This window comes from Macrosteles quadrilineatus, unplaced genomic scaffold (assembly GCF_028750875.1).
Source record: "Macrosteles quadrilineatus isolate MER2022 unplaced genomic scaffold, UCM_ALF_1.0 Scaffold_2__2_contigs__length_208266976, whole genome shotgun sequence".
Lineage (NCBI taxonomy): Eukaryota > Metazoa > Arthropoda > Insecta > Hemiptera > Cicadellidae > Macrosteles > Macrosteles quadrilineatus.
In genome coordinates, this window is record NW_026542595.1 from 56,555,823 (window position 1) to 56,657,825 (window position 102,003).

The 102,003-nt window shown below is 34.6% G+C and overlaps 5 protein-coding genes across 5 annotated transcripts; 2 read left to right on the forward strand and 3 right to left on the reverse strand.

The window, feature by feature from the left end:
- Positions 1–12,175: 12,175 nt before the first annotated feature.
- On the forward strand, positions 12,176–19,643 carry LOC128987144 (bombyxin A-3 homolog). Its single transcript, XM_054407869.1, has 3 exons — positions 12,176–12,193; positions 17,576–17,744; positions 18,552–19,643. The coding sequence occupies exons 2-3, from the start codon at positions 17,576–17,578 to the stop codon at positions 18,758–18,760; spliced, it is 378 nt and encodes a 125-aa protein (XP_054263844.1). The 5' UTR covers positions 12,176–12,193; the 3' UTR covers positions 18,761–19,643.
- A 1,539-nt stretch (positions 19,644–21,182) lies between these two features.
- LOC128984232 (uncharacterized) lies at positions 21,183–23,138 on the reverse strand. Its single transcript, XM_054403533.1, has 4 exons — positions 23,102–23,138; positions 22,552–22,970; positions 22,273–22,502; positions 21,183–21,684 (listed from the first exon to the last, which is right to left on the reverse strand). The coding sequence occupies exons 1-4, from the start codon at positions 23,136–23,138 to the stop codon at positions 21,375–21,377; spliced, it is 996 nt and encodes a 331-aa protein (XP_054259508.1). The 3' UTR covers positions 21,183–21,374.
- A 33-nt stretch (positions 23,139–23,171) lies between these two features.
- LOC128984233 (uncharacterized) lies at positions 23,172–43,519 on the reverse strand. Its single transcript, XM_054403534.1, has 11 exons — positions 43,223–43,519; positions 34,423–34,659; positions 32,701–32,855; positions 31,963–32,212; positions 31,344–31,608; positions 28,509–28,686; positions 27,605–27,815; positions 26,198–26,395; positions 25,162–25,278; positions 24,126–24,337; positions 23,172–23,282 (listed from the first exon to the last, which is right to left on the reverse strand). Exons 1-11 carry the CDS (start codon positions 43,449–43,451, stop codon positions 23,172–23,174), a joined length of 2,163 nt encoding a protein of 720 aa, XP_054259509.1. The 5' UTR covers positions 43,452–43,519.
- On the reverse strand, positions 43,451–73,053 carry LOC128984235 (uncharacterized). Its single transcript, XM_054403535.1, has 18 exons — positions 72,562–73,053; positions 68,950–69,125; positions 66,994–67,205; positions 65,366–65,577; positions 64,373–64,540; positions 63,782–63,912; positions 62,286–62,454; positions 61,458–61,720; positions 59,268–59,415; positions 56,697–56,959; positions 55,888–55,987; positions 55,131–55,268; positions 52,422–52,531; positions 51,737–51,863; positions 51,017–51,186; positions 46,872–47,095; positions 44,800–44,990; positions 43,451–43,791 (listed from the first exon to the last, which is right to left on the reverse strand). The coding sequence occupies exons 1-18, from the start codon at positions 72,638–72,640 to the stop codon at positions 43,451–43,453; spliced, it is 3,222 nt and encodes a 1,073-aa protein (XP_054259510.1). The 5' UTR covers positions 72,641–73,053.
- A 14,693-nt stretch (positions 73,054–87,746) lies between these two features.
- On the forward strand, positions 87,747–95,065 carry LOC128986336 (RWD domain-containing protein 2A-like). The gene is made up of 2 exons (XM_054406660.1): positions 87,747–88,860; positions 94,199–95,065. Exons 1-2 carry the CDS (start codon positions 88,156–88,158, stop codon positions 94,451–94,453), a joined length of 960 nt encoding a protein of 319 aa, XP_054262635.1. The 5' UTR covers positions 87,747–88,155; the 3' UTR covers positions 94,454–95,065.
- Positions 95,066–102,003: the final 6,938 nt, after the last annotated feature.

A 102,003-nucleotide genomic window follows, 5' to 3' on the forward strand; every position in this document is an offset into this window, starting at 1 on the left:
TTTCTTACATAAAGGATTTAATTAATCGCAAGTGGAATAATATAGTGTAACCGTAAATTAAATTAAATAACTAGGCATCATCCAGGTCAGGAACCAGAGATTCTTTGTGTATAAAATTGTTGATAACCAGAAGTTATCAAGTTATCTGGAGTTTTGATAACCAGAAAGAAGACATTGAATCAGTGTTGTATATGGCTGGGAAACTTAAATTTATTAATGATCGCCGCCAATAGCTTAGAAACAAGGTTCCACTCATTGACGGCGCTTCGATGGCGGTTGTGTAAAGTGTAAAGTAAAAAATAACATCTGCAGTTAGTGGGTGATTGTAACAAAGGTTTACGGATGATGCCAAACTCGATTTTCCAATGTGTCACTTTTTTGTTCCTACCATTGACTATATATAGTCAATAGTTCCTACTCACCGTGTGATGCAATCGCTGGACCATACAGCCAATAGGCCCATAGCCCATCTCTTGGGTACGTACGCTTATTCAATTATTTATGACAATCTTTTCGACGACGATCCTTGATACCGGTACTTTTCCCTAGAATACACGGCCTACCTAGGTACTTAAGAAATAAAATTACAAAGTCCAAAAACCCAACGTTTTGTGATTTTTGACACATTTCCTTCTTATGTTAATAGATATACCAATCATTGTTTAGGGAATACGTAATCTATTAAATAACAGAAAGTTGTTGAATAAGGTAGTTTTTTTTCAAACTGACACCGATAATTTTACATTAAGAGTTGTTTACAAATAAAGCAATTAATGGGAAATAACTTTGATTGCCGATAACGTTTTACGAGAAAATCCAAAACCAAGGGATCAATAACCTTGATTAACACATCAAATTGGTCGGTTGTAGGCCTACTATAGTTCTTAACTGTAAACGTTGGTTTTTGATGCGTACTGGTTCTTTTCCTTTGAATTGTTGGTAGCAGCAAGAATCATTTTTACGTACCAACACATCACTGTAATTTACAAATTAGTTATCGTTGGTGTTGCATCTTATTTATTACAGGCGTATTTAATTTAATTGATGTCTTGCTTTTTCTGTCTGGATTCCTAAATGTTAGTTTATGCTGAGAAAACAATAACGCATTTTAGTAACACATTTATTCAGCAAACCATCATGAATTGTTCAAACGCTTTGAACGTTGTTTATGTATCAATAGTTCGTGGCCTATTTTGGTAATTTTTATTATAAATTAACAATCTAAATCGTCTATAGTACTGTACTTCATTTCATATAGCAAACCGATTCATATAGCATTTCGACAGAATTTCGGGTCATCTTCGGTCCTAGCAAATATAAATTGTTATGATAAAATTTTATGACATTAACAAAGATTTCAAATACAAATTGTATATGTACTTTGTTATGCTTTGTTAAGCGTAGCAAATTCCCTAATTAAATTCTGTATTTTTGTGTGTATGTCTGTTGGTAACGCATTAATGTCCTCATTTCTCAGTGTTTCACGGAAAGGACAAGAGCACCTTGATAATGAAAATGTCAACCCGAATAAAGTGTTAAATTGTGAGGTTGATGTAGTACCTTAAATACTTTTAACCATTGTGGAAAGTAACTTTCAATTATAGGCCTACCTTAGGGCTATGCCTTATAGATCTAATAAAGCATTTTTTTTAGTTTAATCATTGGATTTAACATATGGACCAACAAGATCCGGGTGATATTTAATTACGAAGCATTAGTTTTGGCTTGAAACTGTCAGATACTGTATTTGCGAAGGTTTATATATAATAGTTTTGTCAAAATATCTGAAAGTATGCAAACCAACTGCTGTGCTTAATATAAGAAGGTTTTAACTGACTATGGTAAGATCCCCGTGCGTAGAACGGGCACACAGCTAGTCTAAATTAATTATAAATTTAAATACAGAATTCTAAAACCTTATGTTTGAGTCAGTAATCTTAAATCGTTAACATCAGCATATTTTAATGATGGCGAGATGGTAAATAAAATACAGTTTGAAAAAAACAAGTCTGTAACCGTTTAATGTTAAGTACCGATAACAAATTTACGAATTAATAAAAAAAAACAGAGTTATTCAATACCTACTTTTCCTATGCTTAAAATGTTTTAAAAATGCCCACTTCAAGGCACATCTTTGAGCTCTTTAAATTAATAAAATAATCCTACCCTATTTTAAGATCAATGCATTTTTCTTAATAGAAATAATGCTATTTAATGGACATTAAATGAACGTCTAAACACTTCTTCATAAATTTAGATGAATTAGTAACTTCAATACCTGTTTTGGGTTTCTGTGAGAATCAAAAGATGAACATGGACTCTGACGGGGTAGTCCAGGACTCGGCTGGGACTAACCTGGCACAACTAGTGAAGAGGATACACGGCTAGGTTAAGGTATATATAACATCATCGAGGGTATTAAAATGTTAATGGGTTGCTACCTGCGTACCTTGGGTTGATTGGTATGGTTCCTCGTACTGCAACCTTGGTAGATCCATTAATAGAGGGAGCTGATCGGTTAAATTGTCCTCCAACAGTGTGGAAGTAATTCACAAATGTTTAGCTAGATACTTGCGTAGACTATGGTGTTCCATAGTTATTTTAAAAGTTGAAAGATTTTAGTTTTCACGTATAGCACTTTTATCATGGTTTACATTTGTAGGTGGTTCTGATTGTACTATTTAAATAGCATCTTCAGCTTTCCATTAGCCAAATTTGAACGTTAAATTCAGTAATATTACTCTCACGTCTGGGCTATAATTTATTCCGTTAACAATAGTGTCTCGTATACCCTTTCTCGATCATGGTGCGTTTAACCATAGAAAAATAGAATGAATATAGACTGTCAAATGAAGGTTCCGGCACCCAAAGCTAGGAGTACCGTGTAGTTACGCCGCACACTACTGCAGGTGAGGAGCGCAATAGCCGTATGTGACCAGCAGACGCTGCAGCGGTGTGCGCCGTTACTACATGGCAAACCTAGCGGTGGACGCCAGAACTTATGCTAACCGAAGCACAGCTGATGATCTATATTTATTCTATTTGTCTATGGTTTAACAGACATTTTCATTTTTGTGATAACTGAACCATCACTGTGACACTACAGCTGTGTTAGAACTTCCTCAAATAGATTAAATTTCCCCGTTGCAGCTGGCCTGGTACTTTTAGCGACTGTCTAGAAAGTGTTTGACAAGTATTAAATTACAGTATGATAAAGACGGTAGCTCATAGAGCTTTATCACATACCCTGAGCGTTATCCTATCCCGCCCGTATTCCCTACCCTTTAATTATTTATATCAATGCGGGGCAGTAACATGTCCAACCGTCAACCTTCTATAGGTAGGAAATTCAGTGTAGCAGATACAGGGAACTCAGGTAACTCACTACATATATTACTACATATATTACTACATATATTACTATAGTCTAACTAGCTGTAACTACTAGACATTATACAAACAAGAGATATAAGCATTTCGTTACAATACAATATACAATATAGTGTGTATTGAAGGTCTACGTTTTTTTGTTTATTACTGATCCGGTTCCCTTAAATTTGTACATGCCAATAAAAGTTGATTTATTTTGTACTGTAATCACACCTGGTAACCCAATTTCAAACATTTCTTAGAATAAAAAGAGCTTGGGAATCACCATGTTGAGTCTTAACTATACTTTTACACTATTATATACCGGGTGTCCCTATTTTTGAATTGATATGACAGACGTATAGAGCGCGTTACATACTTTAAATCCTACAGTCGTGACTAACACATGGTGCTGCCCCCGAGTCTCAATTAATTCTGATTGGTCCAAATAAAATGGCGGAAAAACAAGAAAATTGACAATCCTATTTTAAAGGTAAACCTACTTTTATTTAGATTATTTCTTTGATATCCCGCCATTTTGTCCTAATGTGTCAGAATTAACTGATACTCAGGGAATTTCTTTTACACATGTGTATGTTAGGACTGTTGAGTTTCAGGGTTGAAGAGTGTTTCGTGCGTCTAATATATTAATTCACAAATAGGGACCTCTTCGTGGGACACCCGGTATAAATCTAATGGTGTCTGTATGTATGTGTGTTGCTCAATATCGTAAAAACTACTAAACCGAGTGGGCTTAAATTTTTCAAAAAATATAGCTACCATACCAAGAATATTATTAACACTTCGATGATGAGCGTGGGCTTTGCCCCTTTGGCTTTAAAAGTTCTGAGATGAGGAGTTTAAAAGTAAACATTTATTGGTCTCCATGGCTGCAATGAGAACACTCACAATGTTTACACTTGCTTTGATATTCCAATGTTAACAAGAAGAACTGCCACATTGCATATTCCACCATTTCAGACAGCTGATCCAAAGAAATTAAATATAATATTTTACCTAACCCACCATGTTAAACTTCCCTATACCAAGCGTGATGGTATACAACTTCTTTACTTCACGAGTGATGTAAAGTTGAAAAAAAAAAACTCACTCGGTGAGGTAATGAAGCCCCTATGGAGCCAACGACGTTCAACGCTAGAAATCAGCTGTGCGCTTGAATTTTATTGTTATGCTTTGAAGAATTTTCCTAACCTAGCTTTTGTTTGTAAATGATAATGATGGACGTTACTGTTAGAAGATGAGTGAAGTGGATAATGAAAAATATTGTTCGTAACCTTCTGTATATTGTTGGGTCAGGTAAAATCTTGTACGTTACACGTTACGCAAGAGCTTGTTTACATCAATGGAGAATGGCATTAGGAGAATTATGCAACTCGCTTCCGCTCGTTGCACATCATTCACCTGCGTGATGTAAAAACGCTCTTAATACTCTTGTAACGTAATAGCTATTTACATTACAAGTGTAGTAAGAGCGTTTTTACATCACGCAGGTGAATGTTGTGCAACGAGCGAAGGCGAGTTGCATAATTCACCGAAGTGATGTAAACACGCTCTTGCGTAACGTGTAACGTACAAGATTTTACCTGACCCGACAATATTCAGGAGGTTACGAGCAATATGCTTCATTATCAATTTCACTCATCTTCTAACAGTAACGTTCATTTACAAACAAAAGCTAGGTTAGGAAAATTTTTCAAAGCATAACAATAAAATTCAAACACACAGCTGATTTCTAGCGTTGAATGTCGTTGGCTCCATAGAGGTATATTTTTTAAGTTATCCACTCAATGTTATTTAAATGGGTTTCATTACATCACCGAGTGAGTTTTTTTCCAACTTTACATCACTCGAGAAGTAAGGAAGTTGTATACATCACGCTTGGGATAGGGAAGTTTAACATGGCAGGTTAGGTAAATAGCTTTTACATAACTAGGTGGTAATTTTATTTTTAATCTAAAACTTTATCATAGATTTTTTATTCTTAAACTATGTCAGTGGTTGTATACATAAAAAAATATTCTATAATCGTTGCTGTATCAACCCAGGTTCTGCTTTCGGCTTTTTAAGTGTCTAAGTTATGAATATAATGTTATTTCATGAAAAAACTATGAAAATTACAACGTATAAATGTTTTGTATGAATTTGGTGGCTTTTTGTTTATAAATCCGAACTTCTTAACATGTATTGGATTAACTTAACATAGCTATAACACTTCACATAGACTTTTTTATATTTAGTTAAATTGTTTAGTGATTGTGTTTTGCTACACTTATGCTTAAAATAAATTATGTAGAATATCATAAATAACTACATTGTACGCCGTTGATTTTTGTGTTCCAAAATTTGTGGTATATATGTAACTATATTGAATTATTGAATGGTAAATCAAGATACTCTTATTTTATCTTAACATGTACTTCACATTTACTTTATTGCATTTTGATAAATTTATTATTTGTGTTTTTCTACACCGCTGATTAAAATAAAACAATAATATCACAGATTAAGCTGGAAACAGTGTTATTTAGTTTCTAAAAGTAATTAAATATCTGTAACTATGTTTACTTAATCAATGTTAAGTGAGAAAATGTAAAGGCAATGGTCTATGGAATTGATTAAAAGAACTGTTTTGTATAATGTTGTTCGTTGATATTTTTGTAGAGTAGAATCAGAGATGTAATGAAACATAAACTGTATTTACTATTACATTTTTTAGTCCTTGATGTTTTGACAATCATATTAGTTTTGTCTGCCGTATTTAATGCTCTACTTCATTTTTAAATCTAATAATATGTAGGCTACTAAAGATGTAACAAAATAATTATTTTCGATGATTTACTAAAAAATAAATCCTTATTGAAATTACTACTTATACGAGCTAAATTGATAATTTATAATATGATTTAAAACGCCGGAACGATTATTTGATAAAGATTTAGTATGTTGTAGCCCTTTAAATTCCGAACGAAATGGTACGACTCCCATGTCTGTAAAATTATGATTCAAAATTTATTGTAAATTATGTTATTTTCCCATGAAAAACCCATAACATTACGAAAAATAGGATTTTAGAAAAAAACCTGAATTGTTTTGACTTAGTTGGTATGGTCTTTAAAATTCTGAACGTGTTTTTATTTTTTTTTTATTTTTAATGGGGATTTCCCATAAAACCTCATAAAATAAAGGAAAAATCAGATTTTCTCGAAAATTACCCATACGATTTTCTTAAAAATGTAGTATGTTATAATCCTTTAAATTTTTAACAAAATGGCACAGATCCCATTTCCATAAAAATTACGGTTTAAAAGTTATTGTAACTTATGTTATTTTCCCATTTAAAACCCCATAAAATAACAAAAATCGGATTTTTGGAGAAAAGCTGGTTTTGATCAAAATTAATATGTTATGGTCCTTATAATTCTAAAAAATAGTACAACACCCCATTGCTGGAACATTTATGGTTGAAAAGTTATTGCATCTTTTGTGATTTTAACTAAATACTATCACCGCTTACCTATGATAAAGGTTTTTGACAAGCTTATGGGAGAAAGTATGTGTCAGAATGCTGATACCGTTTATACATTTTGATGTCCCCAGAGGCCAAAAACACCACTCGTTCAAATTTATATATATATAGCATACGTCCGGGAACTTGGGGTTTTGTCCAATTTTGATTAAATTTGGTTTAAAGGTGTGAGGATAAAGTTGAATGAGTTAGCGAACCAGCATGATCGGACCATGGGAACGGGGTTTTACTGGGGGTTTAATGTGGGGTAAATAATGGTTTTTTCTAATTTTTGACCCTCAAAACACAAACTTTTCCAATTTCTCTCTAGGTCTTTTTAAAGAGCTTACAAAAATAATTGAGTATATCAAAGTGTTTTTGTACGATTATTGGTAACGGAAAAAATTCAAGAAATTGTTAATTTAAAATTCTCATGTTATGGAGAATGTTGTAAAATGTTGTAGTTTGCTTGTTTATAGATATATTTTGAGCAAACTTGGGGCTTATCTATTTTATAGACCTACTAAGCTATTAATATATATTTTTTAATACACTTTGTTAGTTTCCTTGTAGCAGCAAACCTAGGTATCCGTTAAACCTAATGCTATTTACTATATAGATTTAATAATGGTTTAAAACGTACCTTGTCAGATAATCCTTGACATGTTTTATAGTGTCGAAAATAACTTGCTACATGTTTCGGTGGTTATTAAATTCCACCATCGTCAGGAACACAAAAGGATCCACTTCTTGAGGTGTCGACAGAGTTGTTACATACATTTAACACAAACACAAAACACGAAACGATTAAATACACGTTAACAGATAGGCCTATCAACTTATGCACGTACATTGCCGCGGGCAGGACTGGAAGTAGACTAACCGAAACATGTAGCAAGTTATTTTCGACACTACAAAACATGTCAAGGATTGTCTGACAAGGTACGCTTTTAACCATTATTAGTCATAAAACGCAATCCTGGGGCTATAAAAATGAAGTATAATCTATATATTTAATACACAGTTGTAACACTGTTTTCTCAGTAATTACTGGACCGATCTACAAGATTTATGTCTCAAATTAAAGGGGATAGTGTGTAGATTTGCCGAACTTCCTTAGAATTTACGTTTTTTCTAAGGGCTACGACCTACAGCCCTTTTAAGGTCGAGTCAATACAATTCTTATTGAGGAATATAATACACAGTTTATAAATTATTCGTCAGCTGTTTAATGTTTGTCAGACATTTGTTATTATTTTTATAACCTCACTTTCAGTATGTAATTATTAAACTTGGAGTTTCTGTTTATAAACACACGATTTTGATCAAGGAAAGTGTATTTGTTAACTTATTTTTGAAATGTTTTAGTTTTCCTGCAAAGTGATCTGAAGGAAAGTAGTAATTGAGTTTAAGTGAATAATCATGGGGAAATCCGCTTGCAAGTTGTACATATAATTGCTAATGAGTGGGAAACATACAAACATTTTATAGCAGGTGACGAATCTTACTCAAAATCAGTGTTAGACGTTCAGTGGTACAAAACTTTACCTTCTCGAGATGGCGAGTACGCTGGGATACGTGGAACTACAATAAGTGAATTTTTTTCAAGTACACAGGGAAGTTGCTTGAGAAACTGTGACTTACCATTCGGTTCTGGCGAAGAAGTATGTGACTTGATGTTCAATGGCAATGTTGACTCGGGTCATTATAGTGTTATAAAACTTAACATTAACCCCAGGGTGTGAAAAGTACAAAAAGAAAAAGAAAAGGTAATCATTAACCGGGCGTAAAGAGACATACCGAACGAAAACAAAATGAGAGAACCATTGAACTATAAAGGTAAAGAGCAGTGTTGGTGTTAAATGTGCTCTGGAAGTCCCTACAAAAAATACCAACTCTTTTGAATTGGGGTCGTTAGATTGGATTTGTCACTACTTTAAATCTATGAATTTCGAGTCAGAACAGACTAACTGGGACACAAAAATGTTTTAGTTTTCCTGCAAAGTGATCTGAAGGAAAGTGGTAATTAATTGAGTTTAAGTTTGAGTATGGAATGTGAAATAATACCCATAGTAGGGGACGGAAACTTATTGTTTTGATCAATGTAATTTATTCTCTATAGCCACCAGAACAATCATAGGGAAATCCGCTTGCAAGTTGTACAGACAATTGCTAATGATTGGTAAACATACAAACATTTTATCGTAAGTGATTAATCTTACTCAAGATTAGTGTTCGACGTCCAAATTTTACCTTCTCGAGATGGGGAGTACGCTGGGATATTTGGAACTACAATTTATCAGTGAACTATACCCTAACTATATTTTTTCGAGTAGGCCTACACAGGGAAGTTGCTTGAGAAACTGTGACTTACGATTTCGGTTCTGGCGAAGAAGTGCCTGACTTGATGTTTAATGGCAATGTTGACTCGGGTCATTATAGCGTTATAAAACTTTATCATTAACCCCAGGATGTGAAAAGTACAAAAAGAAAAAGAAAGGTAATCATTAACCGGGCGTAAAGAGACATACAGAACGAAAAAAACATGTAGAGAACCATCGAACTATGGTGTTAAATGTGCTCTGGAAGTCCCTTCTAAAAAATACCAATTTCTTTGAATTGGGGTCGTTAGATTGGATTTGTCAGTACTGCAAATCTATGAATTTTGAGTCAGAACAGACTAACTGGGACACAAATATGTTTTCCTTATGTTGTCACAAGGGGAAGGTAAAATGAACTCTTTATCAACATTTTGAGTTTATGGAAAATCTTATCAACAGCGACTATAAAAAAAGTATTAAGGGTCAAAAGAGACAAAAAACTATTTGAGTAAAATATAATACAAATCTGCATTTGAAATGGCCAGTTCTAAGTCTCACTTGAATCAACATCTTTCTGGTAGTGGTAGTCTACATAGTTTTAAAATCCACGACTCCTTTTTCATCAAATTGGACCGTAATACCCTCTAACATTGAACAAAGTATGCCCAACTTTATATATACGACGTAAACACAGCTTTTACTCACAGTATGGGTCAAAGATTCGTGAAATGCGACCAACTGCTGATGAGTGATTTACAGTAGGCTAAGTGACTATCTTTATTCCATGCATCAAATGTAATGAAAAAAAAAACGACGAATATACGAATATACTTGAGAAAATTATCTAAATATTTTAAATAGCTGCTTATTAGGTTATCAGCATTGCCCAGTTCGTATACTATTTATTTTTCAAATGAAACTTGAATTAATATAAAACATTCATTTGGTTGAAATAATATATCGGTTTGATTAATATAAAATAGTTTATACAGGCAAACTATCAGTTCTATTTCATGTAAAAAATCAAACAACCCCTAAATAAAATACAAAGATAAACAGTATTTGTTAATTAGTATTTATTTTATTGCTGACAATATTCCCGTGGCGGAGCACGGGCGGTTAACTAGTATAGATTTAATTGAAAATCAATTCAGACGGATGGGAATTCGCTTAGTGGGCAGGTTTTTATGTTTATGATAAAAACAGTATTATGTTGTAATATCCGTGGGTGTACTTATGTTAATTATGACCTTTTTAGTTGGAAAAATTTATGTTTTATTTGATCCTTTTCTACAGTATGTATCGACTCAAGAGCATCACAATAGTTGTTAATATTACTAAGCCTATTATAAGGATAAACATTGTTTAACTGACGTCAAACACTGCAATTACATGTTTATAGAAAAGCACATGTTTTATATGTTTCATGTACCAGAGTGTGCCTTCATCTTTTCATGGAAAACAAAATATAGCCTTAATTACGTCATTGCCGTCTTCTATCGTGACGAGTGTGGCCTTAAATATCTTCAGTACATAGTATAAAAAAATCACGTAGGACTTGCGTAAAGGCTAAGTGATATTCTTGTTTTGACGTCCTTAACAACCATCACCACCACAAAAAAACACCACCAACACCCAATTAACGTCACCATCAGCCTAGATGTCACAGACATCTGGATTAACGTCAAAGACTTCCTGGATTTTAAAGGGCTTTCTAAGGACTTCTACAGAAACAGGTTGCTCTAGATTATAAAAATGCAGTGGTGGACTGGACCAAAGTGGTAGAACTACAAGTTTGCAAAATCTTCAGCAGATTCACCTTAAAAGCTAGTAATTTTGCAGGAAAGCAGCTATAAAACAATCAACCTCTGAACCTCTTGAGGCAGAAAACAATCGTCAATGACGTGGTTGTTAGGACCTTAAACAAAACAACACCCGCCCTATCTAAAGCTAAATACATAGCCCTGACTGGAGTAGCCCGATTGCCCCGATAGTCCCACCCCACACGAATGTGCTGACAGCCCTTTCTGCCCTTTTTTTAGATCGCCCGATGGTCAGTTTAATTTGTTAAACGGGAGTTGGCTTTTTCAGTAACTAGCATTAATAAGCTACACATTTAAATTCAAATTCAAATTGTTTATTCAGTCACTAAACATTACAGAAATAGGCTAGGCCTATGTCTAATACACATATATTAATTTAAATTAAATAAAAATACAATGCATCGGAGATTGGTTAGAAATTTAAAAAAAGTAAATAAATTGAAAGAATAACAAACCAATAAGTACAGGTGAGGTTTTTTTTTAACATTAAATATATGTAAAGTTCCCTTTAGAAAGGAATTACGACCTCAAAGGGCATTTTATGAAATGATGGATAGTTTTGCGCAAGGTTTCTCGTCACGACGAACATTTTAAGTATATGGTTTATGGAGGTGTAACTTGTAGTTTTCTCAAAAGTCATAGGTACTTTGGGATTTATCTATATAAATAAAATTCTATAAAATCTATAAGATAAATAAAAAAAACCTCCCTGTTGCAGCAAACCTAGAGTACTCGTTAAACTAATGCTATTTAAATAGGGAATAAATGTGATACACTACTTTTAAGGAGACATTTTAGTGTAAATCCAATTTGGCAAATATAAATTTGCTTAGTCTGCAGGTTTGCTGCGGCGGGGGTATTTTTTCCAAATAGGTACCTAGATGGACAAAAACATGATTACTTAAATAATGAGAAGATGAATTAATCTTAAACTGAAAAGTGAAGAGTTCCTTTTAGTTGAACATTTAAATATTTATAACTTCTAAGAATGTCCATCCTAGCTTGCCATCTTCCATTACACAGATTATATACACCCGACTAGATACAATTACTCTGTCATCTTGGATCGACCGTCCTCAAATAACATTGTATAAAAGGACTATCTCGCTTTAAAAGTTCTCATTCTTTGACAATCTTTTCCTTGGAAGGTCGAGGTAAGTGAATCTAATTTTAGAACTTTACATTTAAATTCAATTTTCCACCCACTCAATCTAAATACGGCCGTGGTCAATAGCACCTGTTCGAGGCGATGGATTTTATAGTTCTTCCAGGTGTTTCTTTTGACTAAAAATCGGTCGCTTTAAACGACTTTCTTTAAAATTACGATCAATGAATGTTATATTTTACTGGTTCTATACCTTTCGTTCCTTCTTTTACTGGTTTTAAGAATAAAGGAACCTATACAGGGTGTTTCGAAACGCTCTCCCGAAACTCCGTGGTCATGTTTCTTAAATCAAAACGATGGTCAAAACAAACAACAAAAATCGTATAAACATATGCCCTATCTCGCTTCGTTTTCCCTCTGTCGCTGTGTATATATTTTTACATAAATTCCCATAACCTTGGAACCATTTAAGGGACCAACTTCAAACTTGGTATGTGTATGACGACTAATAAGAACTATTCTTTTGTAAAGCATCAAGTTTCTACTTAGTATAATTTCAAAATGGTGGCAATTGAAATTTAATTTTGCAAAAGCTTAATAATTCAAAAAGCATGGGATTTGTAAAAAAGTTACAAGTGACAAAAAGGATGGACATTTAATTTGCTTTACAGAAACGTACAATTTGTATAGGGTCATAACAAAAATTAAGAAAACTAAAATCAACAAAAATTGCAAAAAAAGTTAAAACTAATAATTTGGGCAAATTTAATAAATTAGAAGGTATTACCATTATAAAAATGAAATTTTCCTCGATATTTGTGTTATTACTCTATAAAAACAGTACATTTCTACAAAATGAATTAAATTTCCATCCTTTTTGTCGTATTTTACTTCTTTTAAATCCTATGGTTTTTAAGTTATTAAGCTTTGCAAAATTAAAATGGCCGCCATTTTGAAATTATACAATGTAGAAACTTGGTGCTTTGGAAAAAATTAGTTCCTATTAGTCATCATACATGTAGCAAGTTTGAAGATGGCTACTCTAGTAGTTCCACAGTTATGGGATGTTATGTAAAAAATACATACACACTGACAGATGGAAAACGAAGTGATAAAGTGCATATGTTCATGTTGCATATCTTTCGTTTGTTTTTACCTGAGGAACATGCCCACGGAGTTTCGGGAGAGAGTTTCGAAACACCCTGTTTATACGACCCACTATGTTCCCAATATTTTAAATATCATGCATTGGATTATTGTGCAATACTATACCTGTACCGTCTCTGGATTTTCTTTCCGAATTTATGGGCTAGCCGTGTTTATACGTACTTTATTTTACAAATTTTTAGATACGGCAATGTTTTGCATAAAATTTGAAGTTCTATGGTCAAATTTGTCTATCGATTTTCACATTCAAATTATTCATATCCACTGCCAGAAATGGGTACTGTATCTGCATTAACTCTTGACAATCAATTGTCGATATCCCTACATGTTCCAGAATCGGTGGCATCGAGATGGCTAGGATGGCATCGACACATCCCTACTGGAAAGTTTCTTGTGTCCTTTTCTTCTTTTACCGTCTTTTTGCTCATCCTACTGCGTTATCAAAATCAGCTGATCTTATAGATTATCACTTTCCAGTTGACTGCTAACCACATGTAACCTCGCAGACGGTGTATTAGGCGGGAGCGTTTCATAAACTCCAAATTTCACAAACTCCAACGCTTAAAATATTAAATGAACAGCGCATTTCATAATGTCCAAATTTCATAAGCTCCAAAACTATAACATTCAAATAATCACTGTTTCACAATGTCCAAGTTTCACAAACTCCAACGTTTAAATATTAAATAAACAGAGCGGTTCATAACCTCCAAATTTCATAAGCTCCAAATATATAACATTCAAATAATCACTGTTTCACAATGTCCAAGTTTCACAAACTCCAAAGTTTAAATATTAAATAAACAGAGCGGTTCATAATGTCCAAATTTCATAACCTCCAACGGTACAGTCTGGGCCAGAAGTCTCTCTAGTGGTTGCCACAGTCAGAAAGCAGGCACCGTTCGCCAGCGCTCAACTACTGATTATACGTACATTTTAATGATTGAAGAACACTCAGCTGTGTGACTCAAATATGTGTTAGCACACAATGTGCAAATCAAATTTACATTTTAGCGAATTTCCCCTATAGGGAATAAGCTATTACCGTAGTACTCATGGTAAGACCTGGTCCCGGGACCGATTTACTTTTTCGTTTTGAGGTCCCTAGAGACCAAAAACACCATCAGTTCAAATTCATATATATATATATTTATATGTGTGTCCGTTAGCGCGATAACTCGAGCAAAAATCATCCGATTTTGATGAAATTTGGTACAAACGTGTAATCCTACGTTTATTCGAACGAGTTTGCGAACCAGCATGATCGGACTATGGGAACTCTTAAGAATATATCCTTATACTCTTAAGAAAGCAATTACGGAGCAACAATGATGCTTCGTGTTGCGCCGCTACAACAGTAGAACGTGTAGCGCCTACATACCGAACCACGGCAACCTCTGCAGCGACTTCTGGCAGAGACTGTACCGTTGGAGCTTATGAAACTTGGAGGTTATGAACCGCTCTGTTTATTTGATATTTAACCGTTGGAGTTTGTGAAATTTGGACATTGTGAATCGGTGATTATTTGAAAGTTATAGTTTTGGAGTTTATGAAATTTGGAGGTTATGAAACGCACTGTTTATTTAATATATTAACGTTGGAGTTTGTGAAATTTGGACATTATGAAACGGTGCTTATTTGAAAGTTATAGTTTTGGAGTTTATGAAATTTGGAGGTTATGAAACGCACTGTTTATTTAATATTTTAGACGTTGGAGTTTGTGAAATTTGGACATTATGAACCTCACCCGTATTAGGCCTACAACACAACAACCTAACTTCACTTACAATACCGCTCAGTAGGTTGTATGTTGTAAAAAACTTTTATATAAACGGCAAGATACAAATAGTTACTAATTTGAAATAATAACTTCGCCAATATATCTGAATTTTTAATTTTTATGAGGCCTTTCGCCAGCTATGCTGGCATCATCAGACACATCACAAAACTGAAGATTATGTTTATGTTTACAATTATAAATTTTAAAGAATATAACATATGGGTAGTTAAAAATAAAAAATATTCTGTTAAGTACATTATTTAGCTAAAGTTACAAAAATAAATCATATATGTATAAAAATGAAATATCAAGTAGAATTAACTTATAACTTTGTAAATTTAGAATTTAGAAATGTAACATTACTAAATTCTAAATTTACAAAGTTATAAGTTAATTCTACTTGATATTTCATTTTTATACATATATGATTTATTTTTGTAACTTTAGCTAAATAATGTACTTAACAGAATAGTTTTTATTTTTAACTACCCATATGTTATATTCTTTAAAATTTATAATTGTAAACATAAACATAACCTTCAGTTTTGTGATGTGTCTGATGATGCCAGCATAGCTGGCGAAAGGCCTCATAAAAATTAAAAATTCAGATATATTGGCGAAGTTATTATTTCAAATTAGTATTAATTCCAATATAAACAGTTCTTCTTGAAGATACAAATAGATAGTTGTTGTGCACACTTTGTTCTACTTTGAAAAATGTAAATAAATCGTTACTAAGAACACATGATAACTTGTAACAAGCAATTTTTGTTTTGTAAGATCAGTAAACTTGGTCTTAAAGTGCGTTGTTAGTCGTCTGTCTGTCTGAATTAGATTGTTACTAAACTGATAATAACGTAAAACCCGTTTGAGCAACAAACTTGAAACTTAGCTCAGTTACTTAATAGGTTAAAGACCGTCTTAATAAAAACGGATTTTCAATAAAACATTCCCCTAAAATTTTCAGATTTATTTCTTATTTAAAAAACACAATTTTAATTAGTACTTAGATTTGCTTGATACAGGAAAGATAATGAGTTGTGTTTTTTTTATTAAAATTTTGATAGCATAGCATAAAATAAACAAAATTGTTAAATTTGAAAAAAATATTTTTATAAAGATGCAATCTGCAACAAGATTTTGAATTTAAATTTTTTTAAATTATCTCTGTAACCATATAAAAGATGTAACAACACTTCGATTTACAAAATGATTTCTTTCTTTAAGGTCGATAATGGATTGGAAAGAAATTCTTGAATCATATGGTTTTAGAATTTAGGGTAAAAAATGGGGGAAACAATTTTAAATGGATAAAACTTTTAATTTAAAATTTTTTTTGGTTTTTTTATTTAGCTCAGTTACTTAATAGGTTAAAGACCGTTTTGCCAAAAAAGTTTTAGAATGGAATTTAACGTTTCTAGCTTTTAATGTTTCTAAATAAAGGTTTATTAAACTTTTAAAAATATTGTAAATTACCTGCTGTAATAATACAATGAACATCTATTTTCCCATTAGCCAGGACCAATAATTTATTGAAAGTGCAACGATCAATATTGGCTGGGTCTAGTTTTGACAAAAATATTTTTTTAACAATATGATGACAACATTTTGATGAAAAAATATGACATTTAAACTCAAAGAAATCGTGCAATTTCAAATAAATCCATAAGAGGTGTAAATCATTTTTTCCTTGCACACTTAAATACCCCTGCCACAGCAAACCTGCAGACTAAGCGAATTTCCATTTACCTGATTCCTGGCTGGATTTCCAATAAAACATTCCCTTAATTGTCAGATTTATTTCTTATTTCAAAAACATAATTTTAATTAGTACTTAGATTTGCTTGCTATAGGAAAGACAATGGGTGTGTTTTTTAAATTGAAATTTTCATAGCTTAGCATGAAAAAAAAAATTCAAATTTGATAAAAATATTTTCATAAAAAAAGCAATCTGCAACAAGATTTTAAATTTTAAATTTTGTGAATAATTATCTTTGTAACCATAAAAGATGTAACAACACTTCAATTTACAAAATTATTTCTTTCTATTAAGGTCGATGATGGATTGGAAAGAATTTCTTGAATTATATGGTTTTAAGGAAAAAAAATGGGAAAAACAATTTTAAATGTATAAAAACTTATACATTTTTTTTAATTTTTAATTTTAATGGGTAAAACCCTTGTTTTCATAGTCTGATAATGCTGCACAGGCTAGCCTTGCAATATCCAAGGTGTTCCAGAAAAAAGACAATAGTATTAATTAAACACTCTTCATACCACTAGTGTAATACTAAAATTAATACATGTTATAAGAAAGCATCTTGTTGAAATCATCATGTTGTAAGAAACTGTTGCAACCTTGCTTTTACATCACCTACTGTATCATCACCATCCAAAGTAGCTGGTTTACTGTACTTGCAGTCTAGATAACTCTTAAGATGTATAACTGATCGTTGACAGTAGATTTTTACTGCTTTGTTGCAGATGAGAACGTTTTTGCTAGTTGCACTCTCATCACTGATTGCGCTCTCGTATGGAGATGACGACATGTTTGCCTTAGACAAGAAGAGCGGCCGCAAGCACTACTGTGGCAAGGAGCTCAGACGGAACCTCATGTTCCTGTGTGACAGCATCTATAAGAGAAGCTCCTCTGGTAAAGACCTTGCACAGTTTGTCTACTTGTAAAAATTCATTTCCCAAATTAATAAACCTATAAATTCTTCTGTTCATGTTTTGTGGTATGCCTCCCATAAAAGAGAATTATATGAAGAAAAATACAACTACAACCATCCTGAAAACTGGTGGTGTAGGTAGATTTTCTAGTTTAGGAATGCTTTTTAGATTCCACTATATTAATGGTAATTATTATCAGAGGCTTTAGTATGACACATATTTTTTACAAGATAATCCATATCAAGAACCAAAAGAAGCATAATATAGTAAAGTAAACATATTCTAAAATAATAAACTACAGGTATCTGTCCTAAACGCTAGAAGAATGTTGATGGACACTTGGGGTTTGATTTTTTGTTTTGCTGTACATTCAGTTTAAATAATTCTTGGACTTTATTATCACGAATGTTGTTATTATATGCTACAATAGAATAGACAAGTGCTTTATAAGTGTATTTTCTAACTAGCTATGAGTATATTGAAAATCCTGTATTTATCAAAGTTATTGTATTTCCTCTCTTTTAGTTAAAAGATGTCTAATTTTGTTATATATAATCCTAAAAATTTAATTTTTTAAATTTCTGGTTCCATTAAATACATTTTTATTTTTTATACTTTGATCCATCTGCTTTCCCAAAACTACAAATAGGGACTTCCCTAATTTAACTTAAGTAACATATTTAATGCTCAACAAAGTAGCACATGATGAGTAGTACATGATGACATATTATGTATTTTTGTGTACAGTTATTCTGTGTATTTTTTCAAACAACTGTGTTTTCTGCAGACGGCACTTCAGGTCACGAAGACTGGGTAATGAACCTCATTGGCATGGAGGACCCGCAGATGATTTATCCGTTCCGGTCCAGAGCCAAAGCTTTTGCAGTGATTCCAGAGTACTTCCGCCGACAAACTCGAGGGGTTGCTGACGAATGTTGCTCCAAACCTTGTACAATAGACGAGCTCTCCAGCTACTGCGGTCAACGGCCTTCATAACTTCGAAACATTTATTTTCTTCACAGTTAAAAGTGCATGTTTTTTGTTACAAGATAAACTAAATAGTTCATAGACACATTCAGGGAGTCTTTTTAATTATTTTCAGGAAAGTGTTACTATTTTCATAAAGTATACATATTTATTTAGCAATATTCCAAATGAAAAAGCAGCTCCCCAATCAACATTTAGGAACGAAATGGGAGCCTTGTCAAAAAAATCTGTGAGAACTCATTGAACCTCCGTTATACCAAAATTCCTCATAGCTCTATATTCAGCTTCAGTTAATTTCTAAACCACTCTAGGATTTATTATTTCCCCTATAATCGATTTAGACCACGCACATGTGAACAATCTACATATTTATAAAAGTTCTACCATAAGACGATCTTTGAAGTTTACAAATATTTCTGCCCAAATTCACAAAATATATAGGTACCTAATAATTAAATGTTTAAAACCAAAAATTCCATTATTTTTCACAGCCATTATGTCATGTTTTTGTATATCTTTAACAATTGGAAACACCTTTTTGAACTAAGATTTCTCATAATGAAAATCACACTTTCCTGTATCCACATTCTAAACATACTTGACTGAGGTACTAGTTCCTACTACAATAGCAAAATATGTATAGATAATTTTGAAATGTTTTCATTTTGTTTTTCTGTAAGACTTAATTTAGCAGTTAGCAAATTCAGTTGTAATTGTTTCTTAACTCTTTAAGTTTCTATACGCTATAGTTTCATTAGACCAGTTGGCTGACTTCACTCAAATGTGAACTATTAGTTGTCACTGTAGTCTATTACTGGTAATATTAACTATTTACCTTACATTACTGGTATCTTTTCAAGATTATAATTTAATAGCATTTAAGACAACTGAAAAACTCCAATAAATATTATATAGGTACAGTTTTATTCTGACTTACATTTTAATTGACCTCAACCTTTTGCTATAAATCAGGGATTTTAGATTTTAGTGAGATCAGCTATTATGGAAAGCCTACCAAACAGTTTGAAAAATAATAACACCCATACAATCATGTGCATTTTCTTTCTTCAATTTATTGAAGGCTACATTACGATGACAATTTTTTTTTTAAATTTTCATTAATGTAAAAAACTCAATTTGCTTCTGTTTACCATTAAACTGTTGTTAGAAAGATTATTGATGTGTGAAACCATTTGATCTGATTTACTTGATCTGTGTCATACAAATCTTCTTCTGACTTCTTTGTTCGAAAGCTTTAGCTTGACCTGCTCTATAATCGATTTCTGTTTTACAAGTCACAAAGACATTCCTAAAAAACACATTGACAAACAGAAGATAAAATTGTCTACTGGTTTGATAAAACTAATCCGTAGAATAACTGTTTGGTAAAAAACAAAGTGCAAACAGTAAAGTTCATCATGCTTAAAATAGTCTCTGGCAAATAAATGAAAATATGTTGTTTTTCTCTAAAATACCAGATATGGATGCACAGTTTACATTTTGGGAATGACAATTATGTGTGTATATACTGAGTATAGTTTTAGACGGGGAGGAGGAAGGTCATAAAGGGTATATTCGTTCAACAAAAAACTTGTAGACCTTATGTTAACTTGCATAAAAAATTACTGTTATATAATGAAGACTGTTTTTGTTAAGTATCACCAAAAACAGTTTGTTTCCAATACAGTACATGTTAAGGGCCACCACATTTGTTTTGATAATAGTTTCTTTATCTCAATTGAGGGAAGTACCGTAGTTAAACACTATTACATAACTTAGTATGATTCTCACCAAATTATATATCTGGTAAGAGGGTGAAATACCGGGGACAAAATTTCAGGGGGTGAAATTCGGGGCTGTACATCAACAGTTTCCTGAAACCTTAGTTATATGGGCTAAAATTCTAGCTTTTATTGCAAATATAATTTATTATGCTCTGAAAGGGGTAAAATTCCACCTCCGAACAAACTTAAGGGCTCTCAAGGTACTACGTCATGGTGATGTCAGATTTTCTTTAGGCGTAAAATTCTATGGGGGGAGGGGGGTAGAATTCCGGTGACCTGAAGGTTTGGGGAGGGGGGGGGGGTTATCTGTTATCCTATGTCTAGTCAGTTTGTAAAAATTTTGTAATTAATTTTGGTAAATGTTGGTTTTTATTGCTTACAGAAAAACGGTGATATTTTCAGTTTTTTTTTTTTTTTTTTTTTGTTACAGACACACAATATGGTTATTGCCAGCAAAAACTAGTGCACCTAATATTTAAGGTGACTGAACTCTTACAAAAATGTTTTTCAGGAAAGAGTAAATATGCATATGAAGAGCAAAACATTATATTGTTTTAACAAAATTTTCACACTTAAAAAATGATCTGGTTGAAATATATCTTACAATTTTACATCACATTCATGATAACATTATAGTGTCACAGAAACTAAGACTCTTCAATTCTTCTAGGAACTTTCAATTGCTAATAGAAAATATATATATATATAGAATATAGCCAATAAGCCATAATATAAATATCTTACAATTTGTATACTTTATGGTAGAAAATAAAGCTATGAATCACATTATATCACAAATGTTATAGTAATTTATACATTTTCACTATCTTAGGGGAGGATCACACAGTTCCTTCAAACTCAGCTTTAAGAATATTGGCGGTCTGATTGGAGTGGAGGACTAGAAAGTGTCGCTGATGATAGTCTGTGAAAGACTGAAGATCTTCAGAGACAGGTAGTGTAGGGTCTGACAAGAGGTGTTGGTAGCCTATTAGACCTCTGTAGATGTACACTAGTAGAGGAGACGCAGGTACACTGGATGATACACACAACACAGACTCTGATGATGGCAGACTGCTAAATACCACTGACAGAGGAGAGACTACAGGCAGACTCTGCCACAGGCGTAACTGAGAGGTGTTCTCATCTAGTCTGTGAACAATAATGTGTAACATTTAAACAGGTGATATTTGTAGGTTATAGGAAAAAAAGCCCTATGAAAAAGTCAGCAAAAACAAAAAATGGGGAAGAAATCCCCCAAGAAAGGGAAAGAAATCTCTCCAAGAGGGGGAAGAAATGCTCTGATAGAGGGGAATCATTCCCACCACTGGGTATACCATCTGGTGGGCTTAAATCCATGAGTCTGTTGGGCCTCTGGGCCAGAACCCGCTGGGCATAACATAACAACATCACTGATACCACAGACCTACAAGGCCATATATCATCGGAGTGTCATAGACCAGGGGTCTCCAAACTACGGCCTGTGGGCCCCATCCGGCCCGCGAAGGCCTTGTGAAAATAATTATTTTTATATAATTGGTATTAAATTAATGATCGTCAAAGTCGCAACAACACCTGTAAATAAGTTGCGGTCTCAGTAATAACATGATCGTCATTCAAAGGATTCCTAACTATAAAAGAAATCATCTGCAATGTTTAAAGAGATAGGTAGTAAAAATATTCTACAATACAGATGTACAATGTATATTCAAAGGCAATGGATCAACCTTGTACATTTACCTGAATATATTGATCGACTCAGCGTGAGAGTGCCCTAGTTGATGCTGGTTGGCCACTGCTATGTGAGGTCCAGTGGTTGTGGTAGCAGCAATGCTTACAGGGTTGAACTGAGGAAGCTGCTGTACCAGAGTAAACCTCAGGCCTGACATCCGCCACAGGAACAGTGAACCTTGAGGTTGGGTCTGGACACCCAGCACGTACTGACCTCTGTCTGTCCTGAATGTTGTGGCCTGAACATACATGGTGGTGAGTCAACACTTTGTAATCTAAAAATCCTACACCAGAGTAAATCTCAGGCCTGATATCCGCCACAGGAACAGTGAACCTTGAGGTTGGGTCTGGACACCCAGCACGTACTGACCTCTGTCTGTCCTGAATGTTGTGGCCTGAACATACATGGTGGTGAGTGAACACTTTGTAATCTAAAACTCCTACACCAGAGTAAATCTCAGGCCTGACATCCGCCACAGGAACAGTGAACCTTGAGGTTGGGTCTGGACACACAGCACGTACTGACCTCTGTCTGTCCTGAATGTTGTGGCCTGAACATACATGGTGGTGAGTGAACACTTTGTAATCTAAAACTCCTACACCAGAGTAAATCTCAGGCCTGAGATCCGCCACAGGAACAGTGAACCTTGAGGTTGGGTCTGGACACCCAGCACGTACTGACCTCTGTCTGTCCTGAATGTTGTGGCCTGAACATACATGGTGGTGAGTGAACACTTTGTAATCTAAAACTCCTACACCAGAGTAAATCTCAGGCCTGACATCCGCCACAGGAACAGTGAACCTTGAGGTTGGGTCTGGACACCCAGCACGTACTGACCTCTGTCTGTCCTGAATGTTGTGGCCTGAACATACATGGTGGTGAGTGAACACTTTGTAATCTAAAACTCCTACACCAGAGTAAATCTCAGGCCTGACATCCGCCACAGGAACAGTGAACCTTGAGGTTGGGTCTGGACACCCAGCACGTACTGACCTCTGTCTGTCCTGAATGTTGTGGCCTGAACATACATGGTGGTGAGTGAACACTTTGTAATCTAAAACTCCTACACCAGAGTAAACCTCAGGCCTGACAACCGCCACAGAAACAGTGAACCTTGAGGTTGGGAACTGGTCAACTGGTGGAACATCAGGGCTGAAATGCCATCCCTGGCGTTCAAGCACGCCCTCTTGAAGTATTACAAAGAGCATTTCTGAAAAGGTTTCCATTGCCTGGACCGATAAGTTTTTAGTGAGTCCCACACACCAGGGCAAAATACACCTTAGACCCTGGTGTTAAGATGATCTCCATAACTTGTTTGGGGCAGGCATTCAAAGGCTTATCGGCTTTAATAATTAAGCTTTATGATAAAAGCTCTTTTAGCAAATTTCCCATATGGGGAATAAGCTATTTTCATCTATACTAGAGTTGTTCAAGACCCAAAAATTCAGTGCCTCTGGCCTATGTTATTTTTTTGGCGTGTGACCATGAAGGTCATACCTCTTAAGGTCATACTGCGCCACCTGCAACAAGTATAGCCCACGCTATCCAAAGGACCCGGCGGACCCTCTAGCCGCCGCTCGTTTGAGAACTATCCCTCCCACTCCAAATAATTTTGCCTTTTTATTTGTTTTAAAACTTTATTTTTGGGTTAGAAAATTTCCCATATAGGGAATAAGCTATTTTGTCTTATTTCGTCTTTGAGTACACTGAGTATAATTTTTTATAATGAAAACTATGACAGTGGACTAATAAAACCAAATATCAAGAGTTGACTATTTCAGTTATAATATTTGTGTGATTTTTTCACAGAAACCTTTGTTATTATATACCGTTCATTTTTACAGAATAAAATAACTTATACCTTAGTAATATTCCTGCAGTGAAACTTGGGTAGTCTAACAGGTGGCCGGCCTTCTCTATAGCAATGGACTTTGCATCCATCTGATATCACAATAAAGCAAGTTCTATGTTTATAGTCCAAGAGTGGGTAGATATTAGATCCTGGCTGACCCCCATATATGGACATTGCAGTCAGTTTTCCTTCCTTCAATCTCAAAAGATCTCCATGTCTCACTATGACAAAATTCCAAAAATCAACATTTTATTTTAATAAGGTATGAAGCTATCATGTGTAATATTAATAATAATAAATAAGCATGAGCAGTTGCAGTAGTAACTAGTTAATAGACAGTCATATATTTCACAGGTGTTAAAAGTCTCATATATTTAACTGTTACGGCAGTGTTGGCTGATGAGAAATTGATACAGGTAACTGTAGTTATGTTTTAGTATGGTGGAATTAGCTTGTAAGCTGTAACAAACTTCTTAGGATTGACCAAAGAGTTTCTTGAGGTGATTAATGTGATGATGTTTGAATTAATCAGTTTATTAGTTAAAGTTGGGTTATACAGTATGAGCTTTCTGTGTTGGTGTGAAATTTTTATATTCTGAAGTGGTAAATATACTGTTAACTAGTTAACTAAAATACATTTAAGGTTATTATATGAGTTAGGAAAAAACATAACGAAAAATAAAACAAATATAAATGTGTGCCAGGTGGTGGCTTAAGGGGGGCATGGGACCCATTGGAAAGCTAAAAAATGTTAAAACCATATTCATAAAAACTTTTTTATAGTTATTGATTTTATATGTACATATAGTTACTAAAAGCCTACAATATATAAATCGCTGATCATTAAATTTAACATAAATGTATTAGTAAAAGGAAGGGGGCAGGAGGAAATAAGAATGCTAGGCAACAATCTAGGCCCTTCCTTAGATTCTATTATTGGGATTGCTCCTAGTCACATCACAAACATTTAGGTGTACATAAGGTTTCCTGTAACAACAATTGGTTTGATTAAGATTGAAAGAACCTTGAACTACACAATGTTTACCTGGAGAGGTGAGGTTGTAAGGCAAGTAGCTGGTGACATACGCAGCAAGATCACCTCCTGGCAAAGTGACCATCTGTACTTGGGATGGAGCTGTCCTCAGCAAATAGTTCACACCACCTGGATTGTAGATTTACAACATTCAAAACTGATGTAATACTGCAGTAATCGATATGATGTGAACTAGTTTTACATATTGTCTCTATTTTGTTAATGTTACTACAAACTAACAATGCTTTTTCACATCAAGGCAGAATGGAGTGCACAGAGCGCAGAATGGATAATCAACCTAAAGTATTGATACCGTACATAACTCACCTAGGAATAGTTCCAATCAGTTGATAGCATACAACAAACCTACAAAACAAGTAACTTGATATTGTCTCCTACAAATCTTCTGTAGATGAAATTAGTAGAATGACAGTTAAAAACCAGTAAGCCCCCTTGGAAGAGAATATCAATTTATTTGTACTGTGCACTTTTTTATGCTATCAACTGCCTCAACCTGTTTTCTCATTCCTTTATAAAATAAACAGTATCAGCAAACTGACACATACCTACTCCAATTAACTCGACATTAAATTGTCTTGAGTAAATGGAGCGAGATATAACTATTAATGTTTTTGGGCAATTTAAGAAAAATAAAAATCACTTTTGAACCGATATATCTCTACAGCATTGGACCATTTTGTTCAGAATTAAAAGGACTATAACTTACAGCAGTTTTTAAAGTTATATTTTTCTGTTTTTATAATATAAGGAGATAAAGTGAAAACTATACAGAACTCATTACCCATTTTACCGCAACATTTTGAAACCATCAGACACTTGAGTTCAAACGAATAATAATTTTCATAGATTAATGTTAATTACAGTTCCCTCTGTAATTCATCTGACTGAATATTATCTGACTGTGTAATTTCATGTCTGCAAAATAATGTCTGACATTTTAATAAGTATATTATTATTTAGTCTAGTAATGCTACAACCACGCTCCTCTTTGAAGCCATTATCTGTAAAGGTTAGTTACAAGTGTTACCGGGTGTCTGAGTGAACGTGTTCTGCTTGTCACTCCAGTGCAGCAGAGATAGTGTGAATTGTGGCTCTGATGTCGATGTTGTGTCTTTCCTCACAACACCCAGAACAGTTGTGTTGCCACTCCTGAGAGGCAGCGTAAACAGCACATCTCCGTCAACATCCCTTGCTCTAGTCAAGTTCTTCAGGTAATATGCTTTGCCTACAACATCAGTCATTTTATACAGCTTTTAGAATCAATTTGTTTTAACAATAACGTCTGATAACACATTTACCTACTATAAAGGGATTTAAATTCATTATTATACCGAAGAAGAGAATACAGGGCAAAGCACAATAAAGTTTCTTTTTCAAATAAAATTTAGTCTGTGAAGGAGATTTTGGTTGAGAATAAGGATAAGGTTTATTGGTGGCAATGAGGTGTTTGTGTACATGTTTTGCGTGGTTTTCAAAATGCAGTGGATATGTGAGGAGAGCCCAATCATTGCTTTAAAGTTAGCTTTTTGATTGTGATTCATAGTTTCCTTCTTGTTTTTGGGTGGTATATACTGTAATTTATTATGAGTAGTTAGGGTAGATGCATTCCTAAAAAGCAGGACATTTTCCACTGTAGGGATACGATCATGGACAATGCCTGCATAAAACAAAACGAGCTAGCAGTAGCGTGATACCGTATACCCTAAGTCCAGAAATAAAAACTTTTGGTATACCAAGAGACTGTCGTCACTGGATCCTTCATAATGAACTGAATTTGTATAGTATTTTCACACATTTAAATTTGTGAGGACCAGCAATTAATTCAAATTGTCAAAATGTATAGTTGAGAGCTTCTCCTGTTGAGCAGATTACAGTACATCAGCTCTAACTTTGTCAATATGTTGAATATTTACTTGTTTTAGGTATTAGGTATTATCTTTAGGTACATGTACCCTGTTCAAAATGCATTTATTAAATTTGTGGTGACTGTATTGCAAATGAAAAGCAAGCTGCACAGCAATGATAAAATTAAATATTTAAAAATACACATAATATCCCATAATGAACACTCCCATAACGAGCAAAACCCATGACAACTCCACTATGGCAACTGAACAACGAATATATTCCGACCCTTCCATAGTTACCTGTAAATGATGACCACTCTCCCTTCTCTTCAACCAACAGCACCGCCAGAATGTGATAAAAAAACCAATTTTCCATATGTATTGTTTAAAATCCACCCTGTACATAATTTTTAAGATAAAAAATAAGTCAGAATATCGCAGTATTCATCAAATCAGAGGTATAAGTTTCAACATTTAAATTAACAAATTAAAATTCACCTAACATATTTTAAAAGTTTAAAGTTAAATTAGGTGAAAGTTTTGCTATGAGTAAATTATATGACTTGTGCACAGCCAATACCACCTACCAGCGAGGCATTGTGAAGCTAGTTGCTGAGATTGCATAATACTGTCAAGCTGCCGTTGGTAAGAGGACCATGGGAGTGGAGCAGATAGTTGGTATTCTAGCCAAGTAAGATTGTGACCGTGGTATATCTGAGGCAGAACCACCCTCTGTGACACCACAGGAGCTGTAAACTGCTTGGGACCTGACATTCTCACATCACCTCTGGCTGTCACCTACAACAACACACCAGACACTACAATATATGAGTGTAGTATGGAGCGGGTCTTGATACAAACGTATACTACCTTACTATTACTACCAGCCTTGCTTGACTGGGACGGTGGCATCGTCCTGTAATCCAGCTACTTGGAGGTGACGAATTGTGGATATTTATAGGCATGCGATACTCCATGGTGTGGATTAACGTCTGCACTAGTGAGTACTATGACTATCCCTAGTACTATTCTGATAATTAGACCTGTTTGTTCTAAGAAAAAGAACTCCCTAGTTTTAAAAATACCTGACGATAGTATTAGTTTAAGTGGATGAGCAATAATCCTTTGGTGCTGTAGAGTATACTTGTAAGATTTAGTTTTATAGGTTGGCAATGAGTATACCCTTTTGACCTTGGGTATACTGAACGCGCCGCATCCAGCGCTGTCAGAGTGCAATGGCTACTCCGCAGCAGAAAGCGCAATGTGTTATTTGGTTAATGGAAACAAATTCTGTTACTACTGTGCAGCCCAATTTTAGGCGTGAATATGGTGGTAATGCACCTGATCCATTTGTTTACACACTAACTCCTTAATTTTATTTTTTAATTTTTTTAAATAAAATTTCTTAATTTTTTTATTTAGTTTTATTTACAAACTATATAATACACCTAAACTTTTATTTCGTTACCTCTTTCATTTAACAAATATTACCTGCTCATCACAAAAGGCTGTAAAATTCAGATTATTAAATGATCCCTCTACTGTCAGATTATGGATGGTTAGACGTGTCTCAGAAGAAAATCTCTTCTTCCCTTTAGTCTCTTGAGCTCCATTCAATGTCATAAGATTTTTGTCATCAAAAGGTAAGCCGTTTACTAAGCCTTTAACTCTGTAAGAAAAATGTCATACCAAATATTATCGTCATCCTTCATAATAAATAAATAAAAAGGCCTTTATTTACAAGCGAGTTTCATGATACATGGTTTTCAAACTAACTCAAGTCACTAAATCTAAACTATAATATATTTACATAAGTATATACAAACAATGCCAAAAGAATAATTTACAATGTACATTTTACATTTGTTTTTTTCATTGCGGCCCTGAATGAGTTATAAGATTTCGAACACTTATAATACTATTGTTTGAATGTTACTGTTTTCTATAAACACTAGGCATGCAGTCTGAGGTCTGCCAATTGAGCGGAGGAAACAAAGAAGCAAAACAGTTTATCTTCTTTCTAAACAAAATTTTTCATTAAAAAAAGATTTTAACAACTTAATATGATTGTTACTCTTCTTGTCTCAAAAATGGCTCAATTAGCAAGCCTTCGATAGTTCTTACTCTTGACAACGCTAGATAAAGTAAGCCAAAGGAAAATTTTTATTTTCCCAGGTACACCACATTGCATTTTGTTGAGATATACTGACATTGCATATGCAAGATGTAGTGGGAATTGCAATCGTGATCACATTCCTGCCTTTAATTTAAAGGAAGCAGTTACTTATAAGGAACAGGTAACAGGTCGTTGTACAATGTGAGTTCAAATACATTTTCTAGCAGCATGAAAATGGAATGAAATGAAATGAAATGAAATGAAATGTGTTTATTGTCTTGTGAATTTATACAAATTATTGACAATGTCAGAAAAACTGCTAAAACTAGCATAGTCAGTTAATGAATACAATATACAATATTTACAAGAATACTACACACAAGGAGACATGTTACAATACATACTTTAATATTACCACCAAATAATCTTATTGTTCAGAAAAATGCAAGGCATTTAGAATAATGAAAGTTATTAAACCCCATAACCAACTAAATCCAACAGTAATTTGATAAATTTGCTAGCTCTACTTAAAAATTAATAAAAGGCATTTCAAAAAAATCTTTTAGAGAATAAAAAGGGTTGTTCAAAAGCCATTTGTAGAATTTAGATTTAAAAGTTTTATTAGGATATTTTGTTATTAAATGTATTAGCTTGTTGTATATTTTTAGTGAGATTACAATATGACTTTTAAGAGTTTTAGACAGTCTAAAAAAATCTATGGTAGCAACGTTTTTATTCCTTGTATTATGAACATGAGAATTTTGTTTGATAAGGTTGGGATTTTGTAGAATATATGATACAGAGTCAAATATATAAATGTTAATTACTGTTGGAATTTGTAGCTGAATGAACAGGGGTTTACAGTGTTCCTGTTGGGGTTCACAAGATATGATTCTAACTAACTTCTTTTGTAAGACTAAAATTTCCTCTATCCTACTGCAATTTCCGTAAAAGATAATATTGTATCTGAAAATGGATTGGAAATAAGCAAAGTAGGCTGTTTTAATATAATTTTGATCTATACAATGTATTAGTTTAGTTATAAGACAAATCACCCTTGAAAGCTTAGAACTTATGTAATCTATATGATCTCCCCAAGAAAGGGTCTTATCCAGATAAATACCAAGAAATTTAACATTGTCTACACAACCATCCAACATATTTGATTCACAGGGTCTAAGGCTAAAAACAATTTTTTGAGTTTTATCTTTGTTTAAGAGGAAGCCATTTGATTCAAACCAAATAGAAGCTTCATTGATTGAGTTTTGAGCTAACTCTTTAAGTTGTTTAAGATCGGGATTAATATTTAAAAATGTTGTATCATCTGCATACAAATAAGTTTTACTGGTTATACATTCTGGGAGGTCGTTAATACAAATTAAAAATAATAGAGGACCTAGAACAGATCCCTGAGGCACGCCATATTTCATTTTTAATTCTTGGGACCATTCTCCATCAATATTGACTTTTTGTATTCTATTGTTTAAGTATGATTTGAAAAAAGAAAGTGGAGATCCGTTGATACCATAAAAACTTAATTTCATTATTAGGTCATCATGGTCGACACAATCGAAAGCCCTACTCAGGTCGCAGAAAGTGGCCTGAGCAAGTGACTTCCTCTCAAAGACCATTAGTACCTCATTAATCAATTTATCTATTGCGTCTGATGTACACTTGCCCTTTCTAAATCCAAATTGTGATACACTTAAAAAGTTGTTTCTTTCAAAAAAAGAATGCAGCTGGTCAAAAACCATGATTTCAAACAATTTTGATACTACAGGAATGATTGATATTGGGCGATAACTTTCTGGAATATCTTTTTTACCTTTTTTAAAAATGGGACAGACTCTCATGAAGTCAATATTAATGATCAATGAATCAAATGTAGCCTTTGAAAAAAATACAGCGACTATACAGAATATTTCAATCAAGAATTTGTCTATCATGTATAAAATGATGGTCTTACTATTAAAGCAAAGGAAAATGGTTAATTAAGGAAATCTTTGGAAATAATTAGAGTTCAGCTAGCTAACCGGGTGAGATAGAGTCCAGTGGTTTCAAAATACAAATAAATCTTATGTGACTTTTCCTGTATCTGAACCTCTGGAATCAAATTAACTTATGTACACGCTGAACTCTAACACTACTCCTTTCCTAATAAACCTCCTTAATGATGAATATAAACACTTGATGTAAGTTGTGATTGTCACCTGACTCCGTGGCCAGAGTCTAGTTGGCCGGTGACAGTGATGTCGCCGGAGATGACGTGTTTGATGCCAGACTTGGTGATAGCAGATCTACTCCAGGAGAGGACGTCCACTCCAGCCAGTGGAGCTCCAGCTGGTAGCCTCAGTTGTCTGGTGATCAGCTGGTCCAGGGTCAGCTCTGCAGACATTGTGTTGGACTCTACATTGGCTAGCATCAGGTCTGACGTCATGTTCAGTCCGTTCACAAACATCGAGTTGTTTAAGTTATCTAGAACAAATACAGACTCTCGTGTCATGTGTTAAATCACAATATTTGTTTAAAAACACTATATAATAAATAAGTGAAAAGGGAATGGTCATTTGCCACGTTTAATGAGACCTTGTTTTAATCAGTCAATATAAGCTTGAAATGAGAGGTAAGACATTTCTCTGGAATAAACTACATAACTACTACAGAGCTTTTGTACTAAGTATTGAATATATGCATATCAAGTAACTTTAAGTATGCATAACAAGTTTTTAGAGCACATTTGTTTATCACGTCAGGCCAGAGTGAGTGAGACAACTGTAAATTCACAATACACATTTTTATAAACCTTTGACAATGTTTTCAAGTACTTACGTTTGATTACAAGTTTGTTGAAATCAAGATAACCACCAATTTTCTGATCTATTCCATTCAACAAAACATTTTCAGTAAACGCAGGCAGCTGTATTCCTTCAATATTTCCTCCCACTGTAGCTTTGTCTGCTTTCAGTCCTTTCTCAGCTCGGACACTCGGGAAGTAGAAAGTTCCATTTATAACTTGATCTGCACTCAGACTTACTAGTCTTGATAGTTGTTCTTCTACATTGTTATTATTTATATCCACCTGCAAAATCAATAAACTATAATACCCAAGACTCTATAAAAAAAGCTATGTTTTTGTTTCGCTTTACTATATGGGTAGACCTACAGATTATGGTAGGATCCAAACTATCAAGTCACAGCTTCATAATAGAGAAAACTGATAGTTAATTATGGCAGAATCTGAACTAAGGACCAAGATCCTAGGCTCTATCTACAAAACCAACATTGTACAGTTCAGATTTAAAATCAATTTAAATTTTTACTAAATGTAGTTTAAGTGGAGCAAATTGGTGCTCTGGGGTCGACTTTAATGCAAGTTTTATTACTGAGACACACAACTACGGCTGAGCATTATTTAGCCAAACCTACCATGGTTATTTTGACTAGCATTCGGAAAGTTTGAAAAAACCAATTTGAATTTAATAATGTCTATACAATTAAAAAATAACTAAACATTTTTTGGAGATATTCATTTAGAGATATTCAGTTAGAACAGAAAAAAACACTCACCACAGTTAGGTTTCTGATTTCAACCTCATCCATGGAAACTTCTTGGAGGTCAGTTACATTATCATCTTTGAACCAAACATTATCCATTATATCAGGCCAATCAAAACCATCAACAGACGTTAAAACCTCAGGCTCTTGATGGAACTTTCCACTTCCTAAAACAGTTTAAATAGCAACAATTTTAAACAATTATGATACAGTTTTCCAACAAAATTTTTATCGTCATTCATTAGCTAAGTAAAATAAATCTGTATCAAATGTAAGCCTTTATGTATCTCCTAAACTTACGTTTAGTATATGAAAAGTCCTATGTTTTATCCTGGAAAAGTACTTCCTGGTCCAACTGAATTTGGATATTTAAAAATGATAATTTTATGCTTAAGATAAATATTTTTGCTAAATTTTTGCATTGCTTTGAACAACAATCTTGGAGTGGCAAGTCAGAACGAAAGGAAGACACTGCTATTGCCATAAGAGGAGAACAAATTTATTATTGTTTTATAAACGATAGCGCTTTTAAAACATCAACAATAATTATTTATATCATTCAAACCATAAGATATTATAAGTACAGTATGCTGTTCTACCGAGTAAGGTTTTAACCTAAACAGTTGCTAGTGATAAATTTCTCTATCAATGATGCTAGCCTGTATTTTTTGCAAAAAATAATCAATTTTGAATAACGTACTTCTGTTAAACTATCAACCTATGAAATTCAAGTAAACCGAAGTAAAATCCAGGACAAAAATGAACGGTATATGCAAACAATTACTATGATGAGTGTTGCTTGCAAGGTGTTAATTCCGAGGGGGTACAATCTACACCTTATAAGCCTCGGATGTGCTACAAGTTGGGTGTGTCCAGGGTTCAATTTAATTTGTTAATTGGCTGGGCTCAGACTCTACTATTTTATCATTCACTCAGTCAATCAAAGGCCATCATCATCATCGCCCACATTAAAGCCAATTAGCCCCCGATCGTGTTTTTTACAATTTAAGTTGGTTGAGGAGCTAATCAAACGTCACCTAAAATAACCGTAGGTTAGCCTATAACTACAACTACTGCTAGTGTGTTTCCTACGCTCACAAAATAAAACTACTCCTTACTGGAAAAGGTTACTTCACCTTTTAATAAAACCCGATAAATCGTAAATAAAGAATACCCTAACTATAAATAAAAATTAATTTCATGACTAACAAACTACGTACTTCATTCCCTGCGTTATTTCACCACGGGTGTAACTTGGGGAAGATATCACGATTAAATAATTTTTAAGTGAATTAGACTGGTTTTATTGTACTAATTAATGGACCACAATACAGATAACAACAAGGCTGTTCCACTCGAAACCTACTAATAATCGAAATTGGTAAAAAAACAAATTAGAGCTTTTTCGCCCGCCACCAATTAGTTCGGTCTTGATTTATTGGGGTAATAAAAGACAACAATTTATTCTAGCGTACTAAAGGTACAGAGCCAATACCAAAAATATTGCGCCGGCCGATCAAATAAATCTTGATCCTAGGTCTTGGAGTTCTCTCGCTCTACCCCTACCCTTTGTCCTTAAGACGCTATCAGTGCAGCAGGTGGACACTGCCGGTAACATCGTTTCCCGCTTTAATTTAAATTTAAATCTAGGTCCAATTGGGACCTTACAAGCTTTTATTTTGATTAATGATTAGTAATGGCCAAACCTGAGTCTCGTACTAAATGTCAACACACCTGAAATGATCAGTTTAGACTGGTTAGAGAGGAGAGCAAGGCAGAAAGCTGTAACATTGACATCTGACACAAGACCAATGGTGAGTAGATCTCCAGCCAATGACACACTGCCATGCACCGTCTTGTGGCCAGTAATCAGCTGATCAGCAGCTGAGTCAGTCATAACTATATCAGCTGGTACCTGGAGATGACTCATCCTGCCACCAATCTGTACCTCCGAGGTGCTCACTGGACCACCTGGAAATAAAGTCATCAACATAATGTCACTAAGTCATGATACTTCCGCCACAGAAAACCTACAGACTGAGTGAATTTCCATTAGTCTAATTGGTGTTTTAAATGCAGTAACATTTTTCCTTAAACGTGGTTTTTTTATGTTAGTAGTATGGACTTCTACAGGTCAGTATGCTGCTTCAAGAAGGGGTTTACACCCAGCACATTTGGGATCACCGACAAAGATGGAAACATAATAATTTATTTTTGTAAAAAAATACAACCGACTTCAAACGCTCTAAAAAGAATGAAATAATTTCAATAAAGTAAACTTTTGTATTAGGCAAGCTGACGTATTTTAAGTCGGCGCGACTCTATGATGATGTTTGATACAAAATTGAAAGAGGGTGTCCATATTGCAGGTGACTCTATAACTAAAGGTGTTAATCTGCATGTCTTTTTCATAGTTATGCGTTAAGTGTTATTTTATTACCGTAATCAGAGATCGGCATTATAGTGGTATTAACGAGTATCTTTAAAAAGATTATAACGCATTTAAATGTTTCTAACTTGGAAAAGTAACGTTTTAATACTAAACTATCTTCTTTTCCCTATAATAATATCAAACTAAATTATTTTCCTATTCATATAGAACATTTGTGTGTGTTATTTTCATAATGCATTTATTCTGAAGTAAACATAAAATACAAGAAAATATTTCCTTTAATATATAAACAAAACAGTTCAGTATGTTTTTTTATATATTTATGTTATCCAGCTACAATTTGCAGTTTGAGCCGCGCCGACTTGAAATACGTGAGCTTGCCTAATACAAAAGTTTACTTTATTGAAATTATTTCATTCTTTTTAGAGCGTTTGAAGTCGGTTGTATTTTTTTACAAAAATAAATTATTTCATGATTTTTAGTGACTGTATAATTTTTTATATATTAATTACTTCAGGATTTTTGATAAGCAAAACTGTTTGACACAATCAAAAGTTCCACAGAACAATCATTATTTTAAGAGTCACCTGTTCAGGTTACATAATCAATGAGCGCGTTCTGGGAACATGCACCGGTGCACCGGTGTTGCCCCGGTGCAAAAAATGTGTCGTTCTGGGAGACCGGTGAGTTAACCTAGCAGACAAGCTATTTCCTCTTTTTCCTCCACCGGTGCAAGATTTATGCACCGGAGAAATTGTACGGTGCATAATACACCGGCGGCCTCTGATTGGTCTGTTTCTTGGACAACAGCATGCAGCTACGGCAAAATGGCGGGTCCATCGAATAATGTTCATCAGTTTTATAGGTTATGTTGCGTAATGAGTGAATAATTTATTCTATGAGGGGGTTAAATTACGTATTAAGTGAATAATTTTCAAATAATTTATTCTGTGAGGACAAGTTTGTTTGGTTTAAATATTATAAAGTAAATAATAGGTGAATGTGTAAATTATAATCAGATGTGTACCGTAAACCGGTGAATAACCGTTCTGGGAGACCAAGACTCTTGCCCCGGGGCGGTACCGGTGAATAAGTCACCGGTTAATCTGCACCGGTGCACCGGTACATGTTCCCTGAACGCGCCCAATGTTCTTATTCTTAAAATCAATGTAATATTCTTATTCTTAAAATCAATGTAATATTCTTATTCTTATTCTTAATGGGTATGAAAATAAACATTTTTAGATATTCCTTAAGAAAGAAAGAGTTGTCCATTACATTAGGCCTAATGAAAAACTAATTGTCTTTTCTAGATACATTGAAATGTCAGACATCATCGTTTCCTGCAATCGGTGTACTTCTACATTATAAAAAGAAATACAGTAACGTCTCAAACCTTTTGGAACAATATGAAAGTTATTCCTCAGCTACCAGCACTAAAAAATCTCTCAAAAGTGGAAAATTGGTCGTTAACACGTATAGTACCTTTGGAAAATATTATATGAAAGATTGGTTCAGCTAAAAGTGGTGTAAGTCATGTAGGGGGTTTTGTTTGCTCAAGGTATAGCCTAGTCGAAATTGCAAATCATCTTCCTCTAGGACTTTCCGAAGCAGGCATAATAGTATTGATATGTTCAAAAGGTGTTCAAAATGACATAAAAAACCACAGACCAATTGCAGTTGTATCTTCTCCAGCTAAGGTCTTTGAGTGCATATTATACAACAGATTGCTCGGTCATGTATCAAATTTTATCACTCCTCATCAACATGGTTTTTTTCCGGGCCGATCAATTAATTCGAATTTAATAAATTTTTCACAGTACGTTATAAATTCTATTGATCAGAACATTCAAGTTGATTGTGTGTACACCGATTTTGAAAAAGCATTTGATAGAGTTAATCACTTAGTGTTATTGTCTAAGCTGCATTACTATGGCCTATCTGAGAACACATTAAGATTATTTTCTTCATATTTATACAAACGTAAACAGTATGTAACATACAATGGTGCATGCTCCAACACATTTCTGGTGGACTCAGGTGTCCCCCAAGGTTCAAATTTAGGGCCTTTATTATTCATAGTATTTATAAATGATATAACCAGGTGTGTAAAACATAGTAAAATTTTAATGTACGCTGACGATTTAAAAATTTTCAAAAATATTAACACAATCTTGGATTCTCAACAGCTACAAACTGATATTGATGAACTAATTGCTTGGAGTAAAGAAAATATATTATTTAATGTTAAAAAATGTGCTGTTATGAGTTATACAAGGAAAACTACCCAAACTATTGTAAATTTTCCTTATTCAATGGATGGTGTTGTCTTATGTAGAAAGTCAGCATTTAAAGATCTTGGTGTTGTTTTCGATAGTAAATTTCTATTTGCAGAACACGTGATGAACACTTGTAAGGCAGCTTATTCAGTATTAGGTTTCATTCATAGATCTTGCAGCTTTTTAAGAAATTTAAACTCAGTAAAATTATTATTTTGTTCATTGGTGCGCTCACGATTAGAATATGCATCAGTTGTATGGTATCCTCATCAGCTTTACCTTGTAGACATGATTGAGGCGATTCAAAAAAGATTTTTAAGATTTATATATTTTAAAACATTTGGTCACTATACATTCAACATCTCATACCACCAGCTCTTGACCATGTTTGATATGACTAGTCTCAGTGACAGAAGGAAGTTGGCCGCCTTATCTTATCTCCATAAACTGGTGAGCGGTGTGCTGGACGATAGTGACTTGCTGGGACAAATCAATTTTCACGTTCCACGACACAATTCACGCAGCACTCTTGTATTTACCCCTCGTTACTCTCGTACCAATCTTGGATTCAATTCTCCACTAAATATTATGTCTCGCACTTGTAATTCCTATCAATTTGATATATTTCATTTATCACTAAAAAAGTTAAATGTCTGTTTGTTAAATGAATTCAAACTTTCTTATCAGCGTTAATTTACAATTTTTCTAAATAGTACATATTTATTTGTTATATATTTATATTATATTTATTATATTTGATTCATGACCATCAGTATTATTTTAGTTAGTATAAATTCTCTTGTTACTGTATATTTAAATTTTATATTGTCATTCTTATTTATATTCTTTATTTATATTTTGAGTGAAACTGTCACCATTGAAGACGGACATTTTTTCCCTAGTTGTGTTATTATTAATTGTAATATCATGTTAACATTCCTGTTATTTGATTAATGCTACAAAGTAATTGGCATGTGCTGTTTTGTAGCATTGAAAATAAAATAAATAAATAAATAAATAAATAAATGTTATAGTAACTGGGTAGAGAATATTAATAAACATTCCACATCTGCAAATTAAATATGTATATGAAAGATTGGTTCAGCTAAAAGTGGTGCAAGCCATGTAGGTGGTTTTGTTTGATCAAGATATAGCCTAGTCAAAACTGCAAATCATCTTCCTCTAGGACTTTCCGAAGCAGGCATAATAGTATTGATATATGATGTAGTAACTGGGTAGAGAATATCAATAAACATTCCACATCTGCAAATGCATGTTTGATAATTAAAATATTTAACACTTTTAAGACAATTGACGATTATGCACTGTCACACTTCTTAGGTCGTGTATGGAATAAATGCATTTAATTTATATTTAGACCTGTTTTACGATTGCTTTGGTTTTCACAATACACCTTTATTTGTCAATATCATACAGCTATTCATTGAAACATATATGTTTTTGTAAGTCAGAATATTCAATACTAAAAACAGAATTACTGTATACACAAATCAGGTCAAACTTTAAAATACATTTTTTATAGTAACCAAAACAAAATGCATTTTTCTCAATGTAATTCATTTAGGCTCCATGGCAAGAAATAGTTTATTGATCAATATGAAGCAACTGTTTCATGAAGAATTGTCTGTAGCTTCATTTAAATGGTTTCAACTAACAGCTGTAGGAATGTTGTTATTATTTATTGCCTTCTCTGCACAAATGTAAACAATCTGCACAAATGTAAACAAAATAAATGTTGAATATTTAAGGTTTTCAGAATTTTTCACCGAAACAAATATTATACTTAAACATAATATATAAGGTACCAAATAGAAACTCTCCTGGTTATTTTGGTGGTGGAACCACACTGATCGGTAAAAGAATCACAGAGAAATTGGTGAACATACATAGAAAAAAAAAACATCGCCACAAACAAATTGAGAACCTCCTCCTTTTGTTGGTAGTGGGGAAGTCGGTTAATAATAAATAAAGAAGAATGTTTAGATAGATGGCGAGAATACTTTATGGAGTTACTAAATGGAGTAGCACAGCCACCTCTAATACAAAGCCGCGACGTTCGAACTGGCAACGCCGCAATCACACCCCTTCTGGGTCCGTCTTCACACGCGCTAGGCTATAGCTTAAATGAGAGTTTTGCTGTTTTCACTGCTCTATAGAATGAATGAAAGATATTTAAATGGCACATAATAGTGATTTGTGTACTAAAATACAAAAATAATGTCTGTTTGTTTGTAGGCCTATTTATCGTATTGTAATAATTGCAATGCATGTGAAAATGTCTTGTAAAACTTCCAACTACAAATTAAAGAGTAAAGTAATAAAAATATCTTGGATTGTTTAAATAAAACTAGTTAACCGCCCGTGCTCCGCCACGGGAATATGGTCAGCAATAAAAGACATATAATTAACAAATACTGTTTATCTTTGTATTTTATTTAGGGGCTGCTTAATTTTTTACATGAAATAGAGCTAACTGATAAGTTGGCCTGTATTAACTATTTTATGTTAATCAAACCGATATATTGGATTAACCGAATTAATGTTTTACATTAATTCGAGTTTCCTTTGAAAAATAAATAGTATACAAACTGTACAATGCTATAACCTAATAACCTACTTATGCTATGGAGATAATTTTTTCATGTATATTCCTATATTCGTTGTTTTTTGTTCAATACATTTGTTGTATGGAATAAAGATAGATACTTACATGTAAATAACGCATCAGCAGTTGGTCACATTTCACGAATCTTTGACCCATTCCGTGAGTAACAGCTGTGTTTACGTCGTTAATTTAAGAAGTCCCTGATCTTAAAATTATATAGACTACCAGAAAGATGTTGATTCAAGTGACACTTAGAACTCGCCATTTCAAATGCAGAATTGTATGATCTTATATTATTCAAATAGCTTTTTTTGTTTCTTTTGACCCTTAATACTTTATTTATAGTCGCTGTAGCCCCGTTGATAAGATTTCCATAAACTCAAAATGTTGATAAGGAGCTTATTTTATCTTTCCCTTGTGACAACATAAGGAGAATATATTTGTGTCCCTGTCAGTCTGTTCTGACTCGAAATTCATAGATTTACAGTAGTGACAAATCCAATTTAATGACCCCAATTCAAAAGAGTCGGTGTTTTTTTTGTAGGGACTTCCAGAGAACATTTAACACCATCACTGCTCTTTACTTTTTTAGTTCGCTGGTTCTGTACGTGTTTTTTTCGTTCTGTATGTCTCTTCACGCCCAGTTAATGATCACCTTTTCTTTTTCTTTTTAAAATTTTCACACCCTGGGGTTAATGATAAAGTTTTATAATACTGTAATGACCCCGAGTCAACATTGCCATTAAACATCAATTCACATACTTCTTCGCCAGAACCGAATTCGTGAGTCACAGTTTCTCAGGCAACTTCCCTGTGTAGCCTACTCGAAAAAAAATAGTTAGGGTATAGTTCACTGATAAAATTGTAGTTCCACGTATCCCAGCGTACTCGCCATCGCGATAAGGTAAAATTTGGTACTGCTGAACGTCAAACACTGACCTTGAGTAAGATTCATCACCTAAGACAAAATGTTTGTATTTTTCCCACTCATTAGCAATCATCTGTACAACTTGCAAGCGGATTCCCCTATGATTGTTCTGGTGGCCATAGAGAATAAATTATATTGATCAAAACAATAAGTTTCCGTCCTCTACTATGGGTATTATTTCACATTCCATACTCAAACTTAAACTCAATTATCGCTTTCCTTCAGATCACTTCACAGGAAAACTAAAACCTTTCAAAACAACCAAATTTTCACCAAAACATACAAATAATGTTCAAATACATTTATAAATAATACATTGTGGTATAAAAAGAAAAAATACACTTTTCCTTGATCAAAATCTTGTGTTTATAAACAGGAACTCCTAGAATAACATAATGAAAGTGAGGTTATAAAAATAATAACAATTTTTCCGTCTGACAAACATTAAACAGCTGATGAATAATTTATTAACTGTGCATTATAATCTTCAATAAGAATTGTATTGACTCGACCTTTGAAGGGCTGTAGGTCGTAGTCCTTAGAACAAACGTGAATTCTAATGAAGTTCGGCAAATCTATGCATTATCCCCTTTAATTTGACACATAGATCTTGTGGATCGGTCCAGTAATTACTGAAAAAACAGTGTTACAACTGTGTATTAAATATATAGATTATTTTCAATTTTAAATATTCATATTATTGTTTTAGCCTACCTGACGAACCATAAGTCTAGATAGCTACGACAAAATTTTAAGTTTTCTTTTCTTGTTTGAATGCCTACTGACTGAATCATTTATTTTCTTTGAATAATTAAGAATAAGAATAAGAATAAGAATGCTTTATTGCCGTTACACTGGTTTACATGCATGGCACAGTCAAGGAAATGTCTTAGAACTAAAGGTTTTAACTAAGGTTTAATTTAACATCGTTTATAAAGTCTATTTCTCTATATGGACACAGGTTTAACAGGTAGTTTTTAAGGAGGTTAAGGTTATTTAGCAATACGTTTGCCGTTGTGGAAACGATCTCAGAAGCTAGGCCTTCATATAGCTTTCCACATTCATTATAATGTGCAAAATGACGCTAATAATACACGTCAATTTATTACTATTATTTATTTATTAATTATGTGCTAATATTACAGCCTTAATTGTTGCAAAATGAAGTAAAGTCCCCGACTTCGCTTACTTTTGCTAGTCGAATCTCTTCATCCTGTTGCCTTCCTCTTGTCTTCTTTCTTCAGGAGTCTTTCTCCTTAATTGTTGCAAAATGAAGTAAAGTCCCCGACTTCGCTTACTTTTGCTAGTCGAATCTCTTCATCCTGTTGCCTTCCTCTTGTCTTCTTTCTTCAGGAGTCTTTCTCCTTGTCGTTTTTCGTGTATCAAGATATGAAGGTAAATTGGGAAAAGGTCTAGGTACGACATTTTCCCCTAAAACTGGCTTCTCGCGTCTATACTCGCACCAATCACAGTCTTTATTATTGTATTTTCCCACAATACTAAGGTCATCTTCATGAAAATGTTTCAGGCAGACACTAGAATTGTTTGAAGGTGTCCAATCTGACCGAGGAATAGCACGAATCCACTGTTGCTTACGCACCGGATCACTTGGAATCTTAAAACACTGCATGCATCCTTCAGTTTTTATCGAGCTTTCGTAATTACTCTTGCACCCAGGCACAATACATCTATCTGGCATGATGCAGTAGAAATTTCAATGTAACGATTAAGGGTAATATAAACGCGAATAAGTACGTCGCTACGCGACTCCTCCATTTACTGTAATGGTAAGACGACCGCGCGCCAAGACACAGATGCGACGTTGCCACTTTTCGCTCGCCGCGGCCTTGTATTAGAGGTGGCTGTGCTTATAGGCACCCCATATGTGGCTGATTAAGGAGTTTTTCAAGAATGGAGTTCAATTACATAAATTATAGTCCATGGTGGGCTTACAGATATACTGCATACAGGGAAAATTACATAACACTAACAGCAAAGCGTATCAGAGTAAAATTTCTGCAGAAAATAGATTTACAGTAATTCATATAATGAAAAACATACTAACTTATGTTTAAGAATATTTGTGAAAACAACCTCATTATGATTTGTTTATTAGAGGGTGTACAATATTTTCTATTATTTTCCTGTACAGTACCAGGTACAATCCCAGCGAAAGTATGATTTCTATTTCATTAAAAACTAACTACCAGATGTTATTTACTTTCCGTATCCACCAGGTAAAAGTCATAGTGACCAGTTTGAAAAACTGATAAAATGGCTACTTATGTATGATTAATTTTAAGCCATACCAAATACAACTTTGTCAAAAGTTGTGTTCTCAGAGAGCAACACAGCATCTGTGAGGAGGTGAGAGATATTGTGAGAGTTGAGAGTTGCACCAGGTGCCATTGCTACATTGTGGGTCTCTAGGTTGGTGATGGCCTGTGAGGCTATAACACTCTGGTCTCCGTCTGTCAACAGCCATCTGCCAAACACACGAGAGTTGAGCCCATCCAGAGTACCTAGACAGAGCAGCATCACGTATGTGAGAGATATTGTGAGAGTTGAGAGTTGCGCCAGGTGCCATTGCTACATTGTGGGTCTCTAGGTTGGTGATGGCCTGTGAGGCTATAACACTCTGGTCTCCGTCTGTCAACAGCCATCTGCCAAACACACGAGAGTTGAGCCCATCCAGAGTACCTAGACAGAGCAGCATCACGTATGTGAGAGATATTGTGAGAGTTGAGAGTTGCACCAGGTGCCATTGCTACATTGTGGGTCTCTAGGTTGGTGATGGCTTGTGAGGCTATAACACTCTGGTCTCGGTCTGTCAACAGCCATCTGCCAAACACACGAGAGTTGAGCCCATCCAAAGTACCTAGACAGAGCAGCATCACGTATGTGAGAGATATTGTGAGAGTTGAGAGTTGCGCCAGGTGCCATTACTAGACAGAGATATTTAAGTCTAATATTGATGGTAGGCTTCCTTGATGAAAGTAGACTGTTATCCCTAGTGGACAGGAAATGTGCGATTGTTTGTTCTTCTTCAATCTAATTGTTCCCGAAGATTGTATGATGCAAAATCCAAAATATATCATTCACTTTTTTCAGCAATTCATCGACAGCCATCTTCCCAAGACCAAGATATGTCTAGTTAATAATGTAAAACATGAAACTATGAGGTTGTATTTACATCTTTTAGTAGACATTATATTCTAAATTAATTTATTCAGATTTCATTAAGAACTAAGTATAGCTTACGTCAAATATGGGTGTACTAAATAAATAAAGAATAGGCAAGAGGAAAAAAATCTTGCTTTCAAGACTAGCTGTAACTTGAGCTATAGATTAAATTTTTGACAGTCTATTTCTTTTATTTAATTGACCTAAGTAAACTTATTAGTTATGTGGAAAGCATCTTTCAGTCATATCAATAATGAATACAATTTTTATTAACATATAGTTAATCTGTACTCATTTATAAATATGTAATTTATAAGCCTACCTGTATAGAATAAACGGTCAACCTCAATGTGTTTTGCTTTGAGCAAACGTTTTCTCCATAAACTCTCTGGTGTAACCATGTGGAAATTAGAGCTGTTGATGGGATTTATGTACAAATTTAGTATTTCGCTTTCAGCTAAAAAATGTTTTGCTCCTGACATGAGTAGGTTATCATCTGAAAAATACATTTTATTGTAACGGTAGGAACACATCTTTTCATTTAGTATCTCAACAAGGAAATCAATGTCTTAGTCGCTGATACTTATTTTAATAATAACTTATTTTAATAAGATTATATTACTTATTTTAATAACTTATTTTAATAACTTATTGTAATAACTTATTTTAATAAGATTAAAATGTAAGTACAAGTCATACTTACTTCCTTCAAAGACTGAATCATCTAAAAGATTCTCTAAATGGTGGTCGTTAATTTTACCCCGCACCATTGTGTTATTAGCAAATAGATTTTCTTCAACCTTTAGATTGTCTACAACAACAGTTCCGTCTTTTCTAATTACGACCCTCTTTTGCCACTCATTAATACCAAGCCTGATGTTATTGCTTTTGATTCTGAAAATAAGAGGAACATAAAATGTAAAACACTTAACAAAAAATAAACCATATCAGCAAACTGACTATACTATATCCCATCAGCCTGGAATAAAAATTGAAAATCCTACTACTTTTTTAAGGTGGCAAACATGGTCTAGACATTGACCTGATGCTAGAAATGATAAATCTCTCGGACTTTGTTGCGGGAGGAACAGGTTGGATTCCCGTACCCGGCACATCTACAAGACATCATTTTATTATTCTTTTCTGTAAAAATTCCACAAACATGGGAAAAAAATATTAATACTTAAATGACAATTAGCAACTGGGTTCTTACCAACATCTTCCAATTTATTTGAAGGCGAGATTTCTAACCACTTGGCTTACCAATTGTTAACTTTGAAAATGTAGCATATTGGGTGAAGTGGGGCAAGTGTACGCGCCAAAACGACTAGTTGCACTTTAACTTACAATAACTTCAATTGTATTTCAGATATCTTAATGAAACTTGGTGAGCAGAAAGCTTGGAATGTTTTGTGTATGTAGTATTTTTTTTTTATTGTAAATTATTAAACTTTTTTTTATATAATTTTTTTTATAAACTGGTGTCCTGTGCGTACACTTGCCCCTGAAATTGGGGTAAGTGTACGCACCCCCCTTATACAGTGTACGCACCCCCCTTATACTTTTATTAACTCACATTAGGTGGAATCTGGGGCAAGTGGATCATAGCTTAGAATCTGCTGATTAAAATGGTTTTTTATTTGTTAAATTAGCTCCAACTGTTCAGGAGTTATGAACTTTTTTGTGGAACTCCACATACAATTTTCGTGAAAGGGCTAATTGGTACATTTACAATTATTATTATTAGTGTGTTAATAAATTATTTTAAATGAATTAAATGCTGTAAAAAACTTATTTAATATCTCACAAATAATGGTAGGCTAGTTAGAATCTAAAAACACAATTTTAAATATGCGTATACAATTCTTTCCTGGAGGCGAATTCTGCACTGTAAATGACTTTTTTTAAATTCCGCCAAATAATTCTTAAGCAGTTCATATTAGGCCACATGACTATTTCACTAACACTATATTTAAGGAACTGTTCACTTGCCTTGAAAATACTAATTATTTACATATTTACATCTAGTTTTTTTTTTAATTTTTTTATTGAACGTTGACAGAAAAGAGTGTCAAATATTAACTCCCCCCTTCTGCCTGGTGTAGGTTCTGGTACCATTTTGAGCACATCCTCTTCAGGAATGACTGAACAGTCTTCTTTTTCAGGCCAGTAAAACATGTTGTCACCTTTTTTTCTTATAAACCTAACGACAGGCCCGATGTCATCGAATGCATTTTTTGTCATTGCATTTAGGGCTATGTACACTTACCCCGGGGCTGGAAATACACTTACCCCAACCACTGTTTGGCCCGGGGGAAGCGTACGCCCCCCCTATTTTTTTTAACAATACATTTTAGAGGTACATAAACCACATTTTTGGATTCCTCTTACAAAACTGTATCAGTGTACCAATTTTCAAATTTCTATTTCTATTTTTTGATTTTATATGATTTTTCAAAATGTGAAGGCGGTACTTTTGTAGCAAGTAGAAATGCAAAGGTGTTTTAAAACTTAATTTTCATGTATAAATAATTATAAATGCTGATTTCTGACTTCAGAATCTGAAAGAACACATTTCAAATCATATAAAAAGATGAAATAAAATTTTTTTTCCCATTTATGGCCTATTTATAGTCAACGCGTCCACTTGCCCCGTGCGTACACTTACCCCACTTCACCCTTTATCAAACTTAGAAAGCAAAAAGATTATTATTAAATCAGCAATGTGCTAACTTGTAACTTTGCATGATTCCCCATGTAGATGCAAAAACTTACTCTGTAACATTAAGATATTCAAGGTTGACTTCTGCTAAATCCTTCAAATTAGATTTGAGAAGTTCTGAACTCTTCAGTTCATTAGAACTGTGAAGTGTTCCATCCACTATTAGTGATCCAAGGAACAACTTTTCCCCTGTCAGCTTCACAGACTCTTCTTCCTCTAGGTTAACCAGACTTTCCAGATCCACAGAGTTTATGGTGTCCACGTTGAGAGATGGAGTCTACAAATGTAATACTCTTAGTTACAAAGGGGTTGGCCTAACACTTTGCCTGTCCATGTGGATGTAAAAGGCCTGTGCTTGGAACATATTAAGCTAAGCAAGGGGTGAGCCAGTACAACAATTGAGTGAACTCTGTATTGATACATATAAAGTAGCGGCAGCCAGTCACATGCCACTGACGTAAAAGTCACTAGTCAATAACATATTTCATGTATTATTGCTGAAGTATTTCTTTTGCATTAGGCTTTGAGTACCTATAAAATGTTTGTTGCAATTTTTTTTTAAATACGATATAACACAAAAATATATTTTTAATGTTTTTTCAGTGATAAGTCTTACCTAAAAGGTGTTTAGAAGGGTTATACTATGATCAACTTAATTTTTTAATGATTTTTTTATTCCTGTAATTGTTTACCAGATTATAATATTTATACAGTAGAACCTCATTAAATCGAACCTCAATCATTCAAGTTCCTTGATAAATCAAATTATGTTCATTCCCCTTGAACTTCCCTATCTGTTGCAATGTTAATTTCACATCTACAATTCGAATAGTTCACGAGAAAGACCTTGATAAATCAAAGTTTTATTTTCCGTTGTAAAAATACCTCTATAAATGAATTGAAGTTTTAGTCCAAAAAACTCTATAATTCAAAATCCTGCAACTGCCGCACTTCTAAGTAATAGTAAGACACCCTCTATTAATTAGGGATGGACGGGATTGAATTTTTAGTTCGGGACGGTACGGGACGGGATTTTTATTTCCTTCCCGATTTTCGGGACGGGACGGGACGGAATTTTTTCTGTGCATAAAAAGAAAGTCTTGAGTATTGCAGTTACCAAAAAAAGACATACAAAATCAATTTTTATCGTTTGTGGTACTGATCTATAAAAACCAAAGAATGGGTAACAATATACAGGTACCTGTAGAAACTTGTGACTCCGCGGTCACGGGGTGATCGCCGGTATGCCTCGCGGTCACGGCATGATCGTCGGCATGACTCCGCGGTCACGGCGCGATCGTTGGCATGACTCCGCGGTCACGGCGTGATCGTCGGCATGACTCCGCGGTCACGGCGCGATCGTTGGCATGACTCCGCGGTCACGGCGCGATCGTCGGCATGACTCCGCGGTCACGGCCGCGATGGTCGGTAGAACTCCGCGGTCACGGCGCGATCTTCGGTAGGACTCCACGGTCACGTCGTGATCGTCGGTACGACTCCGCGGTCACGGGGTGATCGCCGGTATTAGTCGCGGTCACGGTGTGATCGTCGGCATGACTCCGCGGTCACGGCGTGATCGTCGATAGGACTCCGCGGTCACGGCGCGATCGTCGGTAGGACTCCGCGGTCACAGCGCGATCGTCGGTATGACTCGCGGTCACGACGCGATCGTCGGTAGGACTCCGCGGTCACGGCGCGATCGTCGGTAGGACTCCGCGGTCACGTCGTGATCGTCGGTACGACTCCGCGGTCACGGGGTGATCGCCGGTATTAGTCGCGGTCACGGTGTGATCGTCGGCATGACTCCGCGGTCACGGCGTGATCGTCGATAGGACTCCGCGGTCACGGCGCGATCTTCGGTAGGACTCCACGGTCACGTCGTGATCGTCGGTACGACTCCGCGGTCACGGGGTGATCGCCGGTATTAGTCGCGGTCACGGTGTGATCGTCGGCATGACTCCGCGGTCACGGCGTGATCGTCGATAGGACTCCGCGGTCACGGCGCGATCGTCGGTATGACTCGCGGTCACGACGCGATCGTCGGTAGGACTCCGCGGTCACGGCGCGATCGTCGGTAGGACTCCGCGGTCACGGCGCGATCGTCGGTAGGACTCCGCAGTCACGGCCCGATCGTCGAAATGACTTCGTCTCCTGCGTTAGCGAACCTATCGCTCGCAATAGCGGCGTCATCGGCACTCGCGAAGCGGCAAAATCGCCGACGATCGGACCAAATCTCGTCCCGAAAAATTCCCGTATCAAATGTAATCCCGTCCCGATAATATTTCCAAAAAATGCCCGAAATTTCGGGACCCGTCCATCCTTACTATTAATCGAAGTTGTATGAAATTTGTTATGATTCAAAACATTGATAATGTATTTTACTGCGCTGAGTTTCGAATCAACAAGAAATGCCAAACCATTATTCCGTCCAACTTCCGCTCTTATTGCAATCTATCTCAGTCATGGGCGAGATTCGATAGTGCGTGTACTTTAGATACAGTGTCTCCTTTGTTTTGGAGTGCTTAGAGCTAGTGAGTTTTATAAGCCAAAATGGCAAAACGTTCGTACAAGACAATGACCTTAATAACCTATAACCTTTCCACTGAAAACTGGTTATGAGCAGTTCAGCAGTAGAGTAGGTTCAACAAAGAAGCGGTTTGAAATTAAAATTAACTTAATTGCCAACACAAGTCAATATTTTTAAACTGCAAATCAATGTTTTTGAAACTGCAGTGTCTTAAGGGCAGTAGGATGTAAACAAACCAAAAATCACTGTCACCATAGCCAGGCCCGAGCCCACTCGTGGTCATAGACCCTCCCCTCTTACTTCGTTTGCAATACAATGCTCCAATTGCAGACAAACTTGTGTTACAAAACATGAAAGTAAGGTCAAAAAGAGATATTTCTTTGTTCAAAAACAGAAAACTGTAACAGATTATTTTTAAATAAATTAACTCACAGTAGTTTGTGTCTTGTAAATATTTTTTTTGATCTTAAAGACTGTTTATATTTATTTGTATTTATGTGTATCACGTGTGTTATTCATTATTATTCCTGTCAAATACAACATTTAGTTATGTTTTAATGCACTATAAATATATTAATTACCATACTTTTATACATTATTGTGTTTTAATACCATTTCCTATTCAATAGTATTTTGCCGGTTAACCATGATTATACGTATCAGGGAAGCCTCAACCCTACTTTATACTGGTTAATTGGGAGTTGGGCAGTACTTCTTCCATTTTAAAGTTTTAAATTTTATCATTACATTATTATCTATTCTAATACAATGCACAAAGTTCAAAACACCGTATTTTAGAAGGCAATCAATTCTCCTGATGTTTATTGCTTGCACTGAATTAAACCTCTATAAATAACATTTTGGGGAGGATGGAGGATGAACCTTGATAAATCGAACATTTACAATTCAAAGTACTCGATAATTTGAAATTTCCTTGTTTCCCTTGGGATTCGATTTATTGAGGTTCCACTGAAGATGTATTCAGTAAATTAAATCTCTTACCACAACCTCTTCATACAATGTATTAGGAATCATTTGCAAAAGCTAACTAATTACAGATGTTATTGTCTGTAATAATCAATGGATCATTTTGATAGTATTTTGAAATATTTATCCTGAAGCAAAAATTCATCTAAAACTTAAGTTTATTAGTTCAAGTTCTCAACTGTTACAAGACAAGTCAACAATATCAAACTTCAAACTCAAGTAAGACAATTTTTTTGTATTACTGCTATTTACTGATTATGAAGAAAATAATTGCTGCTGCTACCTACAAATTAGCTAAGCAGTACTTAATGGCTTGATGTTTCACCACAGAGAAGTAAGATACAGAGGATACAAGCTTATGGGACAACCGTGTCCTTTTAGCTTTGGTATGTTGGGGCAGAAATGTACTAGTATCAAGCAAGGAAGAGCCCAAACAACAAAGGCCCCATAGCATATTCTGTACTGCTGTTGTAGCACTCAGGGTATTCCTACCATGTGAGCGCTGTAGTACATGATGGCAAGGGGGGAATGGAGTGCGGAAGGGGACGACGAATAGAATATGCTCAAGACACTAGCGACTGGTGCTCGACACCACTTAATTGTAATTGTACCATTGAATCTATCCTCGGCTTCTTTACTTTTCTGTGATCTATCTGATTAAACCATGGTAAAACTATTACTTACCTTAGGTTCCTGTGTAAACTTGAAATGTTTATCAATTACAAACTGATTTAAAGGAATCCCGAATTCTAATAGTTTTTCAGCAGAAATATTGTGCTTCAAATCATTGAAATCATTTGTTGCTGACATGTGACCATTTCCTACTATAACTGTTCCATATAAAGTGAGATTACCTAGAAAACCATCAGTCAATTAAGTCAATTACTATACGACTATATCAATGCTCCCTAGTGAGATAAATAATGTAAATGTGTGTCTGAGGAAAAGATATAATCATTACTGCTAATGTAATAATGTTGAGGTTGAAATTATAAAATATATTCAAGCGTTATCTTCATAGTCTGTGAGATGAGGCATGAACCAAGATGAAAAAATGTCAGTAATTAAAAAAAAGAGATGTAAGTAGAATCAGTTATTATAATTTTAAGTTATTAAAGCGTTATATCTTTCTTTTTGAAATACTAAATAGACATTCAAGAAATTTAAGCAAGCTACTTTTAAATTTAATCTATAAGAATGATACATTTTATTAACATAGTAATCAAATTAACAAACAAAAAACAAGAGAAAAAGTTCTAAGATCTAAAAAGTCAAGAAATAAATTTAAAAGTTATTACAAAGTAGGGTTACTTGATTTCCATAACCTCTGAAATAGGTTATATCCCTGAAATTAATTCTTTATAATAGAGCTGGTAGTGGCAACACATTGAAAGTTGTGCTTACGTGGGATTATGATCACATCATCAAGGAGATTAATGGATTCTATCTTCTTTGATCTGCCTCCAGAAGTTGGTTGTGAGATGCCCAGCTCAGGATCTGGGGACTTCTCATCAGCCTCATCAGAACACTTCTACAACAATAGTAACCAATGTGGGTTCTGTAAAGTTACAGTTTTTGATTGCAATTACATTTTAGTTCTCCTTTACTGTCCTGACACTAGAGATATTTGAGTGCTGATCCAGCAATTGTGCTTTTGTTTAACAATAATTGAGAAAGTCAATTGGATTAGGAAGGTATGTGTATTATTTTCTCCTGACTGAAATACAGTACAGATCAATAGCTTTTTTACAACCTTGCATTTGCCTGTCTAAATAGGCCTTGCCCTGTGTGTAGAAGGTAACTAGAGAAGCAATGGGTGAGCTGTCACAGTTTAAGCTACAACTACAATTTATTGTGTGTTTTATTATCTCATCAGTTGAAATTCCTAAAAAATATCTTCATCAATTAAATGTTAGATTGCTGTAAGTTGAACAATAGAAATCAACTACTAGACCAGGAATGAAAAAACCCAAAACAAATCCATCAAACCTACAGATTTAGAGTTTGCTTTTCACAACATGTTTTATCAAATAAAGATAATGTTTTGTGAATCAAATCAATTGATACTGTAGGACCTAGTCGTATGTACCTCATCTGTACATCTGCTTCGCTGAGACATTGTTGGGAGTGAAGCAACAGACTTGAACAGATCCGATGCAGCCACCTCTTCAGCTGTGATCCTCTCTATGTCTTGAAACACTGACACAAACATTATCAATTCCACCAAACACTAACACAATTGACAGTGGTGATTGTTGATCAATGAATTTGAGTTTAAAACCTACTTTGCAATGCAACCTACAGTTTTACATATTTAATCAAATGGATCGTGAACAATATTGGCATTGACATTTATTACTCAGTTTACGGACTATTGGGGTATGAAGAACCAACAGAGTGACAAAATACATAGCAAACTATAATGCAACCAGACGTCAGACACAACTCACTAATACTGTTACTCACTAATAATGTTTTGTTTCTAAAAAAAAACATGTCTAAAGTATTTGGTCCCATCTATATATTGATGGTTTAGTTCTCACTATATTAACTTGCCAGAGAAATCTTTTCTGTCCGCGTTGTCACACGGAGCCTAGATTTCTAGTTCAACTTTTTTCAGTTTCAATATAGTTGTTGCAAGTATATTGTAGCATACAGTACCAACACTATTCCTCTCCCTTTGCTTTCCCTCAGAACTCTGGCTCTCTTCTCAAACTAGTTTTTCACTTGCTTTATAATTTGTGCCTTTAGAGTCCCCCAACAGCACAATGGGCTTGCTGGGAACTTGTTCCAAGTCCATTGGCCCAAGTTCCCAAGCCTGGTTTAGACTCAGGGACCAAAGTCTGTAGGCTTGGTTTTGACTTGTTTTAGAGACCGAAGTTGGCAGGTTCAACTTGTTATGGGTTTGGCTCCCCAAGTCCAACCCAAGTCCCAACCCCAAACCTACAGTGAACTCATGGGCACAAACCCACTCTAAGCTTGGAATGATGGATACAAAACGGGTCTGGTGGATTAAGCAGGCTCATTATGGACTTGTTCGGGACTTGGAGACCCAAGCCCAATTTTAGTAGGCTCATATTGGACTTGGCTTAGACTCATATTGGAATTGGTTTTAGCACATTTTAGACTTGGGCAAACAAGCTCACACTGATAAATTAAACAGGCTCATTATGGACTTGGAGACCCAAGCCCGCTTTTAGTAGGCTCATATTGGACTTGGCCTAGACTCATTTTGGAATTGGTTATAACACATTTTAGACTTGGGCAAACAAGCTCACACCTATAGACTCACTCAGAACTTGGTACGAAGTTTTATATACTTCAATTACTGTCATGATCAGAGATAATAATAATAATAATTATTATAATAGGCTATATAGTAATAGTAACATAATTTATACCTATTTAACATATAAGCTGTTTCACACCATTCATTTGCTAGCCCACATTTTTTCTTATAATTATTTTTTTACCAAGAAAGATTTATGATAAAATGAAGCCTATTTTATGAGTGATCTTGAAAAAATATTGGTTATATATGAGGTTTAGAAAGCAAGACATTCACATTTCAAGACAATTTATTAATATAATAAATACAATGCCCACTATCTTCCACGTGACCTTCAACTTCTTTTCTACCCATCAACTCCACCGCCTGCTTCAGAAGATCTATAAAAAATACAATTGCATTAGAATTATTTGGTTTATTAAAATTTATCATTTAAATCATTTTTCATTATTTTTATTTGTTATTAGAATTATTTGATTATTTGGAATTTGTTGGTGTTGCAAACACAAGGTGTTAAATTACCTTTGTTTTTAAAATTGTTATCAAACTTTTATTTCTTACTATTTTACTTTTATACGTAAACTAATGGTTTGGCATGTTTTATCTGTAGACTAGGTTAAGGCATTGACTATAATGGTTAAGGTTAAACACAAATTTTGGCACTGTTCTGTTGAGTTCAGCAGTAGACTATTAGAGTATAGTATAGTGAGTGACGTTGTCGATTCAGTGAAGCGCTGAGTATGTCAAAGGTTAAAGCACAAAAGGTTTAGGATATAAACAAAATTCTACGGGTTCTTTCTTACCTTTACAGGAATCCCTTAATTCTTCTTTGCTTCGTCTTGGTATCAAAACCATAAACAAAACTCACAACTAGTAACGAAACGAGTAACTCACAACACCAGAACAGAACTAGATAAGTGAGAACTGACAACTGAGAGTGAGGAAGTCTAAATTCAACAAAAATGGTGGTTCAGCACAAAGAAACAGGTTTTAGGAGCGTTCTGGGAAGGGGTTGGGGGAAAATTCTTTTGTCATATGCCACTGCTCACTTTAGACTCACATGAACAAGCTTGTCGTGGGTCTGGTTAGGTGTTTAAATTGTGGACTTGGCCAACCAGGTTATATATGTAAATAAAACAAGTTTAGTTTTGGCGCATTCACACAAGTTCACTTAACCAAAGCTGTTTTAAATTTGTAGTGGGTTCCAAACTCCAAGTTTGTCATACCAATTCAGAAATATGTAAAAACCAAGTTTGGTCCAAGCTCACGTGCTGTCTGGGTCTTTATGGTGGGTATGAAATGTTATTTCCCTTAAATTTGCTTAGTTTCTAAATATTCTGTTTGACAACCAAATAAATAACCCCCCTGCACCCAAGTCCAAAATTACTTATATAATATAGATGATTGTTTACTAGGAGAGTGTGTATAGTTTATTTATGTTTAGTTCCTTAATTAGTTCAAATAAGTGAGCCTTTAAATTTGGGTAAATATTGTTTGATTTTCACTTACCTGAAAAACTTTGGTCACCTACTGTCTTTAGAGATGACACTACAAAGTATTGAAAATCCACTTCAGACATTTTACCATCCGAGAGAATCAGTTGAGAAGTATTGAGCGACTCAAGATCAGCCGTAGGTGAAACAATAACTGTTGACCAAATAAAGATTAAGCAGTAATTATAGTTCATAAGGAACAACACTTGTATTTTTACAATTTAAATTTAAAATATTAAAACTTAAAATTCTAAAATATTTTATATCTAGTGTAATTCAATCCAAATTACATTGCATACACAGTCCACCAAAATGAATATTGGAATCCCAACTTATTTAAATGGTTTTGGTCTAATAGGATGGAAACCATTATTCTTGCTTCGTAATATCTTTGAATCAGAAACGTTGCATATTTTTAGCTGAATTTGAGTACCGGTACGGAAAAAAATAAGTATAGAATGGAGTGAGATGCGATGCAGTAAAAATATTTAATTGTCTAGATGTTTCTATCAACATTTTGGAAAGGTCAACTATATTACAACAAGGGCTTGATCTGTCTTGTAAGTTCAGTAGTGTTCCTAAGGTTTACATTGCATGAGCTGAATCTAAAGAGTAATTATGTATTAAAACCTTATCATATACTGAGTAATATATGTTTTGACAAGGATTTATCTGTTTCAACACTTACTCAATATTTATAAAACTTATAAAAAAGTGTGGCCATGTTTAAAACTGTTGTAGATAGCTGTATGAATGTGAATTGCATAATTTACCTTCTGGTTCAAAAATATCTTCCTTAATAATATTGATCAAGACCCCATCCACTGCTTCTGAGACCTCAACTGAGTCTTCAGCCAATACATCACCTTCAACCTGCAACACAATAGATTCTCTGAACAATTTCTCTTTGTCTCTTATTCGGTTTGGAATATTTAATTAATAGTGTACCGGTATTTAATGAGCATTCAACCTCAGTGAAGATTTCAGTTGTACAAATTCTGGCACCCTACAACAACCACTTCTGACAAACTTAAGTCAACAAATAAAATATAAAACGGAAAAAACTAAAGCTATTAAACATACTGTAAATATAAAATATAAATATATATAAGTTATGAATATTTTTATAACATTTTTATGTAATACCTCATGCAAGGATGTTCCAAGATTATGTAAATTATGTAAAGTTGCAAATAAAAAAAAAGAAAGAAAAAAAACACATTACATGCGCTAATTATTTTGTCACTTGTAAGTTAGAGCTTGTGTTGTTGTGATCTTGCTGTTGTTAGAGCTATGAGAAATTACTCATCATCATTCAGGGGCGCATTATTATGCTGCATTGTCAAAAACACACATACTGAATGGGAGGGTTCAAATATTGTAAAGAGGACAAATGTTTGGCAATGTTGTGTGAGTAGGCTGGAAGTGTCGTAAAACAAAAATTTTACTGTACTGAACTATAAAAGGCTGTGGTTTGAAGTAGCCCCAAGATTTACAATACTTGAACAATATAACTCATACATTTTTCGCCAAGCAGTCACACCCAAACAACAACCATACCTAACTTATCATACATACATACCTTAAGTTTATGGTCTAGATTGACCTCTTTCGACCAGTCAATCAATGTTTCTGCACTATGACCATTAACCGTCTTTGTTTTCAACGGTTCAATCAAAGCCAACTCTTTGAAGGATACATCTCCTGAGAACTCCACATCTTCCTTTATATTGACAGTATTTGCCAGGAACTCTGACAAGTTTTCACTGTTAACATTGATAACCTCCAGATCGTGTGCATGGCAGGAATGTGTACAAGTTATCTCAGCTGACTCTTCAAATGTGTCTAGAACACAGAACTTGTGCATTTTGGATGTTCTTGATTATAGAATCAACCACATAAGGATAAAAACTATCCTATATATAATACGAGTAAAGTCTGAATACTTGTCAACTCGATCTGGGAATCGGCTCTAACAAAAACGTTTATATTTACGGAATAACTAAGTTCTGTGTCAAAAATAAGTTCTAGACCAGTGGTATAGCCAGGAAAAATCTATTTTCGCCATAATATGAGTACAAACTTTTGAAAATTTAACATGGGCCTTATGAGAAAACATTCCGCCATTGTTGTCATTTTGTTTACATTTTAAGACATAACGTGACGTTCTGTACCCACGGGCACCTCAGCTTGCGCATGCGCAGAAGTTCTCTATCCACAGTATACTAGCAAAACAAAATACAGTACAAAAGGAAAAACATCAGTTGTTACTATTAAGCAAATATTAAACTGAACTCGATACATAGTAGTCAAGGGTAGCAGTGTGGAGTGTGGGATCTGTTTATGACGATTAGATTACGGTATCTGAAATTTTAAAATGCAATGTAAAGGGAGGGAAACAGGTCCGTGACGTAGGAAGTGGTGAAGGAAGTAGTCAAGGCGAGTAGTCCGGAGTGTGGGAACTGTTTATGACAATTAGATTAAGGTATCTGCAATCTTAAAATGATATGGGAAGGGAGGGAAACAGGTCCGCGACATAGGAAGTGGCGAAGGAAGTTGTGAAGGTGAGTAGTCCGGAGTGTGGGCACTGTTTTTGAAGATAAGATTAAGGTATCTGCAATCTTAAATTCTATGGAATGGGAGGGAAACAGGTCCGCGACGTAGGAAGTGGTGAAGGGTTTAGTAAATGCGAGTAGTCCGGAGTGTGTGAACTGTTTATGACGATTAATTTGAGATATTTGCAATCTTAAAATGCTATGGGGAGGGGGGAAACAAGTTCGCGACATAGAAGTGGTGAAGGAAGTAGTCCAGGCAAGTAGTCCGGAGTGTGGGAACTGCTTTTGAAGATTAGATTAAGGTATCTGCAATCTTAAAATGATATGGGGAGGGAGGTAAACAGGGCCGCGACGTAGGAAGTGGTGAAGGAAGTAGTCAAAGCGAGTAGTCTGGAGTGTGGGATCTGTTTATGACGATTAAATTAAGGTTTCTGCAATCTTAAAATGCTATGAGAAGGGAGGGAAAAAGGTCCGCGACGTAGGAAGTGGTGAAGGAAGTAGTAAAGGCGAGCAGTCCGGAGTTCGGGAACTGTTTATGACGATTGGATTAAGGTATCTGCAATCCTAAAATGTGATGGAAAGGGAGGGAAACAGGTCTGAGACGTAGGAAGTGGTGAAGGAAGTAGTACAGGAGAGCAGTCCGGAGTGTGGGAACAGTTTATGACGATTGGATTAAGGTATCTGCAATCTTAAAATGCTATGGGAAGGGAAGGAAACAGACCCACGACGTAGGAAGTGGTGAACAAAGTAGTAAAGGCGAGCAGTGTGGAGTTTGGGAATGGATTAATGTATCTGCAATACTAAGACTGCTTTAATATTAAACTAATGATTTTACCTGAGCAAAGCTCGGTCCCCAGGTACTGAAAATAAAACTGTAAAAAAATAATAAGTATTGTTTGTGCCTTGTGGTTTTAAATTGTAACACTAAAAAACTGTGGTATAATCAACACAAGTATGACAACCTAGATGTACTAGATTAACATTAATATGATTACAGTATATTTACAGTATATTTACCATCATAGTCATCCATAATGAACAAAAGGTCAAACAAAAATAATAACAATTAATTAATTACCTAAAAGAAAAGGAATTCACTTACTTAGAGATATCACTATCAAAACCTTGATTTACAATTCTTGCTTTGGAATTACGGAAGTAATAGTGTGGGTTGGGATGGTAATCTGCATCGCTATTATCATTATCCAATACATTGCCCCCGTTTATACTGAGAAAGTGTTGCTGGTCCTGTGGTTAGCTTGCAAGACTTCTGTCCTGAAGAACCTGAATCCAAATCTTACTAATGACTAACTAATGTGTGGAACCTTCAGAGACTGATATCGAGGCCACCACAACATATGAGTGGAAAGGATTAATGATTAAGATATTTATTTAGAGGCAGTACTCAGTTTGCATGCTGTTTAGTATTAAACAATCTTTAATTATAGAGAGCATGTAAAGTTATGAAATGTGTTAGTTTGACTTGGTAGACATCTGTCAAAACCCATAAATGTGCTGTGGAACCTCTATTTTGTTATATAAAGATTTACAATGATGAATAAACACATACCAATCCAACGATGAATACGTATACATACCTTCATATACCGTGTTTGTATGATAGCTTGTTTGATCAATTCTAACCGGTAATCCTTCCAAAGTACTTTTCAACCTATCAAGTTGACTTTTTAGTGTGTATAGTTGGCTGTAGACCTCATCATCTGTACTGGAGTCTCCTACTTTGGTCTGTCAAATTGCAATAATTTATTATTATAAAAAATAATAACATCGGTATAATGATCTATAAATAGCCATTGAAATTGAATGTAATTGGAGTTTTTGTTTTCTGAAGCTCCATCGAATGGAGGAATAATTCAAAGGAAGAATTCAGCCAGCATGACTCCACAGTGTCTCGTCATAGCGTAACTTGACCACAAAAAATTAGTGATAATGACGTGTGTGATAATTGTAAATATTGACAATAGTGTTAGTGTTAGTGTAATAGCATAAGTATATCCCCTGTAGATGCCAAACAAGCTGGCAAAATGTGCAAAGGGTAATACATAACTAGAACTCAAATAAAAAATTGCTTTATACTCTCAGGGTCTAAAAATGTTTTTTTACCCTGGTGTGTGGGACTCTCACCCACTAAAAACCTATCAGTCCAGGCAATGGAAACCTTCTCAGAAACACAGTTTGCAATACTTCAAGAGGGTGCCTTCGTACCCCAGAATTGGCATTCAGCCACAATTCTCCACTAAATTAAATTCTCCACTGGTGCAAGACAGCTGTTCAGTTTTCTTCACTTTTAGTAATTCCCTGGAGAATGCAGAAACTTAGAAACTAGCCGTGCTAGTAAGAGGTTTCTACTGTAATCCGTTGAGTTACTGTGTTAGTTTAAAATGCCTGTGTTAATTGAAAATGCCACAAACTGTCAATTGCGTGCAGTTATAAGGTTTTTAGAAATCTATCGGCAACTTTTGTGAAGTTTATGGGGAAAACATTATTACTGAAGGTCGAGTACACCAGTGGGTCATCAAATTAAGAAATGGCCGAACTAACGTTCACAACGAAGAGCGAAGTGGAAGACCCAGCATTGTGACTGCCAAACTTGTCGAATAAGTCAATGCCGATGTCCATAAAAAAACTCAAAAGTTCACAATAACAGAACTTTTTATGGGTTTTCCACAAATTTCGCAAAGTTTGTTGCACAAGATCATAACCGAAAAGTTGCACGCACTTCACAGTTCGCGGCATTTTCAATTAACACATACATTTTAAACTGTCACAGTAAACCAACATAGTACAGCAGAAACCTCTTACTAGCACAGATGGATGCTGACTGAGCTGCATAACGAACTAACACCAAGATGGTCGTGCTAGACCCACCCCTAGCGGATACAGACAAAAGCGTAATCTACTTTCTGGTTAGCCCTCGTATATAAATATATATATACATATATATATATTATATGTATTATATATATATATATATATATTTATATATACATATATATATAAATTTGAAAGATGGTGTTTTTTGCCTCTGGGGACTTCAAAACAAAAAAAATAAATCGGTCCCGGGTCCAGGTCTTACCATGATACTTACGGTAATAGCTTATTCCCTATTTTCGCTCTATGGAAAATTGTTAAAAGTTCAAATTCATTAAAAAAACTCTAAATTAATAACAGTCTTTGGCCAATACATTCTTGAAAGGGCTCTTAATGCTAAGGAAAGTTTACTGGATAACGCACAATTATGCTACAATACTAGAGGAAAAGCCCAAAGAGAAAATAGTCGCAGCCACCTTTTCCTTTCAAATAAAAAGCCCACCTGTTACAGGAGAAAAATCTTACGTTTGCTTACAAATGATTTAAAAACCCTTTGCAGCATTAAATTTAAGAAATAATTACAAAATTATTATATAGAAATGGCTCCTTACTCCATTAAAGGCGTTTCCTAAATTAGCTTAATTTTATTTATTTGTTTCTTATGTACAGTATACATTTTAATGTTGAACAAGGTTTTAGCCTGTAAACGTGGGTTTACACGAGGCCAGTTGGCAGACAGGTTACTTGCCTCAGGTGAAATACATTAGAGACAAGTAACCTGCCTGCTCTACTGGTGTGAACACGGCTTCACAGCTGTATTTACTGTACTACGTTAAGAATAATGACTTTCAATGTAGAGTGTGCAATTGAATAAAGATATTGAAATTAAATATATGAGTAAAACTATTTATTCTTATCAGCTATTCTTAATATAAAATAAAGAAAATTACTCTCACCATGATTGTTTCAAGTCTGTGAATCTCAGCATTTCTGAACACAGCATGAGAACCAAGTTTAATAACAGAATCACCAACTGACGGTGCTTCTTGGGCAATTCTGGTAAGGCCATTTATCTTTGCTTCTCCCTCAATCATATCATTGGTCATGTCTAGCACCCAATCGGAAATTGTCCTCTGCAAATTCTCAACGCCAGGATGGTGTTCAAAAAATGGACTGAACACATTCATCTCGTACCCACTGCTGTACCTGTTTGCCACACCTTGAAAACCAAAATGTATTACAAATCTTAAACCTCACTAGTTACTTAAACTAATTATGTTTTGGCCACTTCTGAAATATGTACGTTACCTTGCTGACTAAAATCTTTGACAGTTAAAAATCTTTGTGATTAAATTACTTTTCAATCCTCTTTAAAAGTTCTGTCTTGAAAAAAAAAGAATAAATAAAATAAAACACAATTCTAATATACAGATTTGTTTATTTCACTTGAGTTTTAGATATTTTTATGACAACACAAAAAGTGATATAGACAGTCAACACCAGGGATGTATAACAAGGAAATGAATGGCAGAAGGTAATGTTCCTTGCTTTGCTTCTTCCCTTGGATTTGCCAATAAACAACAATCATTTTCAGAATTGTTTACAAAACTCAAAGACATAGGATCTAAATAATACATTATCTGAATTAAACTGATCCGTTTTGGAATTAATGTATGAACGAATAGCTAAAATATAAATAAAATCTCAGCAGCAAATTATTCGGGAAATCAGTTATGGACTATTATCACATCCAAGCAGTAGATGAGCTTTATCTAAACACTTACTGATGAATGGTTTGTCATTGTAGTAGAAGACGTTGAGTGCTTTGGGTCCAGGGCTGAAGGTGGTGGTGTCCATGTGGAGACCTGTGGGTACAAAGCGCCAACCATCGTACTGGAAACTGATGATACCTTCCTCACTAGCTCCTACAAGGGTCAAACTCTCTATACCATCCTGAAATAAACATCACAACTGTAATGGGTCAAAATTATAGTGGGGTTGAAATTATATATATACACAGCACCTCGATAACAAGACTCTCATGGGGATTATTAAATAAGACTTTTCATCAAGGTTGACTTCTTATTGAGGTCCCCAGATGTCAAAATCACCATCCGTTCAAATTCATATGTATATGTGTCCATTAGCACGATAACTCAAACAAAAATTATCCGATTTTGATTAAATTTGGTATAAACGTGTAAACCTACATTTATTCGAACGAGTTCGCGAACCAGCATGATCGGACCACGGGAACAGGGGGTTTATGGGGGGTTCATATATGAATTTGAACGGATAGTGATTTTGACCTCTGGGGACCTCAAAACGAAAAAGTAAATCGGTCCCGGGTCCAAGTCTTACCAAGAGACCTACAATAATAGCTTATTCCCTATATGGGAAATTCGCTAATAAATAGATATCTCTTTATCGTCACATATAGAGTAAATAGTGTAGCTATTAAACAGGTGGCATTGTCCATAAAATTTGCATTGTAGCAAAATCTCTATACTGTATGTCTCAGACATGTCCAGCATGAAACACAATATTGTATCAATTGTCTTTTCTTTACACTACATTTCCCAATATTGTTGACTGTTGTACTAAATTTTATGGGATATGCTGGTACCTATGATCTTAAACTCACCTAGGTTGTGCACTGTTTTAATGACTGTGACATTAATATTACTTTCCTTATCTATGTCCACTCCTTTTAAAAATACTGATATAAAAAATCTCTATTACATAATATATTTGCAGACTAATCTAATTCCCAATTGATTTATTGATGGTTTATTTGAACAGTTTTGTGATACAAAAAAAGTAAACTTTTAACATCAATACCCAGTATAATACCTCGCTGCAGCAAACGTGCACACTAATGAATTTACATTTGTCTGATTATATTTTCAATGAAACATTCCTTAAAAATGTAAGATCTAATACCTCAATAACGATAGGTTTAACAAATACTTATGTTTGCTGCTACAGTAAGGGTAACTAAGTGTGTTTTTAGTAAAATATTAATAGCTTAGTAATAGTATGAACAACTTCACAAATTTTCATGGCTAATGGATAAACGGTTTCATATTGCCTAAATGACACACATCAACGTTTGGCTTATAATGAAGAAATTTAATAAAATGGTTTGTGGGCATAGTTGATGACAGTGGTCATTAACAAAAAAAAGACAACCACCAATATCATAGGCCAAAACCGATATAAATTATGTTCATTTTTTTACGTTAAGTTGTATATGTTGTTTTTTAACCCCTGTACTGACCTTGACATGTTCCACTGGCAGCCAGCTGGTAACCTTAGAGACCTGCAAGGCTTGGAAAGGTACAAATATCTCCTCATCAGACAACTTGTAGACCACTGATGGTGAGTTGTAGTCCCTGACTCCCTTCTCATCTTCACAATAGATCAGGATAAAACAAAACAATCAGGGGAGGATGTTTTACAAGGGATACTTTGACACCTAAACTAATAAGTTTAAGAAAACATTTAATTTAATGATAAGAAGTGAATCAATTTGCCAAACACAATGACCACTTATTTACACTACTCTACTGCTAATGAGTGGGTATTTATTCTGCATTCAACTTAAAATGATCGTTTTAGTATAAATAAATTATCTCCCAACTCAATTTGCAGAGTATTAAAGTGAAAATAAACAGCAATTACAATGTTAATTCACCAAACCAATAGGTGCAAAAAAGTAACTCTTCATCCTAATAGTCTAATTTGTTTGTACTGTACTTTACTTACAAATACTGCATGTTCTGTTGTTTGCAGCCAATAGTCTGTTTTTTGTAAAACTCTAGTTAGTGTTTTATCGTTTTATGTCTATAATTCAAGGTTTGCATATTACCAGTGTGGAATGCACTTGCGTAGATAAGGAAGTTCTCAGATATCTGATTGCTCTGATAACAGAATGACTTGATGTCGATTGCTGCCTCCGTGGGAAGCTTCTGATAAACATGGAACTTGCCTGACATTAAGTCATATCGAAAAATCTCCGAGTCAATCATTGTCTCACCTGCAGATGAAAAGTTGAAAGGGTATGTTGGTTACAATTTTCCTGTTGTAGAAATGTATGGTTTAAAATTCACTGAAATAAAAATAGCAGTGAACATGTGTACATACGTTTAACTAAGTGTAATCTTATTCTATGTAGGCTACAAGAGATATTTTTTTATTTTTTTCAAATATAAATTTATAGGATTGTTTTAGGATAAGTCTTTAAAGTGAATACGTTTGTCCTTTAACAGTTAAATAATAAAGCTTTCTACAAGGATTGCCACTAAGGCCGTTATTAACCGTGAGCAACCGGTGGTGTCATGGTGTTGAGCAGTTTGGAGCCCCTTCTTCTTTGTTTCCTATTGAAAAAAAGGGTGATTGCATAGTCCTGAACTAAAATACCTATGTTGACATTAGGCCTACATTTTGTTGGTCCCACCTTTATATTTTAGGACGCTATGTTCAAGCCCAGAACTGTTTCACACATTACTAACTTCAAGCTTGTCATCAAGAATTGCGTGCAATTATCACATGGATAAAATCCATTGGTGATTGGCGGGATTTTAACTTGGAATCTCGGGCTCTAAAGCCCCCTGATCTATCACTAGACCAGATTGCTCTTGATTGTAACTAATTTAAGAACCATTAAAGTATTTGTTCTAGTATCCCTTTTGTGATAAAACTGTGATTTAGTAAAGTTAGTTCCATGGCTCTGCTTTGTATGTTTGGCCCTGCTTTGTATAATTATCCAATGTTCAAGTCAAGTTCTCAATTAACATTTTCCTGTTATTTGCAGTGTTCAGTTTTAAAATTACAAAATAAAAAGTTATTGCTATACACTTACCATAATCATTTTGGTAATTAGCAACGGCAATAAATACAGAACTCCGAATGTTGAACTGTACAATAGCTCGAGGATTGTAAGTAGGCAAAGTGTCAATCATGTCAAAAGAGCTCCCAAGCCACCGGTAGACAGGACTCAGGGTGGAATATGGTTTTGGAGATCCAGCTGGATTTTCAGAAATTGTCACAGCAGCATAGGTGTATGCATCTGTCCTGTAAAAAACTATTTTATTGTAATCTCAAATAAAACTTGTTGAATTCTCTGGATGCAAAACAATAATTGTATTTGAATTGAAGTAGAACAGCAAAAGTAGTTAACAGACAATATAGGTAGGAAGTTCAAAGATATTCTACGCTTTATCAAAATACTATTATCCTACATACAGTAGAACCGCTCATATCCGATCATGACGGGACCGGGGCATGGTCGGAACTATATTGGGAGATTCCCCTTCGGTCTCGGAGACACTGGTAATTTTTTCCCGCGATAACCGCAACACCCGTGATCCTTTCGCTTAACCAAACACGCTCGGTGCTATTGCCTATCAGGTAACAAGTACCGGTAGACGGTTGGACACTTGGTCAGATATACCGAGGAGTCGATTATGCTGAAGTTGTATATGAGGGGTTCTACTGTAGCCTACCTCATATCAAATAAGTCTGGACAATAATGCTTTACTAAAGGTAATGTTTTACGACAGACATGTTAAGATTGATCGATCAATCTTAACATGTCTGTCATAAAACATTACCTTTCTAGCCCAAACGGTACATTATTTCCTGCTTGCGTTACTGGTACTGTATTACCATCTGTGACCAAGGCTTTAACTCTCAAAGAGAACATTATTATTAACTCGTATCAACAGAGCTTAGCTGATAGTTGTCTGATTGGGTATATGGTGCTCGGTACTTGCCTATTATTTACAAGGTTTCCAGTTCATTCCTGAGAAAAATCTGAAGCTTTTTGAATTGTATGAGAATGGACCCCAGCTGTCCTTAGTCAGTTATGAAACTATCATCTGATATTCATTTAACACTATTTTTGTGTATACCTTTAATTACTGATAGAATGAGACACCCCATTACATCCCCTTGTTAAGGTTCTGACCAGTAAAAAAAACCTTATGTAAATTAATTATTTCTGTCAAACACCAACTTTTTACCAAAGTGAAAATAATACAACCATTTAATGTTAACTACAGCATATCTTGTAATCGTAATCAAAAATTGTATTACTGACCTTACCTCGGTGGTCCTACGTGGTGGGAGATTGAACAAATTAAAAAACAAACAGCGAAGCGTACATGACAGCTACAGAGCTGCAATTTATGACATTCTATTCACAAGTGATGCCAGTAAGTAGTGATGAGCCTCGTTGCGGCATACAAGTGAACTACGGTTTTATAAAAAAACCGGCTCTTTAAAAAAAAACTACCCTTGTGTAGTCTACATATATACTACCTATATAGGATATCTCTTCTGTATCCCTAATTCAATTTTATTATACACACTCTTTGTGCCATGGCCAAATAAATAAATCCAATCAGTCAAATGTGCTATAACCTCAACTACCTTCGGTTTGCTGTTCAATCAGCATGTTGCAATACTTCCCTAAATGACTGTACCTACCACATGATGGCGTGGGAAGCGAGACGAGTGTTGAGCATGTGTGTGAACTGCAGCTTGTCTGAGCCTGGCACTAGCCTCCAGACTGTAGAGCCCAAATCTGGGTCGGCCAATTTCTGAGCCACCACGAGGTACACAGAGTCCTGAATGTGTTCCACAGCAATGTTCTGTCCTCCAGCTGCCTTCACTCTGTGAGACTCTGCCCAGTCATCTCCCTGAGGAAACATAGACATTAGCCATGGTTAAAACATCTCCACACTGTAGAGCTACTACTAAGTACACAGAGAATAGATCCCAAGCGGGTGGATTCTGGACCCAGAAGTTATTTATGTTATTTAATCAGTAATTTGAAAATCAATTAAGACAAATAGAAATTCGCTTAGTCGGTAGGTTTGCTGTGGCGGGGGTATTTTAATTCTATATGGCTACTTTGGTGTAATCACTTTTTTTTACTGTACCATTGACTAGGAATAGTAAAGGAGAAATATGATACTTAATCTATGATTATACTTAAGCCGCGTCTCCACCTATTTCAGCCAAACATTGTTTGGTGGAGACGCCTTTTCGAACATTCTGACTGTCGTGATGGGAACCGAATGTTGGCTGTAAAAGTTCGCTCCTAGACCGAACATTTCAGTTGAAATCACGTTTCTCCTCGTGCAGCTAGTCAGTGCCGGATTTGCAAACAAAAGGGGGCCGCAGAGGAATAACAAAAATATTTTTTCAAACAAATTTTAATTTTTTGACCATTAGTTTGCTGCGACCCCGTGATTTCGGCCGGAGGGACATGTTTATGATTTTCCGCAGCTGCGGGAATCGATAATGATGTCCCCGTGATTGCGGCCCACGGAAGATGTTCATGATTTTACCACGGCCGAAGGTGTCAATGATGATATCCCCGTGATTGTGGCCCGCGGAAAATGTTTATGATTTTGCCGCGGCTGCAGGTGTCGGTGACAATATCCCCTTGATTTCGGGTAAGTGTTAGGGATTTCTCCGCGATCGTGAATGACGATGATAATGTCCCGCAATTGTGGCCTGTGGGAGATATCCCTGATTTGGCCGTAGTCACAAGTGTCAACGGTTATGTCCCCGTGATTGTGGCCCAAAGGGATGTTTATGATTTCTTTGCCGTCATGGGTGTCGATGATGATGTCCCCATGATTGCGGCTCGTGGGTGAAGTTCACGATTTTGTCGCGGCTGCAAGTGTCGATGATGATGTCCTGTGATTGTGGCCCGCTGGAGATGTTCACGATATTATTCATGTTCGCTTGTGATGATGATCATGATGACTCTGGGAGATTCTTATGATTTCACCGCTATTAAAGGGAATTCCACCACAGGGTTGAGAGCCACTCAATTAATTTGGCCTAGGGCCGCAAGTACCTTAAATCTGGCACTGCAGCTAGTATAGTTTTCATTGTTCCTAGTGAAGTTTGGCATTTGTTTGTGTTTTTTGAAAGACTAGTATTTTGTATTAATTTTGTATTGATTGTCAAATCAGTTAACCAAGTATCTTGTTTCTAAATAGTTGGCCCAATTAGTGATATGTAATTCAAAATTCTCATTACACACCCTTGTAAAATTCGTGGATAAGCAACTAGCTGTCAGTTCTGCACGAAAATGGTCACTGCACGTATTTCTTCCTCCAAACAGTTGTCTCTGCCACCAACGAGGTGGTCGACAAAAGCACAAGAGCAAATGAGCAGCTGCTATGCACGCTAAATAACGATGATGCTGTGTAGATGTACTCATCACTACACATGATCGCCAACTAATCAAAATGACCAGATCTCTTTAAGCAAACAGTCCGTGAGCTACTTAAAATGTTCGACCGATTAATTGTGGAATGTTCGTCCGTTTTTTAAGTTCGCGAACAGTGTTTAGTGGACATGTTCGGTTGGTGGGAACGGGGCTTTATAGAAGGGTATAATAGATTCTAATATTTAACAACATACTTGGTACTTATAGAGCACAAGTTCAGTATCTTGCAGGGTCTCTTCAGGCTTAGTTTCAATTGCAGCAGCAAACAACTGGTTTTCTTCAGGCGAACAAGGGGAGAATAAAATAATGTCTTTGGAAAATCTGGATGGTAGAGAGTGTACCTCTTGAAAACCAGCAAGTATTTCCACACCTTCAGAAACAAAACATTTTATAAAATATAACATGAATTTCAGATATATAGTTACATACTAGACAAAAACAAAAACATGCATCTTAGAGGATTTTTCTGTAATCATTTTTATAGAAAGTCATTTTTATTTTGTTTTTATAGTCCAACAAATTAATATAATTGTGGGCCTATTAATTAATAAATGGATTAATTACTAGGTGGTGTTTGCAGAGGCATCCACAAAATTGAGCGGAGTCATCAAGGGTTCATATTATATTGTTTTTGTCATACTGCAGTAAAAACAGTTGTTTTTAATGCATGCGTTGCGGGTCTAAAGTGGCATTTTTACTCTTTAGGGAGTAAACATAGTTTTAGGCCTCTATGGAGTAAAAATCAGCTGTTGTGAACTCAGTTGTAACTTTCTATTGTAAACGATTGCATGTATCAAAATATGTATCTATTCGTGCTTTTTAATCATTTTAACCTACAGTCTACAGTCTCTTCCCATAGCATTTTAGCATTGCACATTAATGTAATTGCCAAAGACAGTTCCCACACTCTGCACTGCAAGCCTTACTACTTCCTTCACCGTTTCCTTCCCTTCTCATAGCATTTAAGTATTAGATACATTTATCTAACTGCCCAAACGGTTCCCCCACTCTGCACTGCCAGCCTTTACTACTTCCTTCACCACTTCCCACGTCGTGGGGCCTGTTTCCTTCCCTTCTCATAGCATTTTAGGATTGAAGGTACATTAATCTAACTACCACAGACGGTTCTCACACTGCTCATACTTTACTTCCTAAGCCACTTCCTACGTCACGGACCTGTTTCCCTCCCTTTCCATAGCATTTTAGGATTGCAGATACCTTAAACTAATCATCATAAACAGTTCCCTAACTCCGAAAAACCCGCCTTTACTATTTCCCCCATCACCTCCTACGTCACGGACCTGTTTTCCTCCCTTCCCTTAGCATTATTGGATTGAAAATACCTTAATCAATTGGTCATATAAACAGATCCCACACTCCGGACAACTCGCCTTTACTACTTCCTTCACCACTTCCTACGTCACGGACCTGTTTTCCTCCCTTCCCATAGCATTTTAGGATTGCAAATACCTTAATCTAATGGTCATGAACATGTCCCATACCCTGAACAGCTCGCATTTACTACTTCCTTCACCACTTCCTACGTCACGGACCCGTTTTCCTCCCTTCCCACAGAATTTTAGGAATGCAGATACCTCAATTTAATCGTCATAAACAGTTTCCACACTCCAGGCATTTACTACTTCCTTCACCACTTCCTACGTCACAAACCTGAAGCTAGTGTCGTCATTTGATTATAATTTATTATCCATACCGTTTCTGTTCTAATATCTGTGGATTAATGCTATCAGCTATTTCTTTATCTACTGCATTCAAAAGTCAATAGCTGATCATATGTTTTTGTTTATGTGTCAAATACTGCTTCCATAAGGATTACATTGAAACTTTGAGACGCAGTGGGGCGGATTCCTGAGAGACTTTTGTAACGCCATATAGATGTTGGCACTCACCGATATGGTCTTTATCACTATGCAAAATTTGAAAACGATTGATTCAGCCGTCTTGGAGGAGTTTGCGTATTACGAAATGCATAAGAGTCGATGTATAAGAGCTTCGCTCGCTCCGCTCAATTATTAAATGGATCATACAGTTTAGCATAGATTGACAATGTTTCTTTTTTTAAATTAAGTAGCAAAAAACATTCAAGTAGCCTATCTTACACTATTTCATGAACCAAAGAGTAACTACTTAAATTTTATGAATAAAGATTACCATATTGTATTTTTGGTTAACCCTCCTTTCACACTACCTATACGGCTTTTGCCAACCGGTTAAAATATTAGGATTTTATACCAATTCTATGTTTCTTTCACATTACACGGTTTCTGACTGTATGCACGACGAGGTGAGTGTTTACAACGTTACGAAGAGAGAACTAGTGATGGGACAAACGATAGTCCGATAGTCTTCAGATGGATGATTCATCTGATGGTTTATAGTGTAGTGGGGTGGGGAGCGTCCGTGCTGCTTCCGGAGACAGATAAAACTATCCGACTAAAGAATGAATGGATAAACCATCAGTTTGCGCACCTGATCAGATAGATAGTTTTGGTAGGTATTGTGGCATTTGGCGTTCCTATCCAGCGGCATGTTTCGGAGAATTTACCTGTGCGTGAATAAATAGATAAATATATGTTTTGCATGATTAAAGAACTAACTTGTACTGTTAGAAAATTACTCTTCTACATTATTTCATTTTTATAATAAACTAGCTGGCCCGACAGACGTCGTCCTGTCCTAATGTGGTTTTATGTCAAATGCTCGTTCATTTTCAAGATGAGCTCGAGTTTGCATGGCTCAATCACGTCCTGGTTGAAGTTCGTTCGCTACGCTCACTCACCTTTAGGTTGGAGCTTGTTCGCTGCGCTCACTTGCCTTCAGGTTAGCTCGTTCGCTACGCTAACTCTCCTCCAAGTTGAAGTACGTTCACTACGCTCACTCACCTTTTGGTTGCAAATTAACTGTTGTCATAAATTAAAAAAAAAAATAATAGTGCTATACCCTGTTGGTAAACCTATTAGCCTAACTTTTTAATGCTATTGAACATCACAGAATCAAATTGTTTAGTTGAACCAGCTGATAAGATTCTTTAATTTCATTTAAATATGAGTACTCATAAGGTTAACATGGGAAACTCCAGAGCCACTGGGGCGGAGCCCTTTTGACGGATTTGCACCAAACTTCACACAAACCGTCCTTGAATAATGCTTAACAATGCCTGAAAGTTTCATTACAATCTGTCAAAAGGTTTCGGAGTCCTTAAAGGACAAACAAACAAACAAACAAACATACATACAAACAAACATACATTGGATTTTATATATATAGATATATTTTTTTTTTCATTCGTTGAAATGTTAAAATAAATAATTCATGTTTTCTTAAAGTTTGTTATTCACTATTTAAGGATGAGTCAATTATTTAATCTTTTCATGTGTCTTAAATTATGACCACTCGGTATTGGATATTAATTGGTACTCACGTAATAATTTTACGTAAAAAATGTATCAATGCTGTTTGTACAAATTAATAAAGTCTTCATAATTTAAACTGTGTAATTAATCATATCTGCGCGAGTGCATTTAAGCTACTGTTGTGCTGAGCATGAACACCAGAGAACGGATGAATAAATAATCCATTTAATACTCCTTTGTGGATAAATAAGGTAAAAAAGTTGACTCATATAGGTAGGCCTACCAAAAAAAGTTCATTTCGCCATTTAATAAAGAACAGTTTCAGTTGTCAAATAACTACATAATTCGTAGTTAAACAAAATGAAAATGTGACACGGATAGTTTTACAATTGAATGAAAACTTGAAACACGGTTTACAGACAGATGAGATACCTAGTTGATTCGGCTGATTCGCAAGTGTCCGGAAGTGATAAAATGGATAGTTCATCCGGATGAATATTAAAGTAACCATCGGATGAATCGGTTGGCGCGCAACAACCAGATGAATCGTTTGTTTCTATCGGATAGTTCCCATCACTATGATATGGTGTTTCTTCACCGCCTTGTCCAATGTAATTAAACTGCTGGATGGATGATTAAGCGCTTGTTCTTGATGTAAATTAAATTTGATCAATGTCCATGTTACAAGGAATTAGGAAAAATACTCTACAGGTGTATTTTTTCCCGCACTTGGAACAATGCTCCATCAAAATATGGTTTTTGTTGTCACTTAATTATAAACACAACAATAACATATTTGTTGCAACATCAATTGCTGTGTTTATAAAATTAATTAATAAGTTACTCAGCTAAAGTAAAATTGAAGCAGAATTCAAAGGTTTGAACACTATCTCACATTATAAGAAAACTGTACTGTCACTTCTCTTCATGTAATATAGAAATCTATGGAAGAATCAAACAAAAGGTTAACTTAAGACAAAGACATGGTAAACAAACAAACTAAAACAAAACTTAACAGCTGATGTATCTTCAATACTTCAATATTTAAAAAATGTCAGTACCGGGGGACCGAGCCTTGATCGGTTGTGGTTATTTGTACGGCCGTGAAAATAGCTATCACCAGCTGTCATCCCTCCAAAGTTTCCCCCTCCACCAGACATTTGAGTTTACCCCTACGAAGTAGTCAGTGCTTTGCACAAAAGTAGACCTCCGATTCCCGTACTTTATATTTTCTAAAACTCTAAGCTTTAAGGGTTATAACCTATTTAATTATAAGAATTACTTTGTAATTATTAAAATGCATTAATAAAATAATATAAAAACATAAATATAAGTAATCTTGACTGGTGGTAAAAACTACGCAATAATGTGATCAATAAGAAATATGTATTTACCTTGGACCTATTTAAACTGAACCAAATTTTATTATTGATTATATAAAGAAACATGATTGCTCTTAATAAGGTATGAAAATTGAAAAAAAGAGTAGGACCTTAGCGAAAAGGGCGCTGAAACCAGAAAAATGGTAAAATAATTTGACAAGATTACTATTTTTCTTATCATGACCCCGATTGATTGCACCAAATTTTATTACTGATTATACTAGTATAGATGATTAATTTTAATAAAAAAATATGATAATTGAAATTAAAGTGCAGGATGTTGGCGAAAATGGCGTCGAAAACCACGAAAACGGTCAAATAATGTGACAAATTCACAAATTCTTTGTACCATGACCTTGATTGATTGCACCATATTTTATTACTGATTGTACAAGTATATATGGTTGCTTTTAATAATAAAATATAATAATTGAAATAAAAGTGTAGGATGTTGGCGTAAAATGGCAACAAAGTCACGAAAATGGTTAAATAATGTTATACATTTAAGATTTTTTCTAACCATGACCCCGAATGATTGCACCAAATTTTATTACTGATTGTACAAGTATATATGGTTGCTTTTAATAATAAAATATAATAATTGAAATAAAAGTGTAGGATGTTGGCGTAAAATGGCACCAAAACCACGAAAATAGTCAAATAATGTGACACATTCACAAATTATTTTTACCATTACCCCGAATGATTGCACCAAATTTTATTATTGATTGTACTAGTATAGATGATTGCTTTTAATAATAAAATATAATAATTGAAATAAAAGTGTAGGATGTTGGCGTAAAATGGCAACAAAGTCACGAAAATAGTTAAATTAAATGTTATACATTTAAGATTTTTTCTAACCATGACCCCGAATCATTGCACCAAATTTTATTACTGATTGTACAAGTATATATGGTTGCTTTTAATAATAAAATATAATAATTGAAATAAAAGTGTAGGATGTTGGCGTAAAATGGCACCAAAACCACGAAAATGGTCAAATAATGTGACAAATTCACAAATTATTTTTACCATTACCCCGAATGATTGCACCAAATTTTATTATTGATTGTACAAGTATAGATGATTGCTTTTAATAATAAAATATAATAATTGAAATAAAAGTGTAGGATGTTGGCGTAAAATGGCAACAAAGTCACGAAAATAGTTAAATTAAATGTTATACATTTAAGATTTTTTCTAACCATGACCCCGAATGATTGCACCAAATTTTATTACTGATTGTACAAGTATATATGGTTTCATTTAATAATAAAATATAATAATTAAAATAAAAGTGTAGGATGTTGGCGTAAAATGGCACCGAAACCACGAAAATGGTCAAATAATGTGACACATTCACAAATTATTTTTACCATTACCCCGAATGATTGCACCAAATTTTATTATTGATTGTACTAGTATAGATGATTGCTTTTAATAATAAAATATAATAATTGAAATAAAAGTGTAGGATGTTGGCGTAAAATGGCAACAAAGTCACGAAAATATTTAAATTAAATGTTATACATTTTAGATTTTTTCTTACAATGACCCCGAATGATTGCACCAAATTTTATTACTGATTGTACAAATATATATGATTGCTTTTAATAATAAAATATTATAATTGAAATAAAAGTGTAGGATGTTGGCGTAAAATGGCAACAAAGCCACGAAAATGGTTAAATAATGTTATACATTTAAGATTTTTTCTAACCATGACCCCGAATAATTGCACAAAATTTTATTACTGATTGTACAAGTATATATGATTGCTTTTAATAATAAAATATTATAATTGAAATAAAAGTGTATGATGTTGGCGTAAAATGGCAACAAAGTCACGAAAATGGTTAAATAATGTTATTCATTTAAGATTTTTTCTAACCATGACCCGGAATGATTGCACCTAATTTTATTACTGATTGTACAAGTATATATGGTTGCTTTTAATAATAAAATATAATAATTGAAATAAAAGTGTAGGATGTTGGCGTAAAATGGCACCAAAACCACGAAAATGGTCAAATAATGTGACACATTCACAAATTATTTTTACCATTACCCCGAATGATTGCACCAAATTTTATTATTGATTGTACTAGTATAGATGATTGCTTTTAATAATAAAATATAATTATTGAAATAAAAGTGTAGGATGTTTGCGTAAAATGGCAACAAAGTCACGAAAATAGTTAAATTAAATGTTATACATTTAAGATTTTTTCTAACCATGACCCCGAATCATTGCACCAAATTTTATTACTGATTGTACAAGTATATATGGTTGCTTTTAATAATAAAATATAATAATTGAAATAAAAGTGTAGGATGTTGGCGTAAAATGGCACCAAAACCACGAAAATGGTCAAATAATGTGACAAAATTCACAAATTATTTTTACCATTACCCCGAATGATTGCACCAAATTTTATTATTGATTGTACTAGTATAGATGATTGCTTTTAATAATAAAATATAATAATTGAAATAAAAGTGTAGGATGTTGGCGTAAAATGGCAACAAAGTCACGAAAATAGTTAAATTAAATGTTATACATTTAAGATTTTTTCTAACCATGACCCCGAATGATTGCACCAAATTTTATTACTGATTGTACAAGTATATATGGTTTCTTTTAATAATAAAATATAATAATTGAAATAAAAGTGTAGGATGTTGGCGTAAAATGGCACCGAAACCACGAAAATGGTCAAATAATGTGACACATTCACAAATTATTTTTTCCATTACCCCGAATGATTGCACCAAATTTTATTATTGATTGTACTAGTATAGATGATTGCTTTTAATAATAAAATATAATAATTGAAATAAAAGTGTAGGATGTTTGCGTAAAATGGCAACAAAGTCACGAAAATGGTTAAATAATGTTATACATTTAAGATTTTTTCTAACCATGACCCCGAATGATTGCACCAAATTTTATTACTGATTGTACAAGTATATATGGTTGCTTTTAATAATAAAATATAATAATTGAAATAAAAGTGTAGGATGTTGGCGTAAAATGGCACCAAAACCACGAAAATGGTCAAATAATGTGACACATTCACAAATTATTTTTACCATTACCCCGAATGATTGCACCAAATTTTATTATTGATTGTACTAGTATAGATGATTGCTTTTAATAATAAAATATAATAATTGAAATAAAAGTGTAGGATGTTGGCGTAAAATGGCAACAAAGTCACGAAAATAGTTAAATTAAATGTTATACATTTAAGATTTTTTCTAACCATGACCCCGAATCATTGCACCAAATTTTATTACTGATTGTACAAGTATATATGGTTGCTTTTAATAATAAAATATAATAATTGAAATAAAAGTGTAGGATGTTGGCGTAAAATGGCACCAAAACCACGAAAATGGTCAAATAATGTGACAAATTCACAAATTATTTTTACCATTACCCCGAATGATTGCACCAAATTTTATTATTGATTGTACAAGTATAGATGATTGCTTTTAATAATAAAATATAATAATTGAAATAAAAGTGTAGGATGTTGGCGTAAAATGGCAACAAAGTCACGAAAATAGTTAAATTAAATGTTATACATTTAAGATTTTTTCTAACCATGACCCCGAATGATTGCACCAAATTTTATTACTGATTGTACAAGTATATATGGTTGCTTTTAATAATAAAATATAATAATTGAAATAAAAGTGTAGGATGTTGGCGTAAAATGGCACCGAAACCACGAAAATGGTCAAATAATGTGACACATTCACAAATTATTTTTACCATTACCCCGAATGATTGCACCAAATTTTATTATTGATTGTACTAGTATAGATGATTGCTTTTAATAATAAAATATAATAATTGAAATAAAAGTGTAGGATGTTTGCGTAAAATGGCACCAAAACCACGAAAATGGTCAAATAATGTGACACATTCACAAATTATTTTAACCATGACCCCGAATGATTGCACCAAATGTTATTACTGAGCAGACGAAGAACTTGCACTATTGCAGATGTGGAGTGGATGAGTGGGAAAAAAGAGTTTTACAGGCTGCAGGATCTAACCAAAGTAATTGCATTGATTATAAGACAATACGTGTAGTAATGGTTGACGAAACAATCCACTACTACGTGTATTATATAGTGCATTGTCTGCTTGCAACATTGAGCAAAGCAAGCATATTAACTGTAATATTACATGTCATTCATTCATCATTAACATTAATTTCTCTATTACTTTGTATATTTCTCTCATAATGTCTGTTAATGCCCCTGATAATGTGTTATCAGTTATTTAATATGTTCTCCTTGTTAATGTGTTATTTTATCCAATTTTGTTCAATGTTATATAATATCCCATCACCCCACAGAAACATCATCCTATTTTATGTGACAATATTTATGCCAATTCTCTCCATACCTATCCTGTACCATTGACTATATATACCTACAGTTTTTTGTTTCAATTATTATATTTTATTATTAAAAGCAATCATCTATACTAGTACAATCAATAATAAAATTTGGTGCAATCATTCGGGGTAATGGTAAAAATAATTTGTGAATGTGTCACATTATTTGACCATTTTCGAAACAAAAGTGTAGGATGTTGGCGTAAAATGGCACCAAAGTCATGAAAATGGTTAAATAATGTTATACATTTAAGATTTTTTCTTACCATGACCCAGATTGATTGCACCAAATTTTATTTCTGATTATACTAGTAAATATTGTTGCTTTTAATAATAAAATATAATAATTGAAATGAAAGTGTAGGATGTTGGCGTAAAATGGCACCAAAACTACGAAAATGGTCAAATAATGCGACACATTTACAAATTATTTTTACCATGACCTTGATTGATTGCACCAAATTTTATTACTGATTATACTTGTATAAATGATTGCTTTTAATTAAAAAAAAGTATATAAATATATGCTGCGGGGTGGGGACCGCGTCATGTTGCATATTTTTTTTAATGCAACAGAACCCTGCATTACAGCCCAAAAGCATTTTTCAAATTACACATTTATCAATTCAGTTTCTTTAAACAAAATTATAGAGATTGGTTGAAATTCATTAATTAATTCAAATAATTTTTTGAGATTGTAATTTTGTTTAATGCTTTTGAGCTGCCCTCTGCATTATGTGCTTCTGCGGGATATTTACATTTTCTTTGCTGTTATATCATTATTTCATCATCGAGTGGTGATGTTGCAGCATCTGAAACATAACTAAAGTATCTTTGATTATAATATACTATTTGTAAAAATCTAATGAAATAAGGTGTTTTTATAAGTATACACAGTTAAATTATTGTTTTCTTAATACAATCTGTCAGAATGAATTATTATTGTTTTCCGTGATACTTCAGACCATGACCAACAGGCGGCTGGTAGCCCTGCTGAACACAGGGCCGTCGATGCTCTGTCCCTGCATGGTGCATAGCCCCAACTATACATATACACATTAACTACACAGTGATCCTAACGGTGGACGCAAGAACGCATGCTAACCACAATTACTTTAAGTGCCAATGGTAAATTATTTGTTTTCATAATAATTATTTACTTCATTACTAATGGTATAGGTTTGGCTGGCTGATAATAAAACCAGCAATTCATGTTATTGGTATGGTTTAGTTCCATAAGATCCTGTGCTTGGCGAAAACTAATTAATTTGCATGGCAAAATTTACATGGTCTGTTGGACTCCGTGCTCTTGGGGCTATGCACCATGCAGGGACAGAGCATCGACGGCCCTGAGTTCAGCAGGGCTACCAGCCGCCTGTTGGTCATGGTCCGAAGGATCACGGACTACAATAATTCATTCTGACACACTGTCTTAAGAAAACAATAATTTAACTTTAAATACTTATATAAAAACCTTATTTAATTTGATTTTTACAAATGGTATGTTCTAATCAAAAATACTTTAGTTATGTTTCAGATGCTGCAATATCAACACTGGATGTAATAATGAAATAAGAGAAAAGAAAATATTAATATTGGTAAATATCCCGCTGAAGCACATAATGCAGAGGGCAGCTCAAAAGCATTAAACAAAATTACAATCTCAAAAAATTATTTGAATTAATTAATGAATTTCAACCAATCTCTATAGTTTTGTTTAAAGAAACTGAATTGATAAATGTGTAATTTGAAAAATGCTTTTGGGCTGTGATGCAGGGTTCTGTTGCATTTAAAAAAATTATGCAACATGACGCGGTCCCCACCCCCCAGCATATATTTATATATTTTTTTAAATTAAAAGCAATCATTTATACAAGTATAATCAGTAATAAAATTTGGTGCAATCAATCAAGGTCATGGTAAAAATAATTTGTAAATGTGTCGCATTATTTGACCATTTTCGTGACTTTGGTGCCATTTTACGCCAACATCCTACACTTTTCATCCAATTATTATATTTTATTATTAAAATCAAACATCTATAATAGTACAATCAGTAATAAAATTTTGTGCAATCATTCGGGGTCATGGTAAAAATAATTTGTAAATGTATCGCATTATATGACCGTTTTCGTGATTTTGGATCCATTTTACGTAAACATCCTACACTTTTATTTCAATTATTATATTTTATTATTAAAAGCAAGCATATATACTAGTGTATGCAGTAAGAAAATTTAGTGCAATCATTCGGGGTCATGGTAAGAAAAAATTATAAATGTATAACATTATTTAACCATTTTCATGACTTTGGTGCCATTTTACGCCAACATCCTACACTTTTATTCCAATTATTATATTTTATTATTAAAATGAAACATCTATAATAGGACAATCAGTAATAACATTTGGTGCAATCATTCGGGGTCATGGTTAAAATAATTTGTGAATGTGTCACATTATTTGACCATTATCGTGGTTTTGGTGCCATTTTACGCCAACATCCTACACTTTTATTTCAATTATTATATTTTATTATTAAAAGAAACCATATATACTTGTACAATCAGTAATAAAATTAGGTGCAATCATTCGGGGTCATGGTTAGAAAAAATCTTAAATGTATAACATTTAATTTAACTATTTTCGTGACTTTGTTGCCATTTTACGCAAACATCCTACACTTTTATTTCAATAATTATATTTTATTATTAAAAGCAATCATCTATACTAGTACAATCAATAATAAAATTTGGTGCAATCATTCGGGGTAATGGTAAAAATAATTTGTGAATGTGTCACATTATTTGACCATTTTCGTGGTTTTGGTGCCATTTTACGCCAACATCCTACACTTTTATTTCAATTATTATATTTTATTATTAAAAGCAACCATATATACTTGTACAATCAGTAATAAAATTTGGTGCAATCATTCGGGGTCATGGTTAGAAAAAATCTTAAATGTATAACATTTAATTTAACTATTTTCGTGACTTTGTTGCCATTTTACGCAAACATCCTACACTTTTATTTCAATTATTATATTTTATTATTAAAAGCAATCATCTATACTAGTACAATCAATAATAAAATTTGGTGCAATCATTCGGGGTAATGGTAAAAATAATTTGTGAATTTGTCACATTATTTGACCATTTTCGTGGTTTTGGTGCCATTTTACGCCAACATCCTACACTTTTATTTCAATTATTATATTTTATTATTAAAAGCAACCATATATACTTGTACAATCAGTAATAAAATTTGGTGCAATGATTCGGGGTCATGGTTAGAAAAAATCTTAAATGTATAACATTTAATTTAACTATTTTCGTGACTTTGTTGCCATTTTACGCCAACATCCTACACTTTTATTTCAATAATTATATTTTATTATTAAAAGCAACTATATATACTTGTACAATCAGTAATAAAATTTGGTGCAATCAATCTGGGTCATGGTAAGAAAAAATCTTAAATGTATAACATTATTTGACCATTTTCGTGACTTTGGTGCCATTTTACGCCAACATCCTACACTTTTATTTCAATTATAATATTTTATTATTAAAAGCAACCATATATACTAGTATAATCAGTAATAACATTTGGTGCAATCAATCTGGGTCATGGTAAGAAAAAGTCTTAAATGTATAACATTATTTGACCATTTTCGTGACTTTGGTGCCATTTTACGCCAACATCCTACACTTTTATTTCAATTATAATATTTTTTTATTAAAAGCAACCATATATACTAGTATAATCAGTAATAAAATTTGGTGCAATCATTCGGGGTCATGGTAAGAAAAAATCTTAAATGTATAACATTATTTAACCATTTACGTGGTTTTGGTGCCATTTTACGCCAACATCCTACAATTTTATTCCAATTATTTTATTTTATTATTAAAAGCAACCATATATATACTAGTATAATCAGTAATAAAATTTGGTGCAATCAATCTGGGTCATGGTAAGAAAAAATCTTAAATGTATAACATTATTTGACCATTTTCGTGACTTTGGTGCCATTTTACGCCAACATCCTACACTTTTATTCCAATTATTATATTTTATTATTAAAAGCAACCATATATACTTGTACAATCAGTAATAAAATTTGGTGCAATCATTCGGGGTAATGGTAAAAATAATTTGTGAATGTGTCACATTATTTGACCATTTTCGTGGTTTTGGTGCCATTTTACGCCAACATCCTACACTTTTATTCCAATTATTATATTTTATTATTAAAAGCAACCATATATACTTGTACAATCAGTAATAAAATTTGGTGCAATCATTCGGGGAATTGGCAAAAATAATTTGTGAATGTGTCACATTATTTGACCATTTTCGTGGTTTTGGTGCCATTTTACGCCAACATCCTACACTTTTATTCCAATTATTATATTTTATTATTAAAAGCAATCATCTATACTTGTACAATCAGTAATAAAATTTGGTGCAATCAATCAAGGTCATGGTAAAAATAATTTGTAAATGTGGCACATTATTTGACCATTTTTGTGGTTTTGGTACCATTTTACGCAAACATCCTACACTTTTATTCCAATAATTATATTTTATTATTAAAAGCAATCATCTGTACAAGTACAATCAGTAATAACATTTGGTGCAATCAATCGGAGTCATGGTAAGAAAGAAATCTTGAATGTGAAATATTATTTGACCATTTGGTACTTTTCGACACCATTTTCGCCAACATCTTATACTTTTATTCCAATTATTATGTTTTATTATTAAAAGCAGTCATTTACACTAGTACAATCAGTAATCCAATTTTGTTCAATCAAACAGGGCCAAGGTAAGAAAATTATGAATGTTGGTCATAGTGTAATGAAATAATAAACCACTGTATTTGTGTTCTTTTAACAGCATTTTTTCCTAAAGATCCTTCACTTTTTAAATTTACATATTTTTTTATAAGAACAATCCTGTATACTTGTACAATGTGTAATAACAGTAGGTGCAATCAATCAGTAGCAAGGTGAGGTTCGTGGTCTATTCTCATAAATAACAGACTATCTATCTTGGGGCCAGGGTGAAGGAGTGGGGGAGCCGCCGCAACTGCTAGGCGACAGCTGGTGACAGCTATCTTCACGGCCGTGTTATTTGTTTTAATTTTGTAATATGGGTTCAACAGTTAAAATAATATCATGATCAGACCAAGGTCCCACTAGAAAAACAGGTCATGCTGCAGGATCCATGACGTCCACATTAGTGAATAAGTGAATAGATTCATTGATAAATTATCACTGATATTTTGCAATATTCCAAAGGTAAATAAACTGGCTGTGTGTCAGATTGTCAGATTGTAAATGGTAAGATTTGAGTACAACTATCCACCACTGTGACGTAGTGTTGCGCTGCCCGTGCTGCAGCATGGCCTGTTTTTTTCTAGTGGGGCCTTGATCAGACACATTTTATCATTTACAAAAATTATTTTATTTTTTTTTATCAAAAACATTTAATCGCTAAAAAAAGTATCAACTGTGTAATGTGTGTCTAATTACACATGTTTCATAGATCATAGCGTTTAGATTATTTGCAGCACCGTTTGTGACTTGAGTAATAACATTTTTTGTTAGGTAACCAAGCACTGTCATACCGGTACGGTAAACTGCTGAGAGCTCATAGTTATTTTGAATTTAATGGTCAGTAATAATGAAACTATACGGAATTTTGTGTTTAAAGCTACCTGTAGGCTACAGGGAGTAGAGGCCATCCCCCACGCCTCGCAGATCAAACTGGATGTTTCAAGCGACCCCATTTTCTACCTGCCAGATTTCTTGAGCAGTTTGGATGTTAAAGAACAATGCTGGTACCCTCAGACCGCGGATCAGTTCGGACACATGTTGTGTGTATTCATGACACATCAAACGGTTCCAATCGTGAATATTCAAAATCCGCTGACACGGCGACTTTAGAGGCTTGAGGAATTGCAGTGCGCTGACGTTCTTCCAAACGTCGAGCAGCGATTCGTCAACACTCCTGCTCAAGATGATCTGCCTCTTGTTCTTTATTTTGCACGGCCATAAGATCTTAAAATTATTTCTCTACTTTTATTCTTTGATGCACGACTTTGCTGAGGTTTACAGACATTTAGTGAGATGTATGAGCTGGTTGGAACTAGCTCAGGTGTAGACAAAGAGGTGAATATTTTTTCCTGAGGATGATTGTAGCTTATCTACCTTTTGGATTATTTATAGATATTCGCTTTGGAGATCTTCTGTGTTTCATTCTTATAACCTTCAAAACATTTAACAGTAATGTATGTAAACCAAAATGAATACAACTATTCTTTATTTTAACGTTTATTCCAAAAGTAACCGATAGTCCGATACAGTTATTTTTGTTTACACATAAATTAAAATGATGACTAGAGTCTAAACCTTCGCTAAATCATCACGATGTTGTCCCCTGGCACTGCGGAGTGGGGGAAGCAAAGCATTCTATTGGCTGAGGGAACACCATTACCGCAACGATACGGTTTGTTTGTAGACACCGGCCTCGGTGGTCTAATGGATAACGTGCCGGGCTGAGGATCTGAAGGTACCAGGTTCGAATCCTCTCGGTACCACTAACTTTTTGTCTAAGATTTTTGCATTATCAGCAAGTTTGGTTAGTTTGGTTAGGTTATGACAGTTTAATTTGTTAATTAAAACATTATAAAATTCAATTTGAGCTATTATAATTTTAGAACTATTTTTTTTCTATTAGTAAACCTTGTTCGATTTTTCATTATCAGCAAGTTTGGTTGGTTTGGTTAGGTTATGACAGTTTAATTTTATAATTAATCAATTCTAAAATTGAATTCAAGGCATTTATAATTTTATTTTATGGACAGAACTATTTTTTCGATTAGTAAACCTTCATTCGATTATTATTTTATATATTTTTTTATATAATCTGCATGTTTGGTTGGTTAGGTTAGTTTATGACAGTTTAATTTTATAAATATTCATTTTTTAACTTATTGAAAAACTGCAGCATAAGGTATGATATGCATGTAAAACAACGCGGGCTTGTTTGGACGCCGTCTAGAGGGGAGGTGGAGGGAGAATCATTTCCCCCACTCCGCAGCGCCAGGGGACAACATCGTGATGATTTAGCGAAGGTTTAGACTCCAGTAAAATGATGACGGTAAAAATTATCTGTATCAGCTGTTTTTTTCCAGGCTTGTGACCAACTCCAATCGACTTCTCGTGGCCAAATACCCCAAAAAAAATCATCGGACAGAAAAAGGTATGCCTGTAGGCCTACATACGCTTGTATATGTTAAGTTACCACAACACTATCCACTAACCTCAAGAGCTGTAATAATCTAAACGTTAAATCATATAACCTTTAGATTATATGAGTAAATGCAGCTCTTGAGGATCCTGCCCTTAGGAGACGGCTTATCGAAATACCCCCACCGCAGCAAACCTGCCGTCTAAGCGAATTTACATTTAGCTGAATTGATTTTCAGTTGAACTGAATAACCGACATTACGTTTAACGAGTACCTAGGTTTGCTGCTACAAGGAAACTAATAAAGTGTGTTTTTTAGTAAAATAATTATAGCTTAGTATAAAATCAATATATTTGCCAAGTTTTATCAAAATATATCCATAAACAAGCAAACTACAACATTTTACAATATTCTCAATAAGAATAACAAGAGCATTTTATATTTACATTTTTTTAGCTTTCTCCATAACCAATAATCATACAAAAACACTTTGATATACTGTACTAAATTGTTTGTATTTAAGCTCTTTAAGGGCGTTTAGATAAAAAATTGGGAAATTTTATGTCTTGAGGGTTAAAAAGTCGAAAAACCAATTTTTACACCATAAAACCCCTTTAACATGGTCCGATCATGCTAGATAACAACGAAAACGACAACACTGTCAATTAACTGACAGCGACAGGTCACCGGTCAACGCCACCAGTCACTGGTCTGGTCGACTGCTCAGTGGTCAGAGGTCAGTGTCAGATCGTGTCTAATAGTAAAAATTGTGAAGTGAACACAGAACACATTGTAACAGCTGATCTATTTGCACTAGCTGAAAGGCTCCCGTTCGATAAAAAATACCCCCGCCACAGCAAACCTGCAGACTAAGTGAATTTCCATTAATCTGTCTGATTGGATTTCACCATAGATAAAACATACTATTTCACTAAAATGTCTCCTTAAAAATATCACACTTTATTCCTTATTTAAATATCATTTCGAGTACTTAGGTTTGCTGCAACAGGAAGGGTAAAAAGGTGTTTTTTGTAAAATTTTAATAGTTCAGCATGAAATGAATGCATTTTCCAAAATTTGATCAAAATATGCTCATAAACAAACAAACTACAACAGTTTACAATTTTCTCCAATAGAATAACATGAGAATTTTAAATTAATTTTTTTTTAATTTTATCCATAGCCATTCGGCGAAAAAAAAAACGCTTCAATATACTAAATTTTTGTTTTTTAAGCTCTATAAAATGCTTTGCTAACAATATGCTGCTTATTAACCACAATGTTTGTTCAAAATATTAATAAAATATGATTCTTTTAAATGGCAGCTTTTAAAAATATTTGATGCCAAATTCCACGAAAACAGTTAATTTTACAAAATATTTGCTGAATATGTAAAATCTAGTAAATTATGCAGATTACAACAAAATCTTATAAGCTTAGTTTGGAGTGTGAACAAATAATAACTGAAAAGTTAATTTTCTCTTGCCAAACCTCCAGTTTTGTCCATTTAAACAATTTTATAAAGTATTTCATCAATTTAATAAACAGACTGATTAATTTATAGCTGAACACAGTGACAAAGGTTCAGTGACAAGAAGCTCCCAAGCTTCTTGGACTTCATTTCGATCCTGAGCTCTCCTTTTCTGATCATGTGAGTTACGCATGCCAGAGAGCAATAGGTCGTCTGAGAATGCTGTACAGGCATCGTGACTTGTTCCCCAAACCCACCAAATTTCGGCTTGTGCAGGCACTTGTACTGTCTGTGTTTGATTACTGTCTTCCAGTGTATGGTAATGTTAATATCACTGGGAGACATGAGTCGGATGCAGGGGGTGCAAAACATGTGCGTCAGGTACGTCTGCGATCTGCGAAAATTTGATCGAGTTTCATCAGACCTCACATATCTTGGCTTATTGCCTATGGCTGACCTGTGCCTTTTGCGCACTTCCTGCATCATCCGGAGGGTACTGTCAGAGGAGAGACCTCAGTACCTGAAGGTAAGACTGAGAGCTCGCTCTGAGATGCGATCCCGATGCACACGGCAGGATGACATGCTGGAGATGCCCCGTGTGCGCTGTGAGTCCGACCGTTGTGGGTTTTCTTATTTTGCCCCTAAAATCTGGAATATATTGTCATCCAGGACTGAGCCAGGGGTGTTGGACAGTGAAAAGTCGTTTAAAAAATATATAACAAATGGCTTGAAGAATGGTAAAATAAAAAGGAATAGAGAACATATTTTAACTTTTAATTAGCCTAACTTAAGATTTGAAAGTTGCCTTTGTTTTATATTATTTATGTTGACGTGAGTTGTTTTGAAAAACATATGTTGTTATATGAAAAACGCTCAAGAATAAAGACGATTTTCATTTCAAAGTTTGCTCATTTTTGTTTGCAAGACCCTCTGTATAATTTGCTAGTAACATATATACTCCATAAAGTTTGTATATTCAATGATATGCCCTGTCTCTTTCTTAGTCCTAGTCTTCTTATTTCCTGAGACATGGCATGGCCATATGGATCTGGTGGTGTTCTCTTCTCTCTCTGTTCTCTTGTTCTTGTTGACGACGACGTAAGGATTTACTGTTTACGTTTACGTTTACTGCATCACTGAAAGTTTATTTTATTAGCAATATGGTACTATTCTAAATAAAACGTAAACAATATAGTCATAAGAGTATCGATTCTCATACTGGTGTGGAAATTGTTTCATTTAGAACTTAAGCCTAGGATTAATCTTCTTGAAGTATAAAACAACATTTAAAACTTGCTAAGCTGCTAGTTTGTATTTCGTTCTAAGAACATTGTCTTTGTAAGGAAACTAAGCATAACTTATCTCCTTTGGCTGTAAAAACAGGGGGTTTCTTACTATATTTCAAACCTTATAGCTAACTTCAAGTATTTAAAATTGAGGTTTGCTTGTAAATTTAGGCCCGTATAGTAACTAATTGAAGCATTTAATCACAATGTCGTCTACCTGGGAAGATGACAGTTTTCTGGACTTCAAAGAACTAGAAGACCAATTATCACAATTTGTCGATAAAAGTGAAATTGATGAAATGCTTAGAATACAGTTAGAAGAAGTGGAGATGTTACAGTCAATGTTCTCAAATCCAGGAGAATTTGAAATTTATGACCACAGTGTCATTGCAGACATCAATGAATTTGTTGAAGGTAAAAATAACAGCCTCCCTCCTAGGTTAGATTTTACCATCCATCTAGTTATTGATGAAAAGAAGCTTGAAGTTTGTGTTAATTTACCACTTAACTATCCAGCTGATGAACCAGACATTTTTGTACGCAGTGACTCGTTATCAAGAACACAACAACACGAATTAAACAGTGATCTTGCTAAACATATATGCTCCCTTACTAAAGGTGAGATAAGTATTTATCCTACAGTGGCCTGGCTGCAAGAAAATGCAGGTTCTTATTTTATTTCAAAGAACAGAGTTCCTAAAGGAAGCCACCCCGTAACGAGGAACACAGATGTCTGTGACCACTTCACGAGGTATTGGATATATTCCCATCATATTTACAGTAAAATTAAAAGAAGATGCATAATGGACCTGGCTCAAGAGTATAGCATCACTGGATTTGTTTTGCCTGGTAGGCCTGGAATTATTTGTGCTGAAGGATGGGAATCTGATTGCAGTGATTGGTGGCAGAGGGTAAGTTCATAGTCTAATTGAAGTTAATATTAAGTTACTCATTCATTCACTATTGTGACGTAAGAGTATACACAGGCTTGTCTATTTCTAGTCTTTGACACCAGTTAAGTTAAGCTGTAACTTAAGCCTAGTGCTATATGAACCGAGTAGGCCTACTGACTATAGGCTATAATTTTTAAAGAGTTCCAAGTCGCACAGTGGGTTTTATATAGTTAACAGTTAGACTGCACTTGGCAGTAACTTAAATGCACCTGGTGCTTATAGCCCTCGTTCCATTAAAAATATGGTGAGTAAGTTCTAGTCCATCACTTTTAGTACCTACAGGCTCTTAAATACCGCATCTAATTAACTCGGTTTTGTTCATCTGTAAATATTGATTGCTCAGAGTTGTGATTTGGATTTTAGTTGGGAAGGCTAAGTATTTGGTTAAGTAATGTAACTTGGAGGGTTTTTAACACTGACTTAAATTTACTCAGAATTGTGTAAACTCGGTTTAGTTTAACCTGAGAATAGGCCTACTGATCATTGGGAATTGTGATATTTTTTTGGTGTGATGGTTTTGAATCCTGAGAGCTTGGAATTACAAGGCCATCCAGAAGGTAACAGGATTTTGGCCTGGCACGGCAGTGGGACAGGCTATCATAGCCATCTTCTTGGCATCAGAGTTTCCAATTCCACACACTTTACGCAACCAGCTCCAGCTTTGGTAGCTATATTCGATAGTGCTCGCCTATTGATCAATCAAAAGGTTACTGGATCGATCCTGAGAAAACTCAGTACTGGTAGCCTAACTGTAGGCCTAGCTTTTTGTTGGTTTGAAATTGGCCCCTGCTGTTCCTGATCATTGGGCTTTGAATAAATGATCCTGACTAGGCCTAATGGAACAACTGATCATAGAAGAAACTGAGAAGGTTTTTTTCAAACCAATTTCTAGTTCATCAACTAGTTTAGTGTAGGCTATTTTCTACTCTCAGATTCTTTGAATTCAGAGATCAGGCGGTTACAAAGTGTCTTGATAAGGTGTTTGACTAAGTGGTTTCTCTAGAGAGTCGGAAAGTAATTCGGCAACATCAGTATCAAGGTTTCCAAGAATGTGATAGGTAGTATTTTGTCCGTTCTTATGATATTTTTAACAATAAATTGTGCGTCAACTTGGCGTGGTAACCAAACCTTCTAATTTTTTCTCCAAAGGGTTAAGTTTTGACGGTTAATTTGGAGAGATCATCTAAATTGGTTGATAAGTTAGGATCAGTGACATTATCTTCAGTGTCTGACATTTTTAGGCCTAAACTAACCTGGGTTTGGCTCTGACTGATGATAGTTGAGGTTTCTTGGAGATGTTGACGTCTTGAAAAATTTGCTTCAATGTTGCTACGTAATTATCACGTTGTTGGTCACCAGTGTGGTTAGTGATGATGTACAATGATTAATAAAATAATAAAATTTTAGAGGATTGTATGGACAAAAAGTACATCATTAAAAAAAAAAGGTAGGTAATGAAGAAAGTAAATATTTAGTTAACAATAATTTCCAATCCCCTCGGTATGTTTTAATGACAGATGACAGCCACAAAGTAAACTACACTTAAAACTTACCGTTATCTAATTTTTTCAAAGGACCTAATGATGATAGAAAAGTCCCAAATAAAGCCAAAACATGGTAAAGTCAAATGACTGTCGTGGAATAGCCTAAATTATATACTTGTAGGCAAGAGTCAATAAAAATTCTTATTGTTATAGCCTACCTAGGCCTACCTTTAGTAATATTAATCAATGCTTTCCAGTACATACAGTACAGAACTTATTGACAAAATTAAGATACAAGCAACAATTTTGTTACAAGACAGTATGTTTATTTACACAGTAACATTCTGTAGAGTTTAGCGTATTGTTCCCACCGCCGAGCGTTGGAGCAGAAATGCCGAGATTCCTAGAAAGCTGAGGTTAAATCGAACTGCCCTCAGAAAAAGGTCAGTTAGGTAATAACAAACTGTAATATTTTACTAGCGAAGCCGGAAAATTTTCATTATCGGTTGATGCGAGGTTGGTCTTCTTTAATTTGTTTGTATCAGCTGAGTGGAATTTGTGTGTTTGACATTATTTAGTTTACAATAAAAGTTAAATCAATTATAAACATTGTGAGTCTTCTCATTGTTTCCGTGGAGACCGTTAAATATTTACTCTTAAAAGCCTCGCTTCACAACTTTTAAAGCCTATGGGGCAAAGCTCTCAGTCAGTATCGCAGCAGGAATAGTCCTAAAATGATACTTAGAATACTGTAGTAGGTAGCTATGAGAGTGGTTTAAAACAAAAGAATATTACCTTCTGACGCCAATTGGTTCACGCTAATTACACACTAATTAGTAGCCTAAAATTTTTTTTTTTTTCTGTTTGTATGAATGTTCAGCAGTCATGGTGGGGAAGTCGTCTGGTTGCCCGTTGTTGCAATATTAACTAGCCCCTCTACTATATTTAACAATAGTATACTATAGTTAACAATAGACCTTGCTTCGAGTGGACCTGGTTTGCAGCACCAGCGCTTTGGTGACAACTTAGAGCCCCAATTTCTTGTCACGAGGTGACTGAGCTCGCAGGCGGCATAGTTCTTCAACAAAGTAATTTCATTCTTTGGGACTATTTAGACAAGTAGTAGTCAATTTCAGTTACTCCTTTAAACAACACATTTCAAACGTTCCTTACTTTCTAAACAACTCTCATATACGTATTTTTGTAAAATTTAATCCCAGTTAGTTGAGTAGCTTTTGTGTGATAGAGTAATACTTTGACCAATAGTCAATGGTAGCAGACAGACACCATTAAATTTTTATATAATAATAGGAGTGGCCTAAATAACACGCCCACAGTGTGGGAGGGCGCCGACATCCAGGGGGCGCCGAGGTTCGACAGTGACCGATTAACGCAATCACGAAAAAAGGTGACATAATTTCCGAAACGACGGGAGACGATGATGATGTCTTCAAGACCAAAGAAGACATTCATGATTTGGCCTCAATCGTAAAAATAGAAGACGTTGTTTCCGTGATCGTGGGCAGTGCCGGATTTAGGGTACTTGCGGCCCTAGCCCAAATTACTTGAGCGGCCCTCCCCCTGTGGTGGAAATTCCTCGCAATCGTGAAAGTAATCGTGAATGCACCAAATCGAGGAAATAACCTATGCATCAAAGAGACAACATCATCAACACCCGTGATCGTCGATGAAATCGTGGACATCTCTCCTAAACCAAGTCAAAGGCATCAAGGTTATCTGTGACCGTGACCGTGGCAAAATCATTAACAAATCTCGCGGGCTGCAACAACGGGACATCATCCTCAAACCTCGCGACCCCAGCGAAATCGTGATCATATCCCGTGAGCTGTGACCTTGAGGACGTCATCACTGTCACCCGTGACCACAGTAAAATCGTGAACATCTCAAGTGGGCTGCATTCACAGGGACATTATCATCGACACTTGCGACTGTGGCAAAATCGTTAACATCTCCCGTGAAACAGCAATCACGGGTACATCATCATCGACACTTGCGATCGCAGCAAAGTCATAACACATCTCCTGTGGACTGCGATTATGAGGACATCATCATTGTCACCTGCGGCCAGGCCAAAATCGTAAACATCCCCCTCGGTAAGCCATCACTGGGACATCCTCATTGACACCCCCAGCCGCTGCAAAATCGTTAATATCTCCCGTGAGCCGCAATCACGGGAACATCATCATCAATACTGGGAGCCGCGATGAAATCATGAACATCTTCCGTGGGCCGCAATCACGGGGACTTCATCATCGACACTCGCGAAAGCGGCTGATTCTTGAATGACTCCCGCGGGCTTCAATCATCCGCGGAACACATCACCGTCATCCGCGGCCATGGCTAAATCGTGAACGTCTCCCACGGGCCACAATCACAGGGACATCATCATTGACAACCCGTGACAGCGGCTAATTCTTGAACGTCTCCCTGCGATCATGATGGCACATCACCGTCACCCGCGGCCGCGGCTGAATCTTGAACGTCTCCCGCGGGCCACAATCACGGGGACATCATTATCAGCACCCGCGGCCGTGGCAAAATCTAGAACATCTCCCTCGGTCCGCGGAGACATCATTATGGTCACCTGTGATTATGGAAAACTGGTGGTTAAAAAAAAATTATTTTTTAATCTAAAAAATGTTTTTCTCAATCCTCTGCTGCTCCCTTTTGCTTGCGACCTAGTGGTTAATCCGGAACTGATCGCGGGGACGACGATGATGTCTAGAAGACTGAAGAAGATATTCACGATTTTTTGCGCAATGGCAAAAAAAGATTACGTAGTTTGTTTGACTGCGGGAGTCGAAAATGATGTCTATAAGACCGAAGAAGATATTCATGATTTTGGCACAATTGCAAAAAAAAAGATTGAATTACTTCCGTGACCGCGGGAGACGATGATCATGTCTACATGAACGCAGGAGATATTCAATATTTTGCCGCGATCACCGATAACTATGACGATGTTTCCATTACTGAGAGAGTTGATTAAAAAACGTCCGTGAGAGTTTTTGGATTTTGTTGTGATCACGGCTTTTGGTTAGATAAACGAAGAAAACATAAGTGGTGATGTATTTTTGGGGAGGGGGGGCGCTATCTACATGTAGGCCTAGTGCGGGTAGGTGTGCTTAATGTACCTACGCCACTGATAGATAGATTTAGCTTTGGGAGCTCTGGTCAATCGAAATTCAATATTAACCCAGAAACAAAATCATTCCGAATCATGGGATGATCCCTTTCTAATGTTTTTCAGAAGAACAATTATTTGTTTTACTTGTGTATTTCAGCAAACCTACATTGAACCAATGTCATATTTTACTACATAACATGTGAGTCGTTGGCTCAGTCGGTAACGTCGCGGACTTCGGGCCCAAGGCAGCGATGTCGTGGGTTCGGATCCTGGTCACTGCCACTAATATTTATCAGTACAGTTCACCTTCGTACTGTACCGGCTCACTCCTTGCTTTGCTGTAAACGATCCACACACGGGCGCTTAGTCTATGTGGACCGGGTCAATGCAAGGTTAAAAGAGGCCGCCAACCTCTTTTTTTTTTTAAAAAAGAAAAGAGTAGGCCTAGAAGTGGTTGTTCAATAAGCCGTTTTAGCTGCGATGCAATCCCATGGTTTACTATAAGCCTGGCCCTCTGTTTTAAAAGGCCTAGAAGTAGAATATTGTAATAGCTCTAAAATTGTACTGTATTCAATTGGAACTATACTAAAATGGAACTGTAGGTAAAAAAAGTTTACATCAAAAATGGCTTTTGTATTTTTAATAAGAGGTTTTTTTTTTCTAGATTCGTTGCATGAACTGGAAAAAGATTATGTGTAAAAAGAAAGAAGAAGAAAATATATCCAAGGATTTCAACATGGACGCACTTCGTAAATTTACAGGTTTCAAGGAGATATCTTTTGAAGGAGGAAAATCAAAGTCTCGGGAGAGTCACATGAACATGGGTGAATTCTATAAGTATCTTTCAGATCATGAATGTAGTTATGTGTTCAAAGAATATTTTGGAGTGGAAGGCAAAGTTAGTGGCTCAGATAAATGACTTAAACTGACAAAACTTGACAATGATATTGAACATTGATTGGCCATATTTTTGATACATGAACTTTTACAACACAAAACCTACATGGTTTACTACTCTAATTCTGTCCCTTGCGTTGTAGTACTACGATTAATTTAGTAGTACTGGCGATGGCCGGAGGCCATCAGTAATCAAATTAACTGCTTCAGACAGAATTAATTGTTAGTTAAGTATTTTTAATAAATCATATAAAAAAAAATAGAATCATCCTTTTACAATTTCCCTCCAAATTTTCTTAAGGATTTATAACCGAATATAACGTCTAAAATCATTTCTATTTTACCTGATAGTTTGTTCAAGTCAATGTCAGGATAACTTCTCTTGTTAATCACATGATTTTCTGACCCAATTCTAAAAGTTCGTCTCACTTCATTTACATAATTGTTGATAAAATTGTTTACCTCAACTTCTCTGGCATCCTCTGAAATTCAATAAGATAGATCATTCACTGTCATAATTTGTGCTATAAAATGTATATGCTTATTCATGATTGATATTTATACATTTAGTTCCTGTACATATAAAACTTGTTTGTTATTTTTTATATCGATTAAATACAATTCTTACAATTAATTTTCATCATCTTGTAATTTCTATTGTACCTGTTTTAATCCAAAAAGTCACGATAATAACACATCTGTGAATATGAAAGAAATTTAGCAGTTGTTATTTTAAAGCTTAATTTTCCTGGCAGCTAGGATAGATAATTTTATATCCGCATCCGTTGTCTTTACAGAGAAGCCAAAAGACACGGGTAATTACACAACATATGATTTGTTTTTACATTCCTTAATTAGGTGATATCTAGTAAAAAACTTGAACAGCCTATAATGATACAAAGCTGATCGAAGGAACTATTACAATGGCTGCTGAGTTGCAAGTTATTCTTTGGAATAAGTAAATGAATAAAACCTGGTACAAAGGGTTATCAAGCTAATGTTTTATACCATTAAAACTTACAAACTGTCAAAAGTAGAGTAAAAAGTTGTACTTGAGTATGGATTACACTTGCCTGTTATTGAGTTAATGTCTTGAACATTCTGTAGCATCATCCATACCAACAAAATAACATTTCCGTAAAGCTTCATTCTGGTTCAATTTAATTTTACCTGCAAACAAAATGAAAATTATTAACTTTTCTTTTCTTTTGCATTTATAAAAATTACTCTTTAGGCTCAAAGCTCTCAAGACAATCTTTCACTTTAGATGAACATTGGATGATGTGTGTAAACAGCCTGGCCAAAAGATAAGGATATTTTGTACCCCAAAGTCAGTGTGCCTTTCAATTTGAATTTATATACTGTGTAGCCTTGTAGTTTGTGGAGAGGCTACTGAAGAAATTCATATTATGTCCTTTTGAAAAAGTGTCACATGGCAGTGATCGATAAATTTACCAAACTCAACCTGACTTTACCGTAGGCCTACTCCAGGTCACTTTATCAGTCCCTCTATGGAAACAACGACTTGGGTGAAAACATATAGTGGAGCGGCAAAGCTAGAGTGAAGCGAAGAGCGTAGCTAAGAAAGAGTTTTTTTTACCCCCGATTGTAACGGCGCTTCACATGCACATAAAGGACCGGTGAAGGGGCTGGAAAACAGTACTTTTGAATATTCATTTAACCTCCTTTATCCAACATGGGGGTTAAGTGTACTAATTTTGTGAAGAAACCAACTTGTGGTGAGAATAGTAAAACACAAGAAAGTCCCCATTTATATTGTATCCATACAACTGCTTATGTAACCATTATTCATACAACAACGCTTCACTATATTAAATTTTTTAAGCTCTACAAAACAGTTTGGAAAGAAATTGAAAATTTTTATGTTTTCAAGGTAAAAAATTGGAAAACCCAATTTTTACTTCATTAAAGTTCTCATGGTCCAATCATGCTGCTTTGAGAACTCGTTCAAATAAATGTAGGTTTACACATTCATACCAAATTTCATCAAAATCATATCATCATTTTAGAGAGCTGAAAACCCTACTGTGGCTGTTTTATAACTATGAAAAGTGCATTTTAATGACGGTTTTACCATTGAAGCTCAACCCTCGACCAAACCTTAAAGATAAATAAATCCGAGTAGAATAACGGGGCGAAAAGGCTAGGTGTGTTGGCGTGGGTACCAGCTACATTCTCCACTACACTATGTTTTGGCACACCTTCGTAATGGATTATTTAAAATCCGATCAGCTATGCTCTAGCCTCACCGTTCCACTATTTTTTCACCCTTTCTCATCTATAGAGTTTAAAAACCAGCTGCTTATTGTGTAGGGTGGTGAACACTTCTAGGGTCGACACTTTTCGACCCAAGCTCAAGTTTTACGATATAGGGGAAGCAATGGTAGGAAAATGAACGAGGGTTGAAAAGACACTTTTTGCCCGTGTTATGAACTATATTTTTTGTCATATTGCACCATTATTTTAACCAACTACGTTACAAAACTAAAATAGTTTAAATTTAAAGATACCTCCTGAAACTACTTCTAACTTGTTTTCAATTTAATTTGCTAATGGAAACAAGCAGCTGTTTAGTTTGTTATTCAATAATTTTGTCTATTACGATAGTGTGTAGTGTTAGTGTACATTATACTATGTTGAACTATTTACAATAAGGCAACAATAAGCTACAATAGATTAAACAGTTGATACACACTCTCAATACATGCGATTGTTTACAATAGAAATTTTCAACTGAGATGACAGCTGATTTTTACTCCCTAGGGGCTAAAAAGCTTTAGACCTGCAACGCATCCATTAAAAACGACTGTTTTTGCTGCAGTGTGACAGAAAATGTACTTTAACACATTCAAAAAAATACTTTACGATCACTTTGTATACAAAAATACAAGAATAGCTTATTTAATTAATTGTTCCTTTAAATTTAAAGGAACAATGAGATCAATACGCAGTAAAATTTATCAGTTTAAAAAAATGGTAAACCATTAACTATTAAGCATTAACTCGTGTTAAATACCATTCAACCATGATGTTTTTTTTAAATACTATTAAATTAACTAATAATACTAATGTAATAGATACTATAACGAAAGGTATAGTCAGTAAAAAGACCAGAGGGTTTGGACCAGTTGACCAGTCCCTTAAAAAATAACCGTAAAAAATGCCAAAGGCGTAGGTAAACCACGCTGTAAAATCTTAACTTGTACAAACAAATCATATTGTAAATAAATAGGTTCTTAATTAATTTGATTTCAAGGTTTTATATTCATTTATAGTACTTAAGTAATCATAATTGAACATGTCGCATCGGGCCAAAAATATTAATTCCTTTTGCAGTAATTATATCTTAGATCTTATACACTATAATGGCTTAATATTTAATTAGATGTAATCATTAAACGTTTTTAATGGAAACCAATATTTTCTTCAAAAGTTAGTTATGTGTTGTAGCATCAGTAACCATTTCACACAGAGTATTGCTGTTTTTCCTGTTGTCTAGTATATTTTAAGTCTGATTGTTGTTCAAATACTCTCATAAGCAATTACAACTACAACTTAATCATAAGCAAGAAATTGTTTATGAAACATAACATAAACATATTTTGAGGATATTCATTACTTACCAGTCCTTTTCAGGAAGTGAAATAATAAGTATAACTAAGTTATTAGATGTTGGATAGACTATGTTCAAGTATGTATTTTTATCATCAAACTCAACAGTTCAAAACATGAAATATAGTGATGGAGTTCTACCTCAGGTCAAAGGTGGATAGGATACCTGTACCAACCTATCCTCTGAGTATAAGCATGTCTCTTTGGTATAAATTAACAGAAATATATATATAAATTTAATTAAATTATATATATATATATACTTATATATGTTTATTATGTTTCCTTATTTTGTTTCTCTACTGCAGAATAATCTATTCGTAAACTTAATTTTTATTCTTGATTTTTCGTTGTTTCAACTTTTATATATGCTAAAAGCCTTGAGTGACGCATTGTAAAAATGAGTAACAAAGATTTGATAAATTTTATTGAGATACATTTTGATTTTATTTTGAATTATTTCAAACTGCCTACCATGCATAATATTTTTTTATGTAAGCATTGGTGTAATAAAAGGCTGACTTAAATAATTGTTTTACCAATATTGTACAAGTTTTTTTCTGAATACAAATATTTGATCGAATTTTCAGTTTTGCACTCTGGAATCAGCATTACTAAAGTGTCTCCCAAATAAATTGCATGTTAAATTTTATGGACGTCAAATTTCTTAAGTTTAACTTTTAAAAGACAGTCAGGATGAAGGATTATATCAGCCAGGATTGGTTATTATATTAGTGATGGTATTATTGATGTGAAATGACATCTTAGTTATAGAAAAATGCTAATATCTTATTTATTGCTTATTCTTGTTCAGCATATAGGAAAAACATTTGCCGTAAATGGTGTTTAAAAAAAAAAAAACTTTAAAATAATATAAAATATAAGAAAAATATGTTCATTACCATATACAGGAATTTACTCATATTTCATTGGTAATTTTAGTTTTAAAATAATTCGGGAGTATGTGTGCTGCGGCTGACTTGAACGAAACTACAGAAAACGTACTATAGTAGTATGTTTACTGTGACGAAACACAATGCAGAAGAAGTCCAGTTTTCAATCCCTTATTTAGCATTTGGGGCCATTTACTGGCAATAACGCAAGGAAGTTTTGCTTCCAAATCGTCCAACGTTTGTGGTTTATTGAGATGGACTAGTTGCTTTTGAATCCACATACAATACTCCATTGGTGTCAGATTGAATGGTCGTGGAAACAAGTTCACAGGTCCATTACACAAAATGTGATTACCAAATGTTTCTTTCAGTAAGACTTGTTTCACATGCTATGTATAGCAAATAGTGATAATATCATGCTGAAACCAAAGATTTTCTTCATCGTAATTTAATTGGGGAAGGAAAAAGGAAATAATCATAGCTCTTTAGCACTCTTCATTTTCAGTAACAATAATATGAGTAAAATCGTCTTTGAAAAAATATAGACCAATGAGCCCACTCGCCCACAATGTATACCAAACTCCAGTAACTTTTAATGGATGCAACGGGATTTCAAAAAATGTTCTTGAATTTTCTTTAATCCAAATATGGCAGTTTTATGTACTGATAAACCACATACGTTGGACGATTTCGAAGCAAAAATGTATCATGTGGTTGCTGGTAATTGCTCTAGCTGCTGATTAAAGTAAAGGGAAACTTTTGACTTCCAAATCACTCTTCATTCGAGCCAACCGCAGCACCCATATATCCAAATTTATTATCAAACATTAAATGGTAACAAGTGAAGTGATGAATACATGATGAGAGGAAAACCAAGCAGCACACTCAGGCATACCATAAATAAAAAAAGGGACTTGCATGGTTTTTTTTAGTTTAAAAAAATCATCGATACTGTCAAAATTGTTGATGGGTTGATCAGGAGGAGACATTCCACACACTTTTTCGATAGTTTGTTTGGAATGTTCTGGAAGCATAGGCAATTGGGCTGGAATGTTCTGCTAACAGTGTCGGCACAAGTGTACAAGTGGATTAGTAGATGTCGCTTGCACTTCTAGCGCCCGCAACCTCGATCATCTGTCATGATATTTGATGAGTGACTGAAAGATTAAACGATTGTAAAAAGATTGATAAAAAGATTTTCTTACAGTCAACAGTGGTTCAGGCACTTGGTTCCTTTTACAATTCTTGCTGCCTTTTTTGGTGAATCAGGACTCTTCAACTTCACGAGCAGCATATCACAAGTCACCAACATAGGGTGGCGGAATTTTACCCCCCAGGTTAGTGTTTATGGGGTGCAGGTTGAGCAGATTAGTGACGTAACGATGACGTCTCAGTATTATCTCGACCAAAAAGGTGTGTACAGGCTGGAATTGTATCCCCCTCATAAAACTTTGATATTGTTATGCATGCACGAGTGGTTTCATTAAATCCACTGGCATCTAAAAAACTGTACGGGCCGGAATTGTACCCCCCTGGAATTTTATCCCCTGGTGACCGCAGAAAAAGATGTAGCCTACAGCCAGGAAATGTACCACCCCCCATTTTACTGTAATTAATAAGTGTGTGGCATCAAAAATAAATATAATAATATGCGTTAAACTACAAACTTTGAATAGACTTGAATTCTACGTAATACCTTAACTAATTTGACCGCTCTGGACTTTTACTACTCTATATTATTAAAAGGATTTGTTGGATTTTTGTCTGCAGTAAATCGACCCCTAAATATTTATTTTTATAGGCATATTGGGTATCAATTTAAAGCTGTTATCCTCTAGATGTGCCTTTTACGGGTTTAGGGTTATATCCCGTGAAAGCCCTTCGTTCTATAGGCTTTTAAAATGTCATAGTTTGTGCTGAATTCTGTCTTCAATCATCTGAACTTTTTCAAGTTTACATTTGTTTTACATCAAAACATGGCCATGGTACAATTTTGTTTACACCCATACGAAAATGGGGTTACCTGTTGTTTGGTGATGTTTCAGTGGATTTAAGTAAAATGTTGTAATGTTTAATGTTATTTGTATAAAATGTAAAGAAGAAAATTACTTACATTAGATTTTGTGTTGTGATAGGATTTTGTGTTTTCATAGAATAGTATGTTTAAGGGAATTCAAGTAAAATACTGTAATGTTATTTGTTTAAAAAGTAAAGAAAATTACTTACGTTAGATTTTGTGTTTTTATAGTATGTTTCATTAGTATTTCTAATTTTTCTAAGATACCTGGAAGAGATTTGAAATTTTTTTCCAAAACCGTTACTTGTAGCACCACAGTAAAGCTAATTTTAATATGAGAGGAGGCTGGCGTGGGCTGCCAAGCACCCTAACTCCCAGGATGCTGGGAAAAAAACAGGGCGAGGGCAACACCCCCAAAGCTGACTCTAATGAAGCCTCCAGGAAGAAAGATGGAAAGAGGGGGGCGAAAAAAGAAGACGAGGACGAAAGAGAGCGAGAGGGCTCGGGTGTTTAACAGAGAGCACCGACATCCACCTATTTGGAGATACTGTCTATGGAGAAGTTGGCTATCACCAAATCTGAACACCCGGACTGGAAACGGGCGGAGGCTGAAGCCAATTAAATCAAGGGGGAACTGTCCAGGTGGGCCATTCGTGGCAAAGACGTCAGCCCAATCCCAGTAGTTTATGTGTGATTGAGCAACACACAAACACACACTTAAATGCACAAACTTTTAGATTTATAATATTAGTATTAATATTATATTCTATATAATATAATAGTATAATAATATATTCCACTGCTATGTGGAAACCTACATTTATTTGAACGAGTTCTCGAACCAGCATGATCAGACTACAGTATGGGAACGGGGGTTTATGGGGTAAAAATTGGTTGTTCCATGTATATTTGCTATTCTTGTATTTATTTTTGCAGACCATCTTGTTTTGATATGTATTGTTTAATGGCATTTGCCGTAGAAATGAATAAATGAAACAATTAGTAAGATCATGAGATGCCAACCCCGTA

Bases quoted from the DNA above. Each gene is read 5' to 3' on its own strand.
- LOC128987144 (XM_054407869.1), top strand. From the start codon at position 17,576: ATGAGAACGTTTTTGCTAGTTGCACTCTCATCACTGATTGCGCTCTCG. The intron at 17,745-18,551 runs GTAAAGACCTTG...TGTTTTCTGCAG, and splicing joins CTATAAGAGAAGCTCCTCTG to ACGGCACTTCAGGTCACGAA.
- LOC128984232 (XM_054403533.1), bottom strand. From the start codon at position 23,138: ATGTATGTTCAGGCCACAACATTCAGGACAGACAGAG. The intron at 22,971-23,101 runs GTCAGTACGTGC...ATGTATGTTCAG, and splicing joins AACATTCAGGACAGACAGAG to GCCACAACATTCAGGACAGA. The intron at 22,503-22,551 runs GTAGGATTTTTA...ATGTATGTTCAG, and splicing joins GGCCTGAGATTTACTCTGGT to GCCACAACATTCAGGACAGA.
- LOC128984233 (XM_054403534.1), bottom strand. From the start codon at position 43,451: ATGCTGCTCTGTCTAGGTACTCTGGATGGGCTCAACTCTCGTGTGTTT. The intron at 26,396-27,604 runs GTAGGTGGTATT...CTGATGTTGTAG, and splicing joins AGCTTCACAATGCCTCGCTG to GCAAAGCATATTACCTGAAG. The intron at 23,283-24,125 runs GTATAAGTTATT...ATGTATGTTCAG, and splicing joins ACTGCAGGAATATTACTAAG to GCCACAACATTCAGGACAGA.
- LOC128984235 (XM_054403535.1), bottom strand. From the start codon at position 72,640: ATGGTTACTTTAATATTCATCCGGATGAACTATCCATTTTATCACTTC. The intron at 63,913-64,372 runs GTAATATGCAAA...TCTATTGTGAAG, and splicing joins CGCAAGTGCATTCCACACTG to ATGAGAAGGGAGTCAGGGAC. The intron at 59,416-61,457 runs GTGAGAGTAATT...GCAATTTGACAG, and splicing joins ACAGACTTGAAACAATCATG to ACCAAAGTAGGAGACTCCAG.
- LOC128986336 (XM_054406660.1), top strand. From the start codon at position 88,156: ATGTCGTCTACCTGGGAAGATGACAGTTTTCTGGACTTCAAAGAACTA. The intron at 88,861-94,198 runs GTAAGTTCATAG...TTTTTTTTCTAG, and splicing joins GCAGTGATTGGTGGCAGAGG to ATTCGTTGCATGAACTGGAA.